A 144,179-nucleotide genomic window follows, 5' to 3' on the forward strand; every position below is an offset into this window, starting at 1 on the left:
ATCTGTAGAATCTCCTTGAGTCTTTGTCAAAGGACTGGTCAGCAAAACTTTACGAAGAAACTATCAAAGCCAAGGAAAAAACAGGTAGAAAAAGCAGGCAGAAAAATCCCCAAGGGGAACGGCCCTGTGGCTGGGTGGTTAAGTTCGCGTGCTCCGCTTCAGCAGCCCAGGGTTTCGACGGTTCAGGTCCTAGGTGCGGACATAGCACTGCTCGTCAAGCCATGCTGAGGCAGTGTCCCACATAGCAGAGCCAGAAGGACCTACAACTAGAATATACAACTATGTACTCGGGGGCTTTGGGGAGAAGAAGAAAAAAGAGAAGACTGGCAAAAGATCTTAGCTCAGGTGCCAATCTTTAAAAAAAAAAAAAGAAAAAGAAAAATCCCCAGAGCTCACACAAGACTAGGAATAGATGGTGGTCCCACCAGCCAGAGTGGAAAGACCTTGCTACATAGTATCTTTTGTACCCCCCAAAATTTTCTACCCCCTATGCTGAAGCCCTAACTCGCAGTATCTCAGAATGTGACTATGTTTGAGATAGGGCCCTTAAGTTAAAATGAGGCCTCTAGGGTGGACCTTAATCCACTGTGACTGGTGTCCTGATAAGAAGAGGAAATTTGAACATACAACAAGGCACTAGGGATGTGCATGCACAGAGGATCAACCATGTGAAGACGCAGCAAGAAAGTAGCCATCTGTAAGCCAAGGAGAGAAAACTGAGAGGAAACCAACCCTGCTGATACCTTGATCCTAAACTTCTAGCCTTTGGAACTGCAAGAAAATAAATTTCTGTTATTTATGCCACTCAGTCTGCGGTATTGTACAGCCCTAGCAATCGAATGCAGACCTCATAACATATGAGACATTGGATAGGGTCCTCAGAAGCGTATTGACTCAGAAGTGGGTCCAACTTAGCCATATACTGAAGTCTGTTGTGGATTCATCTAACAAAGCTTCAAAGCAAGCCACAAACTATTTCCAAGTAACTTAAGTACATCCCAGTACAAAACTCAAAAATATTTAAAGAGATGCAAAAAAGAGAGAGAAAGAAAGAAAAGACATCCAGCACCGAACAATGTAAAATTCACGTCTGGCATCCCATTAAAAATTACCAAGCATTCACAGAAATAGGAAAATAAAATCCACAATGAGGAACAAAATTAGTCAATAGAAACAGATCCAGAAAAGACACAGATAATGGAATCACTAGATAAAAACAGCTATTATAAATAAACTCCATATGTTTAAGAAGGTAGAGGAAAGCACAAGCATTATAAGGATAGTTATGGGAGATATTTATGAAGATATTTATGAAGATTATGGAAGATAGTTATGGAAGATATTTATGAAGATTATGGAAGATTGTTATGGAAGGTTATTTATGAAGATATTTATAAAGATTATGGAAGATAGTTATGGAAGGTAGTTATGGAAGATATTTATGAAGATTATGGAAGATAGTTATGGAAGGATAGTTATGGAAGATATTTTAAAAGATCCAAATTGAAGTTCTAAATGAAAAATACAATGTCCAAGATGAAAAATATACTGGATGAGATTAACAGCAGATCATACACTGCAGAAGAAAGCAAACTAATTGTCAGTGAGCTGCAGGACAACGTGAAGCAACCTAGCACATGTATAATCAGAGTCCCAGGAGAAAGAGAAAGGAATTAAGAAAAAATATTTGAAGAAATAATGACTAAAACATTTCCAAGTTTGGTGAAATTAAAAGCACACAGACCCAAGGAATTCAGAAAACACTAAGCAGAAAAGAAATGAAGACAATTACACCAATACATGTCACAAATTAAATTCTTTAAAATGAGTAATAAAGTGGAAATCTTTAAAATCACAGAAAAAGGATGTATTACATACAGAGGAAAAAAGACAATAATTACCAGCTTCTTGTTGGAAATAATGCAAGTCAAAAGACAGTGAAGCAACAGCTTTAATCTACTGGAGAGCAGGGACCCTATCAGCCTAAAATTCTACACTCAGAAAAACATACCTTTCAAAAGTGAACACAAAACAAAGACTTTCTTAGACATACAGAATCTATAAGAGTTCATCACCTGAAGACTGTACTGTAAAAAATCTGAAAGAAACTTCTTCAGGGAGAAATAGAAGGACAGCAGCTAGAAATTTGAATGTATATAAAGAAATGAAGAGGGGCTGGCCCCGTGGCCGAGTGGTTAAGTTCGCGCGCTCCGCTGCAGGTGGCCCAGTGTTTCGTTGGTTCGAATCCTGGGCGCGGACATGGCACTGCTCGTCAGACCACGCTGAGGCGGCGTCCCACATACCATAACTAGAAGGACCCACAACGAAGAATATACAACTATGTTCTGGGGGGCTTTGGGGAGAAAAAGGAAAAAAATAAAATCTTTAAAAAGAAAAAAAAGAAATGAAGGGTATCAGAAGTACAAAATATATGTTCAGATATAAATGATTTGTTATTTTTTTAAATCTCTTTTTAAAAATTGGCTATTTAAAGCAAAAATTACTTTAAAATGTATTGTTTGGCTTATAACATATGCAGAAGTAAAATGTATGACAATAATAATACTAAGTTTGGAAAGGGAGAAATCGAAGTATCTGCTTGTACAGTTCTTATACCTTATGTAAAATGGTATATTATCTGAAGGTAGACTGTAATAAGCTAAAACATATATGATAAATCATAAAGCAATCACTAAAAATATTTAAAAAGAGATGTAACTAATAAGCCAATAAAGAAGATAAAATGGAATAAAAAAGTGTGCAACTAATCCAAAATAAGGCAGAAAAGAGGGAGAAGCAGATGGGAAAAATAGAAAATAAACAGCAATCATATCAACAATTGCATCACATTAAATATAAATGATCTAAACATAACAAGGAAAAGGCAGAGGTTACCAGATTGGAAAACAAACAAACACAAAAGAGAAAAGAAAGAAAACTGCTTGCTAACTATCAGAAACAAGATTTAAATATAAAGACACAGATAGGTTAAATGTAAAAGGATAGAAAAAGATGCATCGTTCTAGTATTAATCAAAGAAAATGGAAGTGGCTATATCAATATCAGACAAAGTAGATTTATGGTAAGGAATATTACAAGAGATAAAGATGGTTATTTCATAAGAAAGCAGTTAATTTATCAGGAGTATATATCAATCCTAAAGTCTATGCAGCTAGAAAAGGAGATCTAAAATATATGAAGCAAAAACTCAGAAAAGTGAAAGGAGAAATAGTTAAATCTGCAAATATAGTTACATATTTCAATACCTCTCTCCATAAATGATAGGACAAATATATATAAAAAAATTAGTAAGGAATAAAACAACATTATCAAACAGTTTTACCGAATTGACATTTATAGAACACCCTACCCAATGACAGCAAAATACTCTTTCCTTTCAAATGTACCCAGAACATTATCAAGATCAACCATATTCTAAGCCATAATGCAAGTCTCAATAAAATTAAAAATATTCAACTCATACAAAGTATGTTATCTGACCATAATGGAATAGTTTAAATGTGAGTAACAGAAAGATTTTTGCAAAATCTCCCAATATTTAGAAATAAAACAATGCACTATTAAATAATCCATAGGTCTAAGGAGGAATCAACAGAAAACTAGGAAATAGTCTGAATGGAAGAAAAACAAAAACAAGACATATCAAAACTTATGGAGGCACAACTAATAATACTTAAAGGAAAATGTATAGCTTTGAATGTTTATATTAGAAAAAAAGTCTCAAATCAATGATCCTAATGCCACCTTAATGGACAAGGAAAAGAGCAAATACAAAATAATAACAATAATAAAATAACAGAAATAAATGATATAGAAAACAGAAAAACAATATAGAAAATTAATTAAATCAAAAGCTAGTCCTTTGAAAAAAGATAAACAAATTTGATAAACATCTAGGAAAAAAGTGAGAAAATAAAAACTACCAATATTAGAAATCAGACAGCAAATACCACTATTGATCTTACAACGTAATAAGAAAATGTTCACTGGCAAATACTAACAAACAAGAAAATAATCATTGAGATCTATAATTTATGATATGCATTTTGTAATTTATAGCAAATGCAATAAGTTGGACTTCCTAAAAATTAAAAACTATTGTTCTTCAAAAGACGCTCTTAAGAAAATTTAAAGCAAGCCATAAACTGGGAGACAAGATTTGTAAGTCTTATATCCCATAACGGACTGGTATCTAGACTATATGAAGAACTCTTACAATTTAATAATAAAAATGCAAACAAACAACCCAATTTTTCAAATTGGTGAGATTTGAACAGATACAACATCAAGGAAGAGATATGAATGGCAACAAAACATGAAAATGCAAATTAAAATCACAATGAGATACCACTACATACCCACCAAAATGCCTTTAAAATTTTTTAACTCGTCATACCATATGTTAGCAAGTAAGTGGAGGAACTGAAACTTTCACACACTGCTGATGGAAATTTAGGAAATGTAAAATTGTACAATCACTTTGGAAAATAATTTGGCAGTTTCTTAAATAGTTAAACATTTACTACCCAGACATTCCACTCCTAGGCATTTATCTAAGAGAAATACATACATCTACACAAAGACTTGTACATGAATGTTCATAGTAGTTTTACGTGTAATAGCCAAAAATACAAACAACTGAAATGTCAATCAACAGTTGAATGGATAAATACATTGTGGTATATCCATACAATGGAATACTACTCAACAATAAAAGGGAACTAACTCTGGATATACATGACAACATGGATGAATAAATCTCAAAATAATTATGCTGAGTTGTATAAAGCAAGTCACAAAATAATGCATGCTATATGATTCTATTTATATGAAACTCTAGGAAATGCCAACTATATTGACAGAAAGCAGACCAGCGGGTTTGTTGGCTATGGAACCCCTGGGGAGGGAGGGATGGATTACAAAGCAATCTGGGAGTGATAGATATGTTCATTATCTTAATCATGGTGATGGTTTCATGGGAGTACTCATTTGTCAAACTCATCAAAGTATACACTCAAGTATACGCAATTTATTGTACACCAATTATACTTAAATATTCAAAACTTAATAATAATGTTAACACCTAATAATTTTATGAAGACTACTGTGAGCTACATCAGCGGTTCTCAATCTTCTTCATCCCAGGACACTTTCATGCTCTTAAAAGTTTTGGTTATGGGAGTTTTACCTATCAAGCTTTATCAAATTAGAAATTAAAACTGAAAAATTTGAAAAATATTTCATCGCAATATGAAAATAATAACAAACTCATTTCTATGAAGGAGGATAATCATATCTGCCATATAGAGTTGTGATAAGAATTAAAATTTAGCAGAGTGTCTAGGACATGAGAAGCCTCAATAGACAGTAGCTATCAATACATAATTCTGTCTTAGAAATAATTAAGAAACATACTATATTTTACTGCCCTGTGTAATCAAAAGTGGTGCTATTGACAATAATAGCTGCCTGTCTCTGTGCGGTTAAAATTAGACATGGTGTAGAACCAAAATCCTATTATACATATAAACTTAGAAATAGCCTTAAATATAAATGAAACACCATAAATAACACCCAGACAAAACTTACCATATGTTCTTATGTTTACAAGAACATAGCATCTGATTTTCTTAAAGGCATTATAAGCCAATTGGAAATTAACAGATTATTCAAGTGTTGAAGCAAAAAAATAGCGAATAGGCAGAAAAAAGTCAACACAAAAACGCAACTCAAATCACACACTTAAATAAGTTCTGAATGTTTAAAACTGAAAACGCAAACAAAAATTCTATAAAGAAGGGAGTTGTAAATTTAAAAACAGTAGGAAAATTTACAAAGAAAAATAATTTAATTTTACCAAAAAACAAATTTTTATTAAAAGATAATTTATATTGTACAAACAAAAAGCAAATTTCCCTAGGTAAAAGACTCATAACATAAACAAACAACTATGTGGGAAAAGCATTTTCACAAACATGTAGCCTATATATCTTCAGCATGAAATAAACTTATGCAAATGTTTTTAAAACTAAGAACTTAATAAATAAGTGGACCAAAACATGAACACATGATTCACAAATGAGAAAAAGAATGTTCATCCTAATCATCAAGCACAAATGTGTGTATACAAATTTCAAAGATATACAAACATACAGGAATTTTTTTTAAGTTCATAGCATTTTCTAAGGTGATAATAACGATCATGAAGGTATAGTAAGGACTCTCTACCAGTCAGCATCTCAATTCAAACCAATTTAACAAAAAGGAAAAAAGAGAAAAAAAGACAGGGAAGCAGGAGGGAAGACAAAGAAATTGATTTGTTGGTTCATCTAAGTGAAAAATGCAGGAGTAGTACGACCTGGTTTTAGTTGCTGGTGGAGCCCAGTGGTCCCATCATGGTGTAGCTCTTCCTTCTCCATCCCTCGGCTCTGCTTCTCACTGTGGTGGACCAATTCTCAGGCAGACTGTCTCCGTGCAGTGAGAAATATGATCCATAGTGGCTCCAGGGCACTGAATCCTCTTCCTAGCTTACAATTTTGAAGGATAAAAGACAAACTCATCTAATAGAAAAACCTGTGATGGCCCAGCCTGGGTAACATACTGACCTAGGATGAATTGCTGTGTTGGCGTTGCTGTTTCTATTTTGGGAAACAGGAGAGGAAATACTCTAACTGGCTGTCCTTCTTGATAGAGATGGCAATATGTAATGGTGACCCTGAGTGAATCACAAGGTGTGAGGGAAAGCAAGTTCTCAAAAGGAAGGAATATTAAGAAAATAACTTAGAACAGACTTTTCCCCACAGTAGAAGGGTGAACCAATACAAATCTCTGGAAAACAATTTGCAAATATGTATCAAGAGCTTTAAACTGTGTATGTCCTTTAACCTAGCACAAGGCTAAATCTCCTGGAAGCCAGCAATCACATTTGATTTATATTTTTGAATCACCAGCCCCAAGAGCATTTTTTTGTTTTTGTTTTTGTTTTCTGTTTTGTTTGGGTTTTTTTGAGCAAGATTAGCCCTGAGCTAACGTCTGCTGCCAATCCTCCTCTTTTTGCTGAGGAAGACTGGCCCTGAGCTAACATCAGTGCCCATCTTCCTCTACTTTATGTGTGGGGTGCCTGCCACAGCATGGCTTGATAAGTGGTGCACAGGTCTGCACCTGGGATCCCAAACAGCGAACTGGGCCACCAAAGCGGAACAGCCAAACTTAACTGCTGCACCACAAGGCCAGCCCCCCCAAGAACATTTTTATGTAAAAGAAAAAAGCAATAAATGATTGATAAAGGGACAGGTAAATAATTCCTCTTCTTAGAGGCTTGGAGCACAGGTGGCAGACTGATTCCATGATCCAGGTGACATATTTCAACTCAGAAGTGATGAAAGGAAAACTCTCCCCACCTCTGCCACACCTCCTCACGCAGACCATGGCACAGGTTTTGTTTGGGAAAATGCATGGTTTTGCACCATCTGTTTCTCTAACCAGAACTCTCTTCACTCCCCTCTTCATCTGCTTAATTCCTACTCAGACTCCAGATTCAGCTTCATCATCACATCCCAGACCTTCCTGAGCAAGCTAAATGCAGGTGATGTGCTAGCCGTGGAGTTTGCCTTCACAGAATTTGCCTCACTCACAATTTACATTTCTTCAGGACAACTTGATTAACGTCAAGTTCCACTGTATTCCTGGTGTCTAGCACAGTGCCTAGAAAACAGAATACCTGCAACAACAACAGCAAAAATTTCATTGAGTGAGTGAAGGTAGAGGAGAACCCCAATGCTTTACTGGGAGTGTGGGAATGCAATTCCTTCGTAAAAGGAATCAAGAGTAGAGGTGACAGATCACCATGCTCAAGTGGCCAGCAGACAGCAGCTGACAAGGCATTCCAAGGGAAAGAAGAGGATTGAAACTTAGAGGCATCCTAGACTCTATAGAATTACAAGCCACAGAAAGTGCATCCATATAGCCACTCACCCCCTCTGCATTAGCAACACACACAACCCAAGATCTCTCCTGGCAAATCAAATTGATCTTGCCCACAGTGTGAAATGGAAATCAGACCTCTCATTGAGTGGATTCTGCTGTCTTCTTGTCATTCTCACTCCTCACCCCCTTTTTGCCCGCTGTCCCCATATTTTTCTGCCTTTACACAACACCCTCAGTTCTGGGGCATCTCATTCTGTCAAGTGAAGGAATGGAATTTTTCAAGATCTTTGCACTGTATAGTCGGAGGCTCTAAGAACTAATCTCAGATGTCCCATAAGGTAGCCAGATCCGGGAGTACTTGCCCAGGAGCTGTGCATCTGCTTATCCCACTGGAGCCAAGCCCCTCACACATACACATTTGTGTGAGATTCTACAGGAACTGTTTCTGAAATATTTTCTTCTTGGTTTTGGGTCCTTGACCAAAAAAAAAAAGGAGATGGAAGAGAAGAAGAAAATAATGAAATAAGCTAACTTATGTTTTGCCTTGGTTAACCTCTATGTTTGTTACTAAGGGCAAGAAATGATTGCAATGATGACGATGATGATAATTACGAAGAGGAAAAAGAGGAGGAGAGGTAGGAGGTGGAAGATAATGTCGGCAACAAGCGACAGTCTACAAACAGCACCTCACCATAGTCGTCTCGCTAGGCTCCTTACCAAGTACTGCAGGCAAAGCCTTAGTCAAATCCTGAGTGAGGGCAGTTATTATCATGACAAACCTCAGATGGAAGTCTTAAGACTATCCTGCTTGAAAAACTACTACAGGGACTTCCCAGTCATTCTTGGGCAACATCCACATCTTTCCGACTTCAGGAATGTTCATGCTATCCTGTGACCTAGTGCAAAACTTTGTTCTTAGGTTGCCCTTTCTAAGGATGACTTCTATATCGCTCCTTTCTATAACTGGAAGCTGAACTTTTGGAGAACCACCTGTAAGATCCAATTCATTTAGGCAAGCATATGAGTGCCTACTACCCAGAAGCAGATTAAAACTGCAGCCAACTTGATAACTGTGGGTATTTTTACCCTGTTGTAAGTTAAGCTTCAAGCTAGACTTAATAAATCTGGTCTCTGGATATTTTTCAGACCTTCCACTAAAAACGAAAGATTCAACCTGGTTGAGGCAGCCTAACTAGCTTAACTAATATTTTCTTCTTGCATAATCTCTGATGTTTAAAACTCTATGGACAAATGACAGGCACTGAAAGAAATATGGGGAAAGCCCACAGAGGCAACGGAATCCATGTCATAACTCAAGTCAGTCCTGGGCTCTAAACTTACTCCCTTGGAAGGAAACAGCTTTTCAGAATGCAGAAAATTGGCTATTTACCCTCCAAATTTATTTTGTTTTTATTGACTTGAACGCAGAAGCCAAAAAGAAAAAAAATCAACCGCGAAAATTTTTAACTCTGTGGATCTATGTTGTACCAATTTTACATACTCTGCCTAATGTGCCAGTATCAATGGAGAAAAACAGCCATAAAAGGAAAAATTAAAACACATTAAAACAAGAAAATATCTCTTTGCAAGCAATCTCTTTACTAGTGGAAGCCACAACTTTATGACTTTTTCAGCAGAGACACCAGTGTATTTTTTAATTCCCTCATTCCTTTGGAGCTTTAAAGCCACACTATAAAGCGGTGGGTCATCAATCAGTCATGAAAAGCTTAACAGATGATGACATAAATGACAAGAATATGATCTACAGCCACGTTTTTAAACCATAGACTAATTTTCAATTCTCCAAACTCCTCATAACAAAAAGAGCTTTCTAAAAAACAAGGGAAGAGTTAACATCTTAGAAATGAGAGCCAATAGTTTGTGTTGGTTTCCAGCTCCCAATCTCGTCCAAGCTGAATATTGCATACAAATCTGTATTTGTGAGACACCCTCATCTACCAGTTAATCAAAGCCCTGGAAATTCAAGGAAACCTGTGTTTATGGAAATCTGGCATTTCTGTAAAGTTTCGAATGAGGGCTAAATAGAGCAGTTCATCTCATTTTGAAACTAATGATTCCTGCCAAGTGGTTTTCCAAAGCTGGGTCTTCTGGCTCAGTCAGCATTTAGGAATTCATTTATGAGTTGCGTTAGTCAGAGACTCTGGAATTCAAATTTATGTCTGCAACTCACTAGTTTGCTCCTGATAGGCCTCTGAAAAGAGATTGTAATCAATTTACCAAACCCAGACTTCAGGAAATTTTCATATCCCAAAAAGAAGTTCTGGTTTGGAGCTTTGTCCACTTTCTGAATCAGCCCCCTCCCCCTTCACTTCGTGCTAAGAGCTGAGTCCTGCTGTGGAGCATGGTTGATCGTCTATGGCACTTTCCCCATAGCTCATCCCTCCATTCAGAACAGCCTCATGGGGTGCGCTGGAATTCACCTCCCCTAATAGACTTGCCAGTGGTTTATAAAATGGCAGAATATATGTGTGGTTTGTCACCTCAGGCAGTTTCTGTTCTAGTTCTTGATGGAAGTAGCAAAAGCTCTGATAATTGTTCATCCAATTTGTTTCAAAGATTTATCTGCCCAGAAATGTTCCAGGAAATTAGACTATAGGCTTGGGGTACATGTGTGTGTGTGTATGCGTATTTCCCTCAGTCTTAGAAACCCACACTTTACTTTTTCGCAAGGCAGGGATCACGCATTGAGCAGCCTTTCAATGTAACCATAAATTTACTACTTTTAAAAAAATTTTCCTTTGAAGAAGTCATCAAATAAATTAGCAAAGCTGGAAATGCACCTCTAGTTTGTGTTGGCTTTGCGTTTTAGGGAGTTACTTAATAAACAAAAGTCAATGAATTCAAACAGTAACAAAGTAATTTCAATGATTAATCAAGTGTTAAAACTAGTTTAACCTCTCCTGTTTTACAAACTCTATATCACCCTGACTGAACTAATAGAGGAATAAGACACCCATCTGGAAATCTCATCTGAAATATTAGATTGGGAATCGAAAATTCAGCCAAATAGTGTGGCTTGTAGGGATATCCTGTCGGATAATAAATTGCATTAATCTTACTTAAATTTTCCATCTAAATCATGTCCTGAGGCCATATTACTCTGAGGAAACTATGCCTTACTTTAAACGCATTGTGCTACTGAAAACGATATTAAAAGAAGGGGGGAAAAAAGAACTTTTCTTATTTTTTTTTTTTCTCCTGACTGGTTTTTCCAACATTAAAAAATCTAAGTGAACTCTTCTGACTCTTCTGGAAGAACTAGTGCCAGCTCAGGTCGGCACTAGCTCTTGACAGTCACCAGTAGGAGACAATGTCTGTCACAGGACACCTTCAGGAACTTTTCTCTCACTTATCTACTTCTTTCCCGTCTGTGAACTCCGAGCCATGGTGGCTTTCAGCAAACATTTTTTTTCGGGGGTGGGGTGAGTGGGTGGGGTGGGTGGGTGTGAGGGAGACGTATTTTTCTTAGCCTCTTTTTGACTTTCATATATATGGAACTACAAACAGTGTCTTTCCTGAAGATTTCACTGTGGCCTCTTTACTCCTTTCATTTTTTCATAGAAAACATTTAAATCTGCTTAAATTTTTCAACTCTAAAGAAAAAATTGCCAAGAGGGGAAAAAATATCGTTGTGGCTTTCCTAGAACTGCAAGAAGGGATTCTGCTGGCACCAAAGCCCCTCCCGGCTCTGTGCCTACATCTGCCACCTACTAGACACTGTGAATATTAAGTGAAGTAAAAGGTGTTAGAATAATGTTGACTCAAAGTTAAACCCACAAACCCTCGGAAATGCTGAGTCGTCTCCGCCGGTTCAGAGTGTCTGCTCTGTTAGCATTCGTGGTGAGAGGAGATCCTTGGGGCAGAGCTCCATCATTTTTCTCCACTTTCCAGAAAACAGCCAAGCAGGAAAAATGGATGGAGAGCCATCTCAGGAATGGTGCCGTCCACCAGGAGCACAACAATCCACGGCCCTTTGCAACTATCTCCAGAGCGGACCTCACAGCATCCTCCAGGGCAAGCTTCACTATCATCACCTACAGATGAGGAAGCAGAAGTTGTGAGAGGCGACAGGACTGCCAGTCAAGGATGGAGCCAGGACCAGACCTCAGCTTCCAGTCTCCTGACAATCAAACCACTGGTGGGTGACATTAAGTAGACTCCCTTCCAGTCTTCTTTTAGAATATATGCCACAGAGACCCTTCAAACTCAGCCTGTCAAACCCCAGTGGAGTGGGAGTTAGCACCATGGACTCATCCATCAAAGCTAGAAATCTCCCAGTTATCCCAGTCTCCTTCCTCTCTCTAGTCTTCCATGTCCTAACAATTCCAGCACCCTCAGCATTTTAAAAGGAAAATACTTTCAGTACCCATCCCTCTTTTCCATTCTCACTGCAGAAGCCGTAGCCAAGTCCACAGAAACTCTCACTTTTACAGTCTCTGAACTGTTAATAGCCATGGACCTCACCCTGCCCTTCCTCACACCACTGCCAGAGGGATTATTCTGGAATCCCACCATGCTCCTGCCTGTCTTGAAACCCCTCACAGATTCTCATTACCCACAGGATAAGCTCCTGTGGTGGAAACACAGCCCCTGTCTGTGGCCCCAGTTATATCTCCCACTACGCACTCACCTCAACTCAAACTTGATGATCCAGCAGTTCAAACTCAGTACACAGCCTCAGCAAATATCGTGTGGTTTCGCACATGAGGGCCTGTCCTCAAACTACCCCTCTACCTATAAAAGCCTTTCACACTCCCTCTGCACTCTCCCCGATGCACAGACTTCTTTATTGGAATGAATCATAGGCTTCCCCAGAGTACCCCCCTACCCTTCTCAAGATCAAGTCGGGTCCTACCCCGCTGTGCTTCCACAGCACACCTCTAGCCCAGCACTTACCACAGCATATTGAACTAATCCATTTACAGCTTGTCTCTGACTAGACTGAGATCCTTCAGGGCGGGACGACTTCTTCCTCACCTCTGTCCTCTGACACCTAGCCCAGTGCCCTGCAGACACCAAATGGCACAACTAATGTCCGTTGAAGTGAGCTCAGATTCTGCTTCTGTTTTAATGTCTTCCCCCAAACTCTTCGGTGATTCAGACAGATTGTAATGAATTTTTTTTCCTGAGGGAATTTTAGCTGGCCTGCTTATCTAACAGTTTCATTTCCCTTCCATTTCCCACAACTCATTGCTCCTTCCTCCTTAACTTTCCGTATGACCCACCCCAGGCAAACTAGAACATTCTCTCTACTCCTTTCTGTTGGCCATAACTTCTACTCCTTCCTCTCACTAGTCCAGGGCTTGTCCTCCTCAAAGGTTTCCCTGACAGTGATGCCTAACTCCACCCCATCCCTATAGGGCCCAGCCATTGTGGCCATTGTTGAGCTCAGCTCAGTTTGGTTCTGTGCTGCTTGTTTCTGGGCTCCTGCCATTTGAGGGGTTGAGCACCTCCAGTGCCTTGTTCAGTTATCATAGATTGTGTGCTCTGTAAGGGCAGGGACCGCAGTTCAGCAGAGTCTCCTCAAGAAGCACACCCTGGAGTGACAGGCTCATCCCACAAGTGACTAGGGCTGACTTCAGAAAATACTGTGCTTGCTGTTTTTAGTCACTAAAATATCCTGGGCCTGGTGTGGCAAAGTTGTGTTAGATGTGAATGGCTTAAGGTAGAAATATTACAGACCACCAACATAGAAGAAGCCATCTGCTCGGCTATCACACAATCCTGCCAGTAGAGGATTATTCAGAGCCTACTGTCCATTACTCTGTTTCAACAAGCTTCTCTCGTAACATTCTTTGAGGTTAGATGCTCCCACTGAAATGAATAATAGCATAGTTTATGGTAAAGGGTGAACTGAAAAAGAGTGGTGTCATTATTGCTGTAAGTACCCACAAAAGATGTTTATTATCACACACGGACACGGCCACAAACACACAACTCATCACTAATAAACTCATTTATTGCCACATAAAGTTGCACAATGTTGTGCAATCCAGCAGAGGGCTGAGAGATGTCAGCAATTCAGACCAAGCCTATTTGTCAACAAAACCAATCCATTTCACCAGCTTCAGCAAACCCTTGCTGCAAGAATCGGCCTTTTTTTTCCATAGAAGAAAATGGTTACACACAACCTTAAATAGAAAGGACGGATGCTCCAACCCCACAGACAGAGCAAACATAAGTTGAGGTAATATTCAAGGGAAACTTGGAGGTTGTGAGGTGGAGAAAGAGGATGCCATTTTGTTGCCTCTGGTGTTCAGACCATCATTTTGTCTGTTATTAGAGAAAAAAAATCAACGAACAATTAAAAAGAACAAAAGAGGTTTTCTCACTTAATACAAAACTGTTTTTTTTTAAAGAAATCTAGAATTTCTTTAATGTCTTAAGTACATTTATTGTGGGCTTACTATTCACCAGACACTGTGTTAGGTACTCAGCACATAAAAATAAATAAAGCTGTGCTCACAGGCTGGTGGGAGAAAGAAAAACAGGCACAGATCAAGATAATGCAATATGACTGGTCATGATAGAGATATGTCATTAAGAATTATAAGCTTAGAGAAGAAGCATTTCTAGTTTGCCTCTGACAGACTTTTTACTCAAGTCACAGCCCGTCTGCCTAATTTGTTTCTCTTACAATAGTCCTTGTAGATCTTGAAAATAAATACCTGAAACTATTTGAGGGGAAAATATGTATCTAGGAAAAGCAAATAATTGTTACCATGACTCAAAGAGAAACAAGGTCATTCAGAGGAAAGAGACCATGAAATAAAGCCAGAGAAATTCGGGAAATGAGAACACCCTAAGGGCTGTCATTTCACTTGTTGTAATGAGAATTCAAGAATCAATAGAGAGAGATATCAAACTTGACTGAAACAAGATCTGTAACAAGAAATAGCCTCTCAAGAACACTTGATTCTCTCCCTTCCCAGCATTCAGTTGTATTTTTCATTTTCAATTCATTCATGGCCCTCCCTAGAACCCAGCGGTCTTAAGGCTATTCATGAGGAAACTTTTGCACTCCCTTTCCTTCCAGGAGTCACAACTTAGTTGAGGGGACAAGGCCAGAAGGTATAAGAATCCATGTGACATGAGTGTGAGGGCCCTAGAAGTTGAGAACCAGGAAAAACCATAACTGACTAAAGCTGTCTGTGAGAAAGAGTTGGATAGTCTGAGGGAAGGAACAGCAGAAATAAAAAGATTGGGAGGCCAAAATTAGCAAAGTTTTTAAGACTTTAAAAAATTGGAATTAAGTCCACTAAAAGCAGAGCTCCTGTTAGGGACAAGAGGAAATTGCAGTTGCTAAGTCTGATGGGGGCAGACTAAGAAGAGTCCAGAAGTAAGCCAAAGAGATTTTGGCAGGTAGATCTTCTTTGTTTCCAATTTTAATAATAACCAGTCAGCAGAACCAGTCAAACTGGCTGAGGAGATGATCAAATCTGGACTTTCATATTTTTAAAACCTGGGTTATGATCAGATACAGTATTTTCCACTATGAGCCTTGGTAAAATCATTCACTCCTATTAAATATTTATAAATAAATGAGACAGAAGATATCCAAGACCCAAGGAGAGACTCTTTAATGTGTATTATTTTCCAAATGTTTCTACTTCTTTCAGACATTTACAGGACGGTATTTAAAGAACTTGTGAGCAGGTATTTTCAGGATATTCTGCCACTGGCTATAACTTTTCTCTTCCCGGATTGTACAGCACATTCTTTAACACTTTGCATTGCATCGGTGTCATTTTCAGAATGGCGCAGTATCAGAGTAGAATAGAGAGGAGCTAGGAATCCAGATCGTTTTCTGCTCCCAGCTCTCCCACTGACTGGCCATATCACATGGAAAAGTCACCCTCTCTCTGAATTGGGCTCCTTCTTTGCAAAACTAAAGGGTTAAGGTAGTGATCGTTCAGTCTCTTCCAGATCTAAAATTCCATCATAAATGGTGCCATAGAAGATTGAACTAAATCTTCCTGGCCCCAGATTATATTACAGAAGTTACATTTTAGTAAATCCTGCTATCAACATGTTTACTTGTCATGTGTCTCATGCGTATAAAGTTAGAGTGCAGACTGTGCCCTCAACAAATTTGGTCTTTTAAGCTTCCCAGATGTTTAGATTTCAAATAAACAGTAGTAGGTAGTTTGAAAATGACAGCAGAAAGTCAACATTTCAGAGGAAGAAGCCGAGCTTCCTAAACAACAGGCTGGGGAGACCGAGAACTCTTCAGATGCCTTGGGCGAGGCGGCCCCAGCTCAGAGAGTACAGAGTGGGTCTTCCAGAGCTCTGTGTGCATATCCGAGGATGATCAGGGCTAGATGCCGCCTAAAGGAGGTAGATAAGCTCAAGATACATGATCTGCTTTCCTGCCGAGAGCAAGTTGCTTGACAGGCTTCCTGCTTGTAAAATATGAAGGCTTCTTTTCAGTATTAAAAAGTTTTGGTCTTTGTAAATGAGTTGTACCTGCAGTGGGAAAAGGAAAAGAAACTGAATAATTTGCATTTTAAAAGGAGGAGGTAGATAGTGAGAAATAGTTTATAAGTTTCCCAGCTTAAGGAAATGTACTTTTCAGATTCTGGTCCCAGCGTGTCCATATGAGGGGCCTTTCGATCTTTATAGGGATCTAAACAATCTAACTTTTAAAAATATACATGTTTTAACGTACTAAAAGTCTCCAAGTATTCTACTGTTTCTTGATCTTCACAACAACCCTATGAGGTAAGCAGGGAAGATATTATCACCATTTTAGAAATGAGGGAATAGGTTCAAAAATCTTAAGGGACTTTCTCAAGACTTCACAGCTAATAAATATAAATAAGTGAGCATTGACCCAAGTTCAGTTTGTAGATGTCCTTCCAGAGTACTCTGTGGCCCCTTCTACACTTCAACTTTTGATTTTCCTTTTGTATTGACTTCTAAGGTAAATAATTTTGCTGTCATTTATATGAAAGTGATGTGACAATTCTTCCCAAATTAATACATAAGCTTAACACATTGATAATCAAAATCCCAACAGAAGGCTTTTTAATGCATTTTTTAAAAATCTTTTAACAATAATTTGGAAAAATAAACAAGTTAAACCATACAATTTTAAAATGGGGGTAATAATAGGGGGACTAACATTAGAAGTTATTAAAATATTATGTCTCCAATAAGAACAGTACTGACACAAACTAGACAGAAAGAGGGAACAAAATCAACGTTTCAGAAACAGACCTTAGTATAAATAAACATTAAGTATATGAAAACTGAAACATCACAATTAATAGAGAATGGAAGTCGTATTCTACAACTGATGTTAACATAATTTGTTAGAAATTAATCTTTAAATTATATTCATATACTGAAATAAGGATCAAACAGAATAAAAAATATTAAGAAAATAAAAATAACAAAAATCAAAATAAAACATGGGTAAATATGTATCTAATCTGAATGGAGAAGAACTTGCTAAACATAAATTCAATGGAAGAAATTACAAAGGAAAAATATAAATAGAGGTGACTTTAATAAACACTTTAATTTTCATATATCACAAGAACATGTTAACCAATATTAAAAAAGTAACCTGGGGAAAATACTTGTATCAAGAATGACAGATAAAGTTATATACTCTCTCTAAATACAGAATTCAATAAAACCAGTAAAAAACTCTAAGAGTTCAATATATAGGCAAAGGATATGAGCAGGTAGTTCTTAGAAAAGGAAATGCGAATGAACAATCAACATAGAAAAAAGTTCAACCTCACTAGTACTCTCAAGGGAAATTAAAATGATATACCACTTTTTGCCTATCAAACAAGTAAAGTTTTAAAAATTATAATTCTTGATGCTGAAACGTTGCTTTGAGGTAACACATTAAGACTCCACACTATTGAAAGGTACGCCAGGACCATCTCACTGCAAAGCAATTTGATTTTGTTTCCAAAGTTCATGCACTTGACTTCAGGAATCTCTCCTCAGGAAATAATCAGACCTATGATAAGAGATTTGTAGTCCAGGACATCTCCTTTATAATAAAAAAATGTGAAAAGCCACCCACATGTCTAAAACTGTAGAATGTTTAGGAAAATGATGGTTCACACAGAAGATGAAATATTATGTCCCTACTGAAAGTGTAACAAAGAGTTTTGTTATGTGAGCAAATATTTTTAAAATAGTGTTCACTGAAAAAAAATCTTGAGACAAAATCCATATACACATGAGTTCAACGACTTGTTTAAACGCCTAAAAGTGTTCAGAAAGGAACAATGCCACACACACACACACGTTATGGAAGTCCTGTTGACCCATCATCCATATGGCTTACCTTTGAATTTTTTTCTAGGAGTGAGCATGGATTATACCAATCCATCAATTTCCCATTACCAGTTTTCCTTGTGACATTAAAAGATGGTTGGCCTGCCTATAGATGCTAGCTATAACCACGCAGCAGAACGTAGAGTACTGAATCCCAAACCTTTAACTTTAGTAGACTACTCTGACCAATTGATGGGAAAAATGTACCCATAACAATGGAATGACACTCATTTCACCACCATAACATTTCTAAATGAACTAGCACCATAGGTATATACTCGTCAACGGCTTGTGTCTAAGGGATGAAAATTTATAATTTCATTTGCCATCTTATTTCTCAATAAGCAATTACACGTCTTAAAATTGTGACCTACCTTTGTTTCTACTGATCAAGTTTCAATCATAAGATAATCTGAGTTAATCATGGAAATGGAGACAATGTATAGAACTAACTTAAAACATTCAGAGTTTTTTACTACTCTTAGTTGATTAGAACTGCAATTTATCACCTGAATAAAAAATAAGCCAAACCATCTTAGCTTTTTCTGGAAAATTAGCTGAATTTTTCCATTTTCATCCAGGACTGATGTATATATATATATATATATATATATATATATATATATGTATCTCCAAAGTATGTAACACGTAGGGTCGGATAGGGTCAGAAGTGGGCTGGAGCTGGCTCAGACCAGCTTGGGAGAGCTAATTCTGCTCACCTCTTTTCAACCTTGTGTTCACTGACATTACATTGAAAGCTTGAAATTAGCCACAGAGGAAGATACCCATCTGAAAAATTGCCAAATGCTGCAAATCAAGGCTTTTTATTCCAAAGAGTAGGATTACCAGCACACCATTGCATAGTAGCTACTTTTTAAAAAATTTGTTGTATGAACAAATGAATTAATTAATAAACTGAACGTGTTTTTTATTGTTAATAATAGGTCCCTTAGGGGAAAAAAACAACCATCAGGGAAAGACTATCCCAGTTACTAGAACTTTCAAGACAAGCTGCTCTAAAGTAAAAATCTGAGTTCTCTGAGGCAAAATTCAGGAACTATTAGAATCCAATTTCTTAATTTTTCATCGAAATAAGTGGACAAAGCCACACTCCTTTTGAATTTAGGTATCCAGGAAAACAAGTCTAAAATATTTAGGGATCCAAACCAATGGCTTACATAATAGAAAAATATATACCACTTCTCTCCATATAGATCCATGATTGTATAAAACTTTCTCCCCATGGGGAATGAGACAAGAACCACAAATATTTATCACCTTTCTTATGTTCTTAAGAGTCCCAAAATTTGATCTCAGAGAATGTTAGAGTAACATAAACTCTTTTTTGCAAAACAAATAAATTGCTGCCACATGAGTTATTCAGTTTCCAGACAATTTGATGGTTAATCCCAGGGCAATTTCTAACTAGTTTCAACCCCTGCAGTGTGATGAAGTTTTGGCAGTCATAATTGAACAGCAAGCTATGGTTTAATACAATTAATTATAAACCAGGCATTATCAATCACTATCTAATAATCTATTACTAAAATTTTTGTTGCCTCTGAAATAGTAAGAAAATTCAAAGTGATCATATGAAGTGATTCTGTAATATTGTTGAGCAGTAAAATAAAAGTTAAATAAGTTCAAACTATTTTAAAGTTTCAACATCACCATGAGACAGTATATACAAAATATGTCAATCATGTCATGGTCCAGGTGCCAATGAGGCTGGCTGGGCTCAGCTTCCTCATTCTTCAGCTGGTGCCTCCTAGAGCACATGACGCAGTTGTGTGCGCTGCAAACAGAGCAGTTGACAAAAATCTCAGAGCTCTGGCCCTGACTCTACAGCCCAGGTGAGATCATAGGTAAGTCACTTAAACTCTTTGGGCTTCAGTTTCTATAAACTCAAGATCATTGACCCCTCTCCAACTTATGTCAAGAACAGAAACAAAAATAATTATTCCCAATAAATTGAGAACATGCAATGCACCCAATATGACACTAAGCATTTATTATAAACTAATTTCTGTAGCGGTCATATATGGTAAATATTATCTTAATTTATATACGAAAATAACTAAAGTTTCGGGAAAGTTGAATAATCTGTGCCAGGTCACATAGTTGTTGAATAATTGTTGAAGCTATGATTCCTCTCTGGTACTGCCTGACTCTAAAGCCAAGACCATACAGCTTATAATTCACAGGGTCACTGTAAGGAATGAATGAGACCAGGATTGGGAAAACACTTTTAAAATTACAAATTGCTCCATAACTAGTCTCAACCATAGCACAATCCTCATTAATTACACAGAAAAAGACTAGATATTTGCTATAGAACTAAGACAGACATCCAGCTGGCCTGTCTATTCTACACAATCAGCTCCAGTCACTAGTTAAATTATTACTTGAATAAAAAAATAAGTCACAGAATCTTATCTTTTTCTGATCTCAAACACAATCAAATAATAAACCTTATTGCCAACCCCAATGCCTGGGTCTATTTTGTGTTTAATAAGTATTTAGGGAGTGTTCACTGAATACAGGATGATTTCTGAATTGTTCTGACTTTCCATTAGAGCTTGCAGCTCTTGTCAAATGGATTTGCAAGCAGAAGGATTAATAATTTGAGTCCATGTGGCTCATGTTCCCCAATAGACAAGGGAGTTCTAATTTTTTTTTAATTGTGACCTCTTAGTATTGAAACCGCTTCCTCTCCTAAAAGTCTGTATGTTAGAGATTTTACTTTGGGAAATCTTGAAAACAGTAGGACAAAACTACCATTAATTGAGCACCTTCTTGCCAAGAACACATAGTGGGGAAAGGCTAGTCTCTTCAATAAATGGTGCTAGGAAAACTGGATCTCCACATGCAGAAGAATGAAACTGGACCCTTATTTCACGCCATATAAAAATCAAATCAAAATGGATTAAAAACTTAAATGTAAGACCTGAAACTGTAAAATACTAGAAAAGGTAAGGAAAAAGCTTCTTGAATTGGTCTGGACAAGGATTTTTTGGATGTGACCCCAAAAGCACAGGCAACAAAAGCAAAAATAGACACATTGGATCACATCATACTAAAAAGCTTCTGCACAGCAAAGGAATCAATCAACAGGGTGAAGAGACAACCTGTGGAATGGGAGAAAATCTTTTCAAGTCATATATCTGATAAGAGGTTAATATCCAAAATATATAAGAACTCAAACAACTCAATAGCAAGAAGAATGGGCAAAGGAACTGAACACACATTTCTCAAAAGAAGACATCCAAATGGTCAACAGGTATATGAAAAGGTGCTCAACATCACTAACCATAAAGGAAATGCAAATCAAAACTACAATGAAGTATCACCCTACACCTGTTAGAATGCTATCATTGAAAAGATAAAACATAAGCGTTAGCGAGGATGTGGAGAAAACGGAAGCCTTGTACACTGTTGGTGGGAAGGTAAATTGGTACAGCCACTATGGAAAACAGTATGGAGGCTTCTCAAAAAATTAAAAATAGGACTACCATGTGACCCAGCAATTTCACTTCTGGGTATATATCCCATGGAAATGAAATAAGAATCTTGAAGAGCTATCTTCATTCCTATGTGCATTGCAGCCTTATTTATAATAGCCAAGATAGAGCAACAACTTAAGTGTTCACTGATGGATGAATAAATAAAGAAAATGTGAGATAGATATATAGAGATATATCTATATATATCTGTATAGAGAGAGAGATGTATATCAATGTGAGATATTTTATATATATATATATATATATATATATATATATATATATATATATAATGGAATATTATTCAATCTTAAAAAAGAAGGAAATCCTGCCATTTGTGACAAGGATGAACCTGGAGGACATTATGCTAAGTGAAATAAGCCAGACACAGCAAGGCAAATACTGCATGATCTCACTTATATGTGGAATCTAAAAAAGTCAAACCTATAGAAGCAGAGAGTGGAATGGTGGTTATCAAGGGCTAAGGATTGGGGGAAATGAAGAAGTGTTGATCAAAGGGTACAGAGTTTCAGTTATATAGGATAAATAAATTCTGGAGATTTAATATACAGAATGGTGACTATAGTTAATAATACTATATTATATACTTGAAATTTGCTAAGACGGTAGATCTTAATTGTTCTCACCAAAAAAATAAAAAGGTAACTATGTGAGGTGATAGATATGTTAATTAGTCTGATTGTGATAATCATTTCACAATGTACAGGTATATTAAAACATCACATTGTATACCTTAAATATGTACAATTTTTATTTGTCAATTATATCTCAAGAAATCTAGAAAAATATTGAGCACCTCCTACGTACCATTCACTGTGTAATGAGTTTAACATATACTTTGACTAATTCTATAACAAACCTGCAAATCCAATATGACTTAATGGTAAATATTGGTAGGTATCAAAAACTGAAGCATTCTAGTACGTCAAAGAGTTGGGAAGCACAGTGTACTAAAACTGTGACTAATCAGCTGAAATGAAAGAAAAAGCTGAAAAAGTCCTGTGACCCATAGAACAAATTCCATACTGCGCTGCCATGTTTCAGTTCCCAGCTGACTGCAAAGAGCTTGTCTCCATCTCCTACCTCCTGGCCCATGTACGGAATTTGGGTGCATTTTATCTGAGTGCTTTTCACACATACCAGAAAAAACAACAACAACAAGCTTCCATGAGGCTTATATTTATTTGAAAAATTGGGTGATTTGTAAATACATTTTATCCTGAGGCAGTTCTAATTGTCCCTTGTGATAATTAGAAGGACGTCCTTATATACCGAAATTAAATCTTCAAAACCTAGGCATAAGACTGAAGCCAAATGATTTGTAAGAGGAAGTGTATTTCTCAAACAGTTCCTAAAATTGTTCTTTGGTTGGTTGTCCCACTGCTCAGTGGTTCCTGGGGTTGCTTATTTATTAGAGCAACCAGACACAAGTTTATCTCCTCTGATCACCATGCCTCTCCCTTTGCTTTGAAAAGAGAGAGAAAGAGAGAGATTTTCTGCCACTTCGGATAACACTAAGACCTCCAACCCTAACCTGACAGCAGTATTTTTATTGCTGTTGGTGGCAGCAGAAACAGAGAGAAAGACTGCAGCTGGGCTTGAAGTCCCACATGGAGTTTAATATGGTTGCAGTGGGAAAAGTGTTCTGACTTGCAAAATGAGAAAATGTGATATAGCCATCATTAGAGGAGATAATAAACATGGGCTGTGCTTAACATCAAATTTGTAAACAAAACTGCAGCTCAATAAAACCAACAGAGGGTAACATCTATTTACTTTCACTCCTTTAACCACAATAGTTTAATAGCTTCAATCACTTTTGATGGAGTTGCAGTCCTCATAAATGTCACATTCCAAAGTTTGAAAATCTAAAAGCCACACTGGGTCCCTGCAGTTAAAACAACAATAAATATCCACAACTCAATGGCTCAAAGTTCAAGTGATCTTATAAACCAATCCAATTCTACTCCCTTGAGCCAATGATATCACTTGTTAGACTAGTCTAATAAATCACTTGGTCAAATTTAATCTTCGCCACTTGCAGAGTATTATTTGGCACCTCATATATTCTGATCTTTCTTTAGGGCAATTCATTAATTAGACATCGTCATATCTGCAAAATCAAGGTTAGAGTTGCCATCCTCATTTTTCATATAAAGAAAGAAAAGAGCAAGGACCTCTTTGCAGTAATGCATTAGACAGAAGATAGTTTACATGGTATTATGCACTGTGCTTGGCTCTGTTATCATGCTAAAGATCTCTGATTCCTAGGCAGATTTTCTGTTCTTTCTAAAATGTTTTTCATGCTGAAAAGGGAATCCTAAAAAACCAGGGGCACAGAGAGTTTCACAAATGAAATGGTGGAAAGTGCAAAACCAGTGAAGAGATCGAAGCCTGAAAACTAAAACGTTCCCACTGGATGTGGCAGACTGAAAGGCATTGTTGGTGGCTTGGATAAGAGTCAGTAAACAGACAGGGCAGATGCCAGCAGATGAAGCAGTGATCTGAGAAAGGCAACACAATGAGTATAGATAGCTTTTCCTAGAAATGTGGCTGACAAAGAAAAAATGGAGAGGTTTTTGTTCATGGCACCTTGATTGTACGAGTCACTCAGACTCAAAACCTAGCCATCTTTGATACTCCATCTCCCTCACCCACTGTGTCGCAATCACCAACTTGCTGAAATTTTTCCAAATCAGTCTCTCTACAGTAAATAAACTTCTCTCGATTTTCATCGCTATATCTTAATTCAAATCCTTATTATTTCATATCTGGCTACGGTGACACTAACTTCCTAAGTTTGTGGTCCAGCATTCCATACTCTCTGCAATCTGCAACCTACCTACCTCATCAGATTTACCTACCCTGAGGGCTCCATTTGGGTCTTCTGCTCCAGCCATGCTCTCCACCGAAATTTCCCTGCATTTTCCCACATCCTTGCCTTTATTTCTGCCCCAATCACCACCTGTCAAATGCTTCACCATCCTTCGAGATCCATTTCAAGTATCATCTTCCCCTTGAAGCTGCTGAGATGATCTTTCCAGTCTCTGGCCCCTTAGACCATGTCACTCATCATTCATCTTCCATTGCCTCATCAAGGCGTCTTCTTAAGTTCCTTCATAATAGGGACCATATCTTGTACTTAGCTCTTGTAAACACCTGAACTTGAACAGTACTCTTAGTATTATATAAAAAGGTACCTGCCACAAGATTTTTAGAAAAGTATTCCTTATTTGTGTTTACATAACAGAGACAGCTAGAAATATGACTTCTGTATTTTGGCCAACAGTTATTCATTTTATACACAGTTCCTGATTGCAAAGTTATAATGTCTCAGAGAAGAATCAACCACCTTCCTAAGACTCCAGAAAGAAGAAACGCCTATAAACAAATTACTTTCATCACGTGAACGCACAGTAATAGCAAATTGAGTTGAAAAACCAGTTAGGTGGTAAAGGGTAGTTATCACTTGAAGCAATAATCTTCTTGGGTCACACCTTTCAGTTAATAAAACACTATGCAGAGAACTGTGTGTGGGGTTCTTAATAGTTAGAGACAAGGTGTTGGCATCATTTTAATTAGTTTTCTAAAATATACTCAATTCGGTAAATTTGAATTGGTTGCATACAATGTGCACAGCACTGTATTAGATGTCATTTTTCTTTTACTTTTAAAAAACATTTCCAGGGGATGTTAATACAGCCTCAAAATGTGGGGAGCAAAACCAAGTGCCAGGAGGCTTAGCCTTGGATTCACGGGTCCCTGAATGAGACCCGACTGTCCCTAATTCACAACCATGTCAGTCCTCTCTCTGTGATTTCCTTTCCTCACTTACTTATTGGGATGTAGAGAAGAAAAGGCGAAATAATTCAATTTGTTAAACATGAATCAAGTATCCACTGTGCATAAGAAAAGACATATAAATCCTGTATTTGGAAGTAATTTACAATAATTACAGGCAGTATGTCTCAAATAAGTCAACAAAAACAAGAACATTTTGAAGTAGTATGTTACAGGAAAAGACTAGTGGAATGAATGTAAAATAAATGAAAGGGGAATTATTGATCTTTGAAGCCTACTACTTAGTTGGGTAAAAACTATATGTGTGTGTGTGTGTGTGTGTGCATCTCTATATATATATGTATATGTATACTAAAGAACCAGCAAATAACTTAAATATCGCAAGTCATTCCTCGTTAACTCTTATAAAACAATGAGTTGCCCCCAAAACCAAGATAATAACCTGGGAAGCTAACAAAAATATATAGATTCCTTCCAGAAGTCAAAATAGTGGCCACTTTTTTGCTGTTAACTTTTCATTTCTTGATCTGGATGCTGGATGCAAAGGACTATTCATGATGAAAATATCCAAGTTGTCATGATATGTGTAGGTTTTTATACATGCATTATACGTCAATAAAATGTTTTTTAAGTGTGGCTCCCTTAGTCCCATCAATAGAAGGGAGCCAGAAATCTGAATTTCTTAATATCTTCCAATGTGATTCTAATGATCAAATATGCTTGGGTCAACTTCTCCCTCAAGGGCTTAGCAAAATGATGCAAGGACAATAACTTCTTTTGAGTGAATAAGTGATGGAGTTCTTTAACAGAGGTGGAGGAGGGGGTGACATGATAAGAGTAATGTCTTGGAGTTTTATTCCTTCAGTCAAAGATGTGAGTTGAAATTGAGGAAGATTGGATCCAGAGAGACAAGGGACTAAGCTGTTTTTATAATACAGGTGTGAGATGACAAGGGCTGAAATTAAGCTAGTGACTGTGGAAATAGGGAAGAATGGCTGGTTGGAGAGACATTGCGGGCACATAATAAATTCCAGAGGATATATTGGCAGATGCCAAAAGACAAGGCTTCCCAGAATTAAATCCCAATGCTCATAAACTCTGGTATGTTCCTTTATCCCACAGTGTGAGAGTGTATGTGTGTGTGTGTGTGTGTTTTCTGTGTTCCTGGAGCTTTGCCACAAGGGATCAAGGTCTACTCACCATACAAGCACACATATACCACATAAATACAAAACTATCTCTGTTAAATGAGAGGTGTTGAAGATGTTCTTTTAACTTAATAAGTTTTATGCTTCTTAGGTAGAGTCCAAAATATGAGCCATCTAATTCTGGAATCTTTATTCCAAGATGAGATAGAATGCCCTATTTCAATCAAGACTTCATAAAATCAAAGGAAATGGGACTTCATACGCTCTTTTCTGAAAAATTGATGTAGATAGACACCATGAAAGCTTCCTCACACACCTCATTGCTGACATACAGAATTTATCTCATACCATTCTGGGGGCCTCTCCCGAGAAGCTAGGACACTGTGCCAAGACATGCAGTGGTTTAGTGAAGTGAACAGACGTCTGAGAAGATGAGACCACTAGACATATTTCCACTAGTGAGCCGAGCCAAGCTTTCCAATGAGACCTCCAGAGGCAAGCAGCTGGCTAGGTATTCATCCACCATGCCACCTACAATAGCCCTAGAAGGGTTTCTTCCCATAAATGTGTGTGTTCATTGGCTCTACTACATGTTTGTTGAAGGAAAATAGTACTGCTCAAATAATGGAAATGATTCTTTAGTCAATTCAATGGACACAAAGATATAATAGTAGATCAGAATCCAACTTAAGAGAAATTGTTTTCGGAAAGCAAATGGAGTCATGAATTCTTGATGAACAATGAGAAGGGAAGCCCAGTTGCACCGTTTTCTGAACTTCCATAAGAAATAACCCTCACCATTACCATCATGAAAATTTAAATGCAGAAATTTGTTACTCTCTCTTGTCCTTTTATGAACCATGTAAGCAATAGTTATGGCCCAAATCTGCCAAACAAAACATATTCAATCTCTAAAGCTAAAGGCTTATAGGTATAAACTCTTTATGACTTGTGCTTATGTGTGAATGTGTGTGTGTGCGTGTGTCTGCATGTGTGTGTTATTGTTTGTTCAACAAACTAGCTGCCTTGGACAGATACTGTTTCCCCACTCGCTTGGCTTTGGGCTTAGCCACATCACTTGCTTTGGCCAATGGAACATGAGGAGATGTGATATAGGTAATCCCTTAAATGTGCTTGTAGAGCCTGTTCTTTTGTGTTCCATTGATCTTCCATGAAAATATGCTGTGAGTAATCATTACACATTTGTCCCAGGCCCAGAACAAATGCACATGGAGAAGACCTGAACTGACTCTGCAGCCTGAATTCAAGAAATGTAAGAATGCAGGAGGCAGAAAAAAAAAGCCTTAAAAACTATTATTAATATCTCAGAGAGATAAGAAGAGACATTGTGCTCATAGAACAAAAGCAAGATACTATGTGAAAAGGAATATTCAAAGAAAAAGAGCTCTTGAAATTAAAAAATATATATATCACTGCAGAAACAGAAGAATATTCAATAGAAAAATAGGGTAACAAAGTAAAGAAATTCTCCAAGATGAAAACCAAAAGATAGAAAGACATAAAGCAGGGTATAAAAGATAAAACAACTAGAAAATTAATTCAGGAGTCTCAACATCCAACTAGTAGGAGTTTCAAAGAGAATAGAGAAACTATGATGGACTAAATTAGCAAAGAAATAATATGGGGGAAATGTCCCCAAACTGCAGTACTGAAGATCCAGATTGAAAGGCTCACAAAGAGCCCAATAAATGAATGAAAAGTGACCACCCAAGAATATCAACGTGAAATTTTAGAACAACAGGGAAAAAGAGAAGATCCTAAAAGTTTCCAATGAGTAGACAGTGGTTCTTGGGAGCTATTGTATTGGGAATTAGATTGATATCTGACTTCTTAATAGCAACTCAGAATACCAGAAGACAAGACAGAAAGCATTGCCTTCAGAATCTGAGGGAATTTCAATCAAAAATGATGTGTCTAGGTAAATAATTTTTTTTAAAAAGGAGGGGTAGAATTGATGTTGAAAAACATATTTGATAGGCACCCTGATGGAAGATGCTATCCAAAGAAACAAACAAACAAACGAAGGAAGAAACCAGGAAGGAGATGTCATATACTCTAAGAAGCAGAGTATCTAAGACAGGCAAGAAGTAAAAGGAATTGTTGGGATGATGGCAGAAGGAGTCCCATGATGTCAGCTGTGTGACAGGCACAGAGGGAAGCCAGTCTCCAATGGAGTGGGAGAATGAGGGCTGTGGGAGGGAGGTCTCCAGGGGAAAAAAAATAGAAAATTGATACATTAATTCATTAATAAATTTGAGTGTTTGTACAAATTTTTTATAGGAGTTCAATAGACCTGTTGGAGCATTTAAGAACAAAATTGTAGGCGCCGGCCCCGTGGCCGAGTGGTTAAGTTCACGTGCTCTGCTTTGGCGGCCCAGGCTTTTACTGGTTCGGATCCTGGGCACAGACATGGCACCACTCATCAGGCCATGCTGAGGCTGCGTCCCACATAGCACAACCAAAGGCACTCACAACTAGAATATACAACTATGTTCTGGGGGGGCTTTGGAGAAAAGAACGACAGAAAAAAAGATGGGCAACAGTTGTTAGCACAGGTGCCAATCTTTAAAAAAAATAAAAGAAGACAACGAAAGTTGTAATAGATAGATAGGTAAATAGATAGATAGATAGATAGATAGATAGATAGATAGATAGATAGATAGATAGACATGAGAGTAAATTAAAAAACAGCTGCCTTTTAACTCCAAGTTGGTGACTGGGAGTGGGAGATAATTAAAAAACGAAAAACTTATAGCAGACTACTTGACCCAGCAGTGAACAATATTACATAAACATGGTTTTGTTAGCCAAAATTATGTTAACCAAAAATTGAACATAATTATGAAGAACGGGGGAGGGAAGAGCTGGCAGGAATGCATGAGACTTAAATCCTCCACTACACTAATAGCAAATAAATAATTAATGTCTAAAATTGCATCTATTTGGCTTATCCACCAAGCCCAGGAACACCAAAGCCAAATCCACACAGTACCATCCCACGTAAGTAAGTCCTTTTCACCTCTCATTCACCTGAAGCTCCAATCATGGGAAGAATCTGAAACCACAACAGGCAGGGATAAGAAAAAGCTGTACAAGATGGAGAAATCAAGGAAAAGCCTACCACAATCTCCCCTTCCTACTACAGAATGACTGGAAAAGCCATGGGATTTGGCAAAGTAAACTAGCTCTGGGACAGGTTTGACTGGGCAGCGGAGGGGGCATGAAGAGTCCAGCAGTTTCCCGTTTGCACCCCTTGAAGGTGCGCTCCATACATCTAGCAGCCCTGGGAGTTTCCTCAGCAGCAAAAGGAGAGAAAAAGAAGGATGGGAGTGGCCTATTTTGCCAATGTTCCTCTGCACTCTGCCTCCATCCAAGGCCAGGCGACAGAACTAAGCCAATCAGGCCATAGGGGATGGAATCAAATGCCGCCATGTCATTAGCCTGTGGGCTATTTCTCATCATCTGTGGTAGCATGAACAGATATGGCCCTATCAAAACTCCGTGAGGAAGAGGAGCTCCCGAACTTCTCTACTAGACTTCAGAAGAGGAGACAGAAGGAGGGAGAGTGGACCGGAGCCTCAATCACTAGTACAGAGGAGGCTGCAGACACAAAGTGAGGAAACCTCCACTGCTCCCCCAAATGCTCCCCCTCTACCATCTGAAAACCAAAGACTAGGAAAGTGATGTTTGCATTCTAAAAATCTGTGTGAAAAGGACTGCATCTTCAGGAGGGGAGAACTGACCTATCGTTGCCTAGTGTGATGGTTCATTTTATTTATCCAGCTGGCTAGGCTTTAATGCTCAGTTGCTGGGTCAAACATCAGTCTAGATTTTGTTGTGAAGGCACTTTTTAGATGTGATTAATATTTAAATCAGTAAGGTTTGATTACTCTCCATAATGTGGGTGAGCCTTATTTAACAATTGAAGGCATTAAAAGACTGAGCTCCCCAGAACAGGAAGAGACTCTCTCCAGACTGCCTTCAGACTCAAGACTGCCACATCAACTCTTCTCTGGGTCTCCACCTGTCAGCCTGCTCTGCAAATTTCAGACTTGCCAGCCCCAACAATCACAAGAGCCAATTCTTTCAAATAAATGAAGACATGTAATATATATTTAATAAATATATAATTGATATTATTTATATTAACGAATAATTTATATGTAAATATATATCTAATAGGATACATATATGTGTGTGTATATGTGTGTGTATATATTTCCTATTGTTTCTGTGTCTCTGGTGAACCCTAACTAATATACCTGGTGTTGTATTAACACCAACTCCTAGAAGAGACATCTGACCTCTTGCCATCAGTGTAATCCTATGTACCAAGTCCTGGAAAGGACATTTATTATATAAACTCCAAAGGCCCTGAAGTTTATCATCAAAACTCAAGAACACCGAATTTAGAAAGGGGCAAGAAGCAGTGCCTGTGGCAAACCTGCACATTATTGCTTCTAGGATTCCTCAGAGGTCAGCTTTGCTACCAGGGCAGGTTTAGTTTCACAAGATTTCCCTCAGTGTGACCAAGAATTAATTTCAAAAATCTCTTGTTCCAGGAAAGTGATTTTTTTGTGTATTTTTTCACCCACAAGAATGTGGGCTTGTTTATCCTCCAACCTCAAGATTTTCTTTCTTTCTCTCATTTCTCACCTGAAAAAAAGGACACTTGTTTTTAATACAACCATTAAAAAAACCCGCTATGGGTTGGTGGTGATTGGAGAGCAGCAGTTAGATCTCAATCCTCTCTTTGCCCATCCGTTTTCCCTCCTCAAACCCCTTTTCCAATGATTTTCATCTGTTCTTCCTTTAAGAACCCACTGCAGAACCATCATGGCACACCTTCCCAGCATCATAAGCCCATGGCATTCTATTCCTTCTCAAATCTATTAGAAAGGGCCATTTTTGCACTAGATGGAGTACTGCTTATATAACTATTTTTAAATTGGATTGATTTTAAAATCAGTTGATTATTAATTTTTTTAAATAATTTTTCTCTAGAAAATACACAAAAACACAAAGAAGTAAGTAAAACTTACCCAAAACCATGCCACTTTTTAAAAATGATACCAAACGGAAATGAAAAGACTCCTTCAGGAGACATCTTTGTAAATTACTTAGAGCATATGCTTCATTTTCCATACTTCTTATAATTTTATGTAAAGGTTTTGTTATGCATCTTACCTCCCAACTAAACCCAACTTACCTTCTCCTCATAGGAGACAATGTCATATATGCCACTTCCCTCATCATTTTAGAGTTGCTCAAATAACAACAAAACAAAATACCTCCTGTTGAATGAAAGCTATCAGTATTCTTAGTTCAGATGCTTCTCCCTCATTTCAGGCCTATTCTTTCTTTTTTAGGACTGAAGTTCGTGGGCAGATTATTACAGGTAGGCTAGTTGTGTTGCTAATCAAACGATTTTTTCTCACAACCAACAGGCTTCCATTATTGACCCAACTATCAGCCATGTCTCTAATCCAGAAGACAGCCCTTAGAGCCATGAAGATCACTACTGGCATATTCTTCATGGAACTCAAGTAAAAGCAAGCCAAAGTAGATGGCAAAATAATGTCCACATTCTCTTCTCCATATATGAGCAGCTTCCTCCCAGCCTCTTGGAACTGCTGGCTGCCTTTCGCCCTCGACAGAGCAGCAGTGGCAGAGATCCCAGCCTCCTGAAGGAATATCTCGCCAAGCCCCGGATGTATGGGATAACTCCAGAAGGCGTAATGCAAAGCTGGAGGGCCCAGGGCAAATGTCAAGGCAAACATAATTTGAAAGATATTAACTGAGACTGATGGAAAGCTTCCCAAGAACTTCAACATGAGCAAATCATAAAGCAACCACCAGATGGTTATAATTACTATGCAGCCTTGTTCTCCTCCTACCCTCTTCATGAAGGGCAGGAAAAGGGACAGTGACCAATCTTCAAAGTCTGCTATGGGCTTATGCAGGGAAAGGCGAGGCCTGTCTTGCCTCTTGCCTGGGTCCGAATATGACAAGTTAGTCTAAACATGTCTGAAAGGTAGTAAGTAAAGCACAATTTTTTTCCAGACTCAAGTCAAAGCCCAACAAATTTAGGGAAAAGTAGGTAGCCACTTCCTGTATTGTGTGTTGTGGCGGACAGTAAGCAAGAACTTGCCACCAAGTATCTCTTCCAGCCTCCTGTCACAGTTCCAGACATCCTTCTATCAGAAAATTATTCTCTGTATTCCTGAGGCTTTGGGGTCCCAAGAATCCCCTTGTATAATGTTCCCATCATACCGCGTAGCTCTCTTTCAGAGCACCCCTCACGTTGTTGAAAGCAAACATCTGCAGCCTGGGAAGTGGAAACGGCAAGTTGTAAAAAGAAGATGAGGGGAGGGAGAGAAATGGCTAGTTGGGGTGAGGAATCAAGGTTACCTACACAATTTAGTTAAGAACTGACTCAGGAAGTAGGCTTTCCTGAGCTGCCTCTTTTACTCTCAAGGCATTATTTGAGGAATTATTAATTCCTACCAGATCGCAATTACTTGCAGCCAGGAACTGTGTCATATTTCTTTCCAATCAATGTGTGTGGGTGAATGAGTGCTGTTAATGGCGATGTGATTTCAAATATTACAAAAATAGGTTTAACCAAAATTCAGTTCTTGTGTTCACATCCAAAATCTAGCCTTACTCAATGACTTTGACTTTGAGCAGCCTCAGAGAGAATTATTCTCTCCTTCACCCACCTCCTGTGCTGCATTCTCTGGTAACTCTGTATCTGAGCTCTCTCTCCCCTCTCCCTTTAGATGTGGGCACTTTGAGGGCAAGGCTGCCTCACACTTGTCTTCTACATGCCCACCACCCAACGCATAGTTGACTTTCACTACCTGTTTGTAGAATGAATGTGGCCTGCAACCACCTTCCCAGAGTTCTTGAGTCTGGACCAACAACACTACTGGCCCGCTATGGTGGTGAGAGTCACCACACCCTTCAGAAATCTCCTGTTTATACAAACAGTTCTGTGGTGAACTCCAGATTGACATAGGGCCCTCATGATGTGAAAGGCTTCTGCCCTTTGCAACCTCACAAACTATGAAGGCCTGGGAGTAACAATGGCTTCAGCCATGGAATAAAGGGCTGGAGGGTCCAGGAGCCACCTCTGTTCATGCCTTTAGCTGCCATACAGCTTCTACCTCTTCCATCTGCTAGCAGCACGGCTTCCCTGTCTCCTTCAAGAAAATCCTGTGGCTTCCTCTTTACAGTTAAGGGTGAGAATTTTTGAGGAAATATAGGACCCACAAATGAGATCTTGAATTCCCAGCCAAAATATTTTGTCCAGTTGTCCAAATATATCACAGATACCAGGTCTCAGATACCAAGTTTTGGTTTTAGATGTGGTCATGGGTTAACGTGGGGCCGCATACAAAATAAGTCAGTACTTCTGGCTACTTTACCAAATTTATATTCCCTCTGGAAGCAAAAAGAAATACGGTGTAGTGAAAAGTGCAGAGGTTCAGTAGCCAGGTGGATCTGGTCTTATTTCTAGGTCTTTGTACTAGTTGTGTGGCTTTGGGCAAGTTTTACCACTTCCCAATCTCAAGTTTCCTCATCTGTAAAATATGAACAGTCATAAGATTATCTATTTAACTTGAGTAGGTTAGAGATCATGTATGCAAAGCATCTCACATTTATAGACACTTATTAAATAGTAACATCATTTAATAACACAATGTCCATTGTAAGATTAACCCTTATTTTTTGTATCCAAAAGAAAGAAAAATACTGCCAAACTATATCTCTTTGTTTTCTTATCACTTATAATTTCTATTTCACACTCATTGAAAAAGCTCTTTTAGACTTACTTGATGTGGATTTTTTTATCATATAAACGTGTGCACACATGACAAGAAAAATTTATGCAAAATAAAATGTTATGGTATTCTTAAAACTTATTCATATCAGTTCTTAGATAAACCCCAGTTTTTGGAGATTCCAAAATATGAAAATAATGTTTACTAGAGTTGTTGTAATTCAGAGCTGTTTCATAGGTACACAATAGGGCTTACTGACAGCCTCATAATCTCCCACTCCATGGCTAATCATGGTACCTTTGGAAAAGTTCTGACCCTCCCTAGGCCCAGAGTTATCAAAGGATTGTATAAGATGATATTTATGCCAAACGTAACACAGGGTCTGGTACAGAGTCAAACTTAAAAAATATTCCTTCTCTACCAAGAGTCCACAGTGTAGTCAGAAATGGCAGCAACAAAAAGCATAATCATTGCTCACTGTGTAAGCAACTTTACCTACGTTATCTCATTTAATAGCCTCAACAGGCCTGCCAGAGGGGCGACACGAGCACCACACGACCTTTTCCAGATGAGGATATGGAGGCTCAGAAAGATTAGGCCAAATGGCAAAGGTCACATCCCTAATTAGTAGCTAAGCCAAGACTCAAACCTTTGTCCTGTTATTCCCTATTTCAGGCTGTTTCCAACATACTTGGCTGCCTTTCTATTTGCACAAAATGTTTCCACAGCTTTAAGAGCAAGGAGACCATATCTCTGACTTTGCAGGATCTGTAGGATGGAAAGTCTGGCTGACTCGGGTTCACATCCCTATTTTACCCCCCATTTTACATATGAGAGAAATGAGTCATGAGGGGGCAAAAGTGACTTGCCCGAGGACACGAGGCCAATAAATGCAAATCCAGATTGTGGAGTGTCAAAGTCTGTGCCCCTCACTGCTCAGCTGCTCTGCTTCTTACACGTAAGAGAAAAATGATACCTGCTTTTCAGAGTGGTGAGAATTTAAAGTAATTCAGGTAAAGCACTTAGTCCAATGGCCCAGGTATAATATGTGCTCAATAAATAGCACCTGTAATCACTGTAGTTAATAATAACAATAATAATAATATTTTAGCAGCCCTGCTGCATCTGCTCTGTGGAGATGCCGACACAGTCCTGTCCCAGGCCAGACCTGCAGAGGGGACAGTAGGACCAAAGAATCTTCACTTAGAGGACTATATCTTCTTGTTCATTCCCAGGTTGCTTCATCTCCTTTCTAACCATAGAAATAGACTGAAAGTTACGCAGAGAAGACAAATAGCCAAAAAACATCTTTAGGATTTAGAGAGTCATGAATTAATTTTGTATTTCTACTGAGAATTCATTTTTATCTTCAGCAAAAGTCTTCTGCTGAGAGCAGAGTTCTAGTCCTACTCATAAGTGAGCGTGCTGGCAAATTCAGCTTTCCTACAGGAAACGCAAGACTTGTGACAGAGTTCTTGTGAAATCCAAAGTTTCTCGCTCGTGACTACTGTTGGCTCGTAACCAAGGGAAGACCCATCAGCTCAATAATCTTCAGAAGTGACATGTAAACAGGAGGGCAAACTGCAAATTTGCTAATGGTTCCTCTTTACCATGACCTAAACCTAGATTCTAAGAAATCAAAAACAAAAGCAAAAGTCTTACTACCTGAGATCCCAAAGCAGCATATGTCTAATTGCCCCATTAGTTTATACAAGATAAATTTTTATAGGGAGCCTCAAAATGTCACATGCGCAGGTACTGATTAAAATCCGTCGTGATGTTTTAGAACAGGATCTCTTTTTTTTTATTGAGTTAATGATAGGTTACAGTCTTGTGAAATTTCAGTTGTACATTAATGTTTGTCATTCGTGTTGTATCTCTTGACCTGTGGGATCTACAGGGGCATTTTAAGAGTCTGATATTTTACCTGAAATTCTCTGGGTACCTGTATAAGTATGTTTCCTAGAAGAAGACTTCAAACCTTTCAGTACTTTCTTGAATGAGATCTACAACCCAAAAACCATTAAGAATTGACATACAGGTAAACTTGACACTGAAAAAGTGTCCACAACCCATTGTTAAATAATAGCAAAAAAAACTGTCACAGAGTATTTTTTGTGTGGCATGCTACTTTGGGTCAAACAATACATATATTTATAGAAAAATATTAGAAAGATACACCAAAAATATTAACATTGGTTATCTCCGGATGTCACATTTATGAGTGATTTTTTTGTGTTCTCTGTGCTGTGTATGTTTGCATTTTTTTCTACAATGAACATGTGTTAGTTTTAGAACTTAAAAAAGCCTGATAGTTGTTCTTTTCAAACTCATTTCGAAAAGCATTTATAAACCTTCATCCATATCCTCCTCCATACCATTATTTCCCAAGTTACTTGCAAATCTCTGTTGGTATTGCATGACCTGGGCAATAAGAACCTACTCTCCAATCCATGGACTGGTCAGATGGCCGCTTCTGAGTTGCAAAATCTGGAGGCACAAATGTTAGACCCAGTTAGGATTTGAACAGAGGAGGCCATTACTTTTGAAGAGAAGAGGAAGGAAATAGAAGAAAAGCTGTGTAACCCAGAGAGAGTTCAAACTGTTCGTTAAGTCTATGAGCTAGTACTACATTTCAGAAAGATAGTTGCTGCTTGTAGGATGATTCGAACTCTTCCGCTCTGCAGCCACAGCAGTTAGGAAAATAAAGTTTCTATCACAAGCCCTGTTAATGTTTTATTTTCATGGCAGAACTGAGGAACCCATCCAAAATTGCTAGAAGGCAAATACATTACTCAAGGAGAATATGGTAAACTGTCCAGAGCTTGGCTTACTGTTGGTGGTCCTGTCAATGTGCAGGATTGGGAAAGTGGGAGCCCTAGGGAATTTGGGATGCAGGAAGCATCCACACTAAGGTTGCCAGATTTAGCAAAGAAAAGGCAAGATGTCTAGATAAATTTAAATTTCAACTATGAAACAAATCTTTTTCTTAGTATAACTATGTCCCATGCTATATTTGGGACCTACTTATACTAACAATTATTTGTTGTTTAGCTGAAATTCAAATTTAGTTGGGCTTCTCATATTTCATCTGGTAGCCCTAATCCACGTAGAACACAGGAGGCCAATCTATGGGGATATTTTCTCACCCAACATAGACAATGTACATATTAAAAGGAGAGAGAGTAGAGGTACAGAAAGTCTGGGGCTTAGGATGGATTCTTTAAGGAGCAGAGAAGGCTCCTGGAAATACAAGGAAGCAATGGGTTGTATAAAGCCTCTCTTGCTCCCATGTAGGAAAATTTAATCTTTCTAATGTTGTTCTTCTGGTGGTTAAACCAATATTACCCCAAAAGCAGAAGGTAGAGAAACCCAGGAAAGCCCCAGGGTACATAGTGTGCAAGCACACAGCAAAAGGACTGGGCTGCATGGCAAAGGGTAAACCTCAGAAGTGTTGCAGTTGGGGTGAGGGTAATGTTGGTTGGTTTTACTGAGTTTTTTCTACAGCCAAGATTTCAGCACTTCATGTGAATAGCTTTCACCTTGCAAAATTGTTTTCCAGAAAAAGCACACTGAAAAATAAAATAATACTTTTAAAAAACATAAGGGAAAAGAGACATGTGTTGATGTCTGGATCTATATGACACTAAATGAATGAAAAGTGGAAAAATACCCTCCTCCAGATGTTTCATCTAGGTAATAATAGAACACTTTTGCTTTCTATACAGGTGTTTGGCAGGTAAAGGCAGCCTATGACTAAGATATTGCAAAGAAAGCAGTGATTGGGAAATCAGAAAAATGTCATTTTATATTGTCCACAAGTTGTCCCTGAAATATTTTTTCATCATTCATTTTTAGCTTATGTTAAAAACAGGATTAGCCATGAAATAACTAGCTCTGCATCTATTAAGCTAAATGAAAACATTGAAATGACTTGTTAATTTTTTGTTTTGCTTCGAGTACATCCCCCACCTTTGTTCTCTGAGCATCTGATTGAGGAAGTTCTTAGTTTCCCGGAGCCAGAGGGTTCGAATCCCACTGAAGCCAGCTTGTCCCCTCACCCGCATACTCTCCTAGTGAGTGAGTGTACTAGAAGGTTGGAGTCTGACAGAATGTAACACCTAAGGTTTGATGGGGGAAGCAGAACCACCATACATGAGGTAAAATAAAGGGTTTATTATAGGGGTTAAACCAGACATGATTGTGGGAGCTGGTGAAGAAGCCTATGGGAGGCTTCTGCATCTGGCAGTGGTCCTCAAGTCACTATAGGTCAGCAAAGTCAGCAGTTGGGAAGAAAGCTAGGCATGAAGCAGGGAAGTGAAGGACAACCTGGAACCCAAGCCTGGCTCCCATGGCCTCAGAGCTCGACAATACAGATAAACTGTAGAAGAAGCTGGCTGCCGTCTGTTACAAAGCTACATAAGGCTCCTGGCCCAGGACTCAAGAACCTTGAGGAGGAGATCTGCTGGGAACTGAAGAAGCTGCAGACCCAGCTGTTGCCCCACACGCACAAGGTGAGCCAGGAGGTGGGCAATAGCAAGTGTGAGATATAGCCATACCTGGCACCCTGATGCCCACCCTCTGAGCATAATGGCTGCTGCTGCACTTCCACTGTCCAAATCTCACACAAATTTCTCTTGTGCCTCAACCTGTGGCCACACAAGGAAGAGGATTCTGGGGAACACAGCTCCCAGTACAATATAAAAGCTCCTCACAGTACCAGGATTCCCTGTTCTGCCATTGTCCAACTGGGCGATTTTGGCAGAGTATTTAATCTCTGTTTCTTCATATATTTATTAAATCATTCAAAAAGCGAATGTGCCAAGTGCTCAGTGTATACAAGTGAACCCAAGTTCCTGCTCTCATTCTGCTTATATTCTCCTTGATAACAATATCTTCATTGAAATGTTGTTGTTTGGATTTACATAGATGGTGAAAAAGAATCTAGCACATAGAAAGCACAAAATCTATGTTACTTACTCTGTGACAAGTTCATTTTCAGAGTAAGCTGATCTTCAGTGCACTTGATGAGTTGGCCTTCCTTCAGATTTCTCTACACACGAACTTGGAGAACTAACAGCAGGAGCACCCAACTCATGAGTAGATTCCTAATGCCATTTACACTCATTCCCAGCTTTTTAAAGGAGTGTCTTGCTCTGTTTCCTTACTATGAGCAACCTAGAAAGTCTTCGCTCCCCTCTCTTTAGAGTCACACTCAGAGATGACTCTGCGGGGAAAAGGAAAAGAAGGTGAAATCTGCCAGGCAGAAAGGGTCACGTGGGGAAGGAAGGCACTCACTTTCCGCATGGTTGCTGTGGTGCTGTTGTCGACATTACCATAGTCATTGTCACACTGGATAGCTGGCACAGAAAGAAAAATGGTCTCCAGCCCAGTCTAGGAGAGCTCGGAGCAGAACTTCAGGGAGAGCATAACAAACACCACACCCCCCACCACTTACCTCACTTGAAGTCTTGTTAGTACCATAATTTCCAAGCAGGCAGCAACCACGTCTGCCTCCTTTCCGCTTTCTCTACTATTGCTAGTGGCAAGCTGGTGGTTGAACGTTGTAGGTGGCTTCTAGACAGCGGTTTTCAACATTTTCTAGCCTAAAGCTTAGCTCTCCCCTGTGCATGGAACGGTTGTGATTAATAATCTGTAGTCAAAGTAGTTCCCCAACTAGGAAGTATGGGTAACATGAGGGGCTCCCTGAATAACAAGTCTGAGAATAACAAGTCTGATTCTATTCACTTGCATGGATGTGCTCCAACATAAACATCCATGCACAATTCTGGACTACAGGGGTTATTAAGAAACGCCATATTTGAAAATATCTCTCCACTACTTCCCTGCAAGGACAATATCCATTTAGTATCAGTTAACTGGTCACAAAAAGGAGAGGTGTTTTCTTACTCTTAACAGTCTCTGATCTTATCATTTGAATAGGCACATATGCAGATATTCCCTCTCTCTCTCATATGTTGTCATGTTGAGCCTCCACACAGGACTCCTGGTTTTTCCTACAGTGATATTTACAAATTCAGATCATTATGGAGATAATTATACTCTGGAAATGATGCATTATTTGGATGTCAAAAAAGAAGTCATCATTCTTCGAAATAGATGGCTGCTAGTTTTCTCAAGAACTCATTTTACAAACTCAAGTTAAAACAAATGAATACATGTTCCTCTTTTTGCTTCCCCTTTTGAGCAATTTTATGATTGAAAAAAGGCACTTTACCACAATGGAAAATACCTCATTTTTCCATTAAAATGTACTCTTTTTTTTTTAACAGCTATCAATCCACTTCCCTGTCCGTTGGGTTAAAAGGAGCTGTTCCTAGGAGACTAAGCCAAGGTCTTGACAAGGGGGTGGAAACGGAGGTGGTAAGTGAGTCTGTTAACCACCCAGCACTAAGATAAGTGTGGCAGTGTCAACAACAGCACCAAAGCAGCCAGCTGGAAACTGAAAACAAATCATGCTACTGACTAACAGTTTAGTCTCCCCTGTACCAAGTGAGAGGCCAGGCTGATTTCCCCCACCATTGGAGGCAATGGCTCCATCAGTCCTTTTTATAGCCAGTAGCCCCAGACTGGAATTGTTCTTGGTGCATATAGTATTTTGTGTCATCAAAAAGAGATAGTTCACATGGCCCAACACTCAGTTGAAACTTAGTTGAAAGGATGAAATTGGGATTACTGGTGAGGTGAAGACCAATGTACAATTGGTTGAATTTTAAATTTTTCTCTAGGCCCAACAGCTTCCATCTCTTCTAGTTAAACATAGACTTCTCCTCAGGTAAGTATTCCAAATACAAATTAAGGATTCAATCAAATATACTGATGTTTAACATAACATAGACAAATAACTTGAAAGATTGATCAAATACTTGGCTCCTCAACTTGACTTTCTTTTCCTTTTAGTTAGGAAGTCACAATGACATCAAAGAGAAAATGAGAAAGCTATGGATAGTTCAGGATTTGTCTCCACACACTAATTTTACTCTCACAAGTTAAGATTTCCTTATGGACAATATGATCTTTCCCCTTTTATTCACCTTTCCAGAAGGTTTATATGTCTTCCCAAAGACTGAGATATCTCTATAGCCATCACTCCTACAATTATCTCAGAGTTTGCCCATGTACTCCACATATGCTGTCTTATTCATAGTATACAGATGGGTTTTTCCTGTCCTTAATAGCTTAGCTTTGAAAAGTATAGGATGGATAAAATGCAGCAATCTCTTAATAATCTGTTTTAAATGGACAATAAGGAGAGATGCTCATGAGTTTCTGGTAATTTAAATTTATAGGTATCAGAAAATATTACTAATACTTCCAAATTATCACTCTCCAACACACACACACACACACACACACACACAAAATATAAAAGCACTTAGGAAGTGTTGCTCATGAGAATTTAATTATTTCAAGCCCAGTGACTCCTCTTCAGGAATGCGCTCCTAAGCAGTAATGTCTACACAAGTTGAGAAACACTAAAGATGGAGAAGCAAACAGTTGGGATAATCTTCATGTTAGATTATAACTTACACCCTAAATAACCTGGATTTGGCTGAAATTCATTCTTTTTTGTGTTTTTTTCAAATAAACTTCAGTGCGTGAGATTGTGGTGCTAAAATAGAAATACAGTAGAATCTTGTTATTGCACAAATTTGGCAAAGCTACAAGTGAAATCACGTCCCTTGAAACATAACCACCACATACAGTAAAAGCACAATTCCTCTCCATGTGCCCATAAAGAGAGTGTTAGCCCTGGTCCTCAGAGTCAACACTATAAAAGAGTTCCAGCATGTTTAGTGAACCCACATTCAACTCAGTAATTCTTATCTTGCCATTAGTGTAGTGTGTTAAAATCCATGTCCCAGTAAATTGCTGTGTGGTATATGAAATGTATTAAAGGTACATGAGGTAAAGTTATTTTCATCACATTTCACTTTAACGTCTGATCATTAGAGTATCGTTTTCCCATCCCTGTTACTGTGATTATTTCATTCTTCAACCATATTTGCCCTTGACCATGGAGGGGAAAGGAATGGGCAAAGGGATGTGGGACTTTTTGAGACCTATCAAAGGAATGATTTAAAAAAATAGAGTTGAGATTTTTTAAGCCCCCCCACACTGTACCTACTTGGGTCAAGCCTTGTCAATGCTGTCCGGTTGTTGGCATTGTGCCTCATCCATAGCAATGCTCACGATCTGATTACAAGGCTTCAGCCACAAATATACTAGCATCCCACGTGGAATGTTAGGTTAACAGGCGACGCTGCTGAGCCAGCCTTCACTGAGGCTCAGGGTGGTTGGAGTTTCCAAATTGAGAGGGTGTTCACTGCTTGCCTCCAGTTATATGGTTCCATAGCCCCAAACTGTCTGCTGGCAGGGCCCATATTCCTTCCGAAGAGCACCATATCATTTCACCTCAGTCAGACGCTAAGGAATATACCTGAGAACGTGTGAGGAGCCTGCGGATTTTCCAAGGCTGTGTTTAAAGCATTTGTGAAGGCAAAAAAGAAGTGGGATGGCTTACATTTTCCCTTTCAGTGATGTGTGTTGTCTAAAGTGATGGTGGTGCTGCTCCAGGAGTGAGAGGGCAGTGGACTTCAGGCACTGATCACTCCTTATTCTGGTCTGCTCATCCTGAGACTGCTGAAATGGCAACATGTCCTACTGATTTGTGTGAGGTCCCCTGATGAGCTGACTTCAAAGAACTGTTGCAATTAGTAGTGAAAGGGCAGCACAGTTTAGAATGAGGGAAGGAGAGAGGAGAAAAGAAGTCACCTTCACTTAGTATAACTGTGGTTTAAAGAAAATTTAAGTAAGATGCTTTCAAGACTGGACGCTGGACAAAAAATAGATGCTTTTGGAAGCTGATGGAATCCAAATGATGGAGGGCTTCTTCTGGGGAAAAGCTGTGTCTTTCAAAGGGCCTACATGAGACCACGAAAGTCAAACAATTCAGTGGAAAAATGAAACTGATTTGCTAGAGTCAGTGCTATGAAGAGACAAACAAAAAGTATGACTATCTGAACATTTTGTATTTTAACAACTTAGGATGATGCCACTGGGTGAATTCTGGCATTCAGAGCATCTTAAGAGAAAAGAGGATGCTGTCAGAAGATGAGTGTATCAAGTCTAGAAATCACAAGACCCAGAGGACACTTGAAGGCAATGACATATAAAACCCACAGGGCACGTGCTGATTCTTTTCCTAGGATTAAACTAGAAAGCCTCATTTCCTTTCTTGAAAATAGCCTTTTCAAGTTTTATTTCTCTAAAATGAAATCTTACTTCCTTCCAAAGATGCTTGTCTCCTCAGATCAACAAAACTTATCCTAGCATTGAAGAATATCAAAAGAATTTCTCCAGAAGAAATGAATTTGCATAAATGATAGTGCTTTCAAATTCAGCATGGATAGTATCTCATACCATTCATTCATTCTTCAGCAGTTAATCACTTTGTGCCAAGAATGTACTCAGTGCAGGACTGAGGTGACTTTAATAACTTCCTCCTCTAGTATTTGGGAGCTTTGTGTTAAATCAGGTCTGTGTGCTTTCTCTGAACACTTTGCTTTTCAAAAATCTTATTATTGGATGATGTCAACAACATGGCAAAGTGAGCTGTTCCCTTTTTGTCTCCCCCTTTGAGCAACAACTAAGTAGACATTCATTGACCAACAGAGGATACCCATACAGCACAACAGGACACCCGAGAAACTAAGGCAGCTATACATCTGAAGGTGGATAGACTGGCTCCCCAGGAAGTGGTAGAGATAGGTAAGCATTCCCTACCTTTCCCCGGAAACCCTATGCACATACCTGAATGCTTTCCCAGCCAGCATGAGTGCCCATAGTACCACTGTGGCCACAAAAGTGGGAACGCACATTGGTATGGCTGTGGGAAGGAGTGGAAGCAGCCCTGGGCCTGTGTTCAAATGCTTTCCCAGCTGGTAGGAGAGCCCATCCTGCTGCTGCAGTCCCAATGAGTGGCCCAGGCTCAGACTCCACAAAGAAGCCCAACTCACCAAGCACAGTGGTTGACATGACCATAAGAATAGGCAGTGGTAGATACATACACACATGAACACTTTCCAAGCCAGCACAACAGCCCATAGTACCATTGTAGCCCCTCAAATGGGAATGTGCCTTGGTGCAGCAGCAGCCCTGAGTCCATGTGTGAATGCTTTCCCAGCTGGTGGGAGCACCTACCTTACACACACAACTTCCAGCAGATGAGGTGGGATCAGAAACACAGCTCCTGCTTCACCTAACAGTAGCAGGTGGAATCTGTGACCTGATCCTATTGTGAATGTGCTAGTAAAAAATTAGTTCATCAAATACCATGAGAAACTACAGCAACTCAAAGCAGAGGAGAATGACAAATCTCCAGGAACAAATTCTGAAGTCACAGAAATTTACAATCTAAATGACAGAGAATTCAAAATAGCTGTCATAAAGAAACTCAATGACTCATAAGAAAATTCAGAAAGACAGTTCAATGAGCTCAGCAACAAAATTTATAAGAAGAAGGAATACTTCACCAAAAAGACTGAAATGTAAAAAAAAAGAGAGAGAGACAAAAAAATCTATAATCCTTAAAAAATAGATTTGACATTATTGAGGAAGTAATTAGTTATTTAGAGAATAGAAATATAGAAATGCTTCAGGTGGAGGAGGAGAAAGAGATAATATTTTTTTAAAATGAAGGAATTCTTTGAGAAATATCCAACTCAGTTCAGAAAAGCAACATATGGATTATAGGTATTCAAGAGGGGGAGGAGAGGGATAAAGGAGCAGAGAGATTGTTCAAAGAAATAATACCTGAGAACTTCTCAAACCTGGGGAAGTAACTGGACTTACAAATACATGAAGCCAACATAACTCCTAATTACATCAATGCTAAAAGACCTTCTCTGAGGCATATAATAGTAAAACTGGCAAAAGTCAATGACAAAGAAAAAAATATTAAGGGCAGCAAGGCAAAGGAAAAGAAAATAACCTGCCAATGAACTCCTATCAGGCCTTCAGGAGATTTCTCAGCAGAAAACTTACAAGCTGGGAGAGAATAGAATGATATATTCAAAATGCTGAAATAAAAAAACTTTCAGCCAAGAAAACTCTATCCAGTGAAATTATCCTTCAGATACAATGGAGAAATAAAAGCTTTCTCAGAGAAACAAAAGCTGAGGGAGTTCATCACCACTACACCTCCCCTACAAGAAGTAATTAAGGATGTCCTCATACCTGAAACAAAAAGGTAAAGGTCTACAAAGCTTTGAGCAAGGGGATAAATAGACAAAATCAGAAAAGTGCAGCTCTCCCTTAGAACAGTGTAGCAAATACTTAATTGTAACTTAAAATATAAAGGGAAGGAAAGCATCAAAAGTAACTAGAAACACTTGAACTAAGTCAAAAACTCACAAGACAAAACAGAATAATTTGTCACAACAATAACTCAGAAGAGGAAGAGGAAGGAGATTGAACCTGCTTGGGCTAATGGAGATAAGAAGCAATCAGAAAATGGACTATCTCATCTATGAGATCTTTTATACAAACCTCACGGTAACCACTAAACAAAAAATTAGAGCAGAGCCACAATTCATAACAAAGAGAAAACCTCCACAGAAAACCAGCAAAATTAAATGGCAGTCAGAAATACAAAGGAAGAGACACAACAGAAATATAGAAATACTGGAAAACAAGAGATAAAATGACAATATTAAACCCTTATATATCAAGAATCACTCTAAATGTAACTGAATTGAATTCTCCAATCAAAAGACACAGAGTAGCTGGATGACTTAGAAGATAAGACTCAACAATATGCTGCTTCCAGAAACATACCTCAGCTCTAAAGACAAAGACTCAGAGTGAAGATACAGAAGACGACACTCCAAGCAAATGACAAACAAAAGAAAGCAGATATTGCCATACTTACATCAGATAAAGCAGGCTTCAAGATAAAAAAGAGAATGAGAGACAAAGGGGGTAGTATATAATAATAAAATGGACTTTCCACCAAGAGGACATAAGACTCATAAATACATATGCACCTAACACAGGGGCACCAAAGTATATAAAGCGACTATTAACAGACCTAAAGGGAGAAATTAACAGCAACACAATAATAGTGGGGGACCTCAACACCCCACTTACATCATCCATACAGAAAGTCAACAAGGAAATGGTAGATTAAAAGAAATACTTGATCAGATGGACTTAATAAATATTTATAGAACATTCCATCCAAAAAACAGCAGAATACATATTCTTCTTAAGTACACATGCAACATTCTCAAAGATAGACCATATAATGGCAAGCCTCAATAAATTTAAGAAGATTGAAATCACATCAAGCATTGTATCCTACCACAGTGCTATGAAACTAGAAATCAACTACAAGAATAAGGCTGTGAAAGTCACAAACATGTGGAGACTAAACAACATGCTACTGAGCAACCAATGTATTAATGAAAAAATCAGAGGAGAAGTCAAAAAATTCCTGGAGACAAATGAAAATGAAAATACAACATATCAACTCTGTGGGACACAGCAAAATCTTTTATAAGAGGGAAATTCACAGCAATACAGGTCCACCTCAACAAACAAGAAAAATATCAAATAAATAATCTTAAACTGCACCTAACAGAACTAGAAAAAGAAGAACAAACAAAGCCCAGAGTCAGCAGAAGGGGAAATAATAAAAATTAGGACAGAAATAAATGAAATAGAGATGAAAAAAACAGGTGAAATGATCAATGAAACTAAGAGCTGGTTCTTTGAGAGGATAAACAAAATTGACAAACCCTTAGCCAGACTCACTAAGAAAAAAAGAGAGAAGGGGCAAATAAATAAAATTAGAAATGAAAGAGGGGAAATTACAATGGATAATGCAGAAATACAAAGGATTATAAGAGAGTACTATGAAAAACTATATGCCCACAAGTTGGATAACCTGGAAGAAATGGACAAATTCTTAGACTCATACAACCTTTCAAAACTGAATCAAGAAGAAATAGAGAATCTGAATAGACGAATCACAAGTAAAGAGATTGAAACAGTAATCAAAAACCTCCCAAAAGGACAGGACCAGATGGCTTCTCTGGATAATTCTACCAAACATTCAAAGAAGACTTAATACCTATCCTTCTCAAACTATTCCAAAAAATTGAAGAAAACGGAATGCTTCTTAACTAATTCTATGAGGCCAACATTAGCCTGATACCAAAACCAGCCAAGGACAGCACAAAGAAGGAAAATTATAGACCCATACACTGGTGAACATAGATGCAAAAATCCTCAACAAAATATTGGCAAACCTAAATCAGCAATACATTAAAGGGATCATACATGATGATCAAGTGAGATTTATACCAGGGAGGCAGGGATGGTTCAATATCTTCAAATCAATCAATGTGATATATCACATAACAAAATAAGGAATAAAAATCATATGATCATCTCAATAAATGCAGAGAAAGCAGTTGACAACATCTAATATCCATTTACGATAAAAACTCTGAATAAAATGGGTATAGAAGGAAAGTAACTCAACATAATAAAGGCTATATATGACAAACCCACAGCGAACACCATTCTTAACCATGGAAAACTAAAAGCCATCCCTCTGAGAACAGCAACAAGACAAACATGCCCCCTCTCACCACTCCCATTAAACATAGTACTGGAGGATTTGGCCAGAGTAATTAGGCAAGAAAAAGAAATAAAAGGAATCCAAATTGGAAAGGAAGAAATGAAACGCTTTCTGTTTGCAGATGACATGATTCTATATATAGAAAACCCTAAAGAATCCATCAGAAAACCATTAGAAATAACCAACAACTACAGCAAAGTTGCAAGGTACAAAATCAACTTTCAAAAGTCAGTTGCATTTCAAACTGGTGCAGCCACTATGGAAAACAGTATGGAGATTCCTCAAAAAACTAAAAATAGAACTACCATATGATCCAGCCATCCCACTACTGGGTATTTATCCAAAGAGCCTGAAGTCAGCAATCCCAAAAGTCCTGTGCACCCCAATGTTTATTGCAGCACTGTTTACAATAGCCAAGACATGGAAGCAACCTAAGTGCCCAGCAACAGACGAATGGATAAAGAAGATGTGATACATATATACAATGGACTACTACTCAGCTGCAAAACAGAACAAAATCATTCCATTTGCAATAACATGGATGGACCTTGAGAGAATTATGTTAAGTGAAATAAGCCAGCGAGAGAAAGATAATCTGTGTGTGACTCCACTCATATGAGGAATTTAAAACTATGGACCAAGAACAGTTTAGTGGATACCAGGGGAAAGGTGGGGTGGGGGGTGGGCACAAAGGGTGAAGTGGTGCACCTACAACATGACTGACAAACATTAATGTACAATTGAAATTTCACAAGATTGTAACCTATCAATAACTCAATAAAAAAATAATAATAATAATAAAAAGTCAGTTGTATTTCTATACACTAATAATGAACTATCAGAAACAGAAGTCAAGAATACAATCCCATTTATAATCACAACAAAAAGAATAGAATATGTAGGAATAAATTTAACCAAAGATGTGAAAGACCTATACACTATAAGACATTATTGAAAGAAATCAAAGATATAAATAAGTGGAAAGACACTCCATGTTCATGAATTGGAAGAATAAACATAGTTAAAATGTCCATATTACCTAAAGCAATCTACAGATTTAATGAAATCCAAATAAAAATCCCAATGACAATCTTCACTGAAACAGAAAAAGAAACCTAAAGTTGATATGGAACAACAAAAGACCTCAAATAACCAAAGCAACCCTGAGAGAAAAGAACAAAGCTGGAAGCATCACAATCCCAGACTTCAAAAGATACTACAAAGCTATAGTAATCAAAACAGCATGGTACTGGGAAAAAGACAGACACACAGATCAATGGAACATATTTGAACTCCAAGAAATAAAACCACACAGCTATTGTCAGTTAATGTTCGACAAAGGTGCCAAGAACATACAATGGAGAAAGGAAAGTCTCTTTAATAAATGGCATTGGGAAAACTGGACAGCCACATGCAAAAGAATGAAAGCAGACCATTGTCTTGCACCATACAAAAAAATTAACTCAAAATAGATTAAAGACTTGAATGTAATATCTGAAACCATAAAACTCCTAGAATGAAATATAGGCAGTACACTCTTTGACATCGGTTTTAGCATTTAGTTTTAGGTTTGACGTTGGTAATTTTTCAAATACCATGCCTACTCAGGCAAGGGAAACAAAATAAAAAATTAACAAATGGGACTACATGACTAAAAATCTTCTGCAAGGCAAAGGAAACCGTAAACAAAACGAAAAGACAACCCACCAACTGGGAGATAATATTTGCAAATCGTATATCCAACAAGGGGTTAATTTCAAAAATATATAAAGAACTCATAAAATTCAAAAAAAATAAACAACCTGATCAAAAAAATGGGCAGAGGATATGAACAGACATTTCTCCAACGAAGATATACAGATGGCCAACAGACACATGAAAAGATGTTCAACATCACTAATTATTAGGGAAATGCAAATCAAAACTACAATGAGATATCACCTTACACCTGTTATGGCTAGGATTACCAAGACAAAAAAATAACAAATGTGGGAGAGGATGTGGGTAAAAGGGAACCCTCATCCACTGCTGGTGGGAATGCAAACTGGTGCAGTTTGGAAAAACATGTATGGAGATTTCTCAAAAACTTAAAAATAGAAATACCATACAATGCAGCTATCACACTACTGGACATTTATCCAAAGATCTTGAAATCAACAATCCAAAGAGATTTATGCACCCCTACGTTCATTGCAGCATTATTCAAAATAGCCAAGACATGAAACCAACCCAAGTGCCCTGCTACAGATGAATGGATAGAAAAGATGTGGTGTATATGTATATATACAATGGAATACTACTCAGCCATAAAAAAGACAAAATCATCCCATTTGCAACAGTATGGATGGATCTTGAGGTTATGATGTTAAGCAAAATAAGTCAGACAGAGAAAGACAAATACTACATGATTTCACTCATATGTGGAAGATAAACCAAGACATGGGTAAAAAGAATAGATTAGTGGTTACTGGAGGGTAAGGAGCCTTGGGGGTGGGCGAAAAGGTAAAGGGACACATATGTATGGTGACAGATAAAAACTAGACTACTGGTGGTGAGTACAATGCAGTCTATATAGAATTTGATAAATAATAATCTACACTCCTAATTACACAATGTTATAAACTTTATGATTTCAATAAAATAACTGAAAAAAATTTTTTTCCAGTTTTATTGAGAAATAATTGGCATACATCATTGTATAAGTTTAAGGTGCACAGCATGATGGTTTTATTTATAAATATTGTAAAATGATTACCACAATAGGTTTAGTTAACATCCATCATCTCATACACATATAATAAAAAAGAAAAACAAACCTTATTATTTCACTTTTTTATTATAAAAAGGATATATGTTCTGTATAATTCAAAAAAGTTAGAAGTATATAAAGAAAAAGCCAATCTCACCTCCCTAAGGGATAAGTCATGTTAATAATTTGATGTACAATAGTTTGGTGTATATCCTTCTACTCTTTTCACTATGCCCATATCAGCATAAGTTCATATGTAGAGAAATTGTCTTTATTTATGGTAATGAGTTCACTCCATAAACATTACTTTGTAACTTGATTTTCTTTGCTTTTTTTCCATAACAGAATATTATGAACCCATTGGAAATACTGGTTTCCAAGACTTGGGGAAAAAACAATTAAATCCAGACAGCTATAAACTGTTTAGTTGCTTATGGATAGGTAGAAATCTACTACAATAAGGTAAGGAGGCATCAATTGTCCTTGTTCTTCGGAATACTTCTTCTGGCTTCTGAGTCTCTTTATAAGGTACCTACATTTCTGAAGGTTGTTGAAAAAAACTGCTAACGGCCTCTGGAAATTGGGATCATAATAAGTCATCATCATCATCCATGAGCATCAAGCTACAAAAAAGCGCTGAAGAAACATGGGAAAGATTCACAACTGTTGATGTGAAAAGCATTGGCCAGTGGGGGTGGGAGATGATGTGGGTCCCAGGCTCTGAGAAGAAATGGGTTATCTAAAACAAAGAAAAAAAGAAAGAAGGGCATTAAAATTTCTAGAAGATCTCCCTCCCTTTTACTCTATTCTGTAAAAAGAAAAAAAGTGGCGTTTCTTTATTTTTTGAAAGAAAAGAACTTTGAATCTGGACTGTATTTCGGATAAAAGCATTGCATAAATATTAACTGTCCTAAATCTGGTCATTATTTTGTGGTTATTCAAAAGAATAGCCTTGTTCTTAGGAGATGCATACTGAGCTGTTTAGGGAGAAGGGTAACGTAATTGCAAGTTACTCTCAAATGGTTCTTTAAGGAAAGGGAAAGTTGCGAGGGAGGGAGAAAGGAAGGAGAAAAGAAGTGTTCCTGTAATGTTGACTAATTGTTTCAATTGCTCCAATGCCTGATCTAAACTAAGTTCCTTCATTATCACCATCAAAGAGCAAAGAGGAAGAGAAGCCAGCACAGAATGTAAATAAAACATCTTTCGTTATGACCTTTAGAATTCTTTCATAAAATAAAGCCACCTCATTCATCAAAGATGTTATGTTATTTATAATACATATTTTTAAAGGATTTAGGATTTTTTTGAATTTTTTTCAACAAATAGTATACCACCCTGTCCAGGACTCTCCCAGAAATTTAGCTAACAGAATTTGAGAATTCCATGAGCTCAACAGAGCAGACCTTTGAGATAATCTAATACAATCCTTTCATCATACATATTATAAACAAGAAGACAGGGAAGGAAGAAATGTCCAGAACAATTTCAGAAATAGTCATTTCCATTTAGTATTAATTTCCTTTCAAATAACTATTCTGAGGGCCAAATTCCCATTCTGAATAACGTATAAAGCACACTTTGTATTAACTGTGCATTTTTAATGAATAAAAAATGCTCTCCACATTTGTCTATATGTGACACTTGCTTCTAAACATTGTTTTTTTGTTTGTTTCAGACATTTTTTTTAAATTAAACTTAAGAGGAGAAGGGAAATCAATTGTATTTACCCGTATTTTTTGCTGGCCACGTTCTTTCTTTCTTCCTGATGTTTCAAGGAGCCTCTTCTACCATTTCTTTTCCATTTAAAGAGATTCCTTAAGCCATTCTTTGAGAGTAGGTTCTGCTGAGAAATTCTTACTGTTTCTTCATCTGAGAATGCCCTGATATCTCCTGAAGGATACTTTCACTGGATATCAGATTCTGGGTTGACAGTTCTTTCAGCACTTGAAAAATGTTGTCCACTTACTCCTGACCTCAATGGTTTCTTGTGAGAAATTTGTTGTCTTTCTAATTTTCTTCCTGCTGTAGGTAAGGTGTTATTTCTCTCTTGCTGCTTTCAAGATTTTTTATTGTCTCTAGTTTTCAAGTTTGACTATGACATATCTTGATATGGCTATCTTTGGGTTTATCTTCTTTGCTATTCACTTGACTTCTGGAATTTTTAGGTTCACGTCTTTTCCCAAATTGGAGGAGTTTTCAGCCATTATTTCTTGGAGAACTTTTTCAACCCCTCCCTCTTCTCCTCTCCTTCCAGGTCTCTGATGTCACAATTGTGAAATCTTTTGTTGTATTCTCACAGGTTTCTGAGGCTCTGTTCAATTTTTTTTCAGTTATTATTTTCTCTCTCTTGTTTGGATTAAATAAGTTCTATTGTTCTTTCATCCAGTTACCTGATTCTTTTTTCTATCCCCTCCACGCTGCTCTTTAGCTCCTCCACTGAGTTTCTTATTTTGGTTATCATGCTTTTCAAATCTAAAATTTCCATTTAGTTTTCCTTTATATCTTCTATATCTTTCTTGAGGCATTCTATTTCTTTGTAAAGCTTTCTATTTTTATTCGTAAATTTTGTAATGTTTGTTATTACCTATTGAGGCATTTTTATGAGAGCAGCTTTAAAATCTTTGTCAGATCATTCTAACATCTCCATCAGTTTGGTGATTACATCTATTAATTGTCTTTTGTCTTTCAGTTTTGAGTTTTCAGTTTGAGATCTTCCTGGTTCTTACTATAATGAGTGATTTTTATTTGAACAATAGACAGTTTGAGTATTTTCTTATGAGTCTCAGGGTCTTATTAAACATTCTACTTTAGTAAGCATCTTCTGACACAGTTCTGGCAGGAAAATGGTGGGTGCCACCTCATTTCCACCAGGTGAAAATAAAAGTTCAAGTTCCCACTCAGCCACCATTGACTAGGGAAAGAAGAGGGGGCAAGCTTCTCATTACTGCTGGGCAGAGGTAGGAGTCACTTCTTCCCACGTGGCCTTTACAGATACCTAGGGGAGGTGGCCACATGTGGGGATGAAAGCCCTGACTCCACTAGGCTTCCTCTGATACAACCCAACCTGCAGATGTGGGTAGAGGTCTAGACTCCCCATGTAGTCTCTACTGACACCACAGGTAGGAGGACTGAGGGGTTGAGAAGAGTGCTCATTTTCACTCAGTAGGGATGAAATTCTCAGATCCCTACTCAGATTTCTCTACCACCACCCTACTGGGGTAGGGTTGCAGCACATCATTACAGCTTCTGAGGGGTGGAAGTCCAGGCTCCCTACTCAGCCTTTGCTGGTGTAGATGGGGCTGGAGTCAGTTTTTTCTGTGGTGCCAGCTGGAGTAGAACATTTACTGCCAAATTTTTGTCTTTCTAGGCTGTCCCTTTTCTGCATCTTTAGCTAGAGAGAGTAGGATTTGGGATACATTTTTGTATGCCCCTATTGACATTTTCAGGTTGTTGTCTTTGTTTCTTTCAAGTCTGGATTATATGAGGCAAAAAGAAAACCCAGAAACTCACCACCATGCCATTCCTTGGGTCCCAAGATCCCTAGACAGTCTGCTTGCTTCTCTCTACCTTTAGAGTCTTCTTATGTTTGTGTGTGTGTATTTTATAGTTTTTAATTGCACTTAGCAGGAGGAATAGAAAAAAGTATGTTTACTCCATCTTCCCCCCAAGCAGAATTTCATATTAGGTGAAGGATTTTTTTAAAGTAATTAGTATTGAGTAAACAAAATTTATCCATAGTGGAAAAAGCATTTAACTTCTGAGTATCTTAAGCTAAGTCTAAATGGTACCAAAATGTGCAGTAAATTCCTCTAAAAGTTCAGTTAATTATATCTAATAAGATAGGAAAATATTCACAACATTTTTTTTGCAAAAAAGTAAGCTATAAGGTGGAAAGTGGACCATGATTCCAAGCACCAAGCATGTAAATACACACACACACCCTACAAAGATAAACAGATATAGATAAACAGATAGATGGATAATATGTAGGTAGATAGGTAGAGAGAGAGATAGAAGAAGTGTACCCAAAAAATTGAATGAGTGAGTGGTGGCAGAGAGTATGGATATTTTATTTGTATCTTTTTATATTCTTAAAACCATTTAAATTAATAACTATTTCTTTTGAAGTCAGAAATATATATATTTTTTAAATCTACAACTATTTATCTACATATTGTCAAATAACTAGCTTATAGGTTGAATTATCAGCCAGCTTATAAAATAGTTTCACCATCAATAGGTGAATAGTTTTATTGTGAATAGTTTCTCATCAATAGAGACACATTCATTTATAATATTCTTAGAGCTCCTCTTCTGTTAGAATTTTGTAAATTTAAAATAGCAAACTTGGCCGGTTACAAGATTTAAATACAAAGATCAATAACTTTCTTATTTTCAACAATAGCCAATTAAAAGAACAAATGAAAAAATCTGATTTACAGTATCAACTAAAGTTATAAAGTACTTAAGAACAAATACCACAAGAAATGTGTAAGACTTGGGAATATAAATAAAATCATAAAATTTTACTAAAGTAAGTACAAAAAACCTAAGTTAATGGAGCAACATTCTGTGTTGCTATTGGTGAAGGCTCAGTATGTCAAAGACGCCAATTTTCTCCATATTAACAGGTAAATTCTGCATAATTCTAATAATAATCTCAAGAATTTTTGATAGAGGTGGAGCTATTATTTTACTTCTATGTTTTTTCAGAAAAAAGTTAATGAATATAGGCAATACTTTTTTTTTACAAAGAATTATGAGGGGGTGCTTAGTTTACCATAAATCAAAAAGTACCATAAAAATACTATGACTGACTTAAATAATAATGTTAGAATAAACAAACAATTCATTGAGCAAAATAAACACTGTATAAGATAGGAATATGGGAATTTAATATTTGATAAAAGCAGTATGTCAAGTCATGGGAAAAATGCATATTGTTTAGTAAATACTATGGGGACAATTAGCTAGTAATTTAAGGAAAATAGAGTATTACACTCCATCTCCCATCAAACTCATAAGTAGGCTCCAGATGGATGTAACATTTAAACATTTAAAAATGTTATTATTTTACAAGAAAATATGGGAGATAACTTTATGTTCTTGGGATAAGAAAGGCTTTTTAAAAATTACCTAAAACTCAGTAGTTATAAAGGCAATGATTGAGTGTGACTTCATAAATATCTTAAATTTCTATATGTTGAAAGACTCTAAGCAAAGCTAAAAGACAAAAAGAAAAATGAAACTAGAAGGAAATATTTTAACACATATAACAAACTAAATGTAATATTCATAAAGTAAGAAAATTCTCTAGTATTAGAAAGTAAGCAAACAGCCTAACAGAAAAATTAAGAAGGCATAGAAATCATAGAAGAAATATACATGACTAATTATGCTATGAAGATATTTTCAATCCCACCACTAATCAAAGAAATGTCTGTTGAAAACAATGAAGTGCCATTTTTCACTTAGACTGGCAAAAATTTCGTAATGATCACTGTTGGTGAGAACATTTGAAATGGACATTTTCCCACACTGTTGGTAGGAAGGAGTATAAATAATTACAGATTTTTAAGAGGAAAATTGTATAGAATTTATTACAATTTCAAATGCAACCCAGCAATCTCACTTGAAGAAACCCATTCCACAGAAATACTAGAATATGTTGCAAAGACTTATATACAAGAATGTTCATTGCAACTCTTTATGAATAACAAGAGAAACAGCAACCAAAAAATGCTAGCAGTAAGCATTATCTATAATGAGAGAATGGATAAATAAACTAAATTACCTTAAAAAATGGTACACAGCTGATTAAAAACAAGATAGTTCCTTATACACTGACCTGAAAAGATGTTCACAATATACAGTTGAGGAAAAACAGAAAGTTGCAAAAAAATACAATCCTATTGGGCTTAATCCACAAACCCTAAAGTTCTCCAGATTTCAGGATCAGACTTCTCGTCAATGTCTAAATAACCATTTTCTGCATGGTTAAGGACATCGTTTTCTATCAGATTCTCCTCCTCAGGTATTTCCAAGGAATCTCTGGAGAACACTTCTGGGTTCCATGAATCCTGCCTGGTTGTCTCTCATCATCTCAGCCATCTGTCTTGGTTTGGACCACTGCCCCTCTCCCTGGAAGTCTCTTCATATACTCTTGTAATTGAGTCTCCAAACTGAGTTTATCTCTCTATACTGTCCACTCTAAATGTGGTTTTTGGTTCTGCTCCAAGACTTAAGAATAATATTTTAAAGTAGAAAATAATAATAATTAATACTGGCATGAGTCACTTATATAGTCTACTGTCCTAACAAGAAAGAAAAGGAAGAAAGGAAGGAAGGAAGAAGGAAAGGAGGGAGGGAGGGAAGGAGGGAAGAAGATAGATAGATATAGATAAATGATAGATGGATACATAGATACACAGACAGATTCATGTAATCTTCACAACAACAGCCCTAGGAGATGAATACTATTCTTAACCTCATATAAGAGACTTGGAAACTGAGGCACAGAGTGATCACTTTTCTTGCCCATGATCACTCAGGTCACAGACAGTCTCCAGACTTGGTTAAATATGACTGCTGTGCCCCTCAGCAGCAGCTCCCAGCCTAGATATTTCTCTCCTTATTCTTCTGGCATCCCTTCCTCTGGGATCTTGCCTTCTTCCCAATCCCAAATCCATCCCTACCCTACAATTATTCTCACATGTCATTTCCTAGTGATAGAAAGATATCTTTCCATCTCCCGAGTTGATATGACAATATTCTCTGGAGACATGTGACACCCTTTTCCTGATGTTACAGTTAAGCTCCTCATTATATCTAATTCCCCATTCCAAGACAGGATGTAGCCTAAGGGGCTATTGAAATGTCTTCCTTAATCCAGAAAATACTCCAACACTATGAATCAGGTGCTCCCTCTGGATATATAGAAAACTGTTTGAGCGCTGAAACTATAGGGTCCCTTGTTTTTGGTCATCAAAGTTTCCAGAATACTGTAATCTGGTCTCACAACACCCCATTGCATTGATAATCAAATGAAAAAAATAAATTTTAAAAGATGTATCTATTTCATAGGAAAGAAAAAACAGAACAACACAGCAATGTATTAATAGTGACCTACAGGTGATCCCATGGACTCAGGCTCCCTGGTGGCTCCCACAAACCCAGGCTCTTGGTCTACTCCAATACCAATCCAACTCCACAGATATAAACTCTAGAAAGTCTCCTGCAGACCCAGTCTCCAAGCCTATTCCAGTGCTAGGCCAGGTGCCATGGACCCAGGATCTAGGCAGGCTCCCATGGACCTAGGTTCCCAGATCACTCCAGCACCAGGCTGACTCCCACAAATATAGCCTCTAGACTGGCTTCTGTGTACCCAGGCTCCGAGCCTGCTGTAGTGCCAGGCCAGCCCCATGGCTTCAGGGTCCATGCAGACTCTCATGGACTCACTCCCCAGGCTGGCTCCTGTGAACGAAGGTTCCCACAATGCTCTAGTAACAAGGAGGCCACTTGCAGTCTCAGGCTCCAGGTGGGCTCCCATGAACCTTGGCTCCAGCTAGGCTTCCATGGACACAAGCTCACTGCCCATCTTAGCAGCAGGCTGGGCCCTGCATCCCTAGCCTCCAGGCTGGCTCCCAAGACTCATACTTCCAGATCACCTCAGAACCAAGCTGGCAACGCAGAAGCAGATGCCAAACTCACAGCTCTGGTCCCAGGAGTCTGGTCAGCCTCCACAGACTCAGGATACAGGCCCACCCACATGGACACAGGTCCCAGGCCCATCACCAAAGACTCAGGCACAAGGCACTCCCCAGTGAACCTAGGCTTCAGGTCCACCACCATAGACCCAGGCACCAGCCCAGCTCCTTTGGACTCAAACACCAGACCTGCCAACCTGCTGACCCAGGCACCAGACTTGCCCACTCAAGGACTCCAGCAGCAAGTCTGACTACAGACACTACCAGATGGCCCATCCAGAATCTCTGGACAGGCTGACTGATGAAAGGCTTTGCCTGCTAAAGCCAGTCTATAAAGACTGGAAGCAGTGCCCACTTCCTCAAATGCACACACAATGAAATGCCACAAGGATCATAAATAATCAAGGAAACATGACACCATCAAAGGAAACCAGTAAAGCTCCAATGACAGACCCTAAAGAAATGGAGGTCTACGAATTGTCTGACAAAGAATTCACTATAATTCTCTCAAAGAAATTCAGTGAACCACAAGAAAACACAGATAGACTACTAAACAGTATTAGAAAAACAACTCACAAGCAAAATGAGAAGTTCAACAAAGAAATATAAACCATTAAAAAAAAATAGAAATTTTAGAGTTGAAAAATAAAATGACTGAACTCAAGAATTCAATAGGGAGCTTCAACAACAGACCAAGTAGAAGAAAGAATTAGTGAACTAGAAGACAGGTTATTTGAATTTATCCAGAGGAATAAAAAGAGGAAAAAATGAGAATGAGTAAAGAAAGCCTACATAAATTATTGGATACCATTAAGAGAAATAACCTGGAGTCCCAGAAGGAGAAGAAAGGGAGAAAGGGGCAGAAAGCTTATTTAAAGAAATAATAGCTGAAAAGTTCCCAAATCTGGGGAGACCTTTGGACATACAAGTTTATGAAGCTAATAGATCACCCCAAAATTTCAACCCTAAACAATGTCCTCTAAAATTCATTATAATAAAACTGTAAATAATCAAAGACAAAAAGAGAATTTTAAAAGCAGTAAAAGAAAAAAATTTCTAACATATAAGGGAATGACCCCATAAGGCTACTAGCAGATTTCTCAGCAGAAACCTTATGGGCCATGAGCAAGTGGGATGAAATATTGAAAGTGCTAAAAGACAAAAATGGCCAACCAAGAAAATTTTAGCCAGCAAAGTTGTCTTTCAGAAATAAAGGAAAGATAAAATTTATCCCAAATAAAAGCTGATGGAGTGCATCACCACTAGGCCTGCCTTACAAGAAATGCTGAAAGATATCTTCAAGGTGAAATAAAAGACACTAATTAGTAACGTGAAAATATAAAACACACTGGTAAAGGTAAATACATAGTAAAATTCAGAATACTCTAATTGGCGGTGTGTTAATTACTTAACTGTAAAGGTTAAAGGACAATAGTATTAAAAATAACTATAGCTACAAGAATTTTTTACTGGATACACAATATAAAAAGAAGTAAATTATGATTAAAAAACATAAAATATGGGGGATGAAAGTAAAAGGGTAGTTTTTTATGAGATCAAAATTAAGGTGTTATCAGCTTAAAATAGACAATTGTATCTGTAAGATGTTTTATGTAAGCCTCATAGTAACTGCAAAAACTTACAGTACAAACACAAAAAATAAAGAAAAGGGAAACAAGGCATACCACAATAGAGAATTATCAATTTACAAAGGAAGACAGCAAGAAAGGAAGAAAGGAACAAGGAAACTGGAAACAGCCAGAAATCAATTAATAAGGTGACAATAGTAAGTTCTTATCTATCACTAATCACTTTAACTGTAAACAAATTACATTCTCCAATCAAAAAGCATTGAGTGATGAATGGATAGAAAAAACAAACAAACAAAACCTAACTATACGCTGCCTATAACAGCTGAGCTTTGAAGAGATTTGAAGAGACATATAGGCTCAGAGTGAAGGGATGAAAAAAGATATTCCATGCAAGTGGAAATCAAAAGAGAGTAGAGGGAGCTTATATCAAATAAAACAGACTTTAAGTCAAAAACTATCACAAGAGACAAAGAAGGTTATTATATAAAGATAAAGGGGTCAATTCATCAAGAGGGTATAACAATTGTAAATATACAGTCATCCATCACTTAACAATGAGAATATATTCTAAGAAATATGTTGCTAGGTGATTTCATCATTGTGCAAACATCATAGTGTGTACTTCACAAACCTACATGGTATAGCCTACTACACTCTCAGGCTATGTTGTACTAATCTTATGGGATCACAATCATACATGTGGTCCATCACTGACCAAGAACTTGTTATGCAGTACAAGACTGTATATGTACCCAACTTTAAAGCACCTAACTATGTTAAGGAAATACTAACATCTGAAGGGAGAAGTATATAATGATGCAATAGTAGGAGACTTCAATACCCCACTTTCAACAATGGATAGATCATCCAGACAGAAAATCAATAAGTAATCTGTGGATTTGAACTATACTATAGGTCAAATGGAGCTAACAGACATACACAGAACATTTCATCCAATAGCAGCAGAATACAGATTCTTCTCAAATTCACTTGAACGTTCTCCAAGATAGATCATATGTTAGGTCACAGTCAAGCCTTAGCTTATGTAAGAGTCTTAAATCATGCTGACTATCTTTTCCAACCACAATGATATGAAACCAGAAATCAATAACAGAAGGAAACTGGAAAATTCACAACTATGTGGAAGTTAAACAACATGATCATGAACAACCAATGAGTTAAAGAAAATATGAAAAGATAAATTTAAAAAATCTCAAAACAAATAAAATAGAAACACAACATATCAAAACTTATGGGAGGAAGCAAAAGCAGTTCTGAGAGGGACGTTTGTAGTAATAAATGCACACATTAATAAAAAAGAAAGATCTCAAGTAACTTAATTTTACACCTCAAGGAACTAGAAAAACAAAAACAAGTTAAGCCCAAAGTTATCAGAAGAAAAGAAATAACAAAGATCAGAGTAGAAACAAATGAAATACAGACCATTTTTTTAAAAATACAGACTACTTTTAATAGAAAAAATGAGCAAAACTAAGAGCTGTTTGATTTTTTGTGGGTCTTTTCTTTTCTTTTTTGCTGAGGAAAATTCACCCTGAGCTAAAATCCATGCCAGTCTTCCTCAGTTTTGTATATGAGTCACAACCACAGCATGGCTGACGAGTGGTGTAAGTCCACACCCAGGATCCAAACCTGCAAACCAGGCCACCAAAGTGGAGCACACAGAACTTAACCACTATGCCATGGGGCCAGCCCCAAGAGCTGATTTTTTGAAAAGACAAAATTGACAAACCTTTAGCTAGACTAACAAAGAAAAAACAGAGAGGACTAAGATAAATTAAATCAGAAATGAAAGAGGACACATTGTAACTGATACCACAGAAATACAGAGGATCATAAGAGGCTACTATGAACAACTATACACCAACAAATTGAATAACCTAGAAGAAATGAATGAATAAGTTTCTAGAAACACACAACCTACCAATAAGAAATCAGGAAGAAATAGAAAATATAAATAGACCTATAATAAACAAGGAAATTAAATCAGTAATCAAAAACCTCCCAACAAAGAAAAGCCCAGGACAAGATGGTTTCCCTGGTGAATTCTACCAAACATTTAAAAAAGAATGCCAGTCCTTCCCAAACTCTTCCAAATGTTAAAAAGTAGGGAACACTCCAAAATTCATTTTATGAGGCCAGCATTATCCTAATACAAAAGCCAGATAAGGGCACTACAAGAAAAATGTGTACATTCCAGTATCTCTGATGAATAAGATGCAAAAATTTCCAACAAAAGACCAGCAAACTTAATAGCACGTTCAAAGGATCATACACCATGATCAAGTAGGATTTATCCCTAGGATGAGAGGATGGTTAAACATACACAAATCAATCAATGTGATACACCACATTAATAGATTGAAATATAAAAATCATATGATCATCTCAATAGATGCAGAAAAATCATTTGACAAAATTTGACGTCCTTTCATGATAAAAACTCAACGAATTGGGTATAGAAGGAATATACCTCAACATAATAAACTTCATATATGACAAAACCCACAGCTAATACCGTACTCAATGGTGAAAGGTCAAAAACTTTACCTCTAAAATCGGAAACAAGTGTGCCCACTCTCACCATTCCTATTCAACATCATACTGGAAGTCCTAGCCAGAGCAATCAGGCAATAAAAAAATAAAAGTTATGCAAATCAGAAAGGAAGAAGTAAAATTGTCTGTTTGCAGACGATATTATCTTTTATACAGAAAATCCTGAATACTCCACCTAAAAATTATTTCTGTGACAAATGCCATTAGAATTTAGAATTGCATTCATTCTTCTGATCCATGAACATGGGTATCTTTCCACTTGTCTTTTTCAACTTCTTTCATCAAAGTCTTATAGTTTTTAGTGTACAGATCTTTCATGTCCTTGGTTAAATTTATTCCAAAGTACTTTATTATTTTTGATGCTACTGTAAATTGTATTATTTTCTTTTGCAGATATTGTGTTGTTAGTGTTTAGAAAAGCAACTGATTTCTGTATGTTGATTTTCTATCCTGCAACTTTACTGAATTAGTTGATTACTCTATTATTTGTTGCATAATCATAATTACTTTCACTTGAATTTAAACTAATTTTAACTTTAAATATTTTAAAGATTTATTTTCAAATTTAAATGTGCAGCAATATGATCATTCTGACCATATCTATGGAATATAATCCTAAGAAATTTTTAAAAAATAAGTGGATAAAATCTGACTTTACTATACCAAATAGCCAAGTCCTTTTTTATTTTATTTTAATTTTTTTTCATTTTACTCACCAAATTTAGCAGTACTACCCAAACAGTATAGATTTGGCTTTAAAATTTACGTTTTAATATGATATTTGAAAGGAACCCAATTCCAAATTCCTAATTATAACAAATTCTCAATTCTTGGAAGAGAATAGTTCTTCAACATTGGCCATTAAAAACCAAATGCTGTTTTTGGTGCTGTGTTGGACACCACGGGATCCAGGAGCCCCAGTCCATAGAAAACCGCACGAATCTTTGTATACTTCACTTAGAAAGTAGAAGCCAGCATTAAATTCTCCAGATTGACTTCCTCCTGGCCCCTGATGCTTCAGTCACTCAGCAGAAGCTTTACTGACGCCATGTGCTCCAGAAAAATGGTCTGCCAACCCCAACAAGGCGGGGAAGATCACAGAAGTGCTCAAATTCTTGGCTGGGCCTCCTGATTTAACAGCCTCGTTAGAGAGGATGTTTTTATTTTTGATCCTATATCCCAGAAATTTGATTTTCTTGGAATAGAAAAGATGAATGCGGGTGGGCCTACTTATTTCATATCCTCCCTCTCTCTCCATCTCTCTCTCTCTCACCTCACCCCACCCGCTTGTTTGACATTCTCCATTCTTTTTCTCTAAGCATTTTCTTCTCTCTGTGGGCATTTCTTTCCCCCTATTCCCCTCAGAGACTTTCTCTCTGACTCTCTCTTCACTCCCATAAATGGTTTCCTCTATCCTAGACCCGGCAATTGATTGAATCACCTCCTGACAACTCTAATTCAGGCATGAAGATGACCAAAATAAACAAGCAGCAGAATAGTCTTCCCAATTTTTCCAGCATCTTAAAGATCAAAAGAAGTCAACTGTGGCAAAATCCATGTTATTTTTAAATGACTGCTTTCCAACACCCAACTCTCCTCCAAATTGGACAATGAATCCACAGCATTTCTGACAACGAAGTTGAGTCTTTGCATACAGTTTCAGCATTATTCTACGCTTTCACTCCTTTCTCCCTCTCTTTTTCCACTTGGCCAAAGACATACTATGAAATTATGTCTTCAAGATTCTGTTCTTGTCACTGCAATCTAGAAACAGAGAGCAAAGAGTTAAGGAGTAAATTGTATTTTTAATCCCAGTCTTCACACCAACCATCCCCTCTGACTCCCCTCAGTTTGCATGTAAGACAAAATGTGAGTTCTGCAGAGGAGAGAGCTGTGGAACCACTAGCTGCGAAACGTTTGGCAAATTGCCTCCCTTCTTCGTGCCTTAGGTTCCTCATAGTTAGCTATTAGAGCTGTTTGCAGATATCACTGTTTTCTCCTCCCAGTTACACGCTAGAATTTATCTTTCCCTTTGAAGTTAGGCATAAGCATATGACTCGCTTTGTCCAGTGAAATGTTAGCAGAAATACCATGCATCATTTCCAAGTGAAAGCTAAGAGCCAGTTCACCAGATTCCTTTTTTATTCTCCAGATATAGATATAGAAACATAATTCAAGATGGAATCTCTGTCAGCCTGGATCGCTGTATGACTTCAATGAGCAGAGCCCCCTCTGCCACCCCACATAGAATGTAACCCACAGTAGGATGTACATTTTAGGCCACTGAGATTTGAGGGTTGTTTGTTAGATCTCATAATCTAACTCATTTTTTTTCCCCAGGAAGATTGGCCCTGAGCTAACATCTAGTGCCCATCTTCCTCTATTTTATATGTGGGATGCCTGCCACAGCATAGCTTGATAAGTGGCGCATAGGTCCACACCCGGGATTCAAACCAGTGAACTCCAGGCCACTGAAGCAGAGTGTGTGAACTTAACTGCTACGCCACCAGGCTGGTCCCCAACACATCTTGACTAATACATTCCTTATTTATAAAATGGAGATGATGACAATAATACCTATCAACATTCAGTGTTGCTCTGAAGATTAAATGGGAAGACTCATGCACAGCACTTGGGCACAGTAAGTGCCCATTGGGTGCTGGTTATCATTACTACTATGAGACACCTCAGGCAAACTGCACAGATTATTAGAAACAACCAATGACCTTGTCTTTCAGCTAATTTTGAACAGTAGCAACAGAGGTGGAAGGCGACACCACTTAGAATCACTCTCACTGGAAAATATCCCTGCCTTCTGCATCCCTATCTCCTCACCAATAACCAATTATCATCCCATTTTATGCACACTCTGGCCTGCCTACACCACCCACCGTTGTAACAGGAATACCTGCCTCCACTTCTTCACCTTCTTGGGATGTCTTCCCAGACCAATCTTGAGTCATGCAGATTATCCCATATTATCCAGCAAACCACTCTTTCAAATGTGTATGTCCATGTATGCACTGTATGCATTTCCATGTAAGTTTACTGAAAAATGTCTTTAGTTCATTTCATAACTGTCCATTTTTCCTAAAAGGACAGGACCACATCACCTGTTTCTCTGATGTAATTTCTATGTTTCTCCTGTAGTTTCCATACTTCCCTGACACACTCCCACAATTACACCATATGAATCCTTGACCCTCACACCTAGGAACCTACAGCAGAGACCAGCGTTTAGTAGATGCTCAATTAATGTGCTTTGCTGACTGGTTTAACCTGTGCCAAGATCTACAGAACAAGGTGAAACAAATGGAGGCTTACTAAGAATTGATCACCAAGGTGATTACGAGCCCTCCTTCACCTAAAACAGGAGTTTTTACAATTTGAACATGTTTTATTATCCAAAGGGTTAGTCGTATAGGTTTGCAAAGTATTGCCTCAAGAGTCCCAAATGGTTTGTCATTTTCCTTGCCTAATTACAGTCATTAAGAAAGCACGTGAGAACCTTGGCTACCCAAAGCATCCATGGGTCTATCTGGGTTCACCAGAGGAGCAGAAGAATCATAACACACTTCTACAGCATGGCCACCTCTCCCTGCAGGAATTCACTGTGTAGACAGGCCCCTGTGGGTACTTCCTGCCAAAAGGATAAATTTGAGCTTTGTCAGAACATGAAAAAGGCAGTTATGGGACAAGGCATGACTCAGTAGCTTCCCATAAATCATTTGTTTGTCTGTTTTGGTCAGCCAACTAGTTCTCAACAATACACTGACCAGTAGATAAAGAGCAGAACGGACTACAGGAATCCAGAGATAATTGGTGAACCTGCCTTCAGTCTTACACTTCTCCTTTCTCCTTTAAATAGGCAATGTGCTCTGTTTGTGTTCGACAGCTCAGTGGTGGGGCACAGAATCTCTTTCACTTCCGCTTTGCTTAGTTTCCCAGAAACCAGGCTTAGATCTGTACACCACAACAAAGAGGTGCCCATTTAGCAAACTGACCCCATTTATCACCACAGGAGCTTCTGTATTTTCAAAATGGTAGGCTATACCTGAGGGAAAAGAAGACATTTTGGATGGCCTGCTTTCTGCCTTGAGACGGTGCCATCTTAGACGTGCAGGTTCATGGAGGCTAGAAATATAAACTGGAAAAATAAGAGCCATACACAGCCTCCACCTCTCATTAGCCAGTCCTTCAACATGTGCCTCCATCATTAAAGTGACTTACGGATCTACTTCCTCCCTCCTCCAAATAACCTCTACATTTCCTTTCAGTTAATGAAGAAAATTGATCGCGTGTATAATCCCTCTCCAAGAGATCAAGTGAAGGGACTCTACAGGTGCACTGTAATTTCAACAGACACAGACAGGGAGATAGATGCGCTTTCATGCTGTCTGTCCATGGAAAGTCAACTGTCTGATATTAATGAAACTTAAAAATTTCCCAAACAGGTAAATCTAAATATACCGATAAGTAAATATATCTTATTTTATTATTAAGTGAAAATGGCACACAGTAATAAAATAAATCCTGTACAATATTCACATCCAACAGATCTCTAATCAAATTTCACCTCCTTAGAGACTCCTTCCCCAACCACTGTATCTAAAATAATGTCCTCCTCCCTGTTATTTTTCTGTACCCTAACACTATTTTATTTATAGAGTTTATCATTATCTGAAATTATTTTATTTATCTATTGGTTTATTTGTTCATCACTTTTTTCCACCATTGGAATATAAGCTCCATAGACAGGAATTTTGCCTAGAACAGTTCCTAGCAAGTTGTTGGTGCTCAGTAAATGTTAGCAATTTGAGAGAGAGAGAGAGACGATTACATACACACAGAGAATTCTAAATTGGTAGGGAAGAAACTATTAACAACGATTAGCATTAGGGAATTGGCTTAAGAAGTCCAAAAATGGGAAAGAATACCTTTGCTCTTCATTCTACCCCTCCTTGTAGCATTTGAATTTTTACCATAAAGATGTATTTCTTTCATAATAAAAACATTTAAAAATAAAAACAGAGTTAAGTATTTCACTGTATAAAAATTAAAAATTTCACATGGCAGAAAGCAATACCATAGGGGCTGGCCTGGTGGCATAACAGTCAGGTTCACGTGCTCTGTTTTGGCAGCCCAGGGTTTGAGGGTTCAGATCCCGGACGCAGATCTACTACACACTGCTCATCAAGCCATGCTGTGTTATCCTCCCACATACAAGATACAGGGAGATTGGCACAGATGTTAGCTCAGTAACAATCTTCCTTAAGCAAAAAAAAAAAAAAAAAGCCATAAACAAAGTCAAAAGACAAATAATGGATCAGGAGAAAAACTAGTATCAAAACAGAGACAAGATAACATAATTCCTAATATACAGGAGCACCTGAAAATTAATTGGAGCAAGGTAAGTCAACAGAAAAATGGGTAAAGAACACAACTAGGCAATTCAGAGGAATGAATTTCCAAGAGGCCAAGAAATCGATGAAAATATATCCAACTTCATGGAATAGTTAGAAAAATGTGAATTAAGGTGAAATGGCATTTTTTCATTCATCACTTTGACAAAAATGATAAACAATCAGTACTAATCATGATGCCAGGAAATGAGCTCCCCCATATATTGCTGGGTGCAGGGGTGGCAGAGAGGAGTGTAAATTGCTACGAACTTTTTGTGAAGCAATTGTGTGAGATCTATCAAAATTTAAAATACACATGTCCTTTGACCCAGGCTCTTGAACTCTCTGGTATAGAATTAAAACCTACATATACATAAGGATATTCTTAATGTTAATAGTAGCCCAGTTTTTAAGGACAAAAAATTGTGGGGAAAAAACCCTAAAATCTCATCAATAGAAGACCAGTTGAACAAATTTCATATATCCACATAATGGAATTTTTTTTTTTTTTTTGCTTTTTCTCCCCAAGCTACCCCCCTCAGTACATAGTTGTATATTTTAGATGTGGGTCCTTCTAATTGTGGCATGTGGGACGCCACCTCAGCATGGCCTGATGAGCAGTGCCACGTCTGTGCCCAGGATCCGAACCTGCAAAACCCTGGGCCGCCGAAGTAGAGCGAGCGAACTTAACCACTTGACCACAGGGCCGGCCCCTGGAAAATTTTAAAGACATTAAAAAGGAGTGGTAATCTCTATTGACTAAAGAACTGTTTATGATATTATGTGAGAAAAGAAGTTAAAGAGTAATGTAACTAATGTAATTCATAATAATACTTTTTGAAAAACGTGCACTATTCCCTTCAAAAACTTTATACATATTGGTTTCATGCATGTATACACATACATATATTTTTTATATGTATACACACACACAAAGACATATGTTCTTATGTTTGCACGAGTGTAAAGAAAAACGGAAAATTACATAAAAGATGCTGTTAACACTGAGACTTCAGAATAACAGGCCCTGGTAGGGAGTAGGGGAGAAAAATATATTTTTTTATCTCTTTGAGTGATTTAACCTATTAAATTGAGCTAAGTTCATTTATTAATTGAAAAAATAAGGAAAAAGCAAAATTAGCTACAAGAAAACAAATAGGCTTTCTTATTCACTGCAAAATCCTTAAAGCTAGTTCCATGCCTTAGTTTCGCTCGATCAAGAAAAGCCAGCCTTATTGTGGACCTGTTTGTTCCTTAGGAAGGAAGATCTCTGTTGACCAAGACTTACCGGGGCCCATTCACCTTGATTAATCGGGAGGCATAAGACTCCCACCCACCATCACACTGAGACAGGGTAGGCCCCTTTCTTCGAATCTATCCAACACTCCCCTGGAGAGAGCAGCAAGGTCCACACCAATCCCAGAGCAGGAAGGAAATGCAATTCCTTGCCTTCTTGGGTGACCCCTGTTTCCTGGCTCAGGTTGTGTGTGTACCTTCCATTAGACTCCAGTCTCATGGGAAATCTCTCCTGGGAACCCGATGACTTCTGGGTACGAAGTTTCAAGTGCAAAGATTTGAGGTTGAGCCAGGACTCCAATCCAGAACTGCATCTGGCCAGCCCTGAACTCTCTCTCAATCTCCCAACCCCTCCACTTCCTTCTCCTCTTCACCGGCTCTCTCCAGAATCACTCCAGTCAGGGAATATAAGCGGTGGTTTCCTTTTCTCTCAGGAAAGATCTTCTCTAGAAACTATCTCCCCTCCAGGAGTCAGAGACATCCAGAAAGATGAAGTAAACATTTGAGAAGAAATGATGATTTATGAAGAACAGCTGAGGAAGCTGCGGAAGGATTTTGCTTAAATAGACTCAAAGACCCCTGAGAATTGCAAAGTATTTCAAGTCCCTTCTGGTTTGTTGATTTAATTCACCATCCGGAAGTAGAGTGACTAGATAAAATAAAGGACATCCCGTTATATTTAAATTCCAGATAGACAATGAATGATTGTTTTAATGTAAGCATATCCCAAATATTGCCTCGGTCCTACATTTTTATTTACTAAATCTGAGACACTACCCAGAAAGGAATTGTTTATCCCCTCATTCTTATTTTCAGGAATATCTTCATTCTCTGTATCAATATTCCTTACTCACAAACGCCTTAGCTCCACTCAAGCAGTATCAATAGCTTCACTCCCCCTTATCTCTCAGAAATTTGGAAATCTTCACTCAGTAATAAGAAATTCCAGTCTAGTTTCCTTCCTAAGTAATGTTCCATCCAGAGTACAAGAAGTTCGCCTAGCTCAAATTACCTGATGACAGGAAAACCAGCTAATTTATAGACTATTTCTTCTCAGCAATGTGGCCAAGCATTTATTTAGATCTGGTGTTGCTAAAAATATATATATATATATATTCTCAGTTCTGGAGAACACTGATATGAAGTGATGATAATTATGGGGTTTATTTAATCTCTATAAAGAGTTTAATTAGATCATTCAGATGTCAAAGAAGTGTGTAAGACTTACACTGGCCAGAAGCCAGCTGAAATGTGCTTCATCATCTCACATAATATGCTCACGGTCCCAGTCCATTATTGGGAGCACAGGCCAAGAGTTATTTTCCAGTAATCGTGGTGCATTTCGATGAGTCATCCCCACTCTCTTGTTAGTTCTTGCTGTGGCCAACAACACACAATTCTAGAACTGGAACCTGGGGCTAACGCAATTGCTGTTGTGTAAGCCTTACAGATACTCAAGAGAAAGGCCTGGTTCAAAGATTTAACAAGCTGAGTGAACCGGCTGCCTCTTGGACCACATGAATTTTCTAATTAGGTAATGTCTGCTTTCCTTTGTCCAGTGGGCCTTGTTGATTTGTTATTATCTGTTAATAAATTGTATTCCTCTGATTTAAGAAATATTGATATTTAGCAAAATGTTGACTAGGTATTTCTAAGTTGAGGCAAGACAGATGATTTTTATTTTTTGCTTATTCTGAGTTTTCTAAATTTTCCATTTCTAAGTAAACATGTGTTACTTTCATTGGAAATACATATTATATTACTATATACATATATATTATTAAAGCTACTTTTACAATGGTATTTTTGTGTCATGTGATACTTCAATGACCCTCTCCTTGGGGTTCGTTCCTCTCGATCCCCTCAGGAATGTTGTGTTTCACATCCTGGTCAGACTCACAGCCCTTTGCTACTTGGGAAAACATGAAAAAAAGCAGCAGCCCATGGAATTCTCACTTAGTTCAATTGGGAGAGAAGATCCCAGATTCTTTGGGAGAAGGACAGAAGAAAGCTGGAGAGGAAGGATATTCAGGAGTGACATTCAATCAAGAAGAACTTGATAACACTTTACAGGTACGTCAGGATTTTTAGTGTATTAAGTGCAACATTTAAAGCAGTGGTTAAGACCTCAGTAATAGAATCAGAAGACTTGGATTTGAATCCCAGCTCCCTTGCTTCCTGCCCCCCGAGCAGGGCATAAAATCTTTGTAAACCTCAAGTTCCCCATCTATACAATGGAAAACAATCATACTTACATCAAAGGGATTGAAGAGAACTAACTCATGTAAGGCAGTGCCCAGCACACAGTAAGGACTCAGTGAACGCTGGCATGGCATTATTGTGAGGTGGTATCATCCCAATGTTACTGATGAAGTCATTAGACTTGAAGAAGTTAAGTGTCATACAGATATAAATAGAAAATCTGAAACTGGAACCCAGTGTGCTAATACAGTACTCTTTCTGCTATGATTCCCTAATTCACTGTCTAAAAGGAAAAGATTTATGATACCATTAATGCAGTGTGATTGAGTTTAACCTAAGCCAAAATGAAGCGGCATCTCTGGTGCCAGAAACCCAAATGATACTTAGACAGATCCTTCATTTCACTGACAGTGTCTGGAGTAGACTCAGAAGGAAGGATGATCATCTTGGTAAAGACACTGAGGAAACCCCACAGGAATTCAGTCCTCTGGGCTCCTCTCCTCCCCTCAAGTGTTGTTTGGGACCAAGACATGTCCAATATCACTTCTTCCAGAACCATCATCATAGATTACTATCACTAACCATAGCTGTGTTCCAGGAGCTCAGGAAAGAAAATTCTCTGAGCTTCACTTTGGAATTGGCTCCATCTCATAATAAATACTTTCCAAACTCATCAAGAGACATTGTAGAAGAGTTAATGTCCCCAAAGAACTTCATTTATTTTACAGATTTATGAAATATATCCTCTTTCCAAGGCCTCCTATGCAATTATTTTTTCAGTAAAGGTGACACAGAGTTTCTCCCAAAATAAAATGGACTCTTACAGATGCTTAAATTAAGGGTCATTAGTCACCCTGGCTGCCCAGTATCACTGAGGACACAGCTCTAGGAATTTGTGTAACTTCTTAACATGAAATCTTTAATAGCATTTAGGCACTCTCCCTTAATATGCCTGCCAGAAAAGTCTGGGATAATGGTCTTTACCACTCCCACAACAGCTCCGGGTGAGTAAAGCTTAGCGCCATCTCTCCAGACCCATAGGTTTTACAACCAACCTTTGAGTTAGGCCAGGATTTGAAACAAGCACTCATTAAGCATTCATCCTGAGCAAACACTGTGCTAGGCACTGGGAAAGTCCATATCGACAAGCACCTCCATGTCGTTGACACTTACAGTCCAGAAGGGGAGGGAGACGTCATTTTTAGGCTGCATTGTTTTATTCAGTGAAGATATAAGCAAAGCACTGAGGGAGCAGAGAATGGAGAACCTATTCTGTTGAAGGGTATTACCAGAGGCTTTACTGAGGAAGTGACATTCAGGCTGGGTGATTTAGGAAGATTTCTGGGAAAAGGGGCATGGTACATTCATGATAGAAGAAATTGCACATAAAGGGCATGGAGGAGTGAAAGAACATGGGCTGGGAATGTAGAGGGGGTAGGGACAGCATCCCAATATGGAAAAACATAGCAAGAGATGAGGCTAGTGAGAAGCAACTTGTGAGGAGCTTTCTATGCTCTACTGAGTTTAGACGTTATCCTCATGCTTTCTGAAAACATGGTTCTTTTAGTAATAATAACACAGTGACTGATAAGAACCAGCTTATTTATAACCTATGTCTGTAGCCATTGCCCATCACCCAAAGCTGTTCACCATAGGGACACTTCCACTGGATCTCTCCCTCTCTGGAAGAATACTCTTCACATGCTGGCCTACACACACAGCCAACATATATCACTTCAAACCACCCTCCACTCAGGGCTGCAGCTCTCCACCTTTACTGTTCCAATCCAGTGGTCACTACCCCCCTGACAGAGACCTATAGCTCCACCCTCATCCCATGTCACTATAGTCCATCTTCTTTGCTCTATGGCAGAGCCACCAGCACAGGACAAAGAGATGTGTTCCTGGTCTCCCAAACTGGAACCTTGAACATCAATATCCCCCTCTTGTTTATTTCTCAGTCTTGATATTTATATACCACTCAGATTCTTTGTTTGTCTTCTCTGAAATTTTCTACTGTCTTAACTCTAGACACTGCTCTCTTCTGGCTATGATCCAACAGTCTCTGGTTGCCCCCTTTAGATTCTCCTCATCCACTCTTATGGACTTGCTTCTCACCTGTTGTATCTCCTGCTTAGACTGCTCTCGCACTTCTCTTATCTCCATCCCTTTGACTAGAGTAATGACCCAAGCACACATCTGTAACTATAACTGAGCTACCCACCCCCCAGATCTGTGCCTCCTCCTCATGTCCTTTTCTTTTTTCTTTTTCATTCTCTTTTTTCTAGGAGAACAGTATATTACTATCTCTTTCTATTCATCCCTGGTGTTATCTTATCACCAAATCCAATCTGTCTTCAGGTCCTATCAGGTTTATCTTCTTAATATCCCTAATCCACTTTCTCTTCTCCTTCCTTATCTACTTTGCCCTTGTGCCTCTTGGATATTCCCTGATGTGACTCCAACAGCCTCCCAGTCCTTCTCCCTATCCTGTGCTGGAAGCTTCTCCCATCCAGTGTTAACAGAGTGAACGAGTGAAGTTTTATATACAAACACAATCATGTCATTCCCTTACTTGAAGTCTCATCTCCAGGTGGGGCAAACAAACCCATATTTGTCAAGCCCTTTGGTCCAGCTCTTGCTTACATAATAATCAACATTTCCACCTGTCCTTCATAAGCTAAAACCTTTTAAGTCTTCATGCTGATTACCTTTCCCACACCTAAAGGAACTCCCCGCTTTCTCTCCCTTCCCTGACTCCATTCTTCTCTTCTGGAAAAACAAAAAAAGCTCAGACATCCTCTGAGAGTCCTGCCCTGATCGTCCTATGTACTCACACAACACACTATTCTGTCTTCCACTATGGCACTTAGACTAAAAAATGGGCAGTTACTACTTGCTTCAACGTTGATGTCCTTACCATCAGACCCATGTTATCTCTGTATTCCCACCAAGAAAGCACTCAATACATTTTTGAATGAATAAGAAAATGCATATATTCCCATAAACTTGGTGATCAAGTTCTTTCATACTAATTTTCAGCTGCATAAGCATTAAGCAGATTCTTTGGGCTGGCTGGGAAATCTACCTACCATTTCTAAATGTGTTTCTATGGGAAAATGCATTGAGGTTCCAAAAGAAAGACTTACAAACAGAGTTTGGAATAAAATCTGTTGGTAAACTGAAGATTGACTATCTGTTCACATTTCTGCTAGCTATGAAATTGGTCTATCATCTTTCCCCTCTTGGTTAGTGAGGTATTAGAATAAATATATAGAAAACATAGTATAAAATATAAATAAATAATAGAGAAATAAATAAAATAGAAAGCATAATAATATAACAAAACAACAGAACAAAAATAAGTAGAGAATATAAATACACCTCTAACACCAAGTATTCTTTGATTACCTTCATAGGTATTTAATAAACACTCGTGGGCTGGATACATTGTCATGGACCATCGGCGCCCTTCCTAACTAGTTGCTTAGACATTTCTTTTGTTTTCCGGCCCTGTATTCACGTGATCCTATGTGATCCTATTTAGGAAAATCTGACATTTGGAAATCCAAACTTAGAAACCAGATACATTCAGGGGTTATGACTCAGGTTACAAAAGAGTTTTTCACTTTAGAAATTTAAGAGTGACTCACTCTGTTCATTAAAGAGCAATAAAAAATTATCATGGAACTCTGAAAAGAAAGAATTTAAAAGTGGAATTAAAACTGGTTATATTTGTAGGCATGAGCATTTCTTTCTGAAAAGCCATAATTTACCCCTCCCCACTTGGGATTTATTCTTGTGGCATTACAACTCTCACTCTACCAAGAAGCACAACAAAAGACCATTTGAGTAGGAAGCAGATGTGTGTCTTCTGGAGCTTAACACCCCTGGCTCAAATCTGACGGTGAAAATTTACAGCCCTTAAAATATACTATACTGTGGTGGCTGTGACTGGGAGGCCTTCTCCTCAGCTGAGGGAGTAGAATTGCTAAAATGTTAGTGGCCAAAGGGGGCTGGTAGGGGGAGGTAAGAGACTGAGTCTTCACTGGGAGGAAATGAACCCAGAGATTATCAGTGGATGATATAATCAAAAACTCATATACCAGTATCCAAGTTTTATTACACTGCTGAGGAAAACAGCTCATTTATATTGGATTTCCTGTCCTTTTTTTCTTAATAAGGGGAATCACATATCTATGAGTCATCATGATTGTTATAGATTTGACGAGACATTTCCCCATGATAATGCCTATGACTTTTCTAAAAAGGGATTATAAGCTACAATAATTGCATACCTCTTAATTTATTGACAGAATAATAAAAAGACAAGGTGATATTTTTTCTAATTTTTCTTGTTTCTTGAAATAGCTTGACTATTTCCAGTAGGCACATATCTCTGTTTAATAGTAACATACAAAAATTAATAAATAGGGGAAAGTCTCTATGGGAATACGCCGTAATAAAGACAAATGGAATCCATATTTCAAAAGTTGGCAAGAGCTAACAGATATGCTCTCATTTTTTTATTTGTGTAATAAAATGTTCTGTATTCAGAGTCATTTCTTTCCTTGTTATTTCTCTTGTCTTGAGTAGGAGCCATAAACGCTTCAACAAACAGAAAGTAGATTGAATGTTCAGTTAGTATTGCTGAAGTCTTTTTATGAAGTACTACTTAATGTGGATATGGCATATTATTGTTTCAATGGCAAAGTTCAATTTGTGTTCTAGAAAGACCACTTACACAAATATTCTTTGGAATATTACAACCTTCAATTAGTCCTTATTGAGTATCCAGTACTCACGAGCCATACTGAAAACAATAAAAGGGTGGAATGAACAATACAAAGTTGAGTTATTTTTCAAAGGGCAAAAGCATAATTACAAGACAAAGTAAAAAACTGGACATTTTCAAATCTGTATCACCAAAGCAAAATTAAAACCTGACTTGGACCTTGGGGTAATGTGGAAATAGCCCTCCACTAGTTGGCCTCACAACCCTTGCAAACAAATCTACAATTTTTCTCCAACGTAACATTATTGTGGAGTGTGATAACTAAGTCCAACTTCTGAGAAAGAACAGACCTTGGAAAGTATCTAGTGAATAGAAGATCTTCTGGACAGCAGACTTAGAAACACAGACATTAACAATGTGTTCTGGTCTATACCCAAAGAAGGCCCTATTATCTGTTATCAATAGACCCTCTGCTCAGATGGGTTTTTCCAGAAGTGGGATAGGCTACCAGGGTCAAGTACACTCCCCACCTGGTTTAGCCTGGGATGATCTCTTATGCTTTGTCTAGGGAGCTGGCCAGTGCTGACTGCTGAAAAAATTTACCCAGTAAATAGAGTGAGACTGAAAAAACTCACACCTGGAGAGTAAACCACTGTCCTCCTCAACTCTGTGGTCTAACTTACTGCTAATCAGCCACAAGGAGGTCATATGGACAAAATTTTGAAACGGAGGAAACATGATACCAAATGAAATAAAAAGACGTCACTACCCAAGAGAACATGTAGAAACAGTCAATCCATGTGACATATGTAAAAAGATTACTCTAAAAACTCACTGACTATGATGAAATCCAGATCAGGTCAAATAAATTTTTCCTAGTTAATTCCCAACTTTCACATTAGAAGGTCCATCCTCAAACTGAAAGATGTTATCAGTGAACCAGTAGAGAAAAATGATCAACAGAACAGATTACTCCATTGGGTTCTGTGTGCATGCTATTGTCAAAACTAATCAATTGCCTATGTAAAATGCACTGTCTTCCTTACAGTTGCCAATACTCATTATGAAACAATAACTTAGATTTCACAAGGTTGAGTGAATTCAACATGGTAAAACTTTCTTGGGAAACCAAATGAATACCACCATGGATCAGTACCCATAATAATGGCTTATATATATATGTGTGATTCTTCATAACATTATACAAAAATTGGTCCAATACCTGAGTCCAAGTTCATCATGGGCTCTTCCAAAACTGGTTCCCATGAGATGATAGCATTTACACCATATGTGCATTTTGTGTAGTCCCTATTCCTCTAGAGTGATGCCTTGGCTAGGGTGCAATGGGGGCAAGTGTGTCCTACAGAAAAACACTTCAGTCCCTGCCTTACCCTAATGAGCACAATTAACAATAAACATAACATTTGAAGTATTAATGCTCCCTAATAGGGTGGATAAAGTGTCTCTGGAGCAAAGCTGTTTGGAGTTCTGGTAAAGCTCATGCCAAATTTAATTTAAAAGTTCATCTTGAAGAGAGACAATGCTGGCATTGTGTTACATTGATTTAAAACAAGTCTGTCCTAAGGATTTTCTTCATCCTTATCTGCAGTAATAGAATATGAAAGAGAGAGAGAGGGGAAATATCAAGTGCTGGAAAATATCTTTCTCAGAAACTATAGCAGACGGGTCACAACATTTTTAAACAATGATAGTAACATTTATTATATCAAAGCCATTTTATGTTTTATTTGGAACTCTGGCGCCTTTTTTTTTTAAGTTCCCATAACATGACAGTAATTATAGCCATCAAGATGTTCTCTAGAAGATAGCAGTCCAAAATCCAGATGCTGCTGCTTCATTGTCCCATTGCTGGAGCTCAGAGTGTGCACATTACATCATGGTGTAGTTTATTTTAAAAGTGCTTTAAGAATGTAATGATAGTAATTGTAGACAGGGAAAATTAATGGGGAGCATTGCCGGTCTGCAAATTCCATTTATAAAACACTCCCACTGCTCAAAAAGAGAGTGCTTTCTTGTTAACAGAGGCTTCAAAATACAATTTGGAGGATGTATTAAATAAACTCTGTGCTAAAGTCATTTTCGGCTGGGCCCTGTGTGTACATATTTCCCTCTCACTTCACCACTAGCCCACCACACGACTTTCCCTGAGAGGATACAAGACTCTGCAGAGAAGCAGAGGGTGCATGTTCCCAAGCAAAAACTACCATGGCTGTGGGGCAAGGACAGGTTAAGTGCTATAGCTGGTCTTGGGCCAATGAACACATATACCACGTGTAAAACAAAGAGGGAGCTGAGAAGGTCCATGTATGCCTATATCCATACACCCAGCCGTAGTCCTTTCACAACATACTATTCCTGGATTTTAGGGGTTTGAAGGGGTCCATATTTCATTGATGGTATGTGGTGGACATCCAAGCCAAGAGCATGCTATTCCCTCTAGCTTTATGGCACAGGAAAGACATCTCTATTCAACAATCCTTTTGTGTTTCTTGAATCTATCATCTTCCTTCCAATATCTAACTTCAGCAAAAATAAAATAACCTCCTCAAGATTACTTTTCAGATCCTGTTCATGATGGGATCAGCTGTTTAAAAGGCAACTGGTTTTCTCCTGTAAAGTTGCCAGTGAAATTCTAGTTGTGTCTGAAGTCTCAAGAGACAGCATAAACAGCAGACCAAAAATGTAAGCCTTCCCTTCATTCAAATTCCACAACAAAACAAGGGAAAATAAAGCTTCTCATCACATACAGAAATTAGGTTTAAGAGTGTTTTATGCCAAGCTGATGAGCCAGTATTTACACCCAGATAATGGCTATCTGGCCCATTATGTCATAGCATTACACCTCCTACACAAGAAGGGGGTCTTCACCTCTACCCCAACCACTTTGGACAGTTGAGTAGCTGGAATTGATTAGTGTTGGGGAAGGACAGTCTGAGATAAATGCATGTCTTCTTCAAACAAATATAAACTCGTTCACTCACCTGCAATAACCACTGCTAGCAACAATAATTTGGGAAAAGGAGAAATCAAGGAGTATATGTGTGTGTGCATTAGGGGGTTAGTCAGAAAAGAAAACTTATGGTATTCTTAGTAGAAGGAAAAGAATGAACACATTGCTCATTGCTGGGCCATTGGCTAGATAGCCCCACCTCACCAGATATTTTGATGCCATTACCCTATATTTTAGAGCCCTTTAAGCTTATTTCAAACACATGCATATCTGAGACTTCATTTATTGATAATCCTATGAGGTATGTAGCACGAGCATCATAACCCCTACTTTGCAGATGAGAATATCAAGCACAGAGAAGTTGAATATTTTGTCCAACATCTTGGTGAAAAATTCAGGACTGGAGTCCCCCGGTGGTGTAATGTACCAGGACTGTAGCCTCCATCCCTAAGCACTAACTGCCTTTTACAGCATATCACACTAATTTTAAAAATAACAGGAGGAAGGGAGGGGAAATTGAAACCAGAATGAGGACTAATACAATTGGACACTATGGTGCCTACTATTTACCAGTCACTTTTAAACAAACTTTGCAAATGTTATCTCATCTACTCTCTACAACAATCCTATAAGATAGTTATTAGCACTGTTTTATAGATCCAAAAACTAAAGATAGAAATACAACGCTGCTAGTGTAACGGCTAATAGCTTTGTAACACTTAATGTGCTCCAGGCACTGTTCTAAGTACCTTCCATCTGATAGATATAGTCTTCATCATTACCCTATGGAGGCAGAGACTCATAATTTTCTCCATTTTATAGGTAAGGAAAATGAGGCACATAGATGTTATTTGAACAAGTTCAATTTGAACAAGGTCACACAGCTAATAAATGACAGAGCCAGTTTCAAATCCAAGCAGTCTAGCAACACAGTGTCTCCTCTTAGCCATTCTATCCAGCTCCGGGAGACAAGACCAGAAGCTGTCTAGGAACAAAACTCTACCACAGCATAAGTGCCAATGATACACTCTCCAAGCAAGGAAAATGGAGGATTCAATACTGGCCTCCTCAAAAACAGTCCACTACCCCAAGCTTTTCTTCCTTAACTTGAACCAGTGCAGAACGCCCACACACACACACCCAGCCCTTCATCCCCTCAACTCCAGATTACTACTCCTGTCTGTATCATGAGTGCCTTACCCATGGGAAATTTGTGCTGTCTCTCTGACCTCAGAAAAGCAGCCAGGCTGAGCTAATCTATTAATAGGTGTTGGTTGAGGAAGATATGAAAACTAACATGGTTCCTTCATCTATTAATACTAGGAGCTGGGAGTAAAGTAACAAGCCAAACTACTATGTGCCACACACTCCAATAGGGCTATGCGTGCATTCACTCATCAGAAATTTACGTGAGCCATCTCATTCCTTCTTTATAGCAACTTTGAGAGGTAGGACTTACATTTGTTTAACACATGAGAAAGCTGGGGTCCATGTTGGGTAGGTAAATTACTCAAAATATCAAAGTTAACACCTTGCTAGGGTCAAACACTGGCTAAGAGAATGAATTAATAAATAGGTGAATGAATCCAAAGCCTCTACCTGCCCCACTACACCTTTAATTTATTCATTCAACAAATAATTTTTGAGCACATTCTACTTCCAGGCACTCTTAGGCACAGGGAGTACCATGGGTGCCTACACCACATTTTGGTGGGCAGAGGCAGAGAACAGATAAACAAGCCTTCAGACCAATAAGAAAATTATCAGGCAGTGATAATTACCATGTGGAGAAGTAAGATAAGGTGTCAGAGACTGGTGGCTATTTCACATTCGGGTGGGAGAGTCAGGGAAGGAACTGACAATTAAGCTAGATGAATGCTGCTAGAAGGAGACAGCTGTGTGAGGCTCCTGGGAAAACATTTGAAGCCTTTGGAAGAGCTGTACAAAGTCCCTAAGAAGGACATGCGCTTTCACCAAAAGAAAGTTGGTGACCAAGGGGACCCAGAGAGGGCGCAAGTCCCATTGGGTGTGGTAAACCAAGGTAGGAAGTCCAGAGTTTGTTCTAAGGGCAAGTAGGGAGCCCTTGGAAGCTTTCAATCAGGGGAGTATCATAACCTGACTTCTTTGTTAAAGTCTTCTCTCTGCTATACCATCTGCTCTTCAGGGCCCTGTGTCTTTCTCCTCCAACTTGCTTCTCCTGATCCAAATCCACCTGGACACTATTCTCATTGTCAGGGAATTTCCTCCTTCTGATGACTATAAATATTGGGAAGTAGCTGGTAAACTACTCCCTACTTAGAAGTAACTGTCTTAGAGTTACTTAATGAGTCACACCTTCCAGGGTACCTGTGTTATATTCAGTGATAACTGTGTCTGACACACTGACATGCTAGTCAGAACCTTCAGCTGCCCTCATCTCAAACCACATAGGCAAGCCCCCACCGCACACACCCCTAAGCCAACCTTGACGACCCCTAACGCTGAGGCTGTTTACCTGATTCCTTCATATGCCCCACTCTGATAAGCATCCCCATAATGACTAGTAATTTATTAGAATGAGAACCGTGAAGAGCCCCCCTGCTATGAGGAAACCCCAGACCAACAGAATTTCTCTTGAATAAGATTGTTCTTTTATGTTACATAAAAGGGAAAATAAGTGGGGGACCGTGGGAGAACTGACTTCTTATGAGCACAGGCCTGGAAGCCAAACAACTGAATTTAAATTCTGACCCAGACATCAACCACGTAACCTTGGACAAACAATTTACAAGCCCAAATTTCCTCATCTTTAACATAGGATTGTACTATTTCATAGCTTATTTCGTGAAGGTAATGGAGTAAAGACTGCAGAACATCTATTACAAGGCACATAGGATCCACCTGTTAGTAGGCGGTGTTGAGCTTGTAGTAATGGTAATAGTAGTTGTTGTTGCTATGTTGTAGCTGCTGCCTCTGTAGTCATCGATATTGGGTGAGCAAGTCACAAATGGGTCTCCATTTTCCCCTTTGAAAAGTAAAAGGATCTCTAGATGACCCCTAAGACAATTTCACCTATAAAATGGTTTGAAATCTAATGAAATAAGAAAATTCTTAAATCTGTAGGCAAGACATAGAGTATGAGAAAGCATACCCTGAAAATAGAGAGGGCAGAAAATTTTTGTCCAGGGTTTCTGGCTGTTCCTTTAAATGCTTCCTCTGCCCCAAAGGTCATCTGTTCTGCAAATGGAAGTTTCTACACCCATAAGCTTCCACCAAGAACAGCTAATTAAGATGCAATTGACTACAGTGTCTCCATCTCTATTAACTCCTTGCTTCAGAGTCAGAGTCTAGAGGGGTCAGATTGCTTAAGTCTCCGAAGCAGAGCTTACTAAAGCTCTTCATTTCATATGAGTTTATCTCCATAATTTTTTTCCTCACTGGCCTCTCAAACTTTTCGCAATCAGTCATTGTTTAGAGAAAAATAAATTTATTTTTTCTCCAAGAAGTTAAAGGAAGTATCTGCTCCCTGAGTTCTCTGCTTGACACACAGTCAGGCTCTGTAGGTTCTGAGGACACTTTCCAGTACTTGGTCCAGCAGTTCCCTTGGAACCAAGGTTCAGGAGACAGAGGTGGAGAACGTTCCCTGGCCTAGTCCCAAACAGTGACTCACTACTCAGTGTGCTCCCCTGGGACTCCATTTCTCCATCAGCAAAGCGTCCTTTGATGCTATTTCAACCACCGTCCCAGAGACTGCTCAGAGCAACCCAAGGACTCACTTAAAAGGTGCTTTGAGTCAGAACCTCCCAGCCAGTCCCCAAGGAACTCATTTTAATATCACATGCAGATTTATTACCTCAAGAAATGAGCATTTCCTGCTACAAACGGAAGCCTAGGCATGCCTGGGAGACTCATCTACAGAGTACCGAGAATCAATATACAGAGAAAGTCATCTTGCGAGATCCTCCAGGGAAACTCCCTTATTCTCAGGAAAGCATGTATAGTGCTCAAGGAAATGAAAAGTCTGTAAGAACATGCTAGGGAATTTCATCACGGGGAACTTTGCTAATGATTTCAAGAAACATTTTCCACTAGAAATAAATGGGATCATGGTCATTTCCCATTGCACATTTGACCATCCAGGTCAACCCTTAATGAGGCTCCAGGCCTCAAAGCCTGTCACCAAAGCAGAAACTTCCCAGGGCACAAATCAGAGTATCTGCAGATATTCATAAGGCCATGAGAGGGCAAGTATATTTATTTCATGGAAAGGTCGTCCACATCTGCCAACAAGCTGGGGTAGATTTGTTTTTAAGAGGCCCATTCCACACACCGATATATCAGCCATCTACTGGCTGCTTCATCTTTGACCACTTGTTTTAACCTCTCAATAAACAATAATAATAATAATAATTAATAATAGTGTACTCACAGGAGTACTGCTGTGAAGATTAAAGGGGATAACGTGATGATATTTTGTAAAACATTATGCTGATGTCTGATTTTCCATTCATTAATTTGACTAACATTTATTAAGAACCTACTCAGGAGCCAGCCCTGCGGCATAATAGTTAAGTTTGCACACTCCACTTCAGACCAGGTTTGCAAGTTCACATCCTTGACATGGACATACACCACTTATCACCATGCCGTGGCAGCATCCCACATACAAAAAATAGAGGAAGATTGCCACAGATGTTAGCTCAGTGACAATCTTCCTCAACAACAACAAAAGAACGTACTCAGCACCAGGTACTAACATAAGGGCGTGGAATATACCAGTGAAAAAATATTTTCTTTAAAAAACTGTCCTTATAGAGCTTATATTCTTTAGGGGGGTCAGGGGTGGACATACAGTTATAATAAACACAATAGAGAAGCAAATTATAGGTTACAGGATGATAAGTGCTATAGGAAAAAAATACAGTGAAGTAAAAGGGATTGGGAGAGCCATGAGGTGGGTTACAATGTGAAATAGGATGGTCAAGGCAGACCTCATCACAAGGTGCCATTTGAGTCAAGACATGAGAAAACTGAGTTAGTCAAGTGGATAGCTCAAGGAGGAGGTTCCCAGATACATAGGCCCAAAGTGGGGAGCATGTCTGACTTATTGAGATCCAGCCAGGGTGCCAATGATGCTACTGTAGAGTAAGAGTAGGGGAAGGGAAACAGTAGAAGAAGAAACCACAGAGGCAACAAAGGGGGAAGAAGGCAGATCGTAAGGACTTTGGCTTTCATTCTGAGTAATATGGGGAAGCCTTTGGAGGCGTTTGCACAGAGCATTAACAGGAGCTAACTCTGTATTTATAATGACCACTCTGTCTGGTCTACTGAGGAAAGATTATGAAAGAGAAAGGCAGGAAGCGGAGAGACCAGTGAGGAATCTATTAGGATAACCAAGATAAGAGACATCAGTGCTGGGATCAAAAGAGCAGCAGTAGAGATGGTGAAAAGTGGTTGGACCTTGAATATTATTTTGAAGATACAGCCTTCAGGATTTCCTGATGGATATTGGATATGGGACATGAGAAAGAGAAGTGTAGATTTGATGCCAACATTTTTGGCCTGAGTAACTGAAAGGATGAAGATGCCATCAACTGAGATGGAGAAGACTGTATGAGGGTTTGAGGTGAATCAGTAGATGAAAGCTGGAGGCTTAAGGGGAAGATTAGGAGTTCAACTTTGGGCATGTAAGTTTAAAACGTACAATTGAGGGATCAGCCCAGTGGCATAGTGGCTGGGTTCGTGCACTCCGCTTCGGCAACCTGGGGTTTGTGGGTTGGGATCCTGGGCACAGACATACACACTGCTCATCAAGTTATGCTGTGGTGGCATCCCACATACAAAATAGAGGAAGATTGGCACAGATGTTGGCTCAGCAACAATCTTCCTCAAGCAAAAAGAGAAAGATTGGCAACAGAGGTTAGCTCAGGGCCAATCTTCTTCACCAAAAACAATATATAGAGAGAGTTGACGTCCAAGTGAAGGTATTGAGTAGGCAGTTAGATATGGGGGTCTGGAGATTTAGGAGAGAGGACTGAGCAGGACATACAACTTTGGTATTCATAAGCATAGGTGGTATTTAAAGCCACGAGACTGGATGAACTCACCAAGTAATGGCTGTAGATAGAGAAGAGACGGGTCCCAGGCACTCCAATGTTCAGAGATCAAAGAGAAGAAACAAAGCATTAAAAGGAGACTGAGAAAGAGTAGCCAATGAGTTTGGAACACAACCAAAAGAGAGTAATATCCAGAGAGAAGAAAGCATTTCTAGTGTCAAATAGTGCTGATAGATCATTGCATTTGGCAAAATGAAAGTCATTAGTGACCTTGACAAAAGCAGGTGTGGTGGAATGAAGAGCAAAAAGTCTGACTGGATTTAAGAGAGCATGAGAGAAAAGAATTGGAGGCAGCAAGAAGATACAAGACCCTCTACAGGATTTTCTGTTAAGGATAGCAAAGAAATGGGATGCTAATTGAGAGAGGGGGTGAAGTATGGGTTCAAAAAAAGGATTTTTTAATAAGAATAATAATAACATGTTAATAAGCTGATTAAAAATGACCTATAAGAGAGAAAAAAATGATGATATAGTATAGAGAGAGAATTGTGGGAGCAGTCCTTAGTTGTGCACGAGGGGACCAGTGCATGAGTCTTTTTCTGGCTTTTTTTCTAAAGCTCTGGCTTTAGAAAAGAGCATAGATAGTTCACTTATAGGGAGAGGAGAGAAGGCAGAGAATGTGGGTGCAGGGGATGCTCTGTGGCGGTAATCTATGAACACTGCCTTCTGGTTATTTCTCTGACTCACCTACCATGGCCCCTGGTGATCCCCTGTTAATAGTTATTTGTTTGAATTATAACCTTAAAGCTACCTTTTGATAGAAAAGCCTTATTAGATTTCCTTCCACCATAGGCCTGTTCTGCAATAAAAGGAAAGTGAAGAGTTAGGATAAGTACAAAGCACATGAAGAGCTCTAGAAAGCCGTCCTACGGCACCACCATCCTGGATATCAATGTATATCTTACAAGGGAAACGGAGGACATAAAAGAGGTTGGAGAAAAACAATTTCAATCAATGTTCTGTTCTCCCAGGATCACGCTACAGGCAAGAGCTTCCTGAATATCTACCAGAAATACTTCCCCCACCCTAGCTGCCATTTCCCCAAGCTACGTGTGGTTTTTTCTGTTGGTTTTCCTGACTCCATTACTAGCCAGAAGTGTTAACTAGGTCATTAGTTGTCTTAAGAAACCCCTGAATACATATTTGAGTGCATAAAAGGACACGATATTCTTTCTCAACCACTTGGTTTCCTAGGGTAAATTGGAGGCAAGATTATTTTTTACTTTCTTCTGGAACGTAAAGCTGTCACTGAGACTGGCAAAAAGTGCACCACAAAGGTCTGAGTCCTTAGGGTATATGTGCAGAGAAGGAAGGGGGTGGTACTTATAGCCAGACTACAATCTCTGGGTGGTGGCAAAGTATGTGTTACATCCTAGGAATGGTGTGTGGGGAGTTTGCCCAGGGATTTAGACCTGCCCCCGTGCCAAATGTCCTACCAGCAGGTCTGCACTGTAATATTACAAACCAATCTAATTAAAGAAGAATGCACCGCACTCGGGGAAACGACCACCATCCATAATTCATCAGCTCTAAGAGCTGGAAGTAACACGGCAACAACTCAAAGAAAGGGGAAAAGAGTAGAGGAGGGGGAGCAGAGGGGATTGTAAAGTTTAAAATTGCCCAGAACTTGTTCTGCCTCCAGCTCTCTCTGCCTGTTCTACGTGCCATCCACACATCTGTGCCCTTAAGCTTGCCACGGCATAGGCTGCCAGCCCCTTTCCAGCACACCCTCTTTCCTGGTCCTGAGGAAGCCCCCACAACCATTGGAACCTTGTCACCCAAAAAGATATTTTTTAGACTATTTTTATTATGGTACAAAACACATAACATTGAAGTTACCATCTTAATCATTTTTAAGTGTACAGTTCGGTAGTGTTAAGTAAATTGACGTTGCTGTGCAACAGATCTCTGGAACTTTTTCATCTTGCAAAACAGAAACTCTCTACCCATTGAGCACTAATTTCCTCTCTCTCCTCCCCCAGCCTTTGGCAATCACTGTTGTACTTTCTGTTTCTATGATCCTTCATATGAGTGGAATCATATAGTTATTTGTCTTTTTGGGACTGGCTTATGTCTCTTAGCATAACATCTTTGAAGTTTATCCATGTTGTAGCATTTGATAGGATTTCCTTCTTTTTTAAGACTACATAATATTTCATTGCATGTATATACCACATTTTCTTTAGCCATCCATCCATTGATGGACATTTGGGTTCCTTCCAACTCTTGGCTATTGTGAATAATGCTGCAATGAATATGAATGTGCAAATATCTCTTCAAGATGCGTTTTTAATTTTGGGGGGGTGTATACCCAGAAGTGGGATTGCTGGATCATATGACAGTTCTATTTTTAATTTTTTGAGGAGCCTCCATAGTGGCTGCACCACTTTATATTTCCACCAACAGCGCACAAGTGTTCCAATTTCTCTGCATCCTTGCCAATAATTACTGTTTTCTCTTCTTTTGATAGTAGCCATCCTAATGGGTGTGAAGTGGCATCTCATTGTGGATTTCATTTGCATTTCTCTTATGATTAGTAATGTTGAGCATCTCTTCTTATGTTTTTTGGCCACTTGTATATCTTCAGTCCTTTGCCCATTTTTTAATTGAGTTATTTGTGTTTGTTGCTGTTGTTGCTGTTGTGTTATAGGAGTTCCTTATGTATTCTAGATATAAACTCCTTATCAGATATATGATTTGAAAATATTTTCTCTCATTTCATAGTTTGCATTTTCCCTCTGTTGATTGTTTCCTTGGATGTGCAAAAGTTTTTAAGTTTGATGTCATACCATTTGTATATTTTTGCTTTTGACTCAACGAAATCTTTTTGTAGGTAGAACACTGATCTGTCAGAAGCCGTGTCTCTAATGCCTTCTCTTCTGGCTAGAAGATGACTGGTGGCAGTTGTTGGGTTGCCTCCAGCAGCTAGTGCTCCAAGTGTGATCCTCAAACTACTTCTTCCCATGTGTGTTCCATGGTTCTTTATCCTTCTCAGTGCTTACAAGAGAGCAGTGCCTAATCTCTTTTTTTCTGGCATGAATAACAGATCTTTAATCAAACCAGATGAGCTCTCAGTAGTAGCTCATAAACAGATGTTCCCATCATCCTGTTTGCACTGGAGCAAGATTTTCATTGATGATCCACTGATGTAGACAGTGCAGATTATCAGATAAAGCCATCCTTCATAATCTGGCAACTGGCCCTTCTCTTCCATCATCACTGGTCCTCTCTCTCCCAAGGTGACATTCTCTAATGCTGTTTTTGAATATGTGGATTCATCTGTCTGGAACACTACCCAAACAACCCCCCCAATCTTTTTGCCTCTATTCACCTGTAATGCCTACATATCACTTAAGCCTCAGTTCAGGGCCATCTCCTCTTTCATTCGCAAAAGCCCGCTTCCACCCCTGCCTTCTGTCTGAGATGGCCACTCTTCTTCCATTCTCACAGCGTCCTGTGCTTTCTCCTAACTTAGTATTTCCACATGGTCTATCACTATCCACTTACTCTCTGCTCTCTCATACCACATGGGGATAGTCTGTGAAGGCACAGACTGTCTTCCTGGACTTTGCATCCTTGACACTCAGGTCAGTTCTTAAAACAGAGCTGGTCCTCATTCATTGTTGAATGACTATAATGAGAAAGACCAAGGCCTCTATTTTGTTTTAAAGTTTTGTGATGTCATTTAAATGACATAATACCAAAAATGTATGTGTTTTCTGCTACAACTAATACTACAGCATGAAAAAGAAAGATGACATTCACACCAGATAACCAAGAGGTGTAGACAGATTACACACAGAGAATATATCATTCTCTCTTCTTTCCCAGTTAAGAACAACTTTGATCTTCGCTTAAGACCCACAATCTCTATGTGCAACTCCAAAATACAAAAGACCTGAACATTGAAAATTTTTCGCAATTATTTGGTCACAAAATCTGACCTGATTTCAATTTATTTGATGACAAAACCTGACCTGAACAGATGTGACACTACTTATAGTCTTTATTGATTTTACTTAGTAAAAATGTTCATGCTTTACATTTGCTTAGGAAATATTGTTTGTTTAAAAGTGCTGCCCTTGGCCACATGGAGAGTGTTATATAGTATAAGGCATACGCACCGTATTGTCTTTATAATAACTAAAAAAGTCCAGAAGCATCTGGTCCCTAAGATTTTAGGGTTAGGGCTGTGGATGTGAATTGAATACTAGGCAGTAGCCTAAAGGAGCTTTGGATTCTCTCGTGATAGAACTAGTTAGACAAAGACACGTATTAAGCAACTATTGCCCACACACAAAAAAAAGTGTGTCTTCGTTTCACTGCCCTCTACATTTTTCTTCACTAGACAGGTTTTGGGCCTATTTTTTATTTATTCTTCAGTCTTTGTTTATTTTACTTCTTACATAACATGAACTATTCTACTGGGTTCATACTGATCTCAAGTCAACATAGAGAAACAGTACTTACCTCAATTTCTCAATTCACGATCCCAGGCTCTGCAGAAATGCTTGTGCCCCACACCTGGCATGGAAGCAGAGAGTAACCAGATATCAAGAACACTTGGTGGTTTGACCATAAGGATGTCAATGAGGACATGCGAGCCTGAGGTGAGAAGCCTTTTACTCATATGCTTGGCCTCACATGACCTCCTAGACTCTGGGACCTCCCTGAAAAAAGGAAAGAGTCCAACAAGTGACCAAGATGGAATTTCTACCTGTCAGGCATATTGGGAGGCTTGATGTAAGGAAATAAAAAGTGAATATCCTTGCCCATTTGAGTTGGTAGACTGAGACTTGTGCCCATTATATGTAAGTAGATGGGAGAGTTTTGTTCTATAAACGTACTTCCTCTCCTTGCCTTATTCTGCCCCTATTACAAATTCTAGGGAGGGAATTCTAAAGTAGGTCCCCACTGCCTGGCTCTTGATTTGATCCCTGGAAATGCCCCCAAATGAAATTATTTTTTTTCAAGTACCAACAGAGCATAAAACATGCAAGTACAATATAACCTATGAGTGCGAAGTAGAATTTACACTTAAACAATGTATATTTATGATGTTCCTCTCCTTCCTCCATTGGGGAACAGGATCACTTCTGTATACTTAATCAGAACACATTTTAAATCACACCATGCAACAGGCCTTGTGGCAATCTATGATGGCCAAAGTATATAAAATATGATGAAGTTAAGAAGTTGCAGCTGAACCAACAATATATCCTCCTGGAGGGGAGACATTAAATAAATCTTCACTGTTTTTTGATGGCCTATTAAAGTTCCTTAAGAGCTCCAGTACATTTGACCACATTTTTTTAGCCCTAATGCCTTAAACAAGCTTTTGTAATCATAAATATAACACTGAAAAAAAGCAAAAACAAAGAATTAGCAATTAAATGTGTCTCTTGTTGGGACTAGCCAATGAACAGGACCTTCCTCCAACGGGAAGTAAAGGATTATATAAAAAGCCAGCCTATATGGGAATCATTTTTTTTATTTTTTTATTCATTTGTGGGGATTTAAGGCCTAGTTTTTATTTTTGCTTGGAGGGTGGGAGGGTAACACCTTCTGATAAAGACAGGATCATTTTTCTTCATCAGATAATATGTCTAGCAGAAACACTGAAGGAGAAATTCATCTCACCCTGAAGGTAAATTTAGTTTCATTTGTTAAGCAAATGGTTTAATTAAAATAATTCATAGTCCTATTTATATGTTAGGTTTTTTTCCCCTAAACATATTAAAACTAGGAATTGGGAAAGATAGAATCTCCATAGCTACTGAGGAAAGAAAAAGCCAGCAAACAAATGCAAATGAATAAAAAGTCATTCAATATATACTTTCTCTTATAAAATGTCACAAAAGCAATTCATCAGCTACGTAAATAACCAAAGTAATGTGAAATTGCTAAGAAAAATATTGCCCTGTCAGCTGTTTGATGTCTCAGCCAGTGTCTCATAATATTTTTAGTTAGATAGGTAGACACTGGGTAAAGTAAGTGATCCAAAACTTCTTTTTAGCAAGTTTTTCACAATTTTGGTAATTTTTTGTCTTTTTTGCAATTTTTACCAAAATTTTTATCACCAACTTTCTTTCCTTACACTTATTAATAGTCACAGACAGGTATTTATTACAGCTGGATGCCACATAAATTAATAACATATTGTGACAGCCTGAAGAGTTCAAAATACTGATGTGAGGGGCTGGCCCCAGGGCATAGTGGTTAAGTTTGATGTACTCCACTTTGGTGGCCCGGGTTTCTGGGTTTAGATCCTGGGTGCCAACTTACACCATTCATTAGCCATGCTGTGGTAGTGACCCACATACAAAATAGAGGAAGACTGGCATCAGTGTTAGTTCAGGGTTAAACTTCCTCAGCAAAAAAAAAAAAAAAGAGAAAGACTGGCAATAGATGTTAGCTCAGGGTGAATCTTCCTCAGCAAAAAAATAGCAGAATGCTGATGTGAATCCTAATGGAACCAGAGCAGAAAGTAGAGGTGAGATAAGAAGAGCCCCCTACTTGCAGACGGATAAAACCTCCTAAGAAAAATAGAGTTTGGAGTAAATACAAATATTGCCAACCCAAAAATACAAAAAAATTATGTAATAGTGACTTCAAATTTGTATAGCTTGCCTGATGGAGCTAAGTGGGGAGACAGGACTTGGAGCTAAAGGAGCAACAAGGGATCCATGTTCACAATAAAGCTCAAGGCCTGTACCAGAACAGGTCAAGGAAGCAGGATCAGAGGTGCTGCCTAGAGTGACTGAAATGCTGACCTTGGAAGTGTTGGAGGAAAAAGCTCCAGTGAGAACACTAGGAACTAGGAGGGCCCACTCTTACTATTCCAAAATGCTCTAAATGGCCATAGAAAGCATAAAGGGCTACTGGCAGGTTGAAGCCACAGAGGTGGGGAGAAGGAAGTAAAAAAAGGAGAGGAATAAAGAGAATAGCATGCCACAGTGGAAAGAACATTCACCTGGCTGACTAAAAACTTAAATTCTAGTCCCAGCTGCTATTAGCTGTCTCCAGGCCCTTCAGCAAGTCATTGAATCCTTGGTCTGAACTTCCTGGTCCATACAACAGGAGCACAAGGCCATTGCACTACTTCCCAACATGGAGCAACACTCAGTTGCTCCAATATTTTCCAACTTTCCTATACTTTCCAACATTCAGCAAACACTAGACCCACAGACAATGCTTGAAGAAACTTTTTTTGATAAATATTGTGAGGTCAAAAATATTTGGAAAATTGTGCATGTTCTAACCCAAAGGGGCACAATGCACATTAGCACATGAAGCTGAGAAGTCTCACACCAAAGAAACCTAGTACAACAGTTTCACCCAGTGTTTCCCAAAGCTGCTTGACCCCAGAATGCTGTTTTCCACGAAATATCTTTTAACATAAATAGCACCCTTTGCAAAACACACAGGAATAAGTGATATTTCCAAATTTAACTTTCTATGAACCTCTGAGTTGAGAAGTATAGAAAATGCTTGAAGCACAAACTTACAGTTCCCATACAAACCCTAGGACTATAAGGTTAGTATAGAGTGTTCTTAATCTAGAACTCTCATGAGGAAATACAGCATGAGTAGTTGATCAGTGGGAACTCCTATTTAATGATTCTGGAGACCGAATAGAAATCAATGAACAGAAACCCAGCTCTTTGCAGACCTATCCAAGTTCTGGTGGGTCAACCAATCTACCCACACATGTTAAGAAATGTGTTTTATGTAGCCACACTGCACTGAGTCCTGACATGTACAACTTTATTTCATATCCGATATAAAGATACTAATTTATAACCCCAAAATTACAATTTTAAGCTCCAGCAGGATTTCCTAATGTTTCCCCAAGGCCCATCCCAGGTCCTGACATAAAGCAGATCCATTCATTTATGAATGAATGTTCCAATGGACTAATATTTATTGGGATGTGCTAACTATAATACCATCCTCCAAGGAATTTAAAGCCTGTTAAAGCAAACTTAAAATAGTTTTATTTGTTGTCAAAGCCAATAACAAGTGTTGCTGAGTGGTCATGAGGACACATTGATTTTCAGCCAGAATATAATGCAATGATTGACTATCTCTGGGTATATTACTATATCCATAGTACATTGGTACACTCAGAGCTTTAGATAAAAAGATAACATATTAATAATGGCAGGATGGACTTTCACTCCAATAATAAAATGGAGGATTCAGAAGAGATTGACATTTTATTAAAATAACTCTGGCTACAGAAACAAAATAATTTAAAAAGGAGAGAAATAAAGGAAACAAAATGTTCACAAGATTCATTGAAAAACGTTTTCCTATAGGAAAACTTGAAGTTGCTTTTCAAAAAAAGAAGTTTAAAATAGGACTGATATTCCATAGTTCTTTTTGTTATTGTCTTTCAATGGAAGAGAAAAGCAGATTTGGGGTTGTTTTGCAAAAAAAAAAAAAAAAAACACCAACAAGGTCCTTGACTTGTCTGCAGGTGCATTGGGAATAGCCCGAGTAAGGAGTTCCCCCCGTGCTCACAAGCCCAATGGCTGGCCCCCAGCCAGTCACTCACAGAGCCCTAGCGCCCTCGCAATGGACCCACTCCACAGCAGCTGTCAGTCACTTGCTCCTATTCAAAATAATGCATCTTTGGATCTTCACATTAAAGGTTATTCAAGATAATTATTGTTTCTTTAATTTCTTGGCCCCCTTGGCTCTTTCTTCTACATAGATATGTGTAGAAAGCTTCACTTCCTCCGTCTCCCCAACCTGCTATTTAGCACCCCCGCCTCCTTGAGCTGTCCTGATACATGCCATCGCCACATTCTCAGCTTTATCTCAAAGGCAGTTTCATTTGCCCTCTGCCCCTGTTAAGCACTCGGCTCCAGTTCCTCCACTGATCTCAATAGGAAAAGCAGAACAGATATCCCTATAGAACACTGTCATCACCTCATAAGGTCTGCAGCCTGGAACATAAAATACTTCCAATTTCTCAGTTCTCTCTCAGCCTGAGCGGATTACAAGTAGGGCACTTAAAATCAAAAGCCAACAGGGACCAAACCAGGATTTTGAAAGAGAAGTGGAAGCAGAAGCCATGAATCACTTCCAAATATTGGGAGTTTTAGAACCAAAAATCTGTGTGCCCTGGATAGAATGTGGATCTGATCGTCAGAATGTTCCCAATTACAAAAAGCAGGAAATTGGCCTATGTTGAAAACATGGCTTCACAGCATACAGATTTTGACTGAGCATGATGTGAAATTAAAAACTAAAACAGAGACGTTTGGATGGACTGCACAGTTCTTATCTGCCACCAAGAGAGGCACAAACTATTTATTCCTTCCAACTCTTCCAATTCACTAAAAGACGGTGTGGAGTTGAGGTATGAGGAGACTTGAAGCTTTCCACTTCACAGGATACTGGAATCTCAGATCTGGAACGAGGCTTGCAAAGCCTTTCCTCAGCACTTCCCTATTGATACACATTAAAGGACTCCAGTGCATTCTTTGCTTCAACAGAACAGCAATCGAAAAGTAAGTCAAAATTTTGAAGAAGTTTGCTTATAAACACCCTCCTATCCTCCATTCTCAAAGTCACGCTGTATCACTGTATCAGTTTTTCACTTGCAGGATGTAGATGAGAGTCCAACTTTCTCTACCATTCACTGTTCAATCAAGGGAGCAAACTTTCTTCGCCAACCACCTCTCTCTTTCTTCTTAATCAATACAAAGAAAAAGGTTAATGATCCTTTACTTTTATAAAGCACGCCGTGTTTAGAAAGCAGTTTAACATCCATAATCTTTTCTGCTGGGATAATTGGCCACTTTTATCTATTTTCTCTCCCCTTGTGATTGGTGCTCTGCTTTGATCAGATGGAATTCATTCATGTCCAGCTCCCGATGAGACCTATACCATCTCCCATTCTGTTAGGTTGATTACTCTTGGTCTCATTCTCTCTAAATATTCCTACCTTATGCAACCCACTTAAATTCCTGATAGAGAATTACAGAACCTTAGAATCTAAGACTAAGTCATTTGCCGCCTCTGAGTGTGAAAAAAATAATAGTAATAATTAACAGTGTGAGGCTTCCATCTTTCCTTTCTACCCTAGTGAACAGCCAAAAGGCCTCTCAAAATGGTGAAAGTCACAAATCTTCCTTGGGTCCCTTCCTTCCTTTAAGAGGAATAATTGGAAAAGAGAGACAACAAATAAGGAAATACGATCTTCCTAGGCAGACTTTCTGTCTCCCATTAGATCAGACCTCACAAACTCAAATGCTTCCAGAGACCAGACAGCTCAGTGAGAGAGTGGGTCTGAAATACTAACAGTGGTGGGGATTGTAGCAAACTAGTTAATGCATGTACGGCTCCCACAATTTCCCCATCTTTTCAGTTCCAGCCAACTGATGAATAGAAATGCAAATCCAGGGTATCCAGATCCTTAGATTTTTCACAAGGCTCCCAGTCTGGATATTTGAATGTGAAATTTCCCAATTTGTAAATGTTGGCAACTAATTAAAAACATTTCAAAACAGTGTGAAGGCCAAGGAAAACATGTCCATGGACCAGATGTGGTTTGCAACCTCTGTGATGGGCTGAAGAGCTATTCAAATTCACTAAGGCAGTTGGGGTGCATGAAGGAGGAAACAGAAACGGCATAGTCTCCTGGCTTCAGATGGAAGTTTAACAACCTGCACAGAGGAAAGGTAGGCCACTGGGGAAACCCTGGGCAAGCAGCCAGCAGTGGTTGGCCCAAGCCTTTTGGGTTGACAATTGTTTCACTTATCCATGAAATAATCTCCTTAAAATAAGTTAGGAGATGGAATTGGAAGTCTAATTTAAAGGGCATACCAGTACGAATAGATAAATAATAAGTGCAAGTGTTTCCATTCTAGAACAAGAAGGTACAAAAGCAAACAGAATTGAGATTTCAGACCCCAGTTTTTCTAGGAAGGGGAGGAAAACTATGGGAAATCAATGAATGTTGTGTACTTATTTGAATGACACTAAAGTGGGGGTGAGAGAAAAGGCACAACTATCAGCATAGACCCTGAGGGGAGACAGAGAGGACTCCATGGTAGACACTACCACTGCCCAACTCCCTCAGCATCTTCCTCTAGTCACTACTCAGGGTCAACCAGCCTACACTGTTTAAGCGAACAAAACTAATACGAGCCTCTGTCTCTCTCTGAATCTGTCTCCATGAACAACTGTCCACATCAGTATCCTGGGAACTACAGCTTTGGGAAACATTGTGATGGATTCCTAATACACCAAAAAGAAAGGCCATGTGCGCAGAGGTGAAAAATAATATTTGCTAATTTACAGCTATTAATTAAGAGCCCTGTCACCAAGCCAAACACTCCAGCATGATTTTAACATTTCCCCCAAAGGTCCTTTCTAACTTCTCCAGGGAGAGAGTTGCCGAGAATGCAGAGTAAGTGCGCAGTGCTTCAGCAAGCAGGTTGGGGAGCAGACAACCTCTTCAGGCTTTGGATTTTCACAGACAATCCTGCCTCCTCAGAGTCGAGACAATGCCCTGCATTCACTAGGATCTCAGGAGCTCCAATGCTGTGCTGAGGAGCAGGAAAAAAACTAGACTTGAATTGAGAATAAATTGGTATTCACTAAATGGCACTTCTGAATTTACTGCAGCCTTCACCTTTGGAGGGAATTGCCAAGGTGCTCATAAAAGGAGAAATGATGAATATTCAGGATGTCTTTTGAATCCATTAGGCAACCGAGGATGAGGTCTCCATATGTAGACTTCTTGTTCTTTCCTTAGGCTGTTAAGGAGACTGCCAAAATGGCCGTCTGCAGGAAAAAATGGACCCTGGGTTTGCCAATGGGGAGAAAGTCTAAACGCCAAAGGTCAAGTCCATGGAAATAAACCTGGTTTAGGAGTTTTTGCAAAGGAAGAGATCTATAAATTTTGGATTGCTGGACACAATGAATGAGAGAATGTGTCCGTCTGTTTGTAGGAGCACTGATCAAAATGTAGTAGCAGCCTATTCATCGTACTGTCAGCCTTTGTTTCGCAGGATCAGATGTCCTGCAGATCTAATTGTTTCCCCACACAGGAAAATCCCGGACAATCTACATAGGGGCCTCCTGTCATTTTGTCAGCTGAGCTTACCAGAAGCAGAATTGTTTGTGCATCCCTGAAGACCGCAACTGTTTGCTCCACAGTCTGCTTACTTAAGTCCTGAGCACTTTCTCTTGTAGCGTACGCAAAGAGGAATTGTGGGCTTTTTGTGTTAAAAAGAATTCTAAGAAATAATTTAGCAAAGACCATCAACTCCCAAGAGTACTGAGCATAGATCAATCGATCTTTAGGAAAAGAGAATTTTTGAAAAGGATATGATGCAAGTCACTTATCATCAGTTTCCTTGCCTTTAAAATAAAGGAGTGGAGTCAGATTCCAAGCAATGAGCATTCATGAAAGCCATCTGTGCATGGGGCCCTGGGGTGGCGATCAGCACTCTTCTTGACCCCCAGGTGCTGACACTTCAGCAAGGGCAACACACATAGAAGTGTGCCTTTAACACATTGTCAGAACAGCTTCATTAAGGTGCTTTGTCAACTCAGATGAGAGAGTGATTCATTTTGGTAGGGAGGGGCGGGAGGAGAATCAGAGAGAGAAAATGATTCAGGCAAGGAGACATTTGAGCTGGGTCTTGAAGGAGACGTTCAGCAGGAGGATAAAAAATGAAAGAGATGCCAGATAGAAAGACTTGCCAGGGTCAAAGCTAGGGGGCAGAAAACCACAAGGAAGAATGGGTGATTGGGTGGAAAAAGTCTCTAATTATTTTGAAGGAAAGACACCACTACCCCTTAGGGAGTTCATGTCCCGTCCTTGTGTTCTAAATCAGGAATCAGAAAATATAGTCATGTATCTCCAAAGTCCCTTCCAGAAACAACATTCCATGATTTTTATAATTCTAAGTGACAGGAAAAAGTTGAACAACCCAGGAAAAGTCTTGTACTTAAGAGTCTCTATTCTTTGCTGTTTTATGACCAAAAGTGAAATTGGTGGTGGTAGCAGGCTTACCACCTGAGCCCCAGTGAAGTTGTCTATCATGGTCCCTCTTACATGACTTTCCAGTCAGGGAGGACTAGAGCTTGCCTATGATGAGCTGGGGTGGGGTCCTTCCAAAGCGCTCTCTGCAGAGGCCACCAGGCCTAAGAATGCATGGATGTGATGGACACCAGGTTCTCCTTCTGCAGTGGTGACCTTCATTGTCACGCACTGCAGAATTTTCTGTCATTCTCTATTTCCTCCATTGTTTCTGTTCTCTCATGTATCATGGAAAAGTCTGAGGACAGAAATAAATAAAAAGCCAAGAACACAAAAAAGTATCTTCATGTAAACACCTACTGGATTTCATTTTATCTGTACAACAACGATGGGAGGTCTGAATAGGACAGATGAGAAAGCTAAGGCCTAAAGAGGTGAGGTGACTGCTCAAGTTCCCAGAGCTGGTTAAGGCAGATCCAACACCCACCTGGTCTAATTCTCCTTCTGCCCCCAAACCCACTCAAACTTGCCACCCTCGAAGAAATAGCTGAATTAGTAGAAAAACGGTCTAAAGGGAAACTAATGAATATCAACATTTAGTTTACATCAGGTATCATGAAGAATTAGAGCATGAACAGAAATATGAATATTGTATTATAAATGTTAAAACAGTGGAGTTGGCACATTATTTATGCTATAACTTAAAAGGTGTCTGTGGCACCTTAAAAGTCCAATATGACATACTAAAAGCATGATTCCTGAAAGAAAAAAATCATAAATTAGACTTTATCAGAATTAGAAACTCTTGCCCTGCAAAAGGCATTGTTAAGAGAATGAAAAGACAAAACACAGAGTTGGAAAAATATTTCCAAGTCACATGTCTAATAAAAGACTGGTATCCTGAATATGTTTGTTTTGTTTTGTTTTTATTGCATTGACATTGGTTTATAACATTATATAAATTTCAGGTGTACATCTATATATTTTGATTTCTGTGTAGATTATATCGTGTTCACCAACCAAAGACTAATTACAATCCATCACCACACACATGTACCTAGGCACCCCTTTCGCCTTTCTCCCTCCCCCTTCCCCTCTGGTAACCACCAATCCAATCTCTGTCTCTATGTGTTTGTTGTTGTTGTTTTTATCTTCTATTTGTGAGTGAGATCATACAGCATTTGACTTTCTCCCTCTGACTTATGTCGCTTGGCATAGTACCCTCAAGGTCCATCCATGTTGTCACAAATGGCCACATTTCATCCTTTTATAGCTGAGTAGTATTCCATTGTGTATATATACCACATCTTCTTTATTCATTCGTCCTTTGATGGGCACCTAGGTGGCTCCCAAGTCTTGGCTATTGTGAATAATGCTGCAGTGAGCATAAGGGTGCATACATCTTTATGCATTTGTGTTTTCTTGTGTATTCTACCCAGAAGTAGAATAGCTGGATTGTATGGTAGTTCTATTCTTAACTTTTTGAGGAATCTCCATACTTTTTTCCATAGTGCCTATACCAGTTTGCACTCCCACCAGTAGTGTATGAGAGTTCCCTTTTCTCCACATCCTCTCCAATACTTGTTATTTCCTATCTTGTTAATTATAGCCATTCTGATGGACGTGAAATGATATCTCATTGTAGCTTTGATTTCCATTTCCCTGATAGTGATGTTGAACATCTTTTCATGTGCCCGTTGGCCATCTGTATATCTTCTTTGGAGAAATGTCTGTTCAGATCTTTTGCCCATTTGTTAATTGGGTTGTTAATTTTTTTGTTGTTGAGACATATGAGTTCTTTATATTTTGGATATTAACCCATATTAGATATATGGTTTGCAAATATCTTCTCTCAATTGTTAGACTGTCTTTTTGTTTTGTTGATGGTTTCCTTTGCTGTGCAGAAGCTTTTTATTTTGATGTAGTTCCATTTGTTTATTTTTTCTATTGTTTCCCACTCCCAATCAGACATAGTTCTTAAAAATATGCTGCTAAGACTGATGTTGAATAGTGTACTGCCTGTGTTATTTTCTAGGAGTTTTATGGTTTCAGGTCTTACATTCAAGTCTTTAATCCATTTTGAGTTGATTTTTGTGCATGGTGTAAGATAATTGTCTGCACCATGTGTAGACAGCATGTGGCTGTCCACTTTTCCCAATACCATTTATTGAAGAGACTCTCCTTTCTCCATTATATCATCTTGGCTCCCTTGTGGAAAATTAGCGTCCATAGATGTGTGGGTTTATTTCTGGGCTCTCAATTCTGTTCCATTGATCTGTGTGTCTCTTTTTCTGCCAGTACCATGCTGTTTTGATTACTATAGCTTTGTAGTATATTTTGAAATCAGGGAGTGTGATACCTCCAGCTTTGTTCTTTTTTCTCAGGATTCCTAGGCTATTTGGGGTCTTTTGTTGTTCCATATAAATTTTAATATTCTTTGTTCTACTTCTGTGAAAAATGTTGTTGGAACTTTAACTTTTTTTCTTGTTTGCTGAGGTAGGCCTGTTTGCTACAAACTTCTCTTTTAGAACAACTTTTGTTGTATCCCATACTTGTCGTATTTTCATTTTCATTTGTCTCCAGGTATTTTTTTTATTTCTCCTTTAATTTCTTCATTGATGCAATCATTGTTTAGTAGCATTTTGTTTAATCTCCACATATTTGCGGCTTTCTGATTTTCTTCCTATAGTTTATTTCTAGTTTCATACCATTGCTTGGTATTATTTCAATCTTTTTAAATTTATTGAGACTTGTTCTGTGGCCTAATATGTGATCTATCCTGGAGAATGTTCCATGTGCATTTGAAAAAATGTGTGTTCTGCAGTTTTGGGATGTAATGCTCTGTATATATTTACTAAGTCTATCTGGTCTAGTGTATCATTTAAGGCCAACATTTCCTTACTGATCTTCTGTTTGGATGATCTAGCCATTGGTGTAAGTGGAGTGTTAAAGTCCCCTATTATTGTGCTGCTATTTCTCCTTTTAGGTCTGTTAATAATTGCTTTATATATTTAGGTGTTCCTATGTTGGGTTCATAGATAGCTACAAGTGTTATTTCCTCTTGTTGGATTTTTGCCTTTATCATTATGTATTGCCCTTCTTTGTCTCTTGTTACAGTTCTTGTTTTAAAATCTATTGTGTCTGATATAAGTATTGCTACCCCAGCTTTCTCTTCATTGCCATTTGCTTGGAGTAGCTTTTTCTATCCTTTCACTTTCAGTTGTGAGTATCTTTAGGTCTGAAGTGTGTCTGTTCTATGCCTCATATATATGGGTCTTGTTTTTTTATCCAATCAGCCACCCTATGTCTTTTGATTGGAGCATTTAGTCCATTGACATTTAAGGTAGCTATTGATAAATGTACTTATTGTCATTTTTTTACTTTTTTTCTGATGTTTTAGTAGCTCTTCTCTGTTCCTTTCTTCTTCTTTTGCTCTCTTCCTTTGGGGTTGGATGGCCTTCTTTAGTATTACATTTGGGTTCTTTTCTCTTAATTTTTTATGTATTTATTATACATTTCTGGTCTGTGATTACCATGAGGTTCATATATAATAACCTACATATAAAGCAATCTATATTCAGTTGATGATCTCTTTTATTTGATCTCTTGCTAAAAGTTTTACTTTTTTACTACTCTCCTCCTACATTTTATATTTTTGAAGTCATAGCTAACCTCTTTTTTTGTGCATCTGTATCCATTACCCTCTTATCATGGAAATAGATAATTTTAGTATTTTTGTCTTTTGACCTTTATGTTAGCTTCCTAGGTGGGCGATCTGCTACCTTTACTGCATATTTTCCTTTACCAATAATTTTATTGCTTTTTTTTATAATTTCTTTATTCTTATTTGTGGTCTTCTGTTTTCTACTTAAACAAGTCCCTTTAGCATCTCTTGTGAAGCTGATTTCTTGGTGATAAACTCCTTTAGATGTTGCTTGTCTTGGAAACTCTTTATCTCTCCTTCCATTCTGAATGATAACCTTTCTAGGTAGAGTATTCTTGGCTGTAGGCTTTTTCCTTTCAGCACTCTAAATATATCATGCCACCCCCTTCCAGCCTGTAAGGTTTCTGCTGAGAAGTCAGCTGATAGCCTTATGGGATTTCCTTTGTTTGTAACTTGTTGCCTTTCTCTTGCAGCTTTTAGGAGTCTCTCTTTATCTTCAATTCTTGACATTTTAATTATAATGTGCCTTGGTGTGGGCTTCTTTGGGTTTATCTTGTTTGGTGCTCTCTGTGCTTCCTGTACCATGGCATCTGCTTCCTTCCTTAGGTTAGGAAAGTTTTCAGCTGTTATTTCTTCAAATAGATTCTCTGCCCCTTTGTCTCTCTCTTCTCCTTCTGGGACAGCTGTAATATGGATGTTAGTGTGCTTGATGTTGTCCCAGAGGTTCCTTAGACCATCTTTGTTCTTTTTAATTTTTTTTTCTTTCATCTGTTCAGCTTGGGTGATTTCCTCTAGTCTCTTGCCCACCTTGCTGATACACTCTTCTTATCATCTACTCTGCTGTTAAGTCCCTCTAGTGAATTTTTCAATTCCAGTATTGTATTCTTGATTTCTGATTGGTTCTTTTTTATATTTTCCAATTCTTCATTGAATTTCTCACAAGTTCATTCATTCTTCTCCCAAGATCAGTGAGTGTCCTTATGACTATTAGTTTATACTCTTTGTCAGGTAGATTGTTTATCTCTGTTTCTTTTAGTTCTTTTTCTGGGATTTTGTCTTATTCCCTTACTTAGAATGTGATCTTTTGTCTCTTCACTTTGCTTCTTTCTCTGTGCTTATATCTATGTATTAGGTGGGTCAGCTATGTGTCCCAATCTTAAAGAGATGGCCTTAGGTTAGAGATACCTTATGAGGCCCAGGAGTGTGCTTCCCTCTCATCGCCAACTTTAAATGTTCCAGGAGTGCCCCGTGTGTGGGCTACATGTGTCCTTCTGTTGTGCAGCGTTGCTCCTGCTACAGGTGCCTGGGGAAGCTAGGCTGTCCCCTTGGCTATCTGGTTGCAATGCTTAGTTGCATGTGGCTGCTATGGTCCCTTCAGTCACTTTATCTGTCATGAGGAGCCCCAGCACAGTTGGCTACAATGTCTAATAGCACATTCCTGTTACAGTTTTTCTGTTAAGTGAGTAGGCCCCCGGTGTGGCTGGTTGCTAGGCTCAGGGGCTTACAATCGCTGTAGGCCTCCAGCCTGCAAGGCTGTTGTGAGCTCTCTTAGGATTGCAGCTGAGTGGGGCCAGCCCCAGGTATGTGAGCACCCAATTGTTTCAGGCTTTGAAAGGTGAAGGCAATAACCTAGGAGGCTGTTTGGTAAGCACAAGTCTGCTGCAGCTGACAAGCCCCATTGCCTGCAGAACCACACACCCCAGCAACATAGTCCTGACCCATATGCACACCCCAACCCACTGAAGTGGACCCAGTTGCCCCACTGTAGATGCCCTACACACTCCACCAACACAGGCCCTCCCCTTGTGCATGCCCTGCCATGCAGAGGTGGACCAACATGCCTGGTTGCAGAGGCTCCAGGTACTGCACATATACAGCACCACAAGTTGCCTAAGGGATTACTGTTGGGTGGGGCCAGTCCCTAGGGCAGGTTGCCTGCCCTGGCTGAGCTGGATTAAATCAGCGCTCTAGTGGGTGGAGCAGACCCCTGTGCAAACAGGTCAGGGGATGAACTCCAATGGCATCTTCCAGTGTCTGTGTTAGCACACCTGCATTAGCACACAGTAATGGATGCTGCCAATGTCTCAGTCCCTGGGGAAGTCTCACCTCTCACCAAGATGCACCCAGAGCCTATCAAGTGAGTGTCTTTTCATCAAAGGACTGTACACCCTTCTTTCTGGTGACTTTAGGTTGCTTTCCCAAATGGGTGAGTTTGTGCATGGGCCCTTTAAGAGAAGGCTTTTTCCCCCCTTATATCCAATAGCTTTTCTAGGGGTATTCCCTGTTGCTGTTAATATCCAGCAAAGCTAGGTATTATGACACTCATCTGACTTGTGCTAAGTCCAAAAGCTGCTTATTGTGGTAATGCTCCCCTGCTCAGATCTCCCACTCCTCCAGGGAAGGCTTCATTCCTTAACATTGCTCCTGACTGGCCATGAAGCACCAGGGCTTGAAGCTGGCTTTTTTCTCTCCAGGAAGGAATTTCTACCTCTTCCACCTCAGTCAGCACTGTCCCTTGTTGTGGGGGTTCTTTTTATCCAGTTTTCAGTTCTCTCTCAGGGATAATTGTTCCAAGAGTAATTGTAAATTTGTTGTGTCCATGGAACAAAGTGAATTCAAAGTCTGCCTACCCCATCATCTGAATATGTGATGAATATCTGAATATGATACCATCTGAATATGTTTTTTAAAAGGAACTCTTAAAACTTAACAAGAAAACAAACAACCCAATTATCATGAGGGAAATGAAAATTAAAGCCACAATGAGATGGGACTACCACAAGCCTACAAGGATGGGACACACACAAAAAAATAAAATTAAACTCACAATTCCAAATGCTGAAGAGGATGAGAAACAAAAGGAGCTCTCATTCATTGCTAACGGGGATGCAAAATGGTAGGACAACTTTGAAAAAGTTTGACAGTTTCTCATATAGTTAAACATACACTTACACGGGGCCAGCCCTGTGGCCAAGTGGTTAAGTTCGCGCGCTCCGCTTCGGCAGCCCAGCGTTTCACCAGTTTGAATCCTGGGTGCGGACATGGCACCGCTCATCAGGCCATGCTGAGGCAGCATCCCACATGCCACAACTAGAAGGACCCACAACTAAAAATATACAACTATGTACTGGGGAGTTTGGGGGAGAAAAAGGAAAAATAAAATCTTTAAAAAAAAATACACTTAGAATGGAACCCAGTGATTCCAGTCCCAGGTACTTCCTCAAGTGAATTGAAAACTAATGTTTACATAAAAATATGAATGTGAATGTTTATTGCAGCTTTATTCATAATTTCCAAAAGCTGGAAACTATAAAGAGGTCCTTAAACAGGTGAATGGATAAAATAAACTGTGGTACAACCATACAATTGGATACTACTCAGCAATTAAAAGGAAAAAACTGTTAATTCACATAATGCCATAAATGAATCTTAAATACATTTTTAATTGAAGGAAGCCAATTCCAAAATACTACACATTGTATGATTCCACTCATGACATTCTGGAAATGGTAAAACTATAAGGATGGAAAAGAGATCAGCAATTACTGGGGGGTGATGAAGGGGTATTGACTACAAAGGAGCAAACAAGGGAATTTTGGGATATTGGAAATGTTCTTTATGGTACTTTGGGGGTGGATAAATGGCTCTGTGAATTTGTCAAACCCCATAAAACTGTACAACACAAAGAGTGACCTTCACTATGTGAAAATTTTATAAAAAAATCAACCAGGATGTTCAGAAGATCCCAAGGGTAACACATATCATGAAAAACAAATTTAACTATATTACAAATGCATGACAAAGCTTTATTGAAAGAGCTAGGGAAGAAAGAGAACTTAGCTGAGAAAAAAACTCTTTTGACTGCATACTGTAAGTCCAAAAGCAAAATGAACCATATATTAACACTCTCCTTTAGTTGTTTCTCACAGGGGTACAGGTCAACAATTTTGGAACTACTTTAAATGCACATTAGGGTTGAACAACTAAATAAATTTAATGTATATAATGAGATCCAGTATATTTACAGTGGAAAAATCTGCCAGATACCACCTTAACCAAGTAATCAAGGCTAACGTCACCAGTAAAAAAAAAAAAGAAAAGAAAAGAAAAGAAAAAATCATGTTGATATTATGTATCCCCTGGGATGGTGAAATGAGGAGGGCATTTCAACTCTGCCATGTTCTTCCCAAACCTCCATAATCCCAGTCTAATCATGAGATAAAATCAGATAAATGCAAATTTAGAGACAATCTACAAAATACTTGACAAAAGTTGTCAAAGTGTCAAGGTTGTAAAGATAAGGGAAAACCAAGAAGCTATCACAGATTGGAAGAGACAAAGGAGATATGACAACAAAATGCAATGTGGGAACCTGGACTGGAGCCTGGAATAGAAATGGTTATTAGAGAAACTGGAGAAATTGAATGAAGTCTGTAGTCTAGCTAACAGTACCGTACCAATGTTAATTTCTTACTTTTGATAAAAGTACCAAGGTTATGTAAAATGTTAGCATTAGGGGAAGCTGTGTGAAGGGCATACAGACACTCTCAATATTATCTTTTCAGTCTTATTTTATTTTTTCAAAATAAAAAGTTTTTTCTTACATCCAAAATGATAGCATTAGCCTCCATTGTGGTTGTTAATCTTCTCTCCCAAGGCCAAGGGGTTATGAGTGATTTCCCAACACACCATTATGGAAATGTTGTGGAACAAAAAAGAGAACAGAAAGAAATGGCTTGGAGGAAGAGGAAAACAAAAAAACAAAGCAATGCTAAATAAGTTTGGAAGAGAAAAAAAATGGAAAGATTGGTGTTACTTTTCACCTTGAACGCCAACAAACTACTGGTACCCTAGCCGGGCATTGCCATTGACACTCTCCATCATTCCACCCCCCTCTCCCATCACCGTGTTATAAGGGCACAGGTTAAGCTGCCATAAAAAAGAAAAGCACTCACAAATATAAAGGTTAAATAAGATTGCAGTTGATTTTTCTCTCATTTTGAAGTCCAAAAGTAAGGAGTCCAGTGTTTACAGTGTGACTCTGCTCTTCTCTATGTGCTTTCTGTCTCTGGGTTCAAGTGAGCTACTCCAGCTCCCACCATCTTCCAACCACTAAGAAAGGAGGAAAAGGCGCGGCAGCTCAGGTTCCCTCCTGGGCACAGTTATCTTCTGTTCACATCCCATTGGCCAGAAATAAGACACATGGCCTGACCAAGGCTGCAAAGGAGGCTGGGAAATGTAGTCTCCAGTTGGGCAGCCATCTGCCCAGCTACAGCTCAGCAGTTCTACTAATAATGAAGGAAAGAATTGGTTTGGGTGGACAAGGAATAGTCTCTGCCAGTACCACTAATCCAGAATCCTTTCACTGAATTGTGCCATGCACTCCTGGGAGATTTTCAGTCTATTTAAGGTGAAGACAAAAGCACAGTCTTCAATTTGACAGAAGAAAATTGCTTCATAGAAGACAACATGTGACACTCTGGGGCATGGGATAAGTGGAACACTGTGACACAGATTGAATTTATCTAGGAAGAACGTTTCAACAACCAAAGGCAGAATCCTAGTGTGGCAGAATGTTTGGGAAAATGGCCACAATTCTCCATTCCTTTCTATACCTCCAGCCCTTTGCAGTGTGACTTTGCTTCTCCTCCCACCAAGAGAGTCTACTTCCCCACCCTTTGAACCTGGACTGTTCTTGTGACTTGCTTTGTTCAATAAAATGCAGCGGAAGTGACATTGTGCCAGGTCCAAGCCTAGGCTCCAGGAAGCCTTGGTCACTTCTGCTCTTTCTCTTGGAATGCTCCCACCATGTGAACAAACTCAGGCCATCCTGCTGGAGGATAGAGACCACATGGAGCAAAGACAAGTCATGCCAGCTGAGCCCCAAAATCCCAGCTAGCTCCCAGATGACCTGGCAGCTGACTACAGATAAATGAGGATCCCAGCCAAGATCAACTGAGCCTGACTCAGATCAGCATAACTGCTCAGCTGACCCACAGACTTGTGAGGTAAATAAACGGTCGTTGTTTTAAAGCCACTAAATTTGAAGGTAGCTTGATATGCAGCAACAGACACCTGATGAAACCGGTGACGTGTAACTCCTAAGGAATGGGCCGATGATTAGAGAGACTGAGAAAAAGAGTCAGAGAACTTCAAAGAGAACCAGGAGAGTGAGTCACAGAGACCAAAGGAGAAGTTTCAAGATGAAGGAAGTGGTCCTCAGGCAAGGCGAGGCCTAAGAGAAAGATAAATTTTTAGGACAACAGAAATAATAATTGAAACACCGTTTAGGTAATGAACACACAAATAGAAACAGCTAATATGAACTTCCCATCAACAGCAGAAAATCCAATTCCTCCTTTCGCTTAAACACACACCCCTACACTGCTGTATACCTTTCAGGCAAGAGAATTTAACTCATAACACTTTCTCAAGAAAAGACAGAGGAAACTCACATGACCCTAGGACCCTCTTCTGGAAAATAAGTCCAAGGAGTTGCTGCTCCCACCTGCGAGTTGCAGGCTAACTTATATTAGCCCATTATCTTCATAACTTCACAGCATGTCCTTATTCCTGCTCATTACTCTCATGGTCCTATCATCCTGGCCCACTCTTCCTCTCTTTTCCTTGTTTATTTTTATTTTTCCCCTATTTCCCTAAATTATTATATTCAAGTGTCTGAGCTACACACTTGTCCTTCTCCCTTCCCCCAGCCCATCATTTATTTGTCGACTTCTGTGTACAAGATATTTGGAGAACCAAATCTTTCCTGCTCCACATCACTAAGGAGTTGCCTGACCTTCTGATAGTCCCAAAGCCTGACCGTCACCCTCCAGGCCTCCATAGGAACAGTTACAAAGTCAGGAAAGCTGGCCTGCTACTTGGAGAGTGAAATTTTTCTCTCTGGCCACAGTCTATCCGGGTGTCCTGGGTGTGTGTGTGTGCAAGTGCGTGCACTAGGTGATACAAAAGGACTCCACCTGACCGTGCACTTCAGGAAAGGCGAGTGTTAAGTATGGGTGGTTTATTATGCAGCAATAGCCATCTGATAAAACTAGAGGAGACTCATTGATTTGGACTGATCTGTAAGCCTGCTCCTTGTGTAGACGATGACATGTGGTGAGGAGAAGGACAGCCTTTGGAGTCAGCCCTGGATTCAAGTTACAGCCCTGCCACTTACTAGCAGTATCTTCTAGAACTTACTTAACCTCTCAAAGCTTTAGATCCCTTTGAAGGTATCACGCTAAGTGAAATGTCAGGTGGAGAAAGACAAATACTGCATGATTTCACTCATATGTGGAAGATAAAAATAAATAAATAGCAAACAAACACACAGATACAGAGACAGCTTGGTGGTTACCAGAGGGAAAAGGGAATAGGCGGTAGGTGAAAGGGGGAAAGGAGAACATGTGTACAGTGATGGATGGAAACTAGACTTTTGGTGGTGAACACAATGTAGTCCAGACAGAAGCTGAAATATAATTCCCTACACATGAAATTTACATAATGTTGTAAACCAATGCGACCTCAACTTAAAAAGAACTTTAGGTCCTTTATCTATAAAATCATGTTAACAATAATTACTACCTTGAAAAGTTGATACGAGCATCACATGATGTTAAATTAGCTAGAGTATCAGTTTTGTGTCAGAGTCAAAGATGATATAAGGAAATCATCTAACAAAGCCTAGCACATGGGGGGCCTCAATAAGGGCTATTATTGTTGTCCCAGCTTGATCCCTACAGGCTTTCCCCACTAGCTAGACTCTCTGTTACCTCGTGTTGAGCCTTCCCATGCCTGGTACCTGCCAGTTTACCACCTGTACTGCCTGTTGGGCTCTATTTCCTCCAATCCTCTCTTTCCCTGGCCAGTGCATCAAGGGCAGCCCATACCCTGGCTTCTCCTGGTCAGCCTCATCCTGCTGGAGTTAACCAAGCCAGGCCTGCATATATCTTAACGAAGCAATTGGTTCCCGCAAATGACTCTCTCAATAAGTGGAGTAAAATTGCAATGCCAATTGGGGAAAAAAGGGGAAATGCGTAAGAGGATATGGCATGGTGACAAGCACATTCAAGGCCATAAATATGTGGCAATTGCTTTTCTCATCCAATTCTCCTATTTTGAAACGTTCCTGGAAGGGACCTGGTATTATTAGGCATTATTAAGAGACAGAGCCTTTTATTCACCCAGTCACATGAGTATCCCAACCAGCAAGGAAGATTATGTCATTCTTGAGGACAGAGGGAAGAAGGGGGAGGAAGGGGTTCTGAGCAAGAACGGAAGTGGGCGGTGGGGTATTTCAAATACCTCTCAGTGAGTCATTGTGCTTTTTACAGCCTAAACTTACACTTAATTCAGGCTTACCAGTAACCAATTGCTTCATGAGCTGCACAGTAATATTTAAATCTTATCTTTCTAATCTCAAACTGGCTAGATAGCTGCAAAACCCGATTATAGCAATGAGGAAAAGATACACACACACAAGCCATGTCACAACAGATCACTGTTCTTGCCAAACATTCCCTATATAGTTTGTAAACCTCTTATATTTTGCTACCTCACAGGTTACTGGGGATTAGATAGGGTGCAAAGAAAATTCTGGTGCATTGCTGTTATGTATTGGGCATCCCTACACAGGGCAAATCCCACTCCAGCCTCTGCACCAGGGCCTGCATTGGCTGATCTCACCCCTGTGCACCCCATCACGGATACAGCCGCACCTGCCCTGCACTGCCCCCAGAGCTGGCACCCCCATCCGAGGAGGGCCTCTGCTGGAAGCCACTTGGAAACGTCAACCCAGTGTGAGTCTCCTCTCTCTTCCTCCTCTTGCAGATGTAGTGAACCCAAGAACACACTGAGGGCCAAGGCTTTAGAGCCACCTGCACTTTCTCTGGGGAGCTGGTCTCTCTCTGCCCGTCTCTGAGGGATGATCTACCGCCCACAGCCCCTGCCAGATTTCCCTGCACAACCCCTAGATTACCATCCTCGCCAGATCCTGATGGGGTCTGCAGAATTGGCTGCTCCCATTCTCTCTCTCTCAATCTCTCTCTTCCTCCCTCTACCCTCCCCTCACTCCTTCTCTCTCTCTCTGTCTTTCTGTCACTTTCCCTCCGTCTCTCTCTATCTCTCTCTATCAGATGGATAGATAGACAGATAGATAGATATAGAGATATAGAGATCTACAGTCACATCACATTTTGGCTGAAAAAAACATTTACTGTCTCCTCTTTGCCTTCAGGATGGAGCCCACACTGCTTAGCTCAGCATCCAAGGCCCCTGCAGTCTGCCTTTGCTTGCTGGTCCCTGTCCATAACCCCTGTGGGGAGCCCACATGACCTGCATTCTTCCCCAAGGAGCACCCTCCAATTAAAACATTAACACCCTTCACAGCAAGAACCAAGGTGATGAGGTTCTCTTCCCCCTACGAGGGCCCTTCCAGAGGTTTTGTTTCCCATCCTGAAACATATTTCTTCCCTGGTTACTGACCATTGATGACTTCACACATGTGTTCATTTATTTATTCACTCATTCAATATGCATTAATTGGGCACCACTAGAGCCAAGCCAGGCCCTGTGCTAGAGCAGGTGACTCTCATGTGCTCAAATCATGTGGATTTTGCTCTTTAAACCACAACAGCACATCCATATCATAATATCACCACTCAAGAGTCATTGCCTCCATCTAGTAGGAATGACAGTGACACAGCAATAGAGGGCCTTTCAAACACATCACAGCCCCCAAAGATGAGACTGTGGGCATGGAGGGTGTAGATGTCACCTCTTAGAAGTTTACTCACATAACACATAGCTTCTTCCTCTTCATCCTGTTCGACAATGTCCTGTTGGACACCAGCCTCACAAACTAAACGTGAATTGATGCAAGACGTCGGGCTAGGAGACCCCATTCCTTGGAGTTGCCTGTGGCTTTATTAGGAAATGGTGAGTCTGGGCTGGTTAGGTTATCGTCAAAGGTGGGACAATGTTTACCTGCCTGCCCAGAGCGTTCGCACCTGGGTGGCTTGAAAATGCAGACCCTTCACAAACAGAAGACTCCACAAGAGAACAGCAGCCTCCCCAAGGGAACTCTCCAGAGGCAGACTGAGTGAGGAAGACAGATGAGCTGTTGCAGCCTAGGGTTGGTGCGTTAGAAATTTCCAAGTGTTTCATTTCATTTCATTTCTGTTTTATGCTATACCACAGCGCTTATTGGGAAATTAGGTAAAGTTGAACCATATTTTACCTTTTGCTTGGCCAGCACTTAGATCCTGAAGGTAAAACATTTTGACTCTGAATTCTGAACAAATTACTCATTACCCCACATTTTCAGGGCCCATGTGCTAGTGTTTGTGTATTGGTGCAGGGAAGCAGCCAGTGGGAGAGAAGATGGAGCTTCCAATGAGTGGGCTTTGCCACACTCCAAGCACACGTACAGTCAAGCCAGGACCCACCTGCCCCCTACCGTCACTACCACCACCATCAACTCCAAGTCTTTCACACTCTTGCTGGCCTTCTTGTTGTTTCAAGGGGGGCCCTTGATTCTAATTTTCACTTGATTTCACATACAAAAATGTTGGGGAGGGGATCCCTAATAATGATGACTACTGGCAGTTGATAATGCCTTGAAGTTTGCAAACCTGTCACATACTCTATCCCATTTGCTATTCACCATAGTCCTGTGAGCTAGAAATTATCCTCTCCTCACCACATTTTCCAGGTGAAAAAATGGGGCCTAAGTATCGATTGGCTTGATAAGGTTTTGTACTAGGAGACAACAGCTGAGAGAGTTTCAAACTCAGGGCCTCCCTACAGAGAAGTCTTCTGGAGTACCCATTCCAGTCTCCACTACATGCAGGGGTCCTGGGGTTATGACTTCTGAGCTTCCCATTCAAATTGTGCACTCTAATCTCCACTTGTTCCTAGCCAAATAATTTCACTCTTCTAGGGAAATAAAACCTGGCTTGTCCCTGCCACACCCACAGGCCACACATATTTTCCAGTTGGCCCTTGCAGTGGGAAAGCAAGTAGGACTTAAGTCTATGTTGGTGTGTTAAATGCTGATGACCTAGGAAAACAAAAAAAGCCAATCTTTACAATTCAAAGGGAACCTCTCCCAATTCTGCTCCCCTAAAGTTAATTCTAATCGTTCTTCTACTCTTTGCTTTACTTGAAATGGAAATAGCTACATACACCACATGCAAGTTTCCAACAAGTGGGAAACAAACAGCTGACAAAAAACTTCTGAGGTATTTCCCAGCTGAACAAAATCAAAAATGGATGAGAAGCACCAGAGAAGTTTAGCTTGCCTGGCATTTTTAAAGTTTTATCAAAATTATTCATCAACGTTTCCAATGAACCTCTGACCCAATTTTCACTGAATTCCCTAAAGTTCCTCATTAATTTCCTCCACATCTTGTCCCCAGCCCCACCTCCTCTTTCCTTGGTCATCCTGTGCTTGTCTACAATCATATGACTTGTTGTTTGTGTGGTTTATGGTCTAAACTAAAATCTGAGGGTGATGAGGTTGTCGTCCACTCATGTGCTAATGGATCATATCTTGGCAAAGACAATAGGCATCTAATTATATTATTAAAGTGGCTTTTCTTTTTCTTGAGGCGTGTTTACAATTGCTATGGCTCTTTCTGGCCACAACACTGTCCTTCCTGGCTTGTGTGACCTTGAGAAAGCTTCTTGTCCTCTCTCTAAAGTCCAATAAAAGAAACATAATAATAAATATTTGAAGTTTTCAAGGAGAAAAGATGAAATAACATATAGAAAAGCATTTCGAAAACAGAGCTATAAAACATTTTTTAAAAAACTAACTCATTATTTTATTGATGTCTCTATTTCCGTGTCAGTAAAATGACAATATTAAATACTACTTTCCTCATAGTATTATTGGGAGAATTGAATGAAATAATACAGGGAAGGGGCTTAGCTCCATAGTTAGTACATAAGTGCTCAAAAATGTTAGCCAGCAGCAGCCGCACCACATTTCCAAACCCTGTATGATCAGGATAGCAGATTTGGGCATGCCCATTTTACAGATGAGGAAACTGAGGTTTGAAACGTCAAGGAGACTCGGGGTACACTTGTAGCTTTAACCTTTCATGTATCCTTGGAAAAGGCTTATACCCATATGGCTGATTGGTAGCAGATGCCCAGTGGTTGGTGGGTAATTTTAGTAGGTTTTTCTACTTTGAAAGGGAGCAACAGGCTGGTTTTTCTGGGTCCCTATAAGAATTTACCAGCCCTATCAGGTTGTTGTCTCATCAGCAGCTGCAACTCAACCAAATGCTCACGAAAAAAGAAAAATTAAAGAAAATGAAGGGAATAGAGGAGAAGAAGATAATCACTGCCTTTTTTTTAATTTTTAAAATTTTTTTTAAAGGTATGCTTTTTGGTGAGGAAGATTGGCCCTGAGCTAACATCTGTTGCCAATCTTCCTCTTTTTTTTTTCTCCCCAAAGCCCCAGTACGTAGTTGTATATCCTAGTTGTATGTCCTTCTAGTTCTGCTATGTGGGACGCCGCCACAGCATGGCTTGATGAGCAGTGTGTAGGTCCGCACCCAGGATCTGAACTGGCGAACCCCGAGCTGCCAAAGTGGAGTGCATGAACTTAACCACTATGCCACTGAGCTGGTTCCCAACCATTGCTTTTACTTTTGATCCTCATTTATAAACAGTTAAAGAAACAAAGGAAAAAACGGTGGTGAAGTTTAGTGACAAACACTAAAACTCCAGAATTCCAGTACAAATATACCAAATAGGTCACTTTCAAGACTTTTGAAAGCTTCCGATTATTTCATACCTTAGGTCCACAAAGGAGCTAGCACTAGCATGTGGGTGGCAGTGGGAGAGGGGTAGAAAAATTTTAATGACTCCACCCAGTTCTGTGGACACCATCTTACTGCAGGTTGTGGAGCTTCTTCGGGTAGAAAGAACAAAACTTCCCAGGAATGCCTCTTACCATCCAGCTTTAGTTTGTCTGAAAAGAAGGGAAAAAATAACTCAAGACTTCAGCCAAGAACACCAGTCAGGGAATTAAAGAGCTGGGCACACAATAATTTTAAGTCATGTCAGAGGAGATTTAAATAGCACAGATCAGCAGAAAAGAATGGGGAAACCTCCAGTACACTGACTTCATTGATACCCCATTTATCAGCAATTACTGACTCCATTAAAGGCCGAGTTTACAGCAGAAAGAGAAGCAGAGCCTAAAATATGTCCCAGCAGATGGACGGAGAGTGTCGGTGATGCCGTATTTCAAAGGCATCTGCAATGTTGTTATCATTGAACATGGAGTCAGAGAGGCAGCAAAAAAACAGCGGCCTGAGAGCCAGCAAATGATTTACTTGACCCTGGATGGGTAGAACTGACAGCAAAAACCTCATTAATTCCTCAGGTCACTCTGGAAGACATTAATTTGGTTTGGACTCACGACGAGAGGAGATTTTCCAGACATACACTAGGAATTATGAAATCTCCATGGCCGGAGAAAGTATGTCCAAATCACTTTTTGTATAAATCAAGCTGACTTTCTGAAGAAGGATAATATGCTTAATCAAGGGAGTTATGGAACTTCTTGTGCTTATTAGACAGAAAATATAACCGTATTTTATTTGGTTATCAGTTCTGGGAGAGAGATTTTTTTTTCCTCTTTAAACTAAAGTCTTCTCTTGCCAGCATGGAAGAGATCCTTTGTAAGAGCTGGAAGAAACTAGACGAGTAAATAATTTGTTCACACAAAGATAGCTTTGCTTTGCTTTTCTCTTTCTTTCTGTTTTCAAGTGGGCACGTGTGTCGTGTGGTCATCTCCTCTGAGTTCCAGCGAAGTTGCCAGCTCACTTCCCCTTCTTGCCTGCCTTCATTCTCTATCTAGAGCTTTCTCAATACTGGATACATCCCTATAAATAACAATCACCAGTGACTGGTGGTTTTACTCTGTATGTTTTGGTGGCATGGGCCAAAATTAAGAAGTTTGGAATCAAGGCAGCTTGGGTGAAAACAATAAGTGTATAATCCTAACCAGAAAATCCTGTCCTCTCTCCAAGTCTGTGCGAGTCTATGCACACACATAAGGAGAACTAAAGTTCTCTGGTCCCCAAAAGGAGTCACTTGTAATTCTGCGTCATTCAATGGCTTTTAAGCTCTATGACTTTCCCAGAAACTCTGCTTCTTTGTCTCAATATTAACTGAAAAAGGTGTGGAGTATTTTGGGGGGAAGAAAAAAAGTTGATTAAATCCAGAACGAAGCAGTCAGTTGGATTATTTACATCAGTGAATGGCTTCATTTTAGGGACACTGACAGACAGGTCAAGTTATTTAAAATAGTCCAGAGAGAGAGAGAGAGAGATTGAGATTGACATGCTGCTGGGCAATGAGCTTATACTCGAGTGTCTGAGGCATAAGCTGCAAGCCCCCTCTCCCGATGATATCTTCCTTGTAAAAGTTGCATTCATCATGTTTAAAGCAAGGTTATCTCTGGCTGAAGAGAACATGCATTAGTACATTTTACTCATTCAACACTGAACACTCCCTATCAACAACCGTCTGCTTAAAGGGGACGAGGCGAACGAGAATTAATCACAGGAAGAGACAACTTAAGGGAGTTGGGCTATAAAATGGAATTCATTAGTAAGCCATAAAGTATTACTGCTTTAACAAGCCTTTCCCTTGGACTCTGCTTCCTCTGCCCTGGGACTGCGCTGACTCGCTCACCTGACAACCTGAAGTCATCCCCACTCTCTTTGTGCCCCCATCCTCTTTCCGCTGAGGACAGAGAGAACAGAGAGCTGGCCAGTGGGGGCAGGACCACAGGGTCTCTGGCTACATAAATTCCTGGACAAATATGGAGTTGGAGCCTAGAAGAGTACAGATGGGACAGAAATCTGTACATTCCAGGTCCTCTTCTTATCTCACCTGCTTGCTTAGAACTGCGTATGCTCTTCTTATAGGGAACTGTCACATCTGAGACAGAAAAACATTCTGCTTACAAATGCAGGTTCTTGATTCTGTGGACCTGGGTTCACCCTTATCAGCTGGGTGACCTTAAACAAGTCACTTAATTTCTCTAAGCCTCAGTTCTCTCAAAAATAAAATGGAGGTAATCACAGTACCCAGCAGAGGGGGAGAGTGAGGATAAAATGAGAGAAAGGAACCATCATTGCACTTCCCTGACTCCAGCATAAGCGAGGCAGCTCTAAAGAGATTTTGCCTTTTGCAATAATGTGTTCTTGCTTGTTTCTGTTCAATCATAAAAAATAATTTTCCTGTCTATCTCCTGTTACTTTGATTTGATTAAAAATGTTTGTGGTTTTTTTGCACATTCCAGGCTCTTCATTCTTACCAGCATATACATTCACTAGGATTCAATACATATTGGGGTGGGTTTTGATTTGACTGCCATACAGACTGAAAGAGCTGCTATTAAAAGAGAGCAAAGAACACTCACGTTTTTCATCCTTTAATCTCATATTTGAAGGATGTTCAAATTCTTTCAGCATAAAGCAGAGAATGAAAGGAGGCAACACAGCAGAGTTCTCTCCATCTTGACTTCTTCCTTAACTAGCCTGAAATTATTCATCCAATGGCACTGGGTATACAGAGTGCTGAAGGTTAGTTTTCATTCTCTGATAGTGAAATATTGGGAAAAGGAAAACAAATCTATGCATCTCAAAATAGCCTTCTCAAAGCTCTTGGAATATAACACTACATGTAACCCAGCTGCTCCTCTTAAAAGCAATATAATCAAGGGGCTGGCCCGGTGGCATAGCAGTTAACTTCTTGCACTCCACTTTGGTGGCCCAGGGTTGGTGAGTTCAGATCCCGGGCACAGACCTAAGCACAGCTTACCAAGCCATGCTGTGGCAGCATCCCACATACAAAAAATAGAGGAAGATTCGCAACAGATGTTAGCTCAGAGCCAATCTTCCTCACCAAAATAAATAAATAAATAAATGGGGAAATATATCAAAGCACAAAAATAAAATAACCACTATAAAAAAAAACAGAAAATAACAAGTTTGGTGAGGATGTGGAGAAAAGGGAGCTCTTGTGCACTGTTGATGGGAATGTAAAACGGCACAGTCACTGTGAAAAACAGTATGGAGCTTCCTCAAAAAATTAAAAATATAACGACTATATGATCCAACAATCTCACTTCTGGGTATATATCCAAAAGAATTGAAGGCAAGATCTCAAAGAAATATTTGCACATCTGTGTTCATAGCAGCATTATTCACGAAGGCCAATAGGTAGAAGCAAAAGTGTCCATCAACAGATGAATGGGTAACAAAATGTGGTCTATGCATTCAACGGAATATTATTCAGCCTGAAAAAGGAGGGAAATTCTAACACATGCTACAACATGGATGAAGCTTGAGGACACTATGCTAGGTGAAATAAGCCAGTGACAAAAGGAAAAATACTACATGATTCCACTTATATGAGTTACCTGGAGAAGCCAAATTCATAGAGATAGAAAGTAGAATGATGGTTGCCAGGGCTGTTGTTGTTTAATGGGTACAGAGTTTCAGTTTTACAAGACAGAAAGTTCTAGATATTGGTTGCATGACAACGTGAATATATTTAACAACATTGAACTGTACACTTAAAAATAGTTAAGATGGTAAATTTTATGTTGTATCTTTTTTAAACAATTAAAAAGAAGTAAAGTATCCATAATTCATCATACATGTATAAATCTGTTAATATTTTGATATTTCAGTTAAAATCCATTTTTTCACTTAGCCACATATTGTTAACATTTTCTCATAACATTGCATATTCTTCTACAACTACATTTTAATGGCTGCATAGTAATCCATTGTTCAAGCAAGTTCCTGTTCTTGGACAATTAGGTTACTTCCAGTTTGTTATTTACTACAAATATACTATGATAAACTCCACTTTCACATTATTTTTAAATTTCCTATTGTGTTTTTTTTTTCTTTAAGATTGACAGCGGAGCTAACATCTCTTGCCAATCTTTTTTTTTCTTTTACTTTCTTATTCTTCTCCCCAAAGCCCCCCAGTACAATATACATATTGTATATTCTAGTTGCAGGTCCTTCTGGTTGTGCTATGTCGGACGCCACCTCAGCATGGCTTGATTATTGGTGCCATGTCTGTGCCCAGGATCCGAACTGGCGAAACCCTTGCCCACCAAAGCAGGGCATGTGAACTTAACACTCGGCCATGGGGCAGGCCCCTCGTATTCTTTACACTATGTCTTTATTTTCTTTAGCAACCGAGATAATTTTAGCATGCCAGGAAGATATTTTTGCTTCTAAACCTCTTTAAATCTGAGAGCATATATGTTGGGATTCCAAAGGTGAGAAGAAAAAGTGAGGGAGGTCAAATCAATCTTTAAAAGAAGTAAAACTTCTAGTTTGAAAACAGCAATGATTTCAGCACAAGGATCACCACAACTGGCCTCTCACAAATTGTGAGAGAACATCTGTAAGGAGAACATAAACAGGCAGACACAACTTGTGCCAGTCAGCAGAGGACCCATGATGCTTCCTACACCCAGAATCAGACTTCAGATCATCTGTACCCAGAGCATAGCCTCAAGTCCTTTCCTATAAATCCAAATTGTTTACTAAGACCTTGCTGCCTTTGTAAAGTAACTAACAACATTGCTTTATGGTCAGTATCATCACTTCCAAGTTATCAATGAGAAAACTCAGGCACAGAGAGGTTGAACAACTTTCCCAGAGTCACACAACCAACAGTAGCAGAGTCAAGGTTCAAACCCAAACTTCCTGTGCTTTCCCTACCACATCATGTTATCATGTTGAATATCATGGTTGATCACAGAGCTCTAGGCACAAAGGAACATTTGTTTTCTAGGCTATCTCTGCTTCCCAATTTTCTTTATCTGTAAGGAGGCCAATCTTACTTACCTGGGGAAGACTCTGGCACCAATTTCAGAGAAGTCTTTCCTGTTGCCTATTTCATTCCTTTCTCTTCCCCCTGCCGGACTAACCCGAATAATTAAGAAAAGTATTTCTGAAGGATGGGTAAGAAGAGTATTTCTGAAGGAAGTTGAATAACTGCAATTAAGGATGCTCTATTTTAGGAGGAACTGGAGCTGCAGATCACATTTCCATATGGCAGTTGCATGTGTTTATTAACGGAAAAGACTAATGAAAGCCGCTCTTACCAGGGAACAGTTATCTTGCTCTAAGTTCCTGGGAACCAGACCCAGGCTTTTCTAGCAGCCTTGTTCTCTGCCATCGTTTGTGGCCACTCTCAAAGAGTTTGTCCTCAATTCTCCTCCCAGAATGGCTGTTTCTGTAATGTGAGTCCTGACAAGATGACTCACTGGGGCCATGTTAACTTTTATCTTCATCTGTTTTTAACAGTAATTAGGCCAGAGCGATTTTAGGGGGCAGCACACGAGTCAAATCTGCAAGCACTCCCTGGACTGGAAATCCTGGTCATTGTTACTGGCATTTGGTGACCGTATTATTCACATGAGCTTGGAGCGGTGCTGCTGTGTGCGGTATTTGGGCAGGCGATTAGGGATGCGTTGGTTTCTTTTATTTCAGCCGGTTCAGATCAAAGGCCTGCCAAAATCTATGCCTGAACTCCTTGCCCTAACCCGACTGTGGCTGCTGCTATGCAGATAAATCCTTAGAGACCGAAAAAGAGCCATTTGCAATGGTCTTTCTTCCCTATTGCTCAGTTCCACATGATTTCTAATATTCATCTGGAGGATGTGCAAGGCTGGAGGGCATTTTAATTTTTTGAAGACAGGGAGGACATGCAAACTATTAATTTTTTAATTATCATAATCGTGTGGGACAACTCCAGAGTCCAAGTCCCCATTCTAGCGGGCCACACCCTTATTTTTGGCAAAATATTCACCACATTTCCTGCTTCATTAATCCCTGCACAGGGCTGCACAGGGCTGCACGGGTGAGCACAACTTTCTCTCCCCTTACAGGCCCTCTTTATAATTCTCAAATGTGACTTTTGCTGAATAGCCATTTCTGAATCCACTTCATTCTAGTTTTTAAATATATATCTTTTTTTAATTCTGAAAGATTCTGTCTCCCTGGAGCCCCGCTTTCCTAAGTCCCCAGATCCTACTGAACTTAAAACATTAAAAACTGACAACTTAACTGACCGGCTAAATCCCCAGCTTCACAACCCAGAATCGCTGCAAGGGAGAAAGGAAGTCAGACCTGGAGCCAGGTCTCTGGTGCTTAGCGTTACAGAAGCAGCAAGTAATAAGTAAAACAAAATGGAAGAAGTCACATTCTGCAGAAGAGGAAATGTTGTTTACAGATTCTGCAAAGGGCAGGAAGGGAGGTAGATGGAGCCTGAAGAAAATATAAACGGGAATTAAAATGCAAAGGACAAAACCAGGACTCCCTTAACACACTGATTTGGTTTAATCCTGGGTCTCACAGGATTCAATCCCTTGCTTTGTTGCCTTAGCAAATATTCCCCACATCGCTCTAAAATTCATCTTTCTTAAGGATATCGAGTAAAAGTATAGACACATACAGGAATGATAAACTCCTGTGGCTCATCAGAATATTGGTTACTTCTGGGGAGCAAGCGGTATACAAAGCTTTTCAAATGTATTTGTCACCATGGATTTCTTGAGCTGGTGATGGGTACACCAATATTTTTATTTATTTTTCTTTATCCATTTTTGAACATCCCAAAGATTTCATAGGAACTTCTAAATAAACAAATAAGTAAAAGAAATTCATCACCAAAGCCCAGTACTTGAAACCACCAACAAAGAGCACCAAGGCTGGCTTCATGGGTGTGCAACCTGTGCAGGCACACAGCCCCGCGCTCAGAGAGGTCCCATACTTAGTTTAATGCTTTACTGTCACTGTCTTAAAATTCTTCATAAATTTTTAAGAAGGGGCCCACATTTTTATTTTCCACAGGGCCCTGCAACTCATGTAGGTGGTCCTAGGCAGCACTCACTGGGTCAAGAAAGGATCTTTCTGTTTTAAGTTACACATGTGGGTATTCAAGCCCAGGAACTCGGAGGACCCTCTTGTCACTCTCCCTTCGAAAGTTGTAGATCTCATCCTCCCCTTTGACTAGGTAGAAACATCCTCAAGATACCTCATCTTCTCTCTCTCCTCTTGTTCATCTTCCCTTATCTTCTCCTCAAAAACCAAAGACAGACAAAATGCAGAGGAAGAGGAGGATGGTCAGGGCTGGGTGGCAATTCTCAGGATTGGTGAGAGGAAGTGGTTCCAGACCTGCCCTCACTCCCTTCTTAGCACCAAACAAGAGAGAAGTGGCTTCCACTTATCTCTACTCCTCACCAGAAGTCACTCACTTTTAAAATTTTGATTTGGGTTTAATCTACCAAATAAGGACAAAAGATCTCTAGTCTCCAATTATTGATAAAGCACGCTTTCACTAAGAAAATGATTACTGAGCACCTACTGTGTGCAGACACTGTAATTCAGGCCCTGGAGGATACGAAGATGGAAAGCCGGCACCCCCAGCCTGCCAGTGTTCACAGTCTATAGGAAAGACAGGGAAGAAAATGAACAATTATAATGCAGGATGTCGCTGTTGTCTTGGAGGTGGGTGTTAAGTGTTGTAGAAGCAAAGGAGGAGTGCCAGCATCTGCCTGGGGAGGAGGAGGCATCATGGAAGGTGTCATGAAGGAATGCAATAGAGAAAAGCGTTCCAGGCAGCAAAAACAGTGTGTATACAGAAACAAGAAACAATATATTGTGTCTTTATTGGGAGGACCCTTGTTCATCTATTCATTGTTTCTTAATGAATCATGTGCAAGGCACCATGCTTAAAAGTAAATTCAAGGGGGGTAATGGCAGAAGAAGTTGGATAAGTAGGAAGAGGCCAGATCATGAATAAAAGGTTAGATGTTATTTTGTTGGCAGAGGAATCATTGCAGAATTTGAGCAGTGAAGCAACATGATAAGATTTGTTCATTGGAAAGAAAACTCTGGCTTTGGGAGGTAATTTCAGGGAAAGTGAATAGAAGTCTTGTGACCAGTGAGAATGAGCCTACTGCAATCTTCTTGCTTCTATATAATTAGGGCAGTGTTGAGAGGTAGGATAGCTATTTTAGGTGATAGAATTTGCTGGACTTGGAGACTGGATGAGGTTAAGCAAAAGGAGGAATTTAGCTGTCAAATTTCTATTGTGAGCAATTGCCGAAAGGTAACATCACTCTCTAAGTGATGGAGCCCAAGAAAGGAAGTGGGTTTGGGGAGAAATAAGAAGTGTTCAGATTTCGTGTTGTTGAGTTAGGGAAATCTGTGGGACTCCCAGGTGGATTTATTTCACTCAGTCCAACTGATATGTTAGTTGGAACTCAAGAGAGAATTTTGAGCTGGAAATAGACTTGAGAGTCATTGATACACAAAAAATAATTGAAGCCATAGCCCTGGATAGACTGCCCAGGAAGTAGGTAGAATATGTAGAAAGCAAAGTAACTTGATGATAGGAATCCAAGGGCTGGAAAGTAAAGATAAATTCATAATGGAGACTGAAAGGGCTACAAAGAATAAAACATTAAGCAGGAAAGAGTAACATCATAAAACCAAGCTTAAGGTGAAGAGAGGTATCAGCAATGGTAATAAAAGAAGATAAGGCAAGAAAAGTGATATCTGCAGAGAATCATCAAATTTAACAACTGGAAGATTTGGGAGGAAGAGACTTGGGGAGATCTGCCCTGAGCTAACATCCACCACTAATCCTCCTCTATTTCTTTTTTTTTTTTTTTTTTTTTGCTGAGGAAGATTGACCCTGAACTAACATGCATACCCATCTTCCTCTACTTTATATGTGGCTTAATAAGCAGTGCATAGGTCCACACCCAGGATCCAAACCAGCGAACCCTGGGCCACTGAAGCAGAGCACACAAACTTAACCACTATGCCACCAAGCCAGCCTCTGGAAGATTTTTGATAATCTCAATAAAAATAGTTTAGTGAGATTATTTTGGATGACTTTCTTGATTTAGCTAGCATTTATCTATTAAAATCTTACCAACTTATTCATATCCTTGTTCATCCCCACTTAGTACCTAAAGATGATGGATATAATTTAACAAGCTAAATCTAATATCCATAGCTGGTATAGGTTTTATTTACCTCCCCTTTAAAGGGGTCATAAAGAATGCTTTACACAAGTAGATGTCGAGACCGAATGCTTTGGATGAGATTGCTGGAACAAAGGCCAAAATTCTGAACACCTCAATCTTTTGTTTTGGAAACTACACATAAAGCCTTCTGATATATTATTTAGCCAAAAGGACTACTCTTCCAGGTCACTTCCCCAAAACACAGCAAAATTGCTTCAGATAATTTCTAAAATGAAAACCCCATTGGAACTGTGTACATATCACAATTCCATTCATAGGGATGTTCTCTGCTACCTAGCTACAAGTAAGGAACCAAGACTGTAAAAATTGAAGTAGAAACTGTTTGGAGTTTAGTTATGCCAAGAGAGAGGACACTTGTGTTCTTTGTCCACATTATAGACATAGCTGCTGTCTCTTAGCTTCACAAAGCAAGCAAGCAAGAGAGAGAGAGAGATGGTCACCCTATTCACTATGGCAGGCTCAGGGTATCAATGGCTGCAACCCTTATTCTCCCATGAAAATGTTCTACCTAGGGCAAATCAAGTCCACTCTCAGATAAGCCCAATACTTAGAACTCAACAAGTTAGAATACGATCAAAGTTGAGTACCACTGCACACTAAGTTCTGTCAGGCTTAGAACCAAGAGCTAATTTGCAGCCTTCCTTTGTTTTATCAGCAAAACCTGAAAATGAATAGTGAAGACCTTTGATGATAACATAGGAAATAGAGAGAAAGGCCAAAGTCTAAGAACCAAGGTAACATGGGGGACACCAGAATAAGGTCAAACTCAGGAAATCTGATCTTTCCAAGCAGCCTATAGCAGTGATAACAGGGGCACATTTGCAGCAGGTTACTGAAATATTAAATAATGTCACTTACAGAATGAATCTTTCCTTCAAAAGTTACTTACATTTTTTTCTTTAAGTTAGCAGCCCTTCTACATAGCTTTTCCTTCTCTATCCCATATACAGAAAACAGGTTGACCCCTTGACTTGAGCAGATAATCATTATTTTAATTTCACCAAATTTTTTACTTAATTGACCAGATAGCTTACAAAAACCACCAAGAAGAGCATTTTGTAGGGTTGACGCATAACATGGAAATTCAAGTTAAAGAAAGCACAGTGTTTAAAGCTCAATTTATTTAATTTTTTTTTTACTTATATGAACTATTCAAAATAATCAGTTCACCAATCCCATGTACATACTGAGAAATATCTTAATTCCCACCAGTCGACACAGAGCACAGGGAAAGAACAAGTCAACAAAAATGGAAAGTCAACTGTTCCTCAAATGAACTGAAGAACCCAGAAATGATATGTGAATTTATAAGAAATGGTAGCAGCTTTCTTTTACCAAAATGCAGCAAACTGTAAACTTAAATGCAATGAATTGACTTTTACGTCCAGCCAAGATGGTGTAACAGGGAGTGGATTTGCCTTCCCACATGAAGCAATTCACAAAGAGAACAAAACATATGAAACAATAATTTTCAAAACATTAAACATCAGGCAATGAAGGAAAGTTATTCCTGAGAGGCAAGAAACAAAGTGAGCTCTACAATTGCTCAGTTTCCTTCCTGGAGAGAGTTCCCAGTCTATAATACAAGGAAAGAAACCCACATAGAGTATCATCCTGACTCCCCAACTCAAGGAGATGGAGTTGGGCATCTATATTTTACTGAGGTTGGAAAATCTGGAGTTAAAGGAAAGATTGGGCATGTTAAGTAGAAACATGGACAATATGAAGAAAATACAATTTGAATTTCTAGAGATGAGAACTACGTGTGAGATATAAAAGTTACATTGGATAAAATTAAAAACAGATTAGTCTTTGCAGAAGAAAAACTTCGTGAACTTGAATACACAGCAATAGAAAGTATTCAAAATGAAATACAGAGAAAATATAACTAAAAAGAAATGAACACATCAGCTGTAGTCAACTTCAAGAAGCCTGGTAGATGTATAATATAAATCCCAAAAAGAGAGGAAAAAGGTGAGACAAATAAACATTTGAACAAATAACAGCCAAAAATGTCCAAATCTGATGAAAACTATAAACTAACAAATCCAAAAAGCTCAGTGAGGCCCAAGCACAAAAAACATGAAGAAAACTACACCAAGGCAGGTTACAATAAAATTGCTTAAAACCAGTGATTAAAAGGACATTTTAAACACAACCAGAGAAAAAAGAGATATTATGTACCCACACGAAAAAAGACAGCAGATTTCTCATTAAAAATGATGCATGCCAGAAGACAGTGAAGCTAGACATTTAAATCACTCAAAGAAAAAAAAATTGTCAACTTAGAATTCTACATCCAGCAAAAATATCTTTAAAAATTAAGGTGAGGGGGCTGGCCGGTGTGTCATGGTTAAGTTCACGTACTCCACTTCCACGGCCTGGGGTTCACGGGTTCAGATCCCAGGTGTGGACTTACACACTTCCTCATCAAGCCATGCTGTGGCAGCATCCCACCTACAAAATAGAGGAAGATTGGCACAGATGTTATCTTAGGGACAATCTTCCTCACCAAAAACAAAAAGAAGAAGAAGAAGAAGTTGAAATCAAAACTTTTTTAGGTGCACAAAAGCTGAGAAAACTCCTGACACTGCAATTTTCCTTCTGCATTTTCACACAGAAAGGAAATAATACCAGATGGAAATCTGGATCCACACAAAGGAATGAAGAACACCGGAAGTGATAATTACATGGAAAGTATGAAAGACTTCTATTCTTTTTATTTTTATCCATTTACCATTATACAATTACAATAAACACCTCCCTGGAAGGCTTTAAAGAATATTGATAATATCAAATCTACCATTACAAAATAGTAGGAAATGATGGAAGTAACTCTCTATCAGAAATCCAACTCTAAACTTCTGAACACTGACCATATATATAAGCCAGAAGTATATGATCAGAAAAACTTGGATATCTTAGCAATTAATATTTTAATTATTGAAGTGGGTAATTAAAGCAGGGATAATCAAAGAAAATATGCAGACATCAATCAGTATATAAAATATGATGGAAAGGAATGCTACTTTGCCAAGCCTATTTTCCACAGCTGTCCTTCACTTACTCTTTGTTATGCCCATATCTAACTGCTTCCACTACTTTGGCAAAATTGGCTTCTTATTATAGCCTTCATCCAGTTTTTCATAGCCTGCTAGATTACGAAGTCCCTGTTGGCAAAGATTCTGCCACCATCTTACTCTAAAACTAGCACAGTAACTGATCCATAGCTTGGAAATGCAAAAAAAAAAAAAAACATAGATAATAAATAAGTAAGTAGGTAGATGAGCAAATAGATAGATGACAGATAGATGATGGATAGATAGGTAGATAGATAGATAGATAGATAGATAGATAGATAGATAGATAGAGACAGAAAGATAGATGCAGAGCTGATGGCAAATTTATTCTATTATGATTTAAAATTCACACATTTTCTTAAATTTGGATTTATTAACTAAAGGCAAAAAAAGTTTTTAATAATGGAAAATGATTATTCATTCACATTTCTGGTCACTATGTCTCCTAAACTATCCTTTTGCTTGTTTATGTTCTAAAAGACTTATTTGACCGCCGTGGACTGTCTTAGATTGTTTTCTAATGTGCCATGCATTCTTCACCAGTCCAGAACACACTAACTCATCCAAAATGAAGATTTTTTTCCTTTGCTTTGATATTGATTTGCTTCTAATTTTTATTTCCATCAGAGTATATGTGTTTGTGCATGCATGTGTGTGTGTGTGTGTGTGTGTTTACCAAATATATAAACAACATATAAAGTTTCTGTAAGCCAAGCACATTTTCCACATTTTAGCATCTCTGAAATCAGGATGTACCGTACAATCAAAGGACCTTAGATTCAATAAAATATAGTAACATTCAAGGCATATCTTTAAAAAATGGCAGCCCTCTGCACCACACCACCCCATCATAAAAGCCTAGTCTTCATAGGCAATCGTTTTTTACTTTTTTAATGTTTCTTTATATTGCTACCTCTATATTTTGAATAACATACTTAGATGGCTATCTTTGTATTTTTCCACTTTTGGTTTTACCTATGGTCATTCTACAATGGAAGAAGAGATTTCAGCTCTCTTAAACATCACCACCACCCCATTCCCTTGCCAATACGCTCTCCCTCTCCCAATATTGTGTGGTAAGGAAGGTTCTAAAATGTTCCCCAAGATTTCCTTTCCCATAGCGTATATGCCCAACATAATTCCAAGGACTGTGAAAAATGATGTATTTACTCTCATAATTAGGTTAAATTACCTGGCATAGTTGACCTTAAGATAGATCTAATCTTAAGATCTAATCACATGAGCTTTTTATAAGTATAGAGTTTTCTCTGGCCAGGAGCAGAAGAGGAAGACAGAGAGATATACTCCAGCTATCCTGGAAGAATACACCTATGTCATGAACTGCTGTGGAGAGGGGCGACCTCTAAGGAGATGAAAGCAGTCCTCAGACAACAGCTGGCAAGAAAACAAGGACTTCATTCTTACAAGCACTAGAAAAGTAACTCTATCAACAATCTAAATAAGCCTGGATTTGAATTCTTCCCCAGAGCATGCAAAAAAAAGGAACACAGCCTAGTTGATATCCAGATTCAGGTCTTGTGAGACCCTGAGGAGAGAACCCAGTTACTCTGTGCCTGAACTTCTGACCTACAGAACTGTGAACTAATAAATGCTGTTGTTTTAGACTGCTAAATCTTGGGTCATTTGTTACATAGCAACAGGAACCTAATACTGTAGTTATGTCACATTTTCTCATTATATCAATATTCAGTGTTTATATTATTATGAATATATTCACAGGTGAGCCATTTAGTACACTATAATCATATTTCTATTCTTGAACAATTTTGCTTCCCTGGAGTCAATAATTCCTTCACCTTTTTCTTTCCTTAGTGTTCTATGCATTTATCACTAATTCTTTTTCAAATTCTTGGTTTGTTCAGACAAACATATTAGGTCATCTATTAGTTTCATGGTTTTTCTTCAAAGATCACCCTTCTGGAGCCTTCCAGCCTTTGGCTCCATCTGGGCTGATTGCTTTCTATCTCTCTGTAAAACTGATTTAATGTTGACTCTCCCTTCGGCATTTTCCTGGAATGCCCTCTCTCCCACACTTCCTGGTTTCCTTATTGGCTTTCTTGGGTTACCCTTTTGTCTTAGAGAACACCACTTCATACCTTCCTGTGAAAGGCATCTTTGGATATAAATTTTTTTCTTTTTTTTAATCGTGGAAGAACACAACATGAGATCTGCCCTCTTAAATTTTTAAGTGTGCAATACAGTGCCAATTCTAAGCAAAATGTTGTACAACAGATCTCTATAACTTAATCATTTTATGTAACTGAAACTTTATACCCATTGAATAGCAACTTCCCATTCCCCTTTCCCCAAGCCCCCAGCAACTACCTTTCTACTCTCTGCTTCTATGTGTTTGACTATTTTAGATACCTCACATGAGTGGAACCATGTACTATTTGTCCTTCTGTGGCTGGCTTATTTCATTTAGCATAATATTCTCAAAGTTCATCCATGTCATTGCATATGGAAGAATTTCCTTTTTTTAAGGCTGAATAATATTCCATTGTATATATATCCCACAGGGAAATGCAAACTAAAACACAATGAGATATCATCTCACATCTGTTAAGATGGTGTCTTAGTCAATTCAGACTCCTATAACAAAGCACCATAGCCTGTGTGGCTTATAAACAACAGAAATTTATTCCTCACAGATCTGGAGGCTGAGAAGGCCAAGATCAAGGTACTGATAGATCTGGTGTCTGATGAGAGCCCACTTCCTAGTTTGCAGATGGCCATCTTCTTGTTGTATCCTCACATGGTGGAGAGCATAGAGATGGATACTGTGTCCACTCCTCTTACGATAAGGGCATTAATCCTCTTCATGAGAGCTGTACCCTCATGATCTAATTACCTCCCAAAGACCCCTCCTCCAAATACCATTACATTGGAGGTGTAGGCTTCAACATAAGAATGTTGGGGAGACACAAATATTTAGTGCCTAGAAGATGGCTATAATAAAAAAAAAAAGAGATACATTTCTACCAACAGTGTACTACAAGGGTTCCAATTTCTCCACATCTACACCAACAATTGTTATTTCTGTTTTGTTTTGTTTTTTAATAACAGCCATCCTAACAGGTATGAGGTGATTATCTCATTGAGATTTTGATTTGCATGTCTCTGATGATCAGTGATGTTGAACATCTCTTCATATTCCTATTGGCAATTTGTATATTTTCTTTGGGGAAATGTCTTTTCAATGAGATATTATCTCATAATCATCAGAATGGCTGTTGTCAGAGAAGACAAAGACAACAAGTATTGGTGAGGATGTGGAGAAAGTGGAACCCTTGTACACTGCTGGTAGGAACGTAAAGTGGCGCAGCCACTATGGAAAACAGCATGGAGTTTCCCCAAAAAAATTAAAAATAGAAATACCTTAAGATCTAGCAATCCCACTTCTGCATATTTATCCGAAACAATTAAAATTACAATCTTGAAGAGATATTTACACTCTCATATTCATTGCAGTATTATTCAAAATAGCCAAGATGTGGAAACAATCTAAATGTCCATCGATGGATGAAACATCAAGAAAATGTGAAGATAAATTTTTTGAGACTTTTTATGTCTTTATTCTACATTCACACTGGCTGACAGTTTGGCTAGGCATAGAATTCTGTGTAGCTGTTCCTCCACTGTGCTTAGGCATCCAGTTTGCTATTGAGAAAACTCATGTCATAATATTGCCAATCCTCTGGGTGTGACCTGATGACCTGATTTTCTCCTCCACTATCCATTCCTCCTCCTTTTTATGCTTTTCTGCCAAAGTTTTAAAGGTCTTCTCTGAGTTGCTGGTGCTCTGAAATTTCACAATGATGTTCTTGATATGTTTCTTTCTAAGGTGCACTCAGTAGGCCCTTTCAATTTGGAAACTTGTATCCTTTAGTTACATGGTGTCTTAGATCATTTCCTTCCTTTCGTTTTCTGTTCCTTCTTGTTGGAACTTTGATTAGTGAGATAATTTCCTCCCTTCTGTTTTCTTTGATCTTTCCTTTTGGAACTCCTGTTAGTTCCTGGCCTGGACAATTAGTTTTCTTATCTTTTCCCTCATATTTTCAAACCATTTACTTTTTGTTCTATTTTGTGGACTTCTTCAACCTTATTTTCCAAGCCTTATACTGGCTACTTCTTTTTGCTTTTTAATTTACAAAAGCTCTTCCTACTCTCTGAAAGTTCCTTTTTAAAGTAGAATATCATTCTTTCTTCATAATATCTTTTTACATATTTCTAAGGGTACTAATTATTTGGAGAAAATTTACTTTTGTTTGCTTCTCTTGCTTGCATTGTCTTTCCTTCCTCCGAGTTACATTTTTCTGTGTTATTGTTTTCATGATGGTCTCTATTTTCACCTTAGAGGTTTTCCTCAAATGCCTAATGATCCTTGATTATCCATTCCTATGTAAGAGTGAAACATTAATATTATTTAGAAGCATTTTGTGTGGGTGGAAGCCTTCTCAATTGCGAGCTTCATTGTAGGTGGAGACCTGGTTGCTTCCTTGAGGAACCTCTAACAGTATCTTTAGATCTGTTTATCAAGTTTCCCCAAGGACAGAGTGTTCAGTCTCCTGCAAGGAGGGTCTAATGCTGCCTACCCACATTCCAATAGCTGCTTCAGGAAAGGGAGCTGGGAGAGCAATGGTTGGTATGTAAACCTTTACTTAATCCTCCTGCTTTCTGATGTCCTCCTCTGCTACGCCTGGCATTCTTGAATCCAGAACCTCTCTCTTCCTGCTTCTCCCAAGAATGAACTTTCAGTGGTCTAGTGGTTAGGGGAGAGGCAGGAGTCTGGCAGCCCAGGTTGGTGAAGAGAATCTAGGGCTCTTTATTCATACCAATGCCTTCAATTTGGGATTCTTTCAAAAGTTCTGCAGCTCACTTTTTATGGTCCTTCCTGCCTACAGACATATAATTGTCAACTTTCTCTGAAGTCATTTACTACTGGTCTAGTCACTTTCCAGTTTCCAAATTTTGTTCTTATCTTTTCTTTTCTCTTGTAAGTTTATGCCTTTTTCTTTTAACTCCTTTCTTATCGCTTTAGTAGAATTTCAGAGTAGAAAGCATCACGTTTAACCAGAATCTCCCAGATACTGATGGCCAGAAATTTCCCTCTATTTGTCATTACATCAGCCTCCTAAATATGAAGAATTTTAAAGCCTAAAAGAACATTATTATTCCTTTTTTTAGCTCTCATAGTGGAAACATATTTTCTCTGTTTACTTGCATAAAATTTTCAGAGATTCTGGAATTTTCATGATAACTGATGTGAAAGAGAAAAGGTTGGAAGAACCCTTTATTCTCCAAACTAAAATCACTCGAACACCTTCTCCCATGCACATACCCATTTGATATGTCCACAATATATTCATGCCAGCTCTCCAATTCCTCAGCTTTACCCTCTTTGAGATGGCCAATGTCAGAATAGGCAAAGGCCTTCAGGGAGTAACTTCAGATACAGGTGTGGTGCAGATGTGGTGGACCTGCCTAGCTCCAAGCCCACTCGGCCCTCCTCCTTCTTCTCCTATGGCTATTTGACCTCCTCCTCAAGGCTGGTCCTAACCAAGAGGAATTTAAGAAACCCCAGCCCAGCTTCAAGCCAGTCTTCCTGTAACTTGTCTCATCCCTCCCCTCTCCCCAGATGTAAGAAAACGAATTCTGCCCAGGCCCTTTCTTACATGCCATGCTGATAACCGAGCCTGAGTCTCTGCCTGATAACCTGCGTCATATCTCAGTCTGTGGAAAAGTAGATGGGAGCTGTATTTCCTCAGAAGCCACAGTGTAGCCACTCCCCAGTACCTGCCCACTCACCGACTGGTCAGCTTCCAGATCTTACTTCCTCCTGGGCAGCCCCTCCTCAGTGGTTAACCTGGCCATGCATTAGGGCACTGTCCACTCCCAAACTTCCTTAATCAACTTGCTGATGCATGAACTGTCTTCTTCAGAAATATATTCCTCAACATGAACCATTTAAACTTTTGTTTGAATGAACTCATCTGGTCTTTTGCTAAGGGCATTTGATAGGAGAGAGAAGATAGTTCAGGGACTTAGGGATTGAAAGAAGGGAAAATGAAAGTCAAAAGGCTTCCCCTTCTCCACTTCATAGTTTTGTTTAAGGTCAGGCCTGCCCACGCCCTCCTTCGCACACTGCCCTCCTTTGATGATCAACCCAAACTAAGCCTGATTCCTGGAGTTGCCCTTCTGTATTTTATAATCTCTTAGTTTGTGGTTTCCTCCTATTTCTCCACAGATATCTCAATTTTAGAATTTAATACTCTTGAAGGCAGGGGTCCAGTTGACTCACTTTTTATAGTTCCTATTCCAAGATACTTCTGGCAATTCTCAATCCAATTCTCTAACCCCATGGTTCAGACGTCACTCTGTCAAAAATTCTACAAGGAAAGACCCCTAATGATAACTACATTGCTGTCCTTCCACTCCGGAATAGCAGTGGGGAGCTTTCTCTCCTCCATTGTGCAGGGAAGACCCTATTGCTTCCTACAAGTTAACAACTCTTAGCCTCAGTTTCTTCGCTTTTTAAATGGGTACAATAATGCCCAACTCTCGGAGAGTTATGAGGTGTAAAAAAGAAAACATGGTCAAAATGCAGCACATGCCTGGCACATGTATGATGGGCAGTGGGTGTTTATTCACTGATTCAATCAGCCGCAGCCAGAGAGCAAGAAAGGGGCAGCTGGGGAAGCCCCTGGAGGTGGCCGCCAGGAGGATTGAGGGGAGCGCTGAGGAGGACACCCAGCGCTGTGGAGGGTGAGGGTTGTTTATTCCAGACAAGATCCACCCGTCCGTTTCCATCAGCCCAAATTCCAAAGCCTGTAAAAGCATTAAGGGACCATCCGCCTGGAGCCACGCTGGAGCTTCCTGACCTAAACAAGAAGACACTCCGGCCTGCAGGAGCAGCAGTGCTGGGTGGCTATATTTCAGCAGGCCTCCCGACCTCTGAGTAAATAAATGTGTGGAACAGATACAATAAACATTTTCTCTGGGCCTGAAATCAGATCTGCAGATTCCTCAGCCCCTCTGTGCCGGGCAGACTGTAATTACAGGATATGTTAAATTTTCTTTATAGCTAGTCCTGATGGTTGTGAAGTGACCACACCAGCCCGTACAGCACCCCATTCTGGTCTGCTACCACGGGTAATGAAAACCAGATGTTTGTCTGAAGTTAATCATCAATATGGCTCTCGCCCTGAGTCAAGTAGGGCTCACCGTTTGCTTGGAGAAGCCATGTAAAGTGGTGATAAGCCGGGGTGACCTGCAACCTGCTGTTGGGGCTGCCACTCCAGGGTGAGATAAGCCATTTGACACCCCCAGAGGTGACTGGGGAGAGAAATGAGCAACTGACAAACACCACAACTTTACCCAGCACACTAAGTGTCTTTGGGTGTCACAGCCCTGCCCTGAGGTGCCATAGAGGGACTTCTAGAGATATGCCAATTTGGATAGCTACAGACTGCTTTGCTGAGAATCCGCAGATCTTATTTAGCTTGTAGACAGCAATCTCTTGGAATTTCTGAGCACAAATCTCTTCCATTTAGAGGCAGCTTTCCTCCCTTGCTCAGAGACATTCACACAATATATAAATCAATGAATGTATAATTGAATTACTCCTCTTCGTATGTAACATTGTAAATCTCAAGAGTTAGAACTGATAACATAGGCAGCCATACTTATAGTTACTAAAAAGAAGAGTTAACACAGAGATTCTGATTGAAGGTATGAGGTGAGACTCAGGAATCTGCACTTTTCATGAGATCCTCAGCTAAGTCCGATAGAGAGACACAATTTTTAGAAAGCGTTTTCAAGAACCATCTTTCTATTCCTGAACCAAACCAGTTTGTAGATGCAGAGGGAAGATGTATATATTTCTCTCCACCAGTCTTAGAACCATAAAGACTCTGGGAGGAGCCAAGTCTGCCTGGTCTGCAGCCTCTGATCGTGAGCACAGCCTCTACCTACCGCTCTAGGAAAGGGGGTCAGATCCATTTCAATGCAATTGTTTTGAGGGATTTTGATGAGGAACAGGCTGGAGTTCTGAAAAACTAAATGTAATCAATGTCTTATGTTTCCAAATGCTCAACTAAGAAACTTCTATACAAAGTATCTATTAATTCTTGAAAACTCACTTATTTTCTTTAATTTCCACCTCAAATTTATAATGGTAATACTCAGTTACTTTCAGTTACTGAATACATTTGTTTTGTTTAATAGAGTATTTACTTTGACAGTAGATGGACATCTCTTTTTAATAGGTGTCCTGATTTGATTGAGTAAAACATCAGACTGATGGGGAGGATATCCAAGCTAAAATATGATCCTTATTCTAAGGTCCAGACAGCACAGAAATTCTCAATTGAGTACTATTCTCTAAACTGTTCTAATATTAAATATTATATTTAACATAATTGACTTCTTTTGTAACAATGGTTTAGGGAGTAACAAGTGCCATGTCTCTAAAAGGTCAACCTAGTTTCAGAGTTTAAAATATTTTTTTGTTTTTCTGGATATAATAATAATATATAATTGTAAGCAATTCGAACAATACAAAAATGGATTAACAGAAGGTGAAAGTTGGCCACAAATAGGCTGAGAGTTAGATTTGGTGTAAGAAGCAGAAGTGTCTATTACCCGTATTACTTGGTAAAGAAAAGAAAAACTTTTGCATTTTTATCAGGACATTTTGGTGCCACCATCAAAATGGATCTCTTGAAAAGTAGCTTCTTCATAAAGATCAAAATTACCTTCTAATATTCCACCTGTCTCACACCTGGACTCCTTATTTCCCTTTTCTCCTTTATTTTTCTCTGTTGCCCTTAATGCTTTATAACATACCAGATATTTTGCTTATTTATTGTTTGTTTATTCACTGCTGTTACCTCAGCACCTAGGACAGACCTGATACATAATAATTGCTCAGTAAACATCTGTTGAATGTTGAATGAATAAATCCAGCTCAAGTGCTATTTCTGCTTGAAAGCTTTGCTCACTTCCATTGTTCTTGACCTTGGCTTACCAGAAAGTAACTTCCTTTCTTTGTGCCTCTGTCTCTGTATCATGTCCAGACTTCTATAGTTACATTTTTCACATTATTACCACATGTTGATCCTACTCAGGACCATGAGCTCCTTAAGGGAAGGAACAAGACCATTTATATCTTTATCCCGTGCCCATCTCCATGCCTGTCTCCTGGTCCTGGCAGTGTGATGAGGAAGAGATTAAAGAAAGTAGAGCATGAATAATAAGACTGCTTATTTGATTGGAAAAGTACCAGAGCAGAGAAAGTGGCAAAAAAAAAAAATACATTTGTTATGGAGTGGGATGGGATGGAGTATAACTTTGAGCCTAGGTCTCAAACATAAAACCAAGTAGGATTCTATTTTAGCCTGATATGGAAAGTGATTTTGAATTAATGTGTGGCGGCTCATTAAAAGCATGGTGGGGCAAATTCCTAGGATGCCAGGGTTTTCCTGCGTTTTGAAGATCAAGCTGCTCTCTTTACTTCTTTCCAAAAGTCTTCACCAGATGGCCACCAGGCAACAGAAAATACAATACATCTAGTTGGGTGTTTAAAGATTCATTTCACTTAAAAGCTGAGGATTGTCAAAGACCCACTGAGTTCACCCAGGGAATTCCTTACCCAAAGCTCTCTATACCATAAGAATGAGTGTTCACTGCATGTTGGTCCACCATCCACCATTCCTCCTCAAAGAATTAAAGTGTAATTGAGTAAGGTATATTGAACTCCCACTTGGGGCCTTGCACTTTGATGGATGTTAATTTCTGATATGAATATCCACTTAACTCAAAAGTATCCATGGTGTATGCTGTTCTTTCTAGAACTCCTTAGTGGAGGTTTCTCTATTTGTCCAGGATAATGATGCAAGCGTATACTCAATTATTCATTGGCTAGTCTGCATCTTCTCCTATTTTCAACTTCCTGTTAACAAAACAAATCAAGCTAGGTTCAAGTACTTTCTTTTAAGGGTTTTATTTTTTAGAGCATTTTTTGGGTTCACAGCAAAATTGAGAGGAGGTTACAGAGATTTTTCAAATACACCTTGCCCACATACATGCGCATCCTCCCCCATTATCAACATCACTCACCAGAGTCAGGTACTTCTTAATAATAGCATATTACCATATATAGAGTACCTACCACAAAATCTCATTTATTGTGCACAATAACCAAGGAAAGCATCATTATATCCTTTTTACCCATGTGTACACTGGCTCCAAGGCCTTTGGTAATCTCTCCAAGATCATGCAGGCTAGAAAGTGCCTGAGATGCCATTCAAAACCAAAGTTATCTGACGGAACATTTGTTTGGTTTCCCAAACATCCCTGTAAAGTGAATTCCCTACATCTTTATATTTTATTCCCCTATAATCCTGGTCAGGTTCATTTAAAGCAGGACATCTAGCTATCCCTTTCAACAGAAGAGGTGCAAGCCACTCCATTTATGGGGTGATGTTTTACATGGCCATGACAAGTAAAGCACTCTCTTTGCCATAGCTGGGAAGGATTCCATCTCACTCTCTCTGGAGAGAACTGTTCAACCTTTCCAGGCCCGTAGAGATGGTTCTAGTCTTGTTTGTGTCTTCAGTGTTGAGTTTGAAATGATCTGAATTCCCAAAACATTAGGTACACCTGCATTCCAAGGAAACGCAAACATTAATCAAAACCAAATGCAAAAGATTCCAGGGTTGTGTGTCATCTGTATCATCCACACTCTGCTCCTCTCCCTCAGGATGGATGACTGAGAGTTGATTACAAGTTCTTTTTGATGATGCTGCTGAGAACTGTTTGGAAAACATCATCCCCTCTCTTCACAAGATGGAAATACTGGGCAACATGAAGTCATGATTACATTGCATTAATTTTAGCTAAGTCAGACGTCTTCATGAAAGCATTGCTCATGCCTGTCAACCACTGCTGATTGAGTCAGAGTTCACCCGACTTTGGACAAAAGGAGAAACAGTCAATAACCTCCTGTCTCTGTGAATGAGCTGCTGCTGCATCAGGAGTAAAATCAGACCTGAAGCATACAGGACAGTTCATTTCTAGATCCCATGAGCTCTGCTGCCTCTCCTGGGGCGCCCTCACACCATCCCACTGTCTGCTGTCTTTTCAGTAACACAGGCGAGAAGGAAAAAGTTGCAGCCATTTGATGGGCCCCATCCCCATCAACCCCTTCAACAAAGAACCTGGTTTCAATGACCCACGATGCTCATACTTGCCTCCATCACAGGCTTCGTCGCTCCCAAGTTGGAGTGAGTCTTGTTATTCTTCCTCTATGATCTGTTTTGAATTACCCTGTAATCCTGAAAAACGTGTTGTAATGTTCCAAGAAAGCAATGCCCCCGGAGCTCTTTTGGAGTCTCAGTACTAGTCGGATTGTTTGGGGGTTGGTTTGCCTGGTTCATTGGTTGTTTTTTCCATTTTCTGTTTGCTGAAGCCTCTGAGAAGTTTTGAATGGGATTCTGGCCTAGTCTATTTCTTACTCATCTAATTCTTACTCTTAACCGATTTGTTGTAAGGTGAAGAGAATCAAGTTATGATGCATTTTATCGTTGCTTCCATATCTGGCCTTTAAGTAATTTATAAATATCAATTAAAACTACCAACATGATGAGGTACTCAACTATTCTACAGGCATTTCCTTGATCCTGGAGGCATTTGATTCAATGGAAGAATCGGAGCCCAGATTTTCATCTTTCTTCCCCGCTGATGAGAGCCACATTTTCATTCCTTCTTACTTTTCAGGTCTCCTGAAAACCAAAAGAACACCAGTGACTGGTGTGTGGCCAGAATTTGTGTTAGTTTAGAGGTCCTGGGCCTAACAGTAGATTCAAGTCTAGCTTTGCTGTTTACTGTGTGAGACCTTGGCCAATGTCTCTTAACTTCTTTAAGTCTCAGTTTCTTCCTCTCTCAAATAGGGGTAATTATAATAGCTATTTCTCAAGGTTTCTGTGAAGCTCAGATAGGTGAATTGACATGAAGCTTCTTTGTACAATGCTAATCCAATGCTACCGGTTGGCGATGAGGGGAGCCTTTAAAAGCTTGATTCTAACACCACCTGACAAGATTGCAAGGAATTGACATTTTTAGCATTATTTTAGAGACATAAATTAAGACCAGAATGGCTCATAAAATTCCTTATGTTCTTTCAGCCAATCTGTAGCACATCTGCTAAGAAATAAATCTAGATATTTCGAGCCAGTTCTTTAGGCTACAGGCATCATGTATTTGTGCAGCATCTATGACATGCCCACGTCTAGACTAGCTCCCTATGGGAGATACTGGAAGAAGAAACAGCTCCAGATATCAAGAGTTTAATAACCTGTTAAACTCAATCCAATTAACTCAATCAATTACTCAGTCAACCAGCCCTTACTGGAACAGTCTACACGCTCAGCTCTTCCAAGGTGCAAAGGAGACATATGCCTACTCTATGGGAATTTAAGGTCTGAATCATTTAGTGGCTGCCTTACCTTAAATAATGAGGGAGAGGGATTATTGTAAGGTTAGTAATAAGAGGAGGAAGGGATTTCACTGGAACTGAGGAAAGAGGCCTCATCAAAAGCAGACTGGAAGGTCAGTCATCACCTCGGGAGTTGGTGGGTCAGGATTATCATATGTTCCTCAGCACTGGAGCTTGGTAGCTCTGTTACTTGGTGAGGTACTATCACTGCAACTCAGCTACTATCTTGGCGCCTGCCTCTTGTTGTATGACCACCTGACTGGCCCTGCCCATCCCCATAAACACTCAGGAGAGAGAATCTGAATGGTATTTGTAATTTCCAGGACCCACGTTTCAACAGAGTTCCTCCAACCAGGCCACCTCTAAGGCCTCTGACCACCTGAGTCAATGCCCGTTCGTGTCTCAATCAACCAGAACCGAAGTGTCACTTGGGGTGGAGTGTCCCAGTTCAAGGGAAAGTCCAGATCTGCTTCCCTTCCCCAGGACTGCGAATGAATTCGTTTGCTCCAGAAGCAGCTATCAGCCTGGCAAACACCATAGTAGCCCTCTTTGGAAAACAACTTCCTTCCCTCTGTCCCTCTCCCCATCTCACACACTTAGAAAACAAGAAGAGTTAGAAAAATAGTCCAAGGAACTGGGACACTTTATAAAAGAGATGGGGATGGATCTAAACCTTGAAGGATGGGGTGACACTGAGTAGACCAAGAAGATGGAGACATTCCAGGCGGACAGACTGGTTGAGCAATGACAGGACTTCCAAAATGAGCCTCTGGGTAAGCACATAACTTAAGTATAATAGCTAAGATGCACTGCCTCTTCTTTCAGGTTGGAAATAAAATAGCAAAGGGGCTACTCTCTATATATTGTGATATAAATTAATAAATCTGAGGGTCTTTTTCTAGACTCTTCCACACTCAGAATTACATTTTCTTCATTCTAGGAGTGCCTTTTCTCCAGGGGTTGGCCTGCTGGTGCAGTTCCTAAGAATAATAATAGATAACATTTATAGACAACCTTAGTGCCACGTACGGCATTAAGCTCTTTATGTGTACCATGTCATGCAATCTTCTTTATACACTGTGTATTACAAAAGAGAACTCTAAAAAGCTAATAAGTAACAAGAGGAAGAAGACTTCCCTGAGGAAGTAATATTTAAACTTGATCTTCAAATACGGTGTGGGAGTTCTCCTGGTAATCAAATCTGGTAAAGACATTCTAGGCTGCGGGATTGACATCAAAGAGATAGGAACAATCATGGAATGTTCCAGAAAAAGCAAGTGGTTCACCAAAGATAGATGATAGGGTCCTTGTGGCAAGGCGTATAGCTGGGACCAGACAGGCTGGAAGAAGCCAAATTGTGGGGAGCTTTGTATGTAGTGATTTTATCAAAATGCAACAGGAATCCACTGAAGTGCTTTAACCTTTGCATCTTAGAAAGATGATTTGTGGCTGGTGTGCAGCTTGGATTGATGGATCAGGGAGACTGTGAGTAGGTGTGGCCAGCTAGGAGGCTATCACTGTAGTTGTCCAATGGAGAGACGGATGAAGAATGGAACTGAGGCAGTGATGGAGGAGACAGAGGACCAGATTCAGTCAAGCAGTGTGTTAAAAATAAGATAGGGTCCCTGTCCTCCAGGGCTAAGAACCAAAGAGGAAAGAAAAAGCTAGCAAACAACTGCCAATGGCACCCGGCTGTAGATGTGCGAGGCCAAGTGGACAGAATCTATTGTGGGTAGTGGGCAAGTTCAGAAGACAGAAGGCTTCCAGCTGAGGGCAGCAGCCAAGCTTCCAGAAAGGGTGGTAACTGAGCTTCATACCAACAAATGAGTAGGATTTTAATAGTCAGAAATAGCGTGAAGAGCTTCCAGAATGAAACAGCAAAAGCAAAGCTTTTAAAAATGGAAAGCATGAGGCTAACTGGGGGGATGGCAGAGTGGAAGAGACAAAAGCACTCCAAGGCCAGCCTCACCACACTGCCCAGCCATAAGAATCCTTGCGCATGATTCTGTCAGCTTTACCACTCACCCTGGTAGACCCTCAATGATAACCTTTTCCTGGCAGGAGCAGAAGAAATTATACATTGTCTTTATCACAGAAAACCACAGATAATGGTCTAGACGTGATCAAGGGCCTGGAATAGCACTCTCTCAACAACGCCCAGAGCGTGGCAGTGGGATGGACGCTTCTTCAAAAGGAGTTTCTGTTAGAAATCTGTTGGGTTTTCTAAGCCTGTTCTACACGCCATTCCTAGCTTCTTTTGGGCATACGGCCATGCCATGCGGTTCAACGCTTTGTTGTCCTGAGTCTTCTTCTCAGATTGTTTCAAGAATGAGTCTTCTATCCTTACCAAGAAACAAACAGCAATTCGGGGACTGTGGCAGTTGCTGCAACTCAAGTCTTCAGTTGGGAGGCAGCTCGGGGCTCCCTGCTTGCTGGCTCCCTGCATGCCCCCTCCTGGAGCATGAGGGCTGCAAGCTGTGGGCCTTGTTGCCTCTTTCTTCCCACCTCGCTTTATTCTCAGGCAGCCCAGAAAGCTGTTTAACAGTAAAAGAAGCATTTATCCTTTAGTTCTCAGATGTATGTGATCTGAAAAGAAAGAACAGAGAAGAAAATATCCTGAGGACGTCAGAGAGAGGGAAATGTGGGTAACAGATGCTGCTACTTGTTTGTGCCCTTGTTTTATCTTTTAAAAATACATAAAACATGAATAACTATGGAGAAATAGTTCCAGCTTGGGGTAAAATCAGAAAGGGGGTATTTTATAGTTTGGGTTGAACTTCTTACATTTTGAGTTGTCTTGCTATCCAATGCACTCATGAAATCACAAAATTCTGGAGCAGGAATAGAACTTGAGAGGTGACTTATTCCAGTTTCTGGACTTATGCTGACGAATGAGCTAGAAATCCAGGCTAGAAAGAGGCCTTTTCCTTTAATACAAAGTTTAGAAATTCCCACTCCCAGCCATGCTAGCCTCCTTGCACCATTCAGAGAGTAGAGAAGTTTTGCTTAGGTACAAATATTCGTTCACTTGTTTTATTCACTTACTAATTATCTACTGAGCACCTACCAAACACTAAATGCCCTGTTAGATAACTGAGATCCAAAAACCTTATTCCTGAATTTCATTTACATGGTTGGTTACATAGATCTAGAGGACACCTGAAGGGTGTGAAGTGAGAAGGGGATGGTGAGAGAAGAGCTAAATGAGACTGAGGATGAAATTTGTTTTGGAATGTACACCACTTTAGCTTAAGCAATGAAAATATATAATCATAACAATATTTGTGTAACGTGCTTTAGTTCTAAAAGAATGTCCACAACAATCTCCTCATTCATTTTCTTAGTAACCATGTGAGGAAGGTCTTATTATTATGCCTGATTCATACATGAAGAAATGGAGGTCTGGTTTTCAAAAATAATAGGCGACTGGGGCCGCCCTTTGGCCCAGTGGTTGAGTTCAGCACACTCCGTTTCGGTGACCTGAGGTTTGGTTCCAGGCGTGGACCTACACTACTCATTGGCAGCCATGCTGTGGTGGTGACCCACATACCAAATAGAGGAATATGGGCACAGATGTTAGCTCAGGGAGAATCTTCCTCAAGCAAAAAGAGGAAGATTGGCAACAGTTGTTATCTCAGGGCATGTCTTCCTCAGCAAAAGAAAAAAAATAGTAGGCAACCACATTGGGAGTTAAATTCAGGTGTTGGGACTTTAGGTCTCTTGCTCTCTTCTCTCCTTGACACTGTCTTTCCACTGTCGTTTCAAAAAATCAGTGAATATCATGGAGCATCCCTGGTGTCAGGCACCATGATATGTTTGGTGGAGGGGGAGGGAGTGGTGGTACAAAGATGAGTAAACCTCCTAGAAATCATCACATTGGGGGCTAACATGTGGTGTCACAAGAAGGATGGGCTTTGCCTGAGCTTTACAGATAGAAATCAAGACCTTACTGTTTGGGAGTGAGGGTCAAATAGGCAAAGAAAAAGGGAAGTGTTAATTTTGTATGACAGTGGTTAGAAGCATAGGTGGTAGACTCACTTAGAGATGGGTTTGAGTCCGTCCATGGGGTTGGGTGATTCACTTAACCCCTCTAGACCATATAAGCATTAAATGAGATCATACACTTAAAACTTTTATTGCAGCACCTGGAATACACCAATTCTCAACAAATGATAGAGATGGTGGTGGTGGTGGTGACATCACTACTAACATCATCATCAACCCCAACCCTCTCAGACACCCCAAAG

At 39.2% G+C, this 144,179-nt stretch overlaps 1 long non-coding RNA gene across 4 annotated transcripts; it reads right to left on the reverse strand.

Moving 5' to 3' along the window:
* Window positions 1-2,340: 2,340 nt before the first annotated feature.
* On the reverse strand, window positions 2,341-120,360 carry LOC106830450 (uncharacterized). Of its 4 annotated transcripts, XR_011499401.1 has the most exons (7): window positions 120,119-120,360; window positions 117,664-117,804; window positions 115,021-115,197; window positions 90,013-90,066; window positions 12,865-16,434; window positions 11,750-12,002; window positions 2,341-7,741 (listed from the first exon to the last, which is right to left on the reverse strand). It is a non-coding gene; the product is annotated as an uncharacterized lncRNA (long non-coding RNA). The 4 variants fall into 4 exon arrangements; XR_011499402.1 differs by lacking the exon at window positions 117,664-117,804 and having other exon boundaries at window positions 2,342-7,741; window positions 120,119-120,358; XR_011499403.1 differs by lacking the exons at window positions 115,021-115,197; window positions 117,664-117,804 and having other exon boundaries at window positions 2,342-7,741; window positions 120,119-120,356.
* Between the last annotated feature and the right edge of the window lie 23,819 nt (window positions 120,361-144,179).

This window comes from Equus asinus, chromosome 30 (genome assembly GCF_041296235.1).
Source record: "Equus asinus isolate D_3611 breed Donkey chromosome 30, EquAss-T2T_v2, whole genome shotgun sequence".
Classification (NCBI taxonomy): Eukaryota; Metazoa; Chordata; class Mammalia; order Perissodactyla; family Equidae; genus Equus; species Equus asinus.